Genomic DNA, 138396 nt, shown 5'->3' on the forward strand with positions numbered 1-138396 from the left:
CCAGGGTGCGCAACCTGCCGGTGCTTTGTGGCGGGAAGTGCCTGCAGCGCTCCAGCAGGATGTGATGTGACATTTATCTTAAGTGAGATGGATCACCGAGAGCCGGATCCGGTTGGCGTAACAAACAGGTTGTCAGCTCAGCAGGTGTGAGGAGGAGGTAGAGGAGGAGGAAGAGGAAGAGGAGAGGGTGGAGGAGGAAGAGGAAGAAGCCACAGATTCCCGCCACGCCGTGACACAGGTTTTGTTTTTGCACGTCTGCTCAAAATGTGGAGTCACGGGTTCAGATCCTTGCAACGAGGGAGGCGTGAGGTGGAGCAGCGCTGTTCAAAGAGCAAGCAAGGTCTGCCCCCTGGTGGACAAACCACAGCATCGCAGCCCGGCACTCGGAACATAAACAAACGGACCCACGTTCAGTTCTATCATGTACAGTATGTTTCATTCCCGCACGCTCCAAACAATCCCGCAACTTTCCAGAGAGCATCGCTTTTAGCCCTCTGTTGGCAGACGCCCGCTAAAACCGATGTCTCGCCCCTTTGTGACGTCACAAATGGCTCGTCTTACCAAACCGATTCTTCTAGTTTTGTAAAAAATAAAATAAAATAAAAAATAAACAACCAAAGAATAGCGTGAATAACGACCAGAAACAACCCCTATCAATTCTAAGGCGGTCGCAATCTAAAATACAGATGACAGAAGAAAACGAAAAGCGTTGACAACATAAACTTTATTTTATTTAATATAAAAAAAAAAAACTAAAAAAACACACAAAACCGTAAAAACAAAGACAGAACTCATACAGGTGCTTCATGTAAAATCTTCACAGGGACAAGAGCCGGTCTGCATCAACACCGTCCCATCACCTCATCATCATCGTCGCACTTTCAAGACTGCTGCTGCAGGGAGCGGCCAGCAGAGGCTGAGGTGAGTCAGGACGAACCGTGTCGCCTTTTAAACTCCTCCCAACTCATGATCCTGGTCATACTCCCGCCCCCCCACCTCACCTCCCCGAAAATCTCAAACTCCTCCTCAAATGCACACGCCATACACACTCACACACTTGTTCTTCTCCTTTGCTCCTTGGTCAAGTTTCTTTCCTCTCCCCCCCCCCCTCCAGTCTCCCTTCTGACCCCTCGTGTCCCTCAGCCCTCCTCCTCTGATTGGTTCCAGACGTGCCACTGAGCTCTTCTTGCCGACTCAACATTCCACAGCTGGAGACTGCGCACACACGCACACACGCACACACACTCTCTCTCTCTCTCTCTCTCTCTCTCTCTCTCTCTCTCTCTCTCTCTCTCTCTCTCTGTCTCTCACACACACACACACACACTCCCTCCTCCTGCTCCTCTTTCTTAGTCCAGCTCATGGAGCTGCAGCTCCTTCTTTTCTCTCTTTTCGCAGCAGCTCGGGGGGAGAAAAAAGATGCCAAAAGCCTCTGAGCAGAAAAGGCAGAAAAGCTCTCTGAGGCAAAAAAGCTGTGCTGCACAAAATATTCGAACATCATTGGGGGGGGAAAGGGCAGACAAAGGGACGCTTTTTCACAAGTAAATTCACTTTTAAACATTCTTTGGTGTTTACAGCACCGACACACACAGGGGAGGTTTTCCTTCGTGGTGGCAGCCGTCTTGCAAAAGCTAGAAAATTTTCAAAAAGGCCTCTAGAAAAGGGCTGACCCTGGTTCTTTTACAAACAAAGAGAAGATTGTTAGGACAAATGTTGAGTTTTAAAGTGTTCAAGTGGCCCAAACGAGAAGCCAGAAAGTGTCCAGAAAAGTTTTTTTTTTCTTTTTCTTTTTTCTGAAAGAGCTCAAGATGGCGTCCAGGCTCAGAATCCGAGAGCAGCAACCGCCGTTCAGGTATGAGGACTAGAAGCAGGCGGGTGACTAATACTTAATGAGCCCAAAGTATCGAGAGAAAACAAATCAAAAACAAAAAGTGAGGGAAAAAGTGCCGAAATGTACAGCGAAGCCACAGAGACTGAAGGTCTGATCATCTGATGACGAGCTTCAGTCCTGCAGTAGCAGACGGGGGACGGCCGCTCCGTCCAAAGACCAGCTACCCAAACTCGGAACGGAAGTTCTCCACAGAACTTCCAAATGTGCACAAATCGAGCGCTCTGACCTCGGACGCCTTGAGGTCACCGCTAATCACTGGTCCCTGTCATCATCCACACGTTTCACATTTGGACTTCGAGATCCTCCTCTTCCTCCTCCTCCTTCTCCTCCTCCTCTTCTTCTTCTGTTCTCCTCGTCCAGCAGCTGCTGCCGACGTGTCCGATCGGAGCGTCGGAGAAGTGAAGAGGGGGGCGGAGCCGGCGATAAGAACGCTCCTGCATCCTCCCGTGACAGTTCTTTACAGCTGCACAGTTAAAACGTCTCATCAACGAAATTAAAAAAAGGACATGAAGGACAAAAAAAAGCCTTAAAGAAAACAAACCCCAAAAAGATACAACTCTTTCAGCTAAATACCGTCACAGAAAAAAAATGCAATAAAGAACAAAAAATAAAAGAGAAGACAATGAATTATGTCCTGAGGAGGACAGAGAGGAATGATTTCAATACATACATTGTGTTCTTGATTGTGCTTTTCTGCAGTAAGTCTTCTAATAAGCAGTCTTCCAATTTTCAAAAAAAAAAAAAAAAGGAAAAAAAAAGGAAATTATACACCGAAGGAGAATTTGAGATGCTTTGGTACCAAGGAGGGCTCCTTTTAGAAAAAACATTCTGTTTTCCATTTAATCTTCCAGTCGATCCTTTTATGACCTTCATGACAGCTTTGTGGAAAAAAAGCATCTGTCTAGAAGACAATTGTAAAAAAAAAAAAAAAGAAAAGAAAAGAAAAAAGTTTGAAGTCTCATAAATCTGCTGCGCTCTACACAGCCCGTCCGCATTCTTAAAATCTTTTTTTGGTTTCAAAAGCGACAAAAAAAACTAACAAACTCCCCAGGACAGAAAAAACAATAAAAGCCGCCACATCATATCACTCTGCTGGGATTTTACGTCCTTTTTTTTGGGTCGCGGCTCTGCTACTCTGCCTGCTCGTTCAGCTCCATGTCCGACACCAGGATGTTCTTCTCCGTCTGCTCGCTGAGGCCGGAGTTGGTGCGGCTGTAGCGGGCACCTTCGTAGGAGCCCCGCGTGCCGACGCTCCGCCGGCGGTACAGGAAGATCAGGCCCGACACCAGCGCCACCAGGGCCAGGCCCGTCACCAGCACCACGATGAGGATGGGCAGGTGGTCACCGCCGGCTGCAAGGAGGCGGAGGAGAGCACGGAGGAGAGTCAGTGACCGTGGAACTGCCTGGCGAGAACAGGTACGGGCAAACTATGGCCCGGGGGCCACATGTGGCCCGTCAGGCTTTTTGAACCGGCCCACCAACTTGACGAAATTATATGAATAGTCAGTAAGTGATAAAATAGCTGTATTTCATCCATTTGTTCAGTGTTTCAAAGAGTCATTTCAATAAAGAGCTAAAAATCATTGGGGCTTCAAAGACATTTTGTTGTAAGTTTGCTTTTGTAATTTTCGATAGACTTTAAAGCAACATGTTTTCTACATATCAATGATACATGTTTTTCCTCCTATGAGGTGGGTCAACCCACTGTGGCCCACCAGTCAAACAGTTTGCCCACCCCTGGGCCAGAAAGTCATCAGAACCTCAGACAACAAAGTGAATGGGTGAAATGGTATTTGTAAGCGTACTGTCCCTTTAAATGTGGGTTTGTTTTTTTTTTGCACCTCCAGTTCAGGCTAGAGCACCGACCGCAGCTGCTAGAGGTGGGACTCTGTTTTGCCAGCTGAGGAAGAGAGTTTTTTTTTTTTTTTCAAAGTGTGCACGTTGCAGATAAATAAATCACCACATGCGCAGGCTGAGAACCCTGTGTGTGGCTTCATATCACTGTATTTCAAAGAGGCGTTAGCTCGTCCCTACAAAAAACAAAAAGAACACAATGAGAGCCATAATCAAACTTACATTCATCGACTAGACTTTGAATAGCTGCAAAGAGATCAAAGGACAGTTAGTATACACACACGTAACAGATTTGCTCTTATTTTGACGATGCTTTGTTCCACTGGCTGCACTCACTGCGAGCCTGCTTGCAGATGACGCCGTGCGTTCGGTTCCTGCAGGAGCCCGGCTTCCACAGGCCGCTGTTGCTCTGGATCCAGAAGCAGGAGTTGGGGGAGAGGACGGAGAAGGCCACGTCGTGCGTCTCCCAGTTGCTGTAGGTCATCTCGGCGTCCTCGCTCCACACCAGGCCTCGACCTGCAGCAGCCAGACACAGCCAGAGCCATCCAGTCAGGGTGGGGGAGGGGCGTGGGAGGAGCCACGGTGCTCGGCCGCCGACTCATCTCTTACCTCGGCTCACCGGAGCTAATTGAACTCATTAAAGTGCAGTTTGCATGAATTACACAAGAAAATTTCTGCTTCATTTACCACTCTATTGCAATTTAAAGTCAAGGTAATGAGAATGAACTTCCTGCAGTTAATGACTTTTCCTATTAATGATGATAAAAACAGGCAGAAGGAGCTCTGAGTAAAAGAAAAAAAAGAAGGTTTCATTTTCGTATTTTGCATTTTTTTTAAAGAGTCTGCTACAAAGAAAGAGAGAGAGAGAGAGAGAGAGAGAGAGAGAGAGAGAGAGAGAGAGACTGTGTGTCAATGTCTCCCGACCTTTAACGCTGATCCCCAGCCAAGCTCCGTGGGCCTGCTCTGCATAGCTCTTGATGTGCTCCCATATGAATCCGTTCTCCGTCTCATCCAAGATGGACAAAAGCTCGGCTCCGACTGACAGGGACAAGATGGAGAGAAAGGAAAAAAGACACCAGGCAGAAGTGGCGTTATAATGTGCGAGACGGATCAGGCAGGTCAGACGGATCAGGCAGGTCAGACGGATCAGGCAGGTCAGACAGATCAGGCGGTGTCAGCCGTGTCCACCTTTCTGGCAGGATGCCCGCGCTTCCTGCTGCAGCTTCACGCTCTGCAGGTTGAAGGCGTAGCAGTTGTTCCTGAAGGGCACCCAGGCCCAGTTGCCCAGCGGGCGAGGGCAGTGACCCGGGTAGGTCCAGCGGTGCACCGCAGGCCCGTCTGGAGAGGAGATTTACCGCATTTCAGTGAGAGTCCCAAAAACAAACCTCTGCTTCTCTGGCACACCCACCGCCCATTCTGCAGATGGCCGCGTCCAGTTTAGCATCGCAGGGGGTCATCGTCCACTGGCCGGAGGTGGCTATGTGGCCGCAGCCGGCCGTCTTTTTGGGCTCGTCGTCTTTCCAGTTGGAATACGTCACTTCATCTTCTCCCAGCCAAGTGAAGCTGCGGCCCTGAGGAAAGAAAAGAAATTCCAAAAGTAAGCCGCTAGTCCCGCTAGGCCCAACAAGATGCCTGGGATGCAGCAAAGATGGATGAACTCACTCCGTAGTTGTAGAGGGAGATCCAGGCGGGCCGGTGCAGGCTGTTGATCAGCAGCGTGAGGTGGGCCTGCTCGAAGGGGGTCCTCACCGAGGCCAGGCTGCCGTTCAGAGACTCGCACAGGTGCAGAGCGCCGGTCCAGTCCAGTCGCTTCTCCACTACCCGGTACGTCACTCCGCCCAGGTCCACTGGCTTGGACAGGGTGGCGGGAATCAGGGGCGGCGCCGGGGGGTATTCTGAGTCTGGATGAAGCCACGACAAGATGTTGGTTGATGTTATTGAATAAATTAAAAACAAATCATGCATCTGACACATAGAGAGGTGAAGCCCTTTAAAAAGGACTTCTGTACATCACAATAAACCTTGTGGTCTCTGACAGATGTAGCCATTGGTCTCCATCTCACAGGCCCTGGAGGCCCACATGCCCACGTTCTTCTGTGGATTCCCGTGAATCATCACCACACAGTTTCCCTGTTCATCAGACAAGTCAGTGGTGCCATCACGCAACAACAACAACAACAAATACAACAGCAGCAGTAAACTCTGAGTGACGGCTGATGCTGCCAGTACCCGGGTCTTGTTGTGGTGAGGTCCGCTGTTGTCCAGCGGCTCCCCGGGGGCCCAGTTGGTGTAGCTGAGCAGGCCGCTCGGCTTGGCCCACTGGAAATGAGCCCGCGAGTCGGAGGTCAGGCCCACCCACAGGTCCACGCTGGCGTTGTGGAGCAGGGTGGTGATGAAGGCTGCCGAAAACGGACAATGACCTGCGTCAGTGTGTCTGTGTGTGTGTGGCCACATTAACCCCCTTGTGACGTCACAAAGGGCATATTAGGAACTACACCCTCAGCCAGCTGTTGGCTTGCTGTGCTTTTGTTCCATTCTTATTGTGCAAGGTTCAGTAAAGCATCAGTTTTAGCAGGACGCTGTAAACAGAGGGCTAAACATGCAGTTGGAGAACATGAGTTGTGCAATGCTGCTTGTTTGTAGTCTGGGATGCAAAAAAAAGACAAAAACACAACCTTTAATCGATCCTATGAATTTGTCCCTAAAACTAAGAGACGCTTGTTTGCGCTAGCCGGCGCCCCCTCCACCCGGCCAGCGGTACTGGCCTGTAATTACCTTGCTCCAAGTGGTTGGACACCACCGCCAGGACGCCTCTCTGCGTCTCGCACTTGAGCTTGGCGGCGGACCAGGTGACTCGGTGGGTCTGATCAAACACTCGCAGGCACTGCAGGAAAACACCAGGCAGCGTTACACAACATGGTAGAAAAAAGATATAGCTGTGGGAAAATAGCTTGGCTTCAGCTGCACCTTGTGCTGGAAGGAGGACCACCCGTCAGGGCAGCCGGAGGGGGGGTGGGGAGTGGCCGGAGTCGGCGGGATGGTGCCCGTGACGTTGACCCTCTTGCAGATGTGCGGCAGGTCGGAGTGACACTTCTGGTCGGCCCAGTCGGCTGTGGGGAGGAAGACACCAGCTCAGTGACGACAGCTGCCCCGGACTGGCCTGGTCGGGTCTGGTCGGACCTGGTCAGGCCGGGTCAGGTCTGGTCGGGCCAGGTCGGGTCGGGTCTGGTCGGTTGTGGTCAGGCCTCGCTCAGCTCTCACCTTTGCCGGCAGACATGTAGACGCATTTGCGGTCGCGGCTGATTGGGTGCGGCCTCCCCAGGGCCCAGGACACGTAGTTGAGCACCGAGTGGTCGGACCAGCGGAAACGGCCGTCGTTCTCGAAGGTGTGGAGGCCCAGCCACCAGTTGTCACCCTCCACTTTGTTCATCTGCAGCGGTTGGAGGGGAAATCAGGCTCACACAGGCTCCTCAGAATAAAAGGATTTCATTAGAAAGTTCCCGATAAGGAATTGCGCCGCACCTTCCGCAGAGCGTCGGCCAGGAAAGCCTCTTCTTCAGCCGAGTGCACAGAGGCCAGCGAGGAGTGCAGCCAAGTGCAGATCCTCTGGGCCTGGTCCCAAGTGGTGCGGTGGTCGAAAAATTTATACTCCGCCTCCTGGAAGCCGATCCACTCTGCTGAAGTGGTGCCTGACGGAGAAAGGTGATTTATTTGAGAAAGACTTGAGGACAAAGCTCAGTAAAGAAGATGTTTCAGCTGCTTTATTTGAAGGAGAAGCTTAAGGCTGACAGAATAGAAACTGACCTTTAGAGATTTCTGGTTCCTTTTCAACGCTGCCTGAAACACACACACACACACACACACACACACACACACACACACACACACACACACACACACACACACACACACACACACACACACACACACACACACAGTCAGACTAGGCTTGAATAATAAGAACTCTGCAGGATGAAACATGATAAAGACCAAAGTGTTTTTGCACCTCTGGGGATCTTGCAGATCCAGTCCATCTCTGCGTCGCAGTGCATGGCCAGCCAGGTCATACTGCCCAGATCAGCCGCTGCACACTGCCGGATGTTGTAATAGTAGCGGGCAAAGTTCTGGTATGTCAGCTGAGGTTTAAGAAAAGCAAAAAAAGCAAGAAAAAAATACACTTTTAAAAATTAAGTTTTGTCCCTTTTTTGCGAGTACTTGGCTGCCCCCTGTGGCCACTCACGGCGAGCCCGTCGCTCCACTTCCAACTGCCATTGTCCATGGGGTTCCTCCGGTTCAGCCCAATCCAGAACCAGTGCTGCTCGTCCTCCGACTCCCTGCGGGGCCACAAGGCATTGTTAGCGTGTGCAGCAGGTTGTTGCTGCTGCTGCTGCTGCTGCTGCCGTCGACGCAGGACGCTCACCCGAATTCCTCGTGGAGGACCTGCATGACGAACTGCTCCTCCTCTGGCCCGCTGACACTCAGCAGGTTGGCACCGTGGCGCTGGCAGAAGAGGTGGGCCTGCAGCCAGCCGAGCTTCTCGTCTGAGCGGGACGAGTGGAACACCTGCACGCAGGTGGCGATGGATCAGCACAACAGAGAGAGAGAGAGAGAGAGAGAGAGAGAGAGAGAGAGAGGGAGAGAGCTGCTTGAAAACCTGCCAGCTGAAAATAAAAATAAAAAACTCAAGTGTCTCTCTGAGAGTGGCTGGAAAAATGGAGCTGGAGCCGAGTGAGGAGTCTCTTTGGGTTTGGCTCGAACAAACGAAGGCTGATCCATAAGCGTTTTTCCACTCATGATTATCCTATTACAGTTATATTTAATTTAATTTTTTTTAGTTGTTTTTTTACCTTGCCTGGCGGCTGAACCGCCCTGGATTTTTGACTGTGAAATCCAGCTCATCCGTCTTGCCAACCCCTGGCAGAGGGAGCTTATTGAATCAGCCATAAAATTTAAATGCATTCAATAAATAAGCGGTGCAATCGGCGGCTAGCCAGTTAGCGTTAGCAGTTGCCTGCTTGGCATCACTAGAGGCCTAAAGTGATAATAATCTGATTGGTCTGTTTGAATGATTTCCCGGTTTTGCTACCCTGCTTCCTGCTGGCTCTTCACCTCATGGACGCATCAAATACCAAGAACCTGCCCTCTGTGGGTCACATGACCCGTGTCTAAGGACCGCCATCTCACATCAACCAGCCCATCCCTGATCTGTGCAACTGCATAAATCCTCCTTCCGCCTCTCCAGAGATGTGATGTGGTTTGAAAATAGAGACACGGTGAAGGTGGAGGACCGCGGCCGGGACCTTGTAGCAGTAGCGCAGGTTGCTGTTGCTCTTCCAGCGGCTGGGACAGGAGCCGCTGAGGCTGGGGGTGGGCTGGGGCGCCGGCGGCTCGGGGCTCGGAGAGCCGTCGCTCTGCTTCTGCCGGCAGATGAACTTGGCCTTGGACGAGGCGCACTCCGTCACCTCCCACAGGCCGGTGGCGAAGCCCGTCGCCATGGAGACGCAGCCGCCGCCGCCGCCGCCAACTGTGGCTGAAACAGACGAGGGAGAGGAGGGGTGAGACGTAGGTGAGAGGACGGGGAGACAGAGAGGGGCGGCGCTGACGAAAACGGGTGGAAAGCGAAGGGACGACGCAGAGGAGGAGGGAGGGTTGTCACTTCTGCTTTCCCCCCAAAACTGTTCTTTACAATACATCCAAGTTCACTGAAAAAAAACAATGCACATTGAGGTCAAATGAGGTCGGTGGCTCCAGTCACGCCCACACTCGTCCAAAATTATAGGTATGATGAACTCAGAGGCTGTGATAGTCGAGCAGAAAAACTCTCCTCGGCTCGCTGTCTCAACCCTGCGGTGCTGCCATGATGAAACTGCGTTGAACAATTCACGCTGCAAACCAATTCCACGCATGAAATTTGAATCGGGGCAGACGAGCTGCTGCTGCCACTGATTCTCTGAAAGAAGACGAACTATCAGCCAAATAAATCAGGACATGAGAAAAGTTCTGAATCTGTGCGGCTGCCAGAGGGGAAAACACAACGGAGGTCAGTTCAGTTTCATCTTTGTGGGTTAAATCCCCAAAGAGAAACTTAAAGGGCCAGTGTGCAAAATGTAGTGACATCTAATGGTAAGAAAGCAGAGTGCAAGCAGTCTTCCTGCTTTCCCAAACAATTTAACAATACTGAAAAAAAATGCTATTTGTGGGTCATTCAGGTGTTCCACACCTACCCGGCTGGTCTCGGTTCCAGTTGGTGTACGAAACCTCGTCCCCGGTGAGCCAGCGGAAGGAGCCACCGCTGGCCTGGTCGTTGAGGCCGATCCAGAAGGAGTCGTCGGAACGGCCGAACACCAGGCTGTTGGCGAAGGCCTGCTCGAACCTTTTCGAGTTAAAACAAGTCCGATTGTTGTCCTTTGTTTGTTTTAAGGCTGCATCGCGTTTAAAAGAGAAAAATGTGTTGTGTCTAGTAACCTGTTGGTGATGGTGACCAGAGTGGCTCCCTGGTCCTCGCAGGACTTCTTGGCCTCGTCGTAGCCGAGCAGATCTTCTCCCACCCAGTAACACGACGGACTGTGCCACTTCCAGCCCTGAGGAGGAAGAGGAGGAGGAGGAAGAGGAGGTGCAGGGGGTCGATTGGTCATTCACCAACATACAAAAAGACGCTTAAGTCACTAAAACAACAAGGGTTTTGAGTAAAAGCCACTCTTTGGCTTTTTGGCTAATGCCCTTCAATTGACCTCAACCTTTGTTGCAAGTGTGTGATCGTATCTCCCAAGTGAGAGCAGACAGACGGCAGGCAGAGCCTCAGTAATGCTGCCTTCAACCTCTCCATCACCTTTGACAGGCGTCCAAATAAATGCAGATTTACATCCGTGCTGTATTACATGCTGTAATACTGCTGCTCTGCTTGTATTCGCATTTTAAATGCCTTCATTGAAATACCCCCACAGACGTGTGGACAAGCTGTCAAATGTTGTAGGCGTCTGGAAAAAAGATCTTAAGATTTTACGGAGTGCAAATGTCAAACAAGTAAATATGAATCCACTTATTTAAAAGTCTAATATCTGCGTATGGATGTGCAGGAAAAAAATATGTGCAAAATGGCAAAACGCAGGCGAAACGTCCAGTTTGTCCTTGAGGAACAGAGAGCAAAGGTGAAGTTGGTCACTGCAGGGAAGTCACTGCAGCGAAGTGAACCCCAAAACCCCAAGATGGAGCAACACGTCAAGGCATGCAGAAGTAACTCGTCCCTCCCTGGCCTCCATCCCTGCCTGCAGCTCGCGCTCCCTGGCTGGGGACGTGTACAGTCGGAGAGGGCAGCCAGGCAGGCAGCCAGCCAGCAGGCTGAGGGTCAAGAGAGGTGACGTCCTCCTCCAGAGCAATCTGATCTGATCTGACCTGATCGTATCTATTTATCTACCCATCCATCTATCTATGTATCTATCTATCTATCTACTGTATCTATCTATCTATCTATCTACTGTATCTATCTACTGTATCTATCTATCTATCTATCTATCTATCTATCTATCTACTGTATCTATCTATCCACTGTATCTATCTATCCATCTACTGTATCTATCTATCTATCTATCTATCTATCTACTGTATCTATCTACTGTATCTATCTATCTATCTATCTATCTACTGTATCTATCTATCTATCTATCTAATGTATCTATCTATCTATCTATCTACTGTATCTATCTATCTATCTAATGTATCTATCTATCTATCTATCTATCTACTGTATCTATCTACTGTATCTATCTATCTATCTATCTATCTACTGTATCTATCTACTGTATCTATCTACTGTATCTATCTATCTATCTACTGTATCTATCTATCCATCTATCTATCTATCTATCTATCTATCTACTGTATCTATCTACTGTATCTATCTATCTACTGTATCTATCTATCTATATATCTATCTATCTATCTATCTATCTATCTATCTATCATTTACCAAGAGCAGCTATGTTGCGACATCACTCAGTCACTGACAATGAAGTTGTTTACCAGTGGAAGAGGATCTGCATTTAAAAAATAGATAAAAACCAAGCAGCCCTGCAGTGATGACTAATTCCTCCCAGCAGTGGCTGATGTGGCTGAAGAAGTCGTCGATATTCCCGTCACTGTTGTTTCACATGTTGCGTGAAAGCGGCTCGTCTGCTCCGCACAGACGGCGGCACCGCGGGGACCCTGCCGTGCCAAACCACCACCCCCCCCGGTGCACCAGTCCCCCTCCCCCTCCCCCTACCCCTCCCACACCACATTACCACCCATGAAGCTGCTCCAAAGCCTCCGCCTGCTCCACAGCAGAAGACTCTCGACAGCGCAGAGGGATCATTGCTGAGTGTGCAACAGTTGAGATGAGTTGAATAAAATAAAGCCGCCACGGAACAGGAGGAGAGCAAAAGTGCAAACAAGCGCGATCCCCTCGCTGGGCGACACTAAAACTAACAGCAGTGGTCAGGTAGGGAGAAGTTGGGCGTCAAAGTCTCAAACGGGGTGAATTTATGATGCCACCGTGAAATCACAGACAGATGGAAAGAGAAGCGTCTAACTTGTGAGCACCAGTGGGGGGGGGCGGGTAGCAGTGATGTGAACGACCAATTGTGTCTTTTTTGTTGGGTGGGGGGATGTAGGATGCAGTGGGAAAGTGAAGCATAAAAAAAGTAAAAGCATCTTTTCCACCAGGGCAGCCACACACACACACACACACACACACACACACACACACACACACACACACAAAACCCTGTAACAACACATTTAACCCTCTGTTTACAGCCTCCTGCTGTAAAAAAAAAAAAAAAAAAAAAGGATGTTTGGAAGGGAATAAAAACAAGGAAGTCTGGGAGTGTGGCGCTAATGACTGGCAGGCTGTGTGGTCACTGACCTCGGAGAGGTATAAGAGCATTTTGTGACATCATAAAGGGCCGAATGACACCATGGCAGTGTGTTTAAGTCAGTAGCAGCAGTAGACAACGGATGAAAACACTGGTAATGTGAAGGCGTGTGTGTGTGTGTGTGGGGAGAGAGCTTTGATCGCCCCGGGATCACTGACAAACTTCTTAAGGAGTGATTTGTGTTAGAGTTGCGCGCTGAGGGCAGGCGGCTTCACCTGCCGAGAGGAGCTCTGGGGAAACGGGGTCAAGAGGTGAAGGAAAAGCGGAGATACTTAGAATAATAATTACACTCGGCTGCAGCGGTGCAGCGGTGCAGCGAGCGAAAAACTGCTGCAGGAGAATTCCGAGTTCGCTTTCTAAAATCCAGTTAACAAGGGATAACAGGAAAAGCACCAATTACGCAAAGCCTAAACAGAAAAATGTCAAGGAGAAATATTTAGCAACAACCGGCCGAGAGAAGAGGAGGGAAGAAAAAAGAAAAGAAAAGAAAAGAAAAGAAAAGAAAAGAAGAGGAGGAGGAGGAGGAGGGCAGTACTTGTTTGCAGTTCTGCTGCTGCGGCTTCCCATCAGTCTTTGTTCCCAGCTTCTTGCAGATGGAGGGCAGAGTCAGATTACAGGGGCTGTCGTCCCAGCGGCCCTCCTGCACACGCAGCCGACACACAGACACAAGAGGAGAGAGAGAGAAAACACAGCTGTTCAGCACACACACACACACACACACACACACACACACACACACACACTAAGGCTAAGGGTGTTTTGGGGTGGGGGGTCACTCACGTCCCCCCAGATGGAGACGCAGTCCTCCAGGGTGTTGCGGAAGTTGTTGGGCTCAAACGGGTGCCAGTAGGTGAAGATGACGGGCGTGTGGTCGGTCCACTGGAAGTCCATCTGCATCTCGGTGTCGTGCAGGCCGATCCAAAGCTGCTCCACGTCTGGCAGACAGATTGAAGAAAAAAACCCAATCATCCAGCAGGTTCAATAACTGAGCAGCAGAGCCACCAGCGTGACCCAAATACGAGAAGCCGACGTTCTCAGTTTCAGTTTCCGCTGGTTTTTCAGGCTGGCTCTGGAGACGTGGGCAGAAAAAAAAAAAAACGTCTGGAAGCTGCTGAATTATACCACCGGGTGAGTGGAGGGTTTTGTTGTTTTTTTTTAAGTTTTGCCAAAAGAAAAAAAAAAACGGCTCCGCTCAACTTGACGCGGGAGAAAAGAGTTGAAACAGCACTGAGGAAGATTTAAATGCATGAACTCTCGCTAAACCCGATGGTTGCCGAGGCAACGGCGCACCGCGGCCGAATGGCTTTGGAATCGTGCTCATCCATCTTGCAAATCTCCAACAGAGAGCGTTTTAAACTGGCTGTATTTCTTTATTTATTTACTTTAAAAAAAAATGGCAAAGGGACAGGGCGCTAAAAGCAAAATGGCATAAATAAAAAAAGGAAATCTGGAGGGGAAAAGGAAGAAAAGACGCTGTGAAACACAGAAGAGGGCAAACCGGGCGCTGGCATCAAAAAAGAGGCAGGAAAGTAAGTCGTAAAAATAATCTGTCCCAGTTGCTTGTGCATTAAGTTTACATCAATGGCACAACCAATCAGCTTCATTTACAGCCGCGCTGCAAGCTGTCCTGAACAAACCCCCGTCGACAACGAGGAAGAAACGCAGAGAAAACAACCCAACTGTGAGCCGGCCAGACGGCTGCTGGGGAGATTAGCAGTGAAGCTGCCGCAGCGCGGATTGTCCCTTTACAAAAGGATCCGAAAATGACATTGAAGGATTTTCATCCCCCCAATTGGACAACAGTGTTTGGCTTTTCTCCTCGACCGGCTTTGGCAAGAGTTCAGAGAAACACCAAGGAACCAATAGGAAGCCTGGAAAGCTGTCTGTGACATTCTGATTGGTTTCTCCTATTATCTTCCATGATTTGTCCTTTCGTAGCTCTGAATACAGGCTCTTAACCGGGTGGATACCTTTGTTTTGTTTTCTTACTATTTAAAAGTTAATTATATCAATTTAATCATATCCATACTCATTTATATATTATCATGTTTTGCAAAACTCTTGAGATAAATTAAAGGATTTGGAGGTTCATTTTTCTCTCTTACCTTTACAAATAAAGATAAATTATCTTTTTCTTCCACCAATTATGCACTTTGTTTGTCCTCCCCCCCCCTCCCCCCCCCCAGCACAACAGGGAGCTGGTCACCTTTCTTCAGGCTGCGCAGAATGAACTCCAGCTCGGGCAGCGTGTGGATGCTGACCAGGTTGGCCTCCATCTTCTGGCAGGTCTTCTGCGCCGTCTCCCAGTCGTACTTCTCTGAGGTCAGCTTGTAGCAGCCGGCCTGGAAGTGCTGCCAGCTCACGTCGCACTCGTACTTCTGATCATCGGCCCACGAGTCTGAGGGGGCGCAAGAGGACCAGGAAACTTGGTAAGTTATTGTAGTGCGCTTGTTATCACACACTGTACTGCACAATAATTACATCACAGGCTGTTGCCGCAGGTCAATCAATCTCGCTGGAGTTGATTTGGCTCCGTTTCCCACGTGAGTTTCCTCATGACTGATGTCCTCATTCTCACAAGGAGGAAAAATAGTCTCGCAAGTGCAGATTTTATATAAACGATGAGTGATGTTTTATTTTAACCCTGTGTGGGTGAAGAACTGTATTACAGCTTCTTCGACTTTGACTTGCAGCTCATGATTGAAGCTATTTTATTTTTAAATGCCTCCTTACATCCACCATCAACACTTGTCACTGATAAAAGAAGGAGGTTAAGCTCCAGTTAAACCCTAACAAGGTCAGACAGGGGACTGCGAGGAAGGAATTTGAATGGTCGGCAGAAATGTGTCTCTGTGTTTCTACAGCAAGAGGTGGCGCTATGGTCCCCTTTCAGTTTTTTGCAGCAGTGGACCGGTGTGCAGGCAACAGAAGAGGCTCGCTAACGGCTAACTTCCTGGTCCTTCTGCAACCTTTTCTTCCTCTGAGAACCAAGAGAGTTGAAGCCAGTAATTAATGAATGAGCATCCAGTTTGAGTCGCGCCGACACTGTGGACCAGTTGCGGGCCCACCTGTGGTGAAGGGGTCCAGGGTGGCGTTGGGTCTCTTCTTGCACACGTACGGCAGAGCGACAGAACAGTCGCGGTTCTGCCAGCGGCCGGACGACTCGGTCCTGATCACGGCGCAGTTCTCCTCCTCTGCATTCTTGGGTTGCTCTGACATTACGAGAGGTGGGGAAAAAACAAAAAAACACAGGAGAACAAGGTCAAAGGTGGAGACTCTGGCGGTCGGCTCTGAGCGGCCGTGGTTTCTACCCACTTGGACTCGGACCATCATGCTGCTAAAAATGAGCCTCTGGCGGTAAAACCGCTCGGCTCTAAAAATACAAACATGTCTGAGCTATTTTTGTGTGAGTGTGTGTGTGTTTTCACACACTCACCTGTCTCCCAGTTGAGGTACTTGAGCGGGGAGGAGTCGGCCCACTGCCAGCCTCCCTGGATGTCCAGGTCGTTGAGGCCGATCCACAGAGCAGCGCTGTAGCCCGTTAGCAAGCCTGTTGGAGCAGAGCGAGACCTTCCTGAAACACTGCAGAGTCACACTGGAAACTGACGCCACTGAGGTCTGGTTTGTTTTTTTGTTTCATTTAATTCTTTCCATTGGTTGTTATGCAAGGACAGCGTGAGTGTGTCCTGATACATAACAAAACAATAATCAACTCTGGCCACAAGTTTTGTTTGCCAAAGAAAACTTAAACTGTTTTTATTAATTTTCATTTGATTAATTTTATTTATCACTGTATTATATTGAGCTGATGAGGATGTGATAAAAATGTAATATTATAAACAACAGGGCAAATTATTGGGTGTTTCTTTAAACAATATTGTCCCCAGACTAATGCAGCGAACTGGGTAACCTAGCAAGAAAAAAATCTGATTGGTCCATCAGAAGAAGGCTTGTCCAATCAAATTCAGACGTTGACTCCCTCTTGTGGACACTTTGGAGGGGCTTTTTTTTTTTTTTTTTTTTTTTTTTTTTACCAACGATACGATATGTGAGATGAATCCAAAGGATTCAGCAAACTTTTTTTTCTCACTTTACGCAACTTCAACCAAAGTGTCACAAATATCAGGTGATGCTACAACGCCGGTGACGGCTGCTTCCTCTTGCTGTGGAGAGCTGAGACTTCACCGTTGATGTACGTCTGCTCGTGCAGCTTGGTGATGCTCAGCAGGTCGGCGCCCTGCTGCTGGCAGCTGATCCGGGCCTCACTCCACGACAGCGTCGCCTGGAAGTTAAACTGGTAGCAGCTGTCCGTCAGTGGGTCCGTGTCCCAGAAGGTCTCGCAGCCGCTGCCTGGCGATCAACGGAGAGAACGGACGTGATGCCACACGACCAGAGCGGGAGGAGCTGGCGAAATTGGTGTGGGCGGGGTCAACTCACTCTTGACGGGACAGAAGCCCCAGCGCTCGTCCGCTCCGTAGTCGAAGGTGGTGGCGCACCACAGGTGGCCGTCCTCGCGGCCGATGTTGGTGCACTTGTGGAACCACTGGCCGTCGTACAGGAAGGGGAGGTAGCAGGGCCGCCCGTGGGAGTTGCCCTGGATGGTGTAGATCTCTGGGGAGGAAGTGGAGGAGAGAGAAGCGTGACGCGAGGCTCACCGTGTGTGTGAGGCGGGAGGCATTTTCCTGCGAACCGTTCGAAAGCCCCGGTGCCTGGTGTGTGTGTGTGTGTGTGTGTGTGTGTGTGTGTGTGTGTGTGTGTGTGTGTGTGTGTGTGTGTGTGTGTGTGTGTGTGTGTGTTTCGCAGCGAGCCGCACAAGCAAACACACGGTCAAAACAGAGGATGATGTTACAGTCAAAGCTGCTGGACAGCAGCCGGGAGAGTCCACGTCCTGGATGAACACGTTTGTAACGACGATGCTCTGGTCTCAGTGTGGACTGAGGTTTTTATTTGGTCTGGTGTCAGACCGAGTCAGCACCGACCCAGAACACTGTTGCTGAGTTCTGAACAATAAGACTGGAAGTCTTGTTTCAGTTGCAACTACGAACGTGATTATTTTTCCCTTCCGATTATGTTTCCTATTCAAAGATGACCAGCTGCTGATTGGACGATACAAAGTCGAGTGGTTTAATAGTTCTGGAGCTCTAGAGTTCTGTAAACTTAGCTTATGTTTAATTAGAATCTGGCTCTAACAGCATTGAGAAATGTCTAAAAGTCTTAAAATCAACAACATCAACTTCCTGATTGATGTCAGCTGATTGAAAGACTTTCCTGTCAGCTGATCACCATAGAACTGGCCCGTATGGCTTCCCCTGACAGTGACCATTGGCCCTAAAAGTCCTGACGACAGTGGGGTCTCGGTCTCACTGTGTTTTTGCTGTTGCAACAGAAAAATCCCCAACCATCTAAAAATTCATCTGCCAAACGTTGAAAATATCCCACACATTTTATTTTCACCTGTCCAACAACTGTCTATTTCACACTGCCGCACTTTAAATAGCCCCCGGTAGGGTCACTGCTTTTTTTTCAGTCTCCGCCAGATTAAAACGCAGGACAGAAAAAGGGCAACAGACTGAATCTGCAGCGTTACCAGAACAAGGGGAGCCGGTGGAAAGTAGGGCAGACACGTTACACAGGAGAGGAAAGTTTGTTTTTTTTACAGCGCGACTTCCCTCTCTGCCCCAACGACCGGCTGTCTGGCTCAAGCCGTGGTTCTCCTCTGCTGACTAATGTCAGAGGTATTTTTTTCTTCTTCTACGCCAGCGAGTTTACCTCGCTGCAGAAGCCTTCACAAAGAAAGAGTTGGGGGAGTTGAAAAAATAGAAAAGCCAATGCACTCGACTCCCTCTCCACCAAAAAAAGGAACGGGATGAGATGAGAGAGGGGAAGGATGAAGAGGGTGAAAGGGAAATTTTCTGGTCTTGTGTTTATGGCTGAGCTGGTTTTAATTGTAGCCCTGCAGAGAGTCTTGCCGGCACCGCTGGCAAAGCCCCATATTATGGTTTGTTGATGCACAACTGCGGCGTCTGATGACGATAAGAATGTCACCGGCTGAGCTTTCAAACCAACGTAGTGACATTTTATCCCCGCACAAGTATACAAAGAATTATACGCTTGAAACATGTCGCCGATTGTCGGATTGTACAAGTGACGGCGATGTTCAGAAACCCCCTGGCGGGCAGTGAAGGTACTGCAGGTAGTGTCCGCTAGCAAGCTTAAGATACTCTTGGCGAAAGCTACAGTGCCAGTAAATTTGCAAATTTCAGTATTCACATGTTCTCCCAGACAGGCAAATGTCCCGGAATGCAGCGTTTTCACTCGGGTTCATTGGTGTGGAAGAGTAAGTAGAACTCGAGAAGAGGCGAGAGACCAGACAAAACAGGAAATGGCACAAACATTTGAGCCGAGGCACACATGAGGTTCAACTTGCTGAGCGCCATGAAATCTGCTCTTCTCTTACTGTCTAATTATGTTTACACTTTGAATGTGTTTATTTTCTGCAAACAAATGCGTTCATGGTGCCCAAACGTTGTCGTGCAAGCCAACAAATTTCCCTGCAGGGGGAAGAGAAAATCTTCTCTTCTTTACACCAATGAGCGTGATGGGTACGCTTCAAAAAGCCTGACAACAAGGTTTCAGTCAGACGATAATGTTGCTCTTATCAAATATCATCACAAAAAAGTCACTTTGAAATGAAGGCGCCACGCAACCAGGCTGTGTGAAGACAGACTCTTACCTTGGTAGGACTTGGAGCACAGGTCCTGCAGACCGCCGTGCAGAGACCAGCCCTGTTTGGATGAGGGCGGCGTGAAGGAGTAGGTGGAGTTCCACAGCAGCGGGTTGGGAAGATAGTTGTCCAGGTTGTCCAACACCTGGGCGCAGTTCCAGACCCAGCGCACCCTGGGCGGCTCCCGGTCGCAGGTGTACACGCCCAGGGGGGACTTCCCCGCCATGGAGGTGAGGTTCCCGGTGGTCACGCCCAGGCACAGCGAGGAGCCCAGGTTGAAGAGGCGGCCCCGGGTCACCGACTTCCAGCGCTGGTTGGCGTCTTTGCAGTTGCGCGCCAGGACGAGGGAGTGGTCCCGCACCCCCAGGCACCCGTGGGTGCCCTTGTGATAGAAGGCAAAGTCGTCGGAGTCCAGCGGCTCTGTGCAAAGCAGGCAGCAGGGGAAACAGACGGTCAATAACACCGATGATGTTAGCAGCTAATACAGCAGGTCAGGGCTCTGATCAATATCTCCATTAACTGCTGCAGCGGCTCGGCGGCCGGCGCTGGAGAGGCTCGTGGCCTCAGATGTCCCTGCTAACCTGCACATAATCAATCCTCAGTGGCGTGCAGATAGCAGAGTGTAGATGTCTCTGCAGGAAGTCAACTGGCTGCAGATGTGTTTGGCCTGAGTGAGGCTTCAACAGCTGGACTTCCTGCACCTGTTTCCTCTAATTTTAACCAGCAGTTGCCTGCTTGCTATACGTTTTATCATAACGATGGATTAAAAATCCATCCTGCAGATTCCTCCCTGTACTGATGCTTATGGGATGTTGCCTGCAGGGCTTTGCAGAGTAGTGATACGCATTCAAGCCTTGCAAAGACCTAGAAAAGTGCAGCTGCCAGACAGGGAGGTGCAAAACTTTGCACATTCATGCTAACGGCTGGCTAGTCGGCCAGTCTCAGTGACGGGGAATATCGGGAATAAAACCCATTGCTCTTTCCAAAAAGAAAAAAAAAAAGCACAGATTTATTTTTTCCTCCCCACTTTCCCTCTTCTTCTTTTTTTAAATAAAAAAAAAGATTTAGATTTTTTTCTCTTATGCAAACCAGAACGTCGGAATTGTTGGTGTTTGTGTGAATGTGGGAGAGGAGAGGAGTGTAGGAGTGACTCTATATTAAGGCCCTGTTTAAAATTAGTGAAGAGCAAATCTGGCCTAAACCCACACAGAGAGCCTTCTCTTCGGCGTGAGCGAGACCTGCAGCAGCATTCCTGCTCGGTGGGTCTCCAGCGAGGGGCCAGGAAGTGGGGTAGGTGGGTAGAGATCACCGGGGTATTTGGTGCAGACACTTCTGCTCCCTTCCATTCCAAGCCGCCCCGGAGCTGAAACCCTCCAAAAAACCTCCTGCGCCGCTTTTATAGACACAATGGAGTCTCGTCAAAGAGCTCCATAAAACCCCCTGTAATCTGGAGCCGCCACGCCGGCCGTCACGCCCCCTCTGCCTGAGCTGGGGACTGTGGTCAAGATTCTCAGAAGCAGAAGCTCGTCTGGTTCGGCAGTATCAAAAAAAAAAAAGAAAAGAAAGAAAGACGAAGAAAAAATAGGGCAGAGAGGCAGACGGCTCCGGTGCAGGTTTGGTGAAACTCTGTGCAATCAGACATAATCACCTCCCTGCTGCAGATCCAACAAGCTGTTAGACCTCCTCACTGCCAGCTCATTGTTTCAGGGCATATATAAATTCAACTGAGAGTGGACACAATTGCTATGAAAAATGAAAAAAAAAAAAACTTAGAAGAAAAAGTATGTTAAAATAAGAGCGAAACTGGAGGCGAACCCGCCTCCCAATGATAAAAACAGCATCTTCTGGGAGCAGATTGACTTTTCCATAACACAGCACAGCACTGGGTCGACTGCTGGTGTGGAAAGTTACTGGGGATGAAACGGGGGGGAAATATCACTACCATCCAACCTCATGTCTGATGATCAGCCGAGTTATTACTTGGACCATCAACACATTTTAACACAGAAAAAAGAAACCTTTAAAACTTTTCTCACTCCAGGTTGCCTCATTTGAAATTATTTTTTTTATGATGTCAACGAGTGTGGTGACACCTCATCATGCACAGCAAGACAGAAAAAAGCATAAGGAAGGTCCAGCGGGAAGCTTTTAAAACCAAGTGTTTTGGCTGTAAACAACTAAAAATGTACTTTTTCTCTTTGGCTCAAAATAGCTTATGTATGGATAATTAATCAAACAAGGCTTCTCTGCTTCAGTCTCGACTTGAAAACATGAAACAGTGAAACCCTGGCTGATATTTTAGGAGAAGCTTTGCGCAGCAAGTTGAACCACATAAACCACAATCAGCCCAGAAAGAATCTGCAGATGCAGGGTGTCGCCATCGCCGAGTTCACTTTCAAAACTCCCAAACCAACGACCAACAAACTGGGACCTTCTGAGCAGAAGCTTTTGAAGCCCCCTCGACAACCTGCAGTCGAATCTCCACGAAGCCGCTGAGCAAATTCAAAGTCGAGGCTTTGATTCCCGTCCGGAAGAGGACACAAGCTAATGTTTGATGTGAGGGGGTGGGGGGGGGTGGGGTGGGGGGGGGGGGGCGAGGCAGCGGGGCCGAGGGGTGGGGGGGTGGGGGGGGAGGAAAAAAAAGTGTTGGCCAATCAGGAGAGAGTGCAGAATTCCCAGATTAACTTTGAGCCTCTGAGCCCTGAGAGCGCTAAGCCACAACAGCTCTCCTGCTGTGATCTCATCCTCTTCTTTTGCCCCGTCACCCTTTCTCTTTTTTCTTTTCTTTTTTCCCCCTCCTCACGGATCAACACCAGTTTCCTCCAGGAGAAATTGGCCTGAAACACACGAAGGGGCCAAGAACAATCCTACGCCAAAAGAGGCGAACCTTCCCAGAACTTCCACCTCCTCTGCGAGGTCGTGTGCTGGATCAGCTTTGAGGACTAAAGTATAAAAAAGCAAAAAAAAACACACACACACACAGTTCCACCAAACTTCTTGAACTTTGCTAAAGTCTGACTCACCCTTTCTTCCCGAAATCTGAGAATTAGAAACATTTACTCGTTTCAATTTGATGGCCATTTCACACTGGGTCTGTTTCAAAGATCTGGATTTTTCGGAGCTTTTCTTTGTGCCAAAATCACTTTTCTCCCCCGCAAACCCTTTTCCTTTATTTTGACAGATGTTTGAGATTACGGAAACAGGTCCTGACTGGTCAGCACGCTAAAGCGGCAAACAACAAATAGAACAGGAAATTCCATCCTGCTGTGTTTGTTTCTCTGGTGTTTTATGGTAGTCGGCAGCATCCAGCCGTGAGGGAGGGAGGGAGAGAACTCTTCACCGGGCAGGAGAGGAGAGGGAGAGACAGACGGCAGCATCGCAGCTCAGGAGGTGATCGAGGAGTTAGCGAGCGAGAGGCAGCTTTGTGTAAGTCACCACACTCCCGTTTGGAAGGCCTCGTCCACTCCGGAGTGGAGGCGAGTGTGAAGGCTAGATTGTGTGACATCATCATCATCAAAAAAAAAAAGAAAAGAACAAGAACATAAAAGTTGCCACCAGAGAACACAGCCGCAGCCAAGGATAATTGTGGGAAAATAATTTGAAATCCTGCATCAGTTTAGTTTGAACAAAGGAAAATAAATGTATTTTCTGTTGCAATCCTGCAAATCTGCCGTGCCTTTCATCCGTCGCTGCTGACGAAAGGACATTAAAACCAGAGCAAAGCACAAGAGAGCCAAAGTGTTTGCAACGTTCCACCGTTTTTGCGGCTCCACAAAAGGACACGAAAGGACACTAAACTCACAGCAAAATCAGTGTCGCTCGTTCTCCGCCTTTGATCCTGCGGCGGCTCGTGTGTTTGCCCCAGAACACACAGATGAGTGACTCACAACTTTGGCAATGCGTGTATATGTGTGGGATATATGACACGTGTGCGAGTCAGTTCAAATCAGGACAGTTCAGGAGAAAACAGCTCCTCAACTTAACGTGTGGCATACAAATTAGAGACAGGAGGAAAGCAGCAACGGACCCGAAGATGCCAGAGAATGAAGCTGATGTAATCCTGCGTCACACACACACACACACAAAAGAAATCGACAATGTCGCCTCAAAAACAAGTTTGCAGCTTAAGGTTCTCTGTGGATTTAAAGCACCCAGATGCTGCACACCGTGCCAGTAAAAGTCTGCAGGTAAAAAAAAAGTTCATCTTTCACTTCTTCTGCCTGCACAGCCATTTTGGTAACGGACACCTCTCCTGGGGTTTGTGGCCACACTCTCAGTCAGGTGTTTGTTTATCTACCATTTAAAGCATCTTTTTTTTTTTCCTCTTAAAAACACCCAGGAGGTCCAGCAAAGAAACAGTTTTCAGCAGGAAGCTCAACAATGGCGTTGTAAACAGAGGGCTAAATTTGCTGCTTTCCCTCATCTACGGAGTGTTTTTTTTTTTGTTTTTTTTTTATGAATATCAGTCACGTGAGCAGTAGTTGATGTTGGGCAAAGTGGTCAGCATAGTTCAGGGGTCAGGGAGAGGGGAGGGTGGCTGTGAAGATGACTTTTTCACTTTTGAAATCACATCCTCATTTTATTTTATTTTTTGCCTTTGCTCAACCTGTGCGTGCGTAACAGTGGCGGCCAGATGGTAATCTCACTTCTAAACAAAAAACAAAACAGCAGAGCCAATCAACAGACTTGACTTTTAGAGCAGAGATCTCTGTGAAGGTTCAACCTTGGAAAGCAGTTTGTGTTGGATTTTCCCTTCTGGCAACGTGTGACGCTCTAATAGCTCCTGTGAACTGGACTGGAGTGTGTTAATTGCAGCCTGTAACAGGATGTTAAGGTCATATCTGGCCGGGGGGGGGGGGCACAACACAAGTGACGCGTCACGGATTCACACCGACAGCCTGGTCAACACGAGCCCAGTCGGGTTTTTTTTTTGTCTTTCCGTGCAAAAAAAAAAAAAAAAAAAGTGCAGAAAAATCCACAAAAAGTGCAGTTTTTAATCCCGAATTCATCTTTTTGCATGAATGGATTATCACAATGAGGGACGGCGAGCCAGCGGCGCCTTCACTCCACCCCCGGTTCTCTGCACATCTGGTTCCACTCACCGCTCTGTTCGGACTGTTGGTTCGTGGCATACCACCACTGCACCAGATTCGATCCGAATACGCGCAAAACAACAACAATGACAAATGCGCACCGGCTGCTGCTTACGTGCACATTTTCTGACAGCAAGTCAAAACAAGAGCGAGCACAACAGAACTGAGCGCATGCCAGGTTTTTTTTTTTTTTTTTTTTTTGGGGGGGGGGGGGGTCTTCTTCCCCCCCCCCCCCCTCCTCCTGACTTTTAACCTACATGGAAGAAAGAAGAAAGAAAGAAAAGAAAAAAGTTTTGGTCCTCACCCGCAGAGCAGCTCCTCAGTTCCTGACTAAAGGCGACGAATAAATATAAAGTGCAGTGATAAAGTAGCAGTTGTCCGCTGGTCCATGTTCTCCTCCACTCCTTCCTTCGCTCAGGCTGCATGCTCGCTGCAACAAACACGCTGGCCCGGAGAAAAACAAACTGAAAACAGGGAGCGACACGGGACCAAGGAAAAGGGGAGGAACAAATCAGAACCGTCGGGACGTGTGGACGTGGATCCCGGGCACGAGGCTCCGAGGTCGGACGGGCGGGCGGAGGGACGGTGCAGACCTGCAGAGTTGGACCGCCGGAAGCTCCGTCTGCCTCTCAGTCAGATGAGACTCAAATGAATGGAGCGGCGACGTCAACAATGCTCGTGTGTGCAACGGCGAGTGCGCGCGTTCCCCAACCTGAGGTTCGGGGACCTCTAGGGGACCCGGCGCGGCACTGCAAGACGGGAGAAACGTGCGACGAAGAAATGTGGAAATAAAGGTTTAAATAAATAAGTAAAAAAAAAAGTTCGAAACGAGGATTTTAAAGAATACTGAAAAAAAAAAAATCTATCTATCTATTTTAGAGACTTCTGTTGTTGTTACTTGTTATTTTGTTGTGTGTCCGGCTCACATCCTTTAGAAAATCCACACCTTGTACAACTGAGTCCTGAGTATTTTACCCTAACACACAACTACACAACTGCTACATGTGTAATTGGTCCATCGACCCCTTACGTATTGCCTCGGGAACTTTAATGTTTCTTTAACTCGTTTTAATTGGATTTTGTTCAAACTTTGCCACTGTGCCACCATGAGACACACACAAGCTTAAAAAGAAAAGAAAAGAAAAAGAAGCTCACTGCTATACTTTGACTGGTGTTGCGTAAGACAAATACAACAATATGAAGGCACGAGAGGGACTTTGTTTGACACACAGCACTCAAAAGAATGGCGTCTATTTAAAACTCATCCAAAATGTAAAATTCTCGCTAAAAACAACAGCCAATATGATTCCATCACACAGACACAATGAAAGCTGCGAAACAAAGGCCAAGAACAACAAAAACATTTTATCCAATAGTATTTAATGGTTTATGCAACTCTGCTAAGGCTCATGTCCCCCCCAAACAGTACTAGTAGGTCGACCAGTCCCTTGCATTTTAATGGCCAAAAAAAATTCAAACATACCTAAATAAATATGTGTCTTCATGGAGTGCGTGTGTGCTTGTGTGTATGCATGTATGCATGTATGTGTGGAGGTGGAGGGGCTTCTCTGTGTGGTGTGTGTGTGGGAAGGTCAATCAAAAACAGTTCTAATGAAAGGCAACTTGAAAAACAACAGTTTCTTTTTCATAAAACTGGTGAATCTGAAATGTAAAAAAAAAAAAAAAAAAATTGTAAAAGGAGTTTGGGTGGGCAGTGGGGGTGAGGGGTGGGGGGTAATTTCATATCAGCTCCACTCTGTATCAAGTAACATGATTCTAAACCCATTTGTATAAAAAAAAACAACAACGGAGGTTGGAAGTCCTAAGCTTTGGTCACAGGAGTTTGGGGGGGTGGGAGGGGTGAGTTGGGGTCGGGGGGCTTACGGAGGCGTTGCGTCCGTCCTCGACGCAAACTAACTGGGACGTGGAATCCGAGCAGGGCAGGAGGAGGCGGAGTTCAGGTGACACGGTGCCGGAGATACAGAGGGTGGAGCACAACGACAGGCCAGGGCTGCTTCTCTCGGCTCAGGTCCAGTGGCAGGGGGGGAGGAAGGGTTGGTGGTTGGTTGGCAGGGGAGCCGAGGCTACCTCGGAGCAGAGCGGCTCATGCACGGCGGGGGGGGGGGGGGTTGAACAGGATGTGTGGGCATGAACAGGGTGTGAGCCTCGTCCTCCCCGTCCGGCTGGGCTGAGGCCGTCCTAGACTGAAGAATATAATTATTTTGTTTTATTTCAAGCGGATGAAAAAAAAACAAAACAAAAACAAAACTCTGAACCCAACTCTCGGCCCGACGCGGTGGCAAAGCGTCGCTGCACCACCCTCTGTTGCCATCGTCCAGGGCTTTGACCCCCAGAACAAGGTCTCCCCCTGGGGAGAACGGAGGACAGCTGGGTGGCTGGACTGGACTCGGGTGAGGGGGTCCGGTCCACGACTTCTCATCCAACGCCCCCGCCCCGGGCCGTCATCGGGTTCTTGGCGGCGAGGCGGGACGCTGTCTGTCGGAGCGATGGCTCCTCCTCCACCGCCCCCCCCCACCCCCCGCCGCCGCAACCCCGCAAAACCCAGCCGAGCCAGCAGACGCTCCCGAAACGCTTGAGTCAGTCATAAAAGAGCGGAGGGCGTCGGCTCAATTCGAGGCGCTGCTGTTGGACGAGCTGGATGTGGAGGCCACGGCCATGCCCAGGGTGCCCGAGGAGGCCACCGACTTGCGGATGTGTGGCATGAGGAAGGGGTCACTGGCCAGCTGGTGCACGTCGATGCGGTCCTCCTTGCGGTAGACTAGACAGCGCCGGATGAATGCCTGCAGGGGGAAGCCGGGCAGATTTGAGATCTTCAGAAGCTGCGTTTCCACGGCACTTTTTCACAAAATAAAAGCAACAAAGTACAATTGCCATTTGAGGAGCTATTTGAAAAGCTATTTGAAGTGACCTGGTCACGTGACCCCATACGTCACCTCCAGTGACGTGTAAATGCCTAAAAAGTGTTTCCATGATACTTTTGCGATACACCTCTATGTGGATAGGTCTGGAAAAACCACCTCATGAGAGCGTCAAAACCTTTTAGCCACATTTGAGAGGTTTTTCCTAGTTTCCTGTTTCCATGACCAGATTTTGGAAACGCAGCTAGTGATGGTGCATCCGGCTTCAGTAAGAAGGTCCTGGGAGAGTCGTCGTACCTTTGCTTCAGGTGTGACTACTGGTTTAGGGGGGAACTGCACGTCTGTGGCCTTCAGGATGGTGTTCTCCTGCAGGATGTCCTGCTGGGACTGGTTGTGGCCAAACGGCTGGAGAGCAGAGCGCAAAAAGAGAACGTCAACTAGACAAAGGAGTTTGGATGCGTTTCTTTCTTTTTTTTTTTTTTTAAATGGTTTTAATGGCAGTTGCTTTGCTTCTCCTCCTGAGCGTCTCCTACCTTGCGGCCGTACAAACACTGATAGAAAATGACGCCCACGGACCAGACGTCCACCTTGTTGGAGATTTTGGGGGGTTCCTTCCCAACAACGAAGCACTCGGGGGGCAGGTACCTAACAGAGCAGAGAGGATCATTTTTTTTTCATTATTATTTGAAAATGAAACTGACTCGAGTTGTCTTTTTCTGTTTCTAGGAACATTTCACGGATTCAAGGCATTTCCAGATACAGGATGGGAAGGCATTTAAAGGCAGCACACAAACAGAACATGTGGAATCTAACCAGCTGACTCTTGCTGAAGGTCACATTATGACCACCTGTGCTGCTTGCTCTAACAGCCAGCGGTTCCAACCGGGTTAATAAGGTGCAACACGTCGGCACACTCTGACCTACTGTGTTGTGCTGCAGTATTTACTTTAACAACAAGTCATGGGGAGACAGAAACCGTCAGTGTTGCTCTTCTGTTAATGAGGACATATTGTCCAGTTTGGTAAATGTCCACTTTGCAGCTACCATCCTTTACAGGCCTGTCATAGTTTCCTATGCTGGTCTCAACTGGACACTGGCTGTAGCTCAAAGCCGCTCACCTCCCTCCCTCTGTGGGATGCAGAGCGCTCAGGTCGACTGAAAATGATGCAGACTGGATTGTGGCGCCTGAGCCGTGCTGCTGCCTTTTAAATGCACGTATCGTCCGTCTGAAGGTTTCACTTTAGCCTCTTTCCCACTGGCTAAAAAACCCGTTTGAACCCGCTAACAATCAGCATTTGGTATCAGTGGGAAAGCTCACCGACCCGGGCAAGTGACCCAGGTTTAAAATCAGCTTGCAGTGGGAAAGGCCGACTTGCATCAACACGTTTACGCGATGACACCGAGCGTTAGGTGATGCTACGTCATAATATCGCACCAGTTAGAGAGTAAATCACGTACCAAAATAAAGCTCCGTTTGCATTTGCGACAGGATTCATTCAGCCCGTTACAGCACTGGCTAAACAGAGCGTCTCGAGTCTGAAGCCCAACAAGAAAATCCACCGACCACCGCTGGACTCGCTTCCATGTTGCTCTCGTTTGTTTACTTCTCTGAATTCTGTCGCAGTTTATCAACGCGATCTCAGCGTGATGACGTCAGCAGTCATGCAGTGGTCAAAGTAGAGGCTCCGACGCTTGCCAGCGGAGGGTCGGACCCCGCTGGTTTTGGTCAGTGGGAAAGGAGCCAAACACAGACTGGCTCCTTTCGGGTCGACCCGCGTTTAAAAAAAAAACAACGTCGTCCCGCTGATGTCAGTGTGAAAGCGGCATTTTTAACGCGGCGAGTTGAAAACGATTCAGCACAGCTCAGCCGACGTGAATTTGGCCGTTGTGGGAGAAGGGCTGAGCAGACAGGATAAAAAGGAAGCACTTTATCACATGGCAGATGGCGGCGGGGGCCCCTGTGGCATCTCACCAGTATGTGCCCGCCCCCTGCGACGTCAGCTCCATCCCATCCACCGAGTTGTAGCTGTCGTCGTCCATGATCTTCGACAGGCCGAAGTCTGTGATCTTGATCTCGCCGCACGCCGTGCCGTTCACCAGCAGGATGTTGCCTGTGTACGGAGCGGCATCGACGGAACAAACCATTCTTTTCAAAATTCAAAGAGGGAAACACAGACATGCACAAAGGCTAATCGGCTGTCCAGTTTGAGTCCTGTTGCCGTGGAGACCCACCCGGTTTAAGGTCATAGTGGATGATGGGCGGTCTGATCTCATTGAGGTACTTGAGCGCGTTGACAATCTGCATGATGATGGAGCGGCCCTCCTTCTCCGACATGAGCTTGTGCTGTTTCAGGTAGAAGTCCAAGTCGTTGCCCTCGCAATACTCCAGCACCGTGCAGAACCTGCACAACCAACGTCAAAGCCACTTGTCATCAAAGCGCACCTGTGGCTACTCAAAGAGCACATCGTCTGCACAACAGCTGATCAATTCAACTCAGTTGGTCTGTGAAGGAAAGACTCACGAGTCAGTGTCGAGTGAAAAGTAGTCGTAGAGTTTAACTATTCGCGGGTGGTCCAGCTCCTTGTGGATTCTATATTCTCTGCATGCGTGTCTGCAGGGGGAAGAAAAAGGCATTTTTCCACATTTGAAAAACTCACCTGAAACGCAGTGACTGTGACGTGCACACGGAGGACTGCCAGACACTCACTTGTGATAATTTTCCTTCTTCTCGTCCCTCCAGTTTTTGTTTAACTGGTGGATTTTGACCGCGACATACCTTTGCTCCGTTAGATCAAAGGCCTGGAAAAATAAAGCAGGTAATCTTATCAGACACTACGTCTGGAATTACACGGTTCTGGCTGCACTGAGACTCTGGCGTCACACCAGGAGACCTGCGTTCATTCATCTCGTTTTTTTCAGTGACGACAGCGAATTCTTGGAACACTCTGGCACAGTGGTTTACTTGGAAATGTTGATGATGTCAGCTCAGTGTAATGTAATGACACAGTTCGGCATCGGGCGGGGGGGGGGGGGGGGGGACAAAGCTGCTGTCGTTCACTTTGTAAGGTTGGGCGAATGTCCTGAGGGAATTAATGATAATAACAACAACACACAAAAAAATCCTCCTCACCTTATAAACTTCACTGAAACCACCCCTTCCCAGTAAATGGAGAAGCAGGTATCGATCGTTTAGCGTGGGATGATCTTTGAATCTGCACAGGATGGGAAACAGTTTGAGCTGCACAGCAAGACACACACGACTATTGCATCAAGCAGCATACGGGAGGAGACGAGGAAAAAGGGAGGCGATCATACTGAGAGTTGTCCTCGTTGTGGATTCTCTTCAGCTCACGGATGTGCAGGTTCCGCACTCGCTCCAGCCTCTCCAGCTCCGCCTGGATCTCCGCCTCCTCCTGCATGACACACAAAATCCAACCCAAAACACTTGCGATTAAGACAGAAAATAATTAAGGACCTCAGCAGGCGCTATCCACGATTAAAGAATGCATTTTAGGAGAATCGGATCATTAACATTAAATCAGAAATTAACTGGAATGGTTTGGTATTAAAACTAGCAGATATTTTTTTTATGAATCTTTTCTATTTTCTCTATCGAACAAACATCCATGCAGAAGAAAACGTCACAACACTTAAATCAGATTATTAATTGTTTACCTTTTTGAGATGGCCTAGTCTTAGCTTAAAGATTTCCTCCTGCTCGTGGTACTCTGCTTGTGATAACCTGCAAGACACAAAACCAACCTCAGTGCAACTCCCCCCCAGGGCAAAAAAATAGTATTAAAAGCGTCATATGCCGCAAAATAAAAGCATCATACGCTTCGCTCTCTGTTCCATTGGCTTTGCTTTTGCGCTTGTTTTGCTCGAGGCTTGGGGGCGGAGTCTGGGCCATTGAGGGCGGCTTGCGTTTGGCCAGCAGCTTCCTCTGCCGCTCGATGTCCTCTCGCTGGGAATTAATCCTCTCCTGTTGCCTAAGAAGAACGGGTGAAATGTTGTAATGACTTATCAAGCAAATATGAAGGGTGTGAGAAATCTCAGAGAGTTTTTTTTCTCTGTCAGTATGAATGATGATGAGCTCACAGTAACATTCGCACAATGAGAAAGAGGCCCGGATTGATCCGACGCCTCGTCATTCGAATACATGAAGACGGAATCATGCAAGTGCTCACTTGATGAGGTTCTGGAAGGCGTATCCGTCCGTCCACTGCTCTGTGAAAGATGCTCCATGCCTCACCGTGGTGAAGTGTCCCAGCCGCAGCCGGTCCTGCATGCTTTTGTCACGGCACGCCATCTTCTCCTGTTTGGACTGGAGGGAAAAAGATAACAGAACATCAAATCTCCCATGGAAGTGAAAAGCTTGCAAAAAAATAAAAAATAAAAAAATAAAATAAACAGTAGCACCACTTTGAGAGGAACATACTTTTTCAATGAGCAGCTTCTTGGACATGGTCACGCACTTATTCAAGCGCTCCTTGTATCGTTCGAGCATCTTCTGCTGCTCGTCTATCTGCCTCCTCAGATCGCAGTTTGCCTGAAGCGCGGCATAAAGACGGGCGGAGGGAAGAGGGGGGTCACGTTAAAGCAATCACTAGCGTCAAAAATGTGTTTATACGTGCACAGATGGAGGGAGTGTGAGAGGTCTGACATGCCTCCAGTCAAGAATCACAGATCACTTGCTCAAAACAACTAGAGACATGTCAGCAGGGTGGCGGGGATGTGATACAATGAGATTAGTACCCGTAGCAAATCGTCTATTCGTCCCTCCTTCTTCTCCAGGTCGGAGTTCTTGTTGTTCTCCATTGCTATTAGTTTCTCTATTGTAAGGTCAGACTAAGGGACACAGTGAGCACAGAAACAGTGGTTCTGTTAATGGCACATCAGTCAGTATCAGTCGTGTCACAAATAACAAAACCATCAAAAATGCAGATTCAAAAACTACTGTTTACAAATGATTAGGGTAACATTAGAGATTTGATTTAGGTTTTAGAGAGACAACCCGGTGGCGTGTGACGCACCTGTGTGGCTTTGTGGAGCATGTGGAGAGGTGTGGGCTTCAGTGAGCATGCCAAGTGCTCCGTGTTGGCAGAGTTGATGGAAGAAGGGCTTCCTTGCTGGACCTGCAGGAGGAGGAAGGAGAGGAGGAGAAGAAGCAGAGGAGGAAGTGGAGGAGGAGAGGTTAATCCCACAGAACCTTCAACATGCACAGGTTTTAGTTAATGCACTTTCAGGAATTCAGCTGTTGGTGCAGTTGGTGATATTTTTGGTGGATTTTTCATGCACAATATTTAGTCTACAAATCCGCAAACAACTTCAACCTCAAAACATTTGAATCTCAGATTTCTACTTCACATCTATGATAAAAAAAAAAGAGCTTTCCAAAGCTCCCTGCAACTTTCTGCCAAAACACACAAGTCTAAAATGGGCCCAACTGCCACTGGTCATTACTTGACGATGCTGTGCAGTGCCGGCAGACCACACTGATGTTCATAGCAAGCACGTAAAGATCGTAAAGAGCAGGAGTGTGGAAGGCGGAAGAGAAGCTCCGGTGCAAGCGTGCTCACCGTGACAGGGGGGTTGGAGAGGGAGTGCTGCGGGGAAGAGCGGACCACTGGTGGGATTCCCCGAGCAGGGCTGGTACCAGGACCACTACCTCCCGCAAACTGACACACACGCACAGAGTTAGAAAACAAGGGTGAAAAAGTTTGCCCACAGTTAAAGCAGGAGATAAAAGCTAGAAAGGAAATGCACAGCGGTGCAAGGAATTTGTTTTGCTACTTACCTCGAAATAGTCGCTGATTTTATGTCCCCGGGCTCCTGTTTTGTCTAGAGAAGAGAGGCAGGGAGGTGAGAATGACATTTGACTATAGGATTATAGGACTATAGGACACAGCAGACTGTGAATGGAATAGCAGGATTGGATTTGGGAGAAGGAAGAACATTTCTTCTGGAGAGAACACCGATGCATGGGTCCAGTTTCACAATAAACTTGTTCGAATTACTCAAATAAAGTAAAATGAAAGTGATTTGTCACTACGCAATGGTAAGATGGTGGCAGAGAGGACAACTTACTTTGGCCGCTCTCGAAATGGTCAGCTTTCCGTTTCCTCACTCTCTGGTCGTTGGCTTTCTTCTCAGGAGTCTGTCGGGAAGGCAGCAACAATCAAGCAACCGCATGATGGAGTAACACGGAGGGATGCTGCCGACGTGCTGCTGACACCAACCTCCAGCTCCTTGTCGCTGAGCGAGCCCACGCTGCACAGACTCTGATTGGATGACTCATTTTGGTTCTGACCCGAGCCCTGATTCGGATGAGGCACACAAATGCGACAGATGACAGGGAGAAAAGTTAGAAAGAAATCATCAAATGCAGGGTGTTTATGAGACATTGTGTATTCAACATGTAGAATGGGAGGGCAGGGAGAAGGAAGAGCTTGAAGAGGGTTTTTTGGAATGAGAAACACCCTTCACTTTGCACTGAATCTAGACCTGCATCCGTCCTGCTGGCGGTTCCCTAGGTGACGCCTGTCAGTCACATGAATAACATCAGAATTCAGCAGGCACCATCCAATCAGGGAGGGGATACTTAGTCATTCTGGGCACACTGGAGCACTCTCCTGACTGAACCCCTCTAAAATGGCTGAGCAGTAGCGATGCCAGCGAAGTACTTCTGTCCGTCTGTCTGTCCCTGTTCACATAATGCCATCCGTTTTCTTCCCCATCCCTCATTGGTCCGTCACTTGTTGTGTTTGAGCTACGACTGATCATGGCAGCTCTGTCTACCTCTCCTGGCCCATCAAAGATGTCTTGTCTGTTTGATCGGACGTGCTGAAAAAAGGGGGACAGGAGTTTGAACCTCCAAACAATCAGCTCCACAACGACGGCGGTTCACAGTTTACCTCGACTCTTCTCTCGCACCTTGCTGTGAACTCACAGGGAAGCAGCGTTACCAGATTGTTCAAGGTCAAGACATGGAAAACATCAGGCAGCTCTGACCTTAAAAGGCTTTCAGACCATGGAGCCACATCACTCTACAGAAATTTGTTGACACATTCGCTTCCCTGTGCACACATTGCATCTCTTGTCATACGGGGCCGCCGGTGGCACGTTGCCTCACCGAGAGCCGCCATTTTCTCTGCGGCAGCAGCCATGCCATGCTCCGGGCTCAGATCTGCCTATGGCTGGCACCAGGCCCACTCCTGGCGCCAACTCACACTCCCTGTTCCAAGATCACCTTCCACACAGACGGCACCATCCTCAGAGCAAACGAGAGGGTGGATATCTAAACCACTGCCTCCACTCACACCTGGTCAAGAACTATTTGCGCATTCCTCTTCTGCCTTTCCTCCTCCTCCTCCTCCTCCTCCTCCTCCACCTCTTCCTCCTCCTCCTCCTCCTCCACCACCCCTGTCCTTTCTGTGGCCTTCTTGGCAGGCACTGCCACTTGCATATACAGCCACTACATCATGTGCCAGGGAAAGATGCCATATCACGGCAGCCAAAAAACACAGACATAGCTCAACCTTCTCCAGAGACAGACAAAGAAAAGGAGCAGGGCCAAGTTTCTGTGGGCCAAAGCGCAGAAGGATACTGACGCACAACGAAACGGAGACAAAGACGAGAAGATGTCAGTTGGGGAGGGGAGGGCAGTCGAGAAAATCAGTTATTACCAGCACACTGAAGGTAGACCCCCTTGCGCTACACCTGTCTGTTGTGCGGTCCCCTGTAACACAAACCTTGGCCACGCCGACCCCGGTGAAGCGAGCCTCCAGCAGTTCCTGCCGCCGGGGGTCCAGGCTGTGGAGTTCCTCCATCATGGCTGCAGACACAAGAGAGCTGATTAAGAAATATGTTGCTGGGGGTTTGGTCTATTCAAGTGGGAGTGATGGATCACTGGATTCATGGGGTTGTGATGAGTCATGGCTGTTTTTAGCTATATGGATGTGGAAAATTCCTGTACTGACTCATCAAAATGCCTGACAACAATTTTCATACCATCGTATGTGACGAGTAAGGTGTGGACACGTAAGAAAACGGTTGCCGTATGTGTTCCAAAGGGACATTACATATCAGCAAAGTATATAGAACCATTGTCTGGACCATTAACAGTATCATGTGATGAGACCTTGGCATTCATCATAGGCCTGAGCTGCATGGCGCTGGAGTCATAAAAGTTCACCAACACGAAAGGGAGGCAAGTAAACTCATAGCATTATTAAAGGCCACAGTTGACATGACAAGTGTCAAGCCTGCTGGGTAAATAAATCAAAGGTTAACGTTAATATAACACACTCATGCTTGACTTTCTTGGCTTGCAAACATTAAATCCAGACGCTTTACGTCAAGTAACAGCATCCGTTCCATCAACTCCATTTTAGGGAATACGTTGGCCACATAATGTGCGTTCCATGTTATAGATAGCTCGCTAAAATTGAAAGTACATGTTTGACATGGAGATAGTTAAGTGGTGGCCCATTAAGACCTGGCTAACACTGGGTAAACGAGCTAGCACACCTCCCAATGTTGCCCATCACTTAGCAATCCCCGTGGCTAACGGTTAACTTTAACATGAGCGACAAACGTGACACCCCCGGCGCGTCAAGTCACCGTTCCAGACGGCTCAGACGCTAAAGCCATGTCAGTCGAGTTGCGTTGGTGCAATAAAAACACCCGCTGCTCACCGCCGTAGCCTATTTTGCACGTCAACATGATAGCTGGCGGTGGCTAGCCACAGTGCTAACGTCTAAAGCCCGTCTGTCAAAGGGAAGAGAGAATCTTCTCGGCGCTGTGCTGTTGTCACGGCCAGGGCGCTCGTCGAGACAACATGCCCGTCCCAGATGTGCCCCCCTTTTCAGCGCGTACTTACTGCAAAAAGGTGCTCTCTCGGTCCTCGAAAGGGCCCGTGTTAGCCTCGGAACCGTCCCCGTTGTTCCCCCCGGTGCTAGGCAGACCCTCCCAGGCAAGGCCGCATCGACAGCCGCGTCGCTTGCGTGCCGACTGTGAACGAACGAGGCGGGCGATCGTACGGTGTCGAGTCAAGGTAGACGACGGCGGATCCCCCGCGGAGGCCGCGACCACTCCGGGTATCCCGAACCCGCCTTGCCGTAATCCTCAGGCGGGGATCCCCATCACATTCCTCTCCCCAAGGACCATCCCTCGTCCGCGGTTGAGCTTCTCTTCGCTCCACACAATGGCGACCTCCGAGGCTTCACCTCATATAAATGCAGTGCTTGAGTGTGGCGTTAAGTTGCCCCTTTATATTTTCTTCTCTCCCCCTCTCCTTGATGGTTGAGATGAATTTCAGGTCGTGGCTCTCAGCTCGATCACAACAAAGTTCGGCTCCGGTCGCCTCCTCGCCGCGGGGGGAAGGTACAAAAATACAAATGTTTCGGCGGTTTCGAGCGTTTTAGCTGAATCCGGATCGATTCGGTTCGGTACTCATGTTTTTGCAATGTAAACAATAATCAGCAAAATCTCATATTTTCTCGTGAGATTATTCAAGTATTTTTCACCTTCGCCCAGTCCACGCCTGCCCCAAATCTCTTGTCTGGACCAATGGCAAAGACCTCCGTGCACAATACAAATTAACAGCGCCCACCCACATAAACACAGAGGATCACTTATCAAAAAAGTGCCCATTACCATGATGATTACACCCACATGCATCACTTATGTAATATCAAAAACACTGCGTTATACAATTCACTTTAAAGTAGCAATTTACAGTAAACCATATAGGGGTTAAATGGCAGGGGAAGTTATTCCAAGTGACTCTTCTATTAAAAACAATGAATACAACTTTGAAACATGCATGAAAATAAGAGATTTTTTTATTTATTTTGCATGTAAAAAAAAAAAATCATACTTAAAAAACAAACAAACACATGCCATTCATTTGAAATACTGTGTCCTTAAAAATGCTTCTGGATGAGTGGAAACATTTTAACCGTCTTCCTGATCATTGAACACATCAGCAGCACTCTTTTGAAGCAAAGATCGTAACATCAGCATAGCTTTCCATAGCGCTCAAAAAAATGTCAGATGAGGTGAAAGACTTCTTGCAGAACGTAATGGATGCACACTGTCTTCATCGCTGTCCTGATGGAGCAGCCCATTTCCACCACCCAGCAGCAGCACAGCCTGAGTGTGAGCGGCTGGTTGTGGCTTCAGCTGTGGATGCAGGTCAGTCAGGTTCTCTGTCCACGTCTCCATCCTGAAAGTCAGTCTTGAGTCTCGGGCGGCTGTACTGCAGCTCTGCGGTACTTGCACTGGATCCACACCCTGTACATGGTCAGCTGTTTTCCCCGGTTCACCTGCAGCCGTCGGTCGACGAGGTTCTGCACTTTCTCAAGCCCTGCCTCCGTGAACATGTCGTGAAGCTCATCTGACATTAAGGAAAAGCAGAAAAAAAATCTTTGATCAGGAAAACCACCCCGAAAAATAGGAATATATATATACATATATATTTTAAAAAGTACCTTGGGTGAAGAAATAAACTCTTGTTCCATCACCTCGCACATAGAAGTTTTCTGAAAGACACCGTCCTAAAAGAAATAAAATAGATACACCTGCTGATTTAAAAGCTCGACTTTCTGCACATTTTTCAGATAATTAATCACAAGATTGATCATCCGAAAACGATCCAGAAAACTGCATAATTAGCCCTCTGTTTATAGCCTTCTCCTGAAAATGCTGTGTTTTTGCTGACAACAAAAGGGGGTCTGAGAGACTGGACCCAACAAATTGTAATTTTGCAGAACTGCAGGTCTGTCTGACTTTTAATATGCCAAATGACCACATGCTTGAGCCGGACGCTCTCTGGATGCAGGCTGACCAACCTTTCTTGAAGCGAAGCTGTGCCATATCGTAGCGTCCGTAGTCCCTGAGCAGCATCACTCCACCTGGCTTCAGTAAACGCGCTAATCTGCTGATCGATCCCTGCATTCTGAGACACAATATAAAGATTTAGTAAAAAAACTAAGAGTTAAAAGACAAAGGACAGCAGGATGGGGGCTTACGACGTTCTTACTTGTCAGGATGCAGAGCTGATAATACAAAGATTAGCACTATAACATCAAGGGTTCCGTCAGGGATGGGGTAATCAGCGTCCAAAGCACTCATGTCGTGAACAAAGGCAAAGCAGCGGCCAGGGTCGTAGTCTGCATTAGTCTGAGGACAAGAGAGTCAATGTTGATCCATCGGTTAGCCCACAACTCAAGTAGTAATACGTGTTATGAATACATCATGCTCCCATTATTCCCAGTTTCTCACCTTGACCAGCTCCACTGCCGTGTTGGAGAAGTCACAACAGTAAACAAAGAGTCCTGGGTCGCTGCAAGAAAGTCAGTCAATCAATCTGGGATTAAAAAAACAAAAAAAACATGGACCAGCACTGCTGGAATCTGACTTTAGACACAATTTGACTTACTTGTTGGTCTTCAGGATTGGAAAAACTGTGTTGCCAACACCGCAGCCCACCTGTTCAGAAATACATAGACTCAATGTAAGACATCATAAACACAGAAGGAAAGTTTGTTTCCCAAGAAAAGACCCTGAAAGATATTTTTAACAAAAAGGTGAAAATATACACATTTAAATGTAATATGCTTCTTTTTTGAATTTCAATATTATTTTATTATTTTAATATATTCATATTTGAAATGCAATATAAACCATTTTGTGGAGAGTCAACCCTGTTGAAGAAATTGTGCAAATATGTAACAAATAGTATTTCCTGTCATTCCTTCTTTGGTTTTACTATGCTAAAACATACTGTCATTGAAACACATTAACATCTGGGTATAGATCTAACCTGAATTAGATTCACAGTTTAAGACGATCACATGGTGACATCAAACTAAATACTGCCACTCTCACCTCCAGAATGCGGTAAGTGGCTGAGAACCCTGGGATTCCGTCATCACTACCACGTTCTGCCACAGAGTCCCGGCTTTGCTCTTGGTCCAGGCCATCTTGCAGACTGTTGTCAGTGACCGGGACCTCAGGGTGCTCCACATGGTTAAGATGACATTGCGGGGCCAACTCGGGGAACTCTGTGAAGAGCCAGTGACGGTCTTTGAAGAAACGATTCTCATGGATAGTGTAGAAATCGTTCCAGTATTCATTTGCCCGGCTGTCGTATTCCTCTGCAAGGAAAAAACAAAGTGTCAGTTGTGTTAATTCAGCGCTGCCAGGAAGCTGGACACATGATGGAAGCAGTTCCCGAGTGTTTATTTGTGGCAGTGAGACCTTGTTTCTCTGAAGGCAGCGGCTGGCTGTTCTCTAAAACCTTCTTCTTGGCACACTCCTCTTGCTCTGTCGTCCACTCCACGTTGTCCCTGTACAAAACAGAACCCAGGGAAGAGTGAGTATTTAGACAAACATAGTTTTAAAACACTTGTCGCATCAACAACTCAGGGCATTACAAGCATTAATAACAGAGTCATTTTGAAGGCTTCAATCAAAAGGTTTGCTCAACCTCAAAAGGAGGAAAGTGGAAATGGAGAAAAAAAAACAACATAACAAAAACAAGTAAACTTAACAATAGATTAGATAAAAGAACAATTAAATTTTAATATGTATAGGTATAATTACATTAAATGCAAGACAGAATACCATCATCAGAATACTATCGAACGAAAATTCAATCCAGGTATGTTAAATGTATGCCCTGTCCTAAACTTCGTTATAAACGGTGGGGTCTGAACTGGCCAGACATGCCTTCCCTCGGTCCCCTGTGCTGGTTGCGGAGAACTGACAGAGGTGCACCCCAAACATCTGGCTGCTCTTTCAGCTCTTCCGGTATAATTAACCCACCAGGCATTGTGCTGGAAGACCTGCCGCGGGTCTGTGAGGAAGCGGGTCCCGAACTGAGGTCTCTTCACGTCGCCAGTCCCGGAACCGGCCGAACTCAGGTGGGCTTCGCTCGGGTCTTCCTCGGCCCCGGCCGTGCCACGGGGCGCCGCCATGTTGGAACTGACGTGCCGGAAGGAGGCGGGGCGTCTCCCCGTGCTGCGTTCGCTTAAAATCGGCTCTCGGAATTTTATAATTTTTTGCACTTTAGAGCCTTTGTATGTTTTGTTATTGCATGCCTGAAATGACTCAATCTAATAAAATAAATTAAAAAAAAAAATCGCATTACCACCTAAATTTTCTAGCTTTTGTCTATGTGTTTGAAGTTCACAATGTTCATATATGTTGCTAAGTTGCTGTACTAGGATGGACGTAATCACCTCTCTTTTGGATAAATATGAGGCTTTTATTTCACACTTCATTTAATATTTACTCGTCTTCAGACAGATGAGTAGAATGATCGTAATGTGATTCATTCGATGACAGAGTTGTCTCCATGTGCTTGCTGTGTCCATGTGTCCATGCTTGCTGTTAATTCTTTACACGCTAGAGGGAGACATTTGCCAAGATTAGCCTCCGACGGGCCACATAAACACGATTTACGGTGATCGCTTGCCTGACTAAAGTTGAAAGGCTTAGAAATGAACATGTGATAAATTACCTCACAAATGAACCCATTTTCCAGACACACACACACACACACACACACACACACACACACACACACACACACACGTAGGTTATTTATTTATTTATTTTGCTCAAATGTGGAAAGATTGATTAAGTTCGATTTTATTTGATACATTTGCTACTTTTGAAAGCGACTCAGCCCCAGGGTCAGGGGTTAAAAAGTCAGGAGAAAGTCAATGTCTCAGTTATGAAATTAGATTCACAGCACTCCCACGCGGCTCCACAAACAGAAACTCATTAAAAATAATGGCACTAAGATGATGCATTTAAAATAAATAAAATAAATAAATAACCAGCAGTGACATGTAGCAAACGAGGAGAGATTTTAAATTACAGGCTTTGCAAAAGAGGATGTGAACAAACAGGATAAAAGCCCGCTGATGCGGCTTACGGTATCTGACCCGCGCTAGGCTGGTGTGAAATGGAGGAGAAGACACAAACAAAGGATGTGATATGAGGGTAACACTGGGAACAGCATCACAGGTTGGAGGAAGACGTCAAGAGAGTGCAGACATGAGATCAAAGCTTTGGCTTGTTCTCACAGGAAGCTCGGTACCACCGAAAATAACAATCTTAAAATGTGGTCAACAGTGACATTCTTTTTATACCCCATGTCGCCACTTTATAGTTTATTTCCCATATGTCCCTGGGTCGAGTCTTGTGATCGTACAATCTCTCTGCATTAATGTTTTGCAACAGTGGTCTGTAGAAAACAGCTAATTATGATATGTCATATCAGTATATTGTTCATTGCGAGAGCGGTCTAAAACGTCACTGTAAACCTTTGATCAAAGGAATAAATAATGTAATGGCAAAACTCTGTTGTTGTCTTCATGACCATTATAATGCCACTGATGGAAAAGTTACAGTTGGTTGGAAGACACGTGGGTGAGTTTTTATAGGATGCCTACAGACATCGTGGTCTTTGTGTCTTGAGGTCATGGCTTACTCATGAGACAGATCATGCCTTCTTCTATTGTGAAAGCAGGAAGAGCACTTTGAGCTTTAGAGTTCACTAGACTCTAGAGTTTTAGGCAGCCAGCATTTGAATTGTAGAAAATTACAATTTTGGTGGGGGGGTTCTAATAATTACGGTACTGCTTTTTACTGAAGGTGAAAGAATGGATTTTCAAACTTGGAATTATTCCGTTCTCTCCTCTTCTTCTGAAGAAAAAAAAAAGACACAAACAAGCATTTGTCAAGATGTATTTGCAGCAAATATATTTGTGTTGGTTTGATCACTTGTTTTTCAGGACAGTGCCGTCAGGAAGATGTATTTCAATTCACACATCTTGCTGTGTTGCCTCACAGCAAGAAGGTCATTGGGTCAATCCTGGGCCTGGGGCCTGGGGCCTTTCTTCTGTGGAGTTTGCATGTTCTCCCTGTATGTGTGAGGGTTCTCACCAGGTTCTCCATAAACATGCATATGAGGCGAATTGAGAACTCTAAATTGCCCGTAGGTGTGTGTGTGAGTGAGTGGGAATGGTTGTCTGTCTTTGTTTGTCTTTCAATGTGGCCCTGCGATGAACTGGCAGGGAAAGCTGCACCAAGATGGATGGATGGATGTGTTGGACTGAGTTACATTCAGCTGTGTTTGTACACACGCTAGCAGTTTCAGAGGACCCGCTGCTATCGATGATTCTCTTCTGGAAACCAAACGTCAAGCATTGCAGTAAATACAGTACAAAGATATGATAAGGAAAGTATTTCTTGACTGACATTTTTCTCCATCTCTATTGTGTGACAATTAGTCCCAAGGTCTCCCAATCTTTTACAGTGAGAGGAAAAATGTAAGGCACTTGGTTGTTTTGGTGCTCCGAACACAAACACACACGCACAGGCATACACACACACACACACACACATACACGCAAAGCATATCAGTGTGACAGTGTTCCTCAAGAATTCCCCAAAACTATTGATAATACAGCAAAAACTTTCATAGAATAAAAAACACAACAACACAGGATGACATGGGGAGAAAGTGGCACGTCAATCAGTTGATCGCACACCGGAACATGACGTGTCTGTAAACCAGCACAGCTCTGAGGCAGCAGTTGGACAAATGGTTGGTTTTTGTACCCTTTAGCCGAAACTGTTGTCCTATAAAAGCAAAAACACAACCAGGCCGACTGTCAAGTGTGGTTTTCGCTGTTTTGCTTGCCTCCTATTTACAGGCAGGGCAAGGGTGAAGAGAGGGGAAGCAAAAACAACAGCGACAACGACGACCACAAAAGTGGCATCAGCAGATCTCAGAGAAGCCCTCGGTGGAGCAGACTCTGTTCTTCATGGCAGCAAACAAAATGCATCTGCTGCACGAAGGAACTGGCACTTTGCACAATTTTACAAATCAAAAAAACTTTGGTTAGGTTTGCTGCCAATAAACTCCCTCCCAAGATGTGAATCAAAATTCAGCATTAAAAAAAAAAAAGAAGACCTGCGTCAACTTCCCATTCATTAATGTTCCCTTATGCTGTCGCAACAATACTTGGAAATGTGACCCTGGATGGATCCCGGTGGATGCAGTGAGTCACTGTGTTTGCATCGTGGAGGCAAATTCTAATGGTGGATTCCAGGCTGCAGCGTCAGTGTGTCCTGTTAATATTTAACAAGCGACAAGCAATATTTTTGTTTGTTTGTTTGTTTGTTTGTTTGTTTTTACAATATGTACACGATTCTGTTGTGGACAACAGTAGCTACTCTTCTGCTACGGTAGCTGGTCACATGACATCCACGTTCCCACTACTACATTCCGTCTCTGTCGTTGACCCCTGAGTTTTTCCCCGGCCAGCATGTGGCGCTGTTAGTTGCCTCTGTAAGCTACATTGGTGAAGGTGGAGGTGGCTCCTCTGTACAGCGGGTTGTTGCCCTGGGAAGCAGAAAAAAAACAACAACGAAAAAAACAACTTGTGACTTCTGTGAAATTCGGCCCAATGGCGAAAGACTTGTGGACGTCTGAGCTCCGTCCTCACCGTGTCCCACTTGGCTTTGGCCCGCTCCTCCTCGAACTTGGCAAACTCCCGCCGGTCGTGGATGGTGATCAGCAGCTTCCAGATGAGCAGCGCCGCCAGGCCCAGGAGCAGGATGGCACCGGTCACCGCCAGCAGCACCACCAGGATGTCCGGACCTTCAGGACACTCTGAAATAAATAAATAAACAAATAAATAAATGAATCAATTGTATATACATACATGTATATATATATATATATATATACTGAAAACATCAAATATATGAGTAAGATATATGTAATTATGAAGCAAAGAAATACATGTTAAATAACTAAATATGCTTTTTTTTTTGAAGAATTTAAAGAGAAAACGTGTTTGCGTTATTTTACACTTTCGTTGTTTCCTACATAATTCCATGTGTTTTCATACGTAGTTTTGATGCCTTCAGTGAGAAACTGCAATGTCAATAGTCATGAGAATGAGAATGAAAGAAAAGGCATTAAATTCATGGGGTGGGTCCAAGCTTTTGACTGGCAGTGTATACCAGAGCCCGTTCAGCTGTGCCCCCCCCCCGTCCACCTCCTCTTGAAGCGGCAAGGTGCACGTGGTTCCCACTGCCTACCTGGCTTTTCCACCACGGACAGAACAGAGTTGCCGTCGTCGTCCTCGGAATACTGGAAGTGCACGATGCAGTCGTTCTCGTCCTTGTACGAGCAGTTGACCGCGTTGGAGTCGCGGAAGACTGCGGGCCGAACAGACGGAATCATTCATTCATTCATCGTTCAGTAGCGCATCTGAATTGGCGTTCAGTGTTCGGCGGTTCTCACCCAGTTTCTCCACCGTTTTGATTGCGTCTTTGCAGATCCTGTTGCAGCTGCCGTCGTCGACGTACTGGCCCCTCTGGAAGTGCTGGCACTCCACGCAGTGCCTGAGAGCAGAGAGACACAGACCCGCATTGACTTTGTTGTGGGAGCTCACGGCCTCTGCTTCAGAGGTTTTAAGGGGGGTTTGACATTTGAAAACATCTCAAAGTTTGTGGAGTTTGCATGTTGAAGGGGCTTCCTCTCCTTCGGGAATGTGGGAAGATCGCAGCGGAAGACAAACTGCTCTGACTTTGACCTGAATCTGTGGAAAAACACTCTGTCATACATTTAAAGCAGCTGTTTACTCTGATTGAGTTAGCAAAAGTCCTTAAGTCCATAAGTCCTTCCTGAAGTGTTGTTCAGCTCTTATACAACTGACCACCCAGCAGCATTCAGTGTGTAAGAGCCAGCAACAACTTCCTGCTCTTGTCACCACTACATCCTGGCTGTAGTTCAAACCTCCGTCTCCGTGCAGCGGCATCGTGTTGTGTGTTATTCTTTTTGATATCAACTGCCTCTTTCACCCATCATTTAGGTTTATTTGTTTCTGCTCCTATGGTCTTAGCTGTGTCCCAGTCCATTATCTCTCCTGCGGGGACCATCAGGCAGGTAAGAAAGAAGAATAACAGCTGATAAAAGGAAACATCAGAGCTGTCAGGCAACACTTCTGAAGAAGACAGTTGAGAAATTTGAGGTAAAAAAACAAAACAAAAAAACAAAACCAACCCTTTACCTCTACTTCCTTTGTTTTGTCTGAATAACAGAACAACAACTCTTAGTCTGATCTGGGAGAATTCAGAAAGAAAAGATCTCAGCCGGACCAGGACCGGAGAATCCGCCCGACTCTTTGCGAGGTTGAGACTTGGGATGCATTCCGGGGCATTAAAATCATCCACCGTGTTGGACACCTACTTCTTTATGGTGCAGGAGTCGGGGCAGGTGGGGCACTTCTCGCACGTGGCTCCATAGGCGCCTGGCTGCGTGCAGTGGCACACACCGCACTCGCAGTTGCCGCGGCCGCTGCACAGCATGCCGATGCTGGACATGCAGGTGTCCGTGCGCGTGGAGCAGTTGCAGTTCTCGCCCTTCCAGCCGGCGTCACACTGACAGAAGCCACAGCTGCACTTGCCGTGATCTGGAAGGAAACGTGTGCCAGTGTCAGTTTCACAGAGTACTGAGATGTCCAGACGAATGCATGAAAACCTGCGTCGTGAACTGGGTCCCAGCCTTGGGCCCATAATGTGTCACTGAGCAAACACAGCTTGGCAGCAAGCAAAAAAAAAAATTACACAACTGCACTTAATTGCCTGGGTTTGTTTGACATGTTGACACGTGTCTTTGCTTGTGTACGTGTGGCTCTGTTTGCACATTTTGCAAGCACATAATTACCTGCATAAGCTGCTAATGTTGCTGCTCATGCTCAGCGTGTGTGTGTAGTAATTCCTCATGTGCAATAGCGCCGGGAGTCAAAACACAGCAACGGTTTCGCCAGAATGAAAACAAACCACAAAGCTCGGTACGGACTGTGTTGGTGAGATCTGCTGTAAAGCATCCCGCGTATTTTCAAATTCAGCTGTTAATACGCAGCACAATAGCTCTACAGATAATAATATAAATGAGACGCTGTACATTGTAGGGAAATGTTCAAAATGTCCAAATCTTACATTTTACATTTTTGTTTCTACAACTGTTGTCTAGTTTTTCCCTTTTACAAATACAAGTCCTGATAGATGTGAGGTCCAGGACAACAAATTCCTTCCAAATGAAACACAACAAAACAAAAGCAAAACAACGGTTTGAATGTACTTGAAACATGCTCTTGAATGCCAAGAGGAATCTCTCATCGGACTCTCGAACTAACAATTGTAGGAAATCTTCTACAGGAAAAAGGAAGACGGACTGTTTCCCAAATTCCCAAACACAGAGTGAGGGAGCTGAGCAGCCGGGGCTGCCGGTCAGCGGTGACTCAGCTGACGTCTGCTGGCAGAATCGGGATTTACAGACAGTAAGTCCTGCATCAGCACAGCTGACGTGCTGATCCGGAGACGGCCCCTCGGCGCTCCGAGTCGGGATCGGGCGCAGGATGACTAAAAGCAAAGGGCTGAGTCACACGGCCGGGCGGCTTGGAGGTGCTGGAGGGAGGGGGGGGGAGGTTTCTTCCTCCCTTTAGGGTTGGGAACCAATCAGAGGAGGGAATGACGGGCAGCTCCCTCCTCCCCACCTCGTCAGCAGGCCTTGAGCCAGCACACAGCGCCATCACTGGTTAATGGTCAACAGTTCCAGTGAATCTAATCTCTTAGGAATCTCCTCTCATGTCTGCCGTCAAGATAACGGACCTGCTGCAAACTGAACCAAACGAGGCCGAGAGCCGTGAAGAGGATTCATCGGCATGAAAGGAAGTTTGTCCGGTTTACGTCATCCCGCTCTCGGCACTCTGTGTGGATCCGCTGCAGTCCTGCTCATTAGTCACACGTCTGGGATTTAGAGTCACGACAAATGAGGGGGAAAAAAACGCTGATAATTAAAACAAACAAACAAACAAACAAACAAAAAAAAACGGCTACAGTAAAACAGGGCATTGCACAGTTGTAGCGGCCCAGAGGGGCGCGGCCAGATACGCTGGATGGGCGGTGGGGGAAAAAAAATGGATATCTGGCAAATTGCCAGCAGAGGAATGCAAACTTTCCTGTTGCCTCTGCAGTCGTATTTAAGGGCCCTGCGGCCGTGCCTGCTCAATCCTGCTCAGTGTCACTGCAGCATCAGAGGAGGAAACATGGCCGCAGGGGAGAGGCAGAGCTTTTGTTCAAGTCCTGGGCTGCAGAGAAGGCAAAAGTACTCAAACAGAGCCATTCTGGATGTTTATGGAAGTGTGAAAGACAAAAAAAAAGAAAAAAAAAAAGAAAAGTACCTTTTCGACTTTTTAGTGAAGGCAGAAAGAGAAAAATAAAATCATTGAGCAATTTTAGTTGTTAGGTCTGTTTCTGTGTCAAAGTAACCTCACAGGATGATGACGATAACAAAAATTGTTATTGATTAACTTTAACATTCAGAGACTAGAATAGAATAGAATAGAATAGAATAGAATAGAATAGAATGTATTCTATTCATCCTCTTTAACCAACAACATCAGACATTTCTTTGAAATAAGGCCACGGATGCTAGATGCTAGATAAACCCACACAATGGACTTCTATTTTTGCTCAAGGCCCCGCTTGCAAAATCAAGTACCTGTAAGACAAAAAGTCAAATCTTAAAAAGTGTAGGAAGTGGAAGTAAGAAGTACAACGTGGTGGAAAAGCACAGCAGTGAGGTACGAGTGATCTGATGTGAGCTCGAGACAGACGATTGTTCCCGCCGTGACTCTGCCGTGACAGAGCGCCTGCCACATTGCATATTAAAGCTCCATAAACCACCGTCTTGTACCAGTCACGGTGTTGAAACATGGGTGTGTGAGCATTCAGGGTCTTATCACCAGATACCATAGAGCTGCACCTTCAAACAAAACAAAACAAAGCCTCCCTTCAGACAGACGGAGGATCTGAAGGGTTCTTCAACGTCGTAAAGTGCGTGAGTGAACGTCATGCGCTTGCTTTTTTTTTTTCTTGCCTCAAGGCAGAACTTCCACAGTTGGTTGAGTGGAATCCAGTAGTCACTTGCTCACATTTGCTAGTAAAATGACGCAGCCACCACATTAGAAAAAGAATGATCGGTGTCTTTTCCACACAGCAGGCAGATGAGATTTGACATCATTTCCTTTGAAAACCACTGCGCTGAGGTTTCTCTGCGATCCTCGTCAGCTTTTTGGAGAGTTTAGCGAAATGTTGCGGTGCATCACGAAGCACATTGTCCCACAAAAAGCATCAGGGAGCCCATCACTGTCCCACAGCTTGAATGTGACAGACAGAAATTGCCTTTTGAGTTTCAGGAAGTGCCATCCACTTAAATACTTCCATTCGGCTCTCTTTTTTTTTAATTATCCAAGCTGCTCGAGTCACCTGAAATCAATTGCACAAGCTAGCTAATGCCAGCTAATGCTGTAGCACGGTGCCTCTTCCTTCTTAGCAACACCTCATATGTTTATCAGCTGCAGTTTCACAGTCTCTGCTCTGCACGAGCACGCCGGAGACCGTCATTTGAACTGCACACCGGTTTGCATGCGCATTCCAGATTTGTCGGGGCCAGTATCAGAGCGCTGTGTAAACTGAGTGAGGTGTGTTTACAGACAGAGGGAGAGGGGTGACGGGAAACAACTGGAGTGCGCTCACTGGAGTCACACACGGCCTCGGAGGAGAGAAAGGCCAGCCTCATCTTTTCTGCTTGTATGAGCAACAACATTTGTCACAGTCAAACCTGGTGGCCAGAGAAGACAACCAGCTTTAAATGAGCTGCAGAAATGTTTACGACAACGTCTCAGTCCCAGAATGTTAAAGGTCGTTTGATTTTACTTCAGATGTTGGAAGTCTCACAAAATGAAACATAAACTTCTGATGGGGTGTAATGGTGTTTGCGTGCTAGCTAACGTTAGTATCTGCTAGCAAACTATGGTGCTTCTAGCTATGCCGGTGCATTTTAATGTTTGGCTCATGAGCGGCCTAAAAATGTAGCGTGGAGCGGTTCAGCTCCTTCAGTCCGACACCCTACGTCCGACGTATCCATATAGAGGTATATCACAAAAGTGTCATGGAAACGCTTTTTTCGCATTTACACGCCAGCAGATGTGACGTACGGGGTCATGTGACCAGTTCACTTCAAGTGAAAATGGTGCATTATTTTTGGACGTGGCTTCACACCATTCAGTGGAAACACCTGCAAATCATAATTGTAGTTAGTACTTATTTTTAGAAATATCGCTTTTATTTTGTGAAAAACTGTAATAGAAAAAGCAGCTTCTGTCAGACTTAAGGTCACTGAGCTGCAGAGGAAAAATGACCATCGGTGGAAGTCAATACTTTGACCCTGTTCAGACGATACTGTGTACGTGCAGAAGTGTGGGGGGAAAAAAAAGCCCACACAGGGTTGAGTGAAATGTGCAGCGTGGGCGCGAGAGAGATACACTCACTGGAACACAGCGCCCCCTTGTAGCGCAGGCAGTTGAAGTCGTCGCATTCGCAGTATGTGCCCCACACCTGTCCGAACTCATTGGCGTGGCAGGAGCACTGGCCGCACAGACAGTCGCCCCTGCCGCTGCACAGCGGACCGCCAGCCTTCGGGATGCAGTTGGCGTCGTCGGACGGGCTGTAGTCCTCCACCGAGCACTCGCACCGCGGGCCCAGGCGACCCGGGTGACACTGGCACACGCCGCACTCATGGGTGCCGTTGCCGTTGGTGCAGACAGAGCTGTTGGCCTCGGCCGACGCCTCGCAGTCGCAGCTGCAGGCGAAGTCCACCGTCACCTCCAGTGCATCATTGAAGCCCAGGGGCTTGATGGTGAACGTGCGGTTCTTCTCTTTGGGGCAACTGCGCAGCTGAACCTCCACGCTGAACGACACCTACAGGGGGCAGTAAGGAGGTGCGTCTGTGACGGCCTGAACACCTTGCGTTGCATTGCATTGTGTTACCGGAGCTCGTCATTCATTCGTACCGTGTCTCCAATCTTGAGCCCTTGGCAGGACTTGAGCCCCTGCAGTACCTCCCCGTTCAGGCAGGTGGCGTTGTAGGAGAGATTGAGCTCTTCTGGCACTCCCAGCAGCTCCAGCTGGACTTTGGAGCGGATTTTCTGCCAACACATGAAGGTGTCCCATCAGTTAAGATGGGCCGCAAATTTTGCATTTAGCCCGCCATTCCAAAAAAAACCTCCTCACAGCGTAAGCCTCCTCAATCAGCTGGATGACATTCCCAGAGTCCTCAGACAGTGTTCCCACTGTGGTTCCCGGAATCAGCTGGCTGTACTCCTGGAAAAAGCAAACAGAAGGCAGTGTTATTCATTCACCTTTACAACATTAGCAATGTCCACAATCCACACAAGAACTGGATGTCTTCTTTTGTTTTACCTTGTAGAGCGGGTAGACGTAATTGGTCACAGCAAACACCAAGTTGATGTTGTTGTCAGACATTTTTTCTGACATGAGAGCCAAAGAGGGATAGTCCTGCACAGCAGAGGGAAGGGGGAAGCTCGAGTTTAACAGAGGCCTTCAGGAAGATGTTTGAGCAGGCTAACCTGGTTCTGCTCGGGGGCTAATATTAGCGAAGCTAGCGTCGAAGGAGGCGACAGTGGGTATTTTGGTTAGTTGGATGAGAAAGTGTGGCACCATCGTCCAACAACATGCTGATGTGTGAGATGCATGTATGTGTGATGTGTGGGTTGAACTCTCCCTCCTACTTAATCAGTGTATCTAATACGGAAAAACTACGGAAGCCCAAAGCATTCACACTTCCAATTACCTTCGTTTTCTTGAGCTATCAAGTGATTTATTTTGTTGTCTTGGGAAAATGCATGAAAAACATAAACGTAAACATATTAACTAGCTGGCTTTCACCGAAGAATAAAACACTTGTTGTCCCTTACCTGAATGGATGATTTGTTGTAAATGTTGTCGCTGTCCAGATGGCACTCTCCATCATTGGGCTGCACGATCCCAGAAATTCGTCCGTCCAGGGCGATGTGGGTTTTGGCGTCTGTGGTGAAGACCAGGAGGTGCGAGGCATCTGGACGCCAACCGATCTTGTCCTGACGGTGCCACGGAGACACAAAACAAGACAAGATGTTTGTCTGATTGGCAGGGAGGGGGTGCCTGGGATCCTCCGGTCACTCTCGTTACCTTGCAGACCATGGCCTGCATGATGGCGTCGAAGCCGCCCTCAGGAGCGTCTCTGTTTCTGGACACTTGCTGTTTCACCACTTCCTCGGAGAAACGAGACACCTGCTCCGTCAGCGACAGCACGTGCTTGAATCCGAACTGCGCTTGGCACCTATCGTGAATTCTGCGTTCAATCGATGGCCGATGCAAAACGGGGGAGAGAAAAAAAACAAAAAAAAACAAAGCAATTTAACTCCCTTAAGCCATTTGGAACAAGGTCAACGTGACAAACGCTCTTCTCCCTCCTCACGTACCCCATGCACGGGTTCTCCACCGCCTCCTCTGGGTAGCTGTACATGTAAGGAGACCTGGTTTTGTCCACAAAGGCCCCGAAGCCGATGCGCAGCTTGCTGGTAGTGCGGCCCATGGCTTCAGCCAGCTTGTTGCCCAGAGTTGTCAGACGCTGCAAGTCGTCTTTCATGGAGTAGGACAAATCCATCAGGTAGTAGAGGTCCACGGGGTAGTCCTCCACCTGCTTGACCTCCATGGTGAACTGCTTCGCATCACCTGAGGGACGGACGAGCGAGTCGGTGAATCGGCAAAACCCGAAAGTGTCCCTCAAGGGTTGCCATACTTTTTGTTTTTTGTTCTTTTTGGATCAGCTTCGTACCTGGCCGGAGTGTGATGTGAACCTTCTGAGGCCGGACTTGGGTGACGTCGCCGGTGCCCGAGGCCTTGTCGCTGAGCGCCTTTTCCGCCACGATCCTCAGGCTGCTGGAGGGGAACTCCACAGCTGAGCCTTCGCAGCCTCCATCCAGCAGGTTGTCCTTCAGGTCACAGCGGGAGGTGCTGGACCCCTTCCCAAACACCTGGAGGAGCCACATCCCAGAGGCAGTTAATCAGCCACTGTGGAGGTGGGGTTCATTTTCAATCCGAAGTAAAGTAAATCTTTGGACTGTGTGTGTATCGAAGCCGTTATTATAACCGTGACCGTTGATACAAGAAGTTAAAAATGGTGACTTTTTGCCAAAAACTTATTCTGATGAGGCAACACAAACGTTGCCTAAAACTCACTTGGGGGGGAGGTGGAGGACATAGAGTGCTGAGGGTAGTAGTAGGGAAGGGAGGTGGCCATTATTATGTATATGTATACTTGTACATGTATATTAGTAATTATCTATTATTTTATACCTGTGTGCCGCTATTGCAATCTGTGTGCTTCAATTTATTTTTCCATCTGTGTGTGCTGCTACTGCTGCTGGAAGTCTTAATTTCCCTGAGGGAGTCATCCCAAAGGGGTCAATAAAGTCTCTATCTATCTATCTATCTATCTATCTATCTATCTATCTATCTATCTAAAACTTGCAAAGCAAACAAACAAAGAAATACACCACATCCTCTTGTTGAACGGACATGAACCTGCGTCTAATTTTGCTGTGCAAGGCCCCTTTAAAATTGAACTCTTCCGCGTAGGTGCAGTTTTGTTTCCTTTTTTACGACATCAAGAAGAACACTGTTGGGAAACATATGGGGGACTCTGTTCCAACTTGTTGCAATGGGTAACTTGGAGCAGCAGGAGTGGTGTTTGTGCATGGGCTGGTAGCGTTTTTTTTTTTTTTGTTGTTGTTGTTGTTGTTTTTTGTTACCTCCTGCGAGCACCATGCACAGCTCGGGTGAACGGCCAGGCACTGTTGACATGTGGTGACACCTCTCGACGTGCAGATGTTGGAGCCTGTGGTTATCATACCACACAGAACAGAACAGAAGAGATTAGGCCTCTCTCGCTCTCTCTCTCTCTCACACACACACACACACACACACACACGCACACACACACACACACACTCTTTAGGTGGGTAACAGACATGCTAATTCTTTCAACGTATATACAGAAATAGGTGAAAAGGGGAAACGCGAAAAGGCAGAGTCACAAACACCAGCTCCAGCACCGTCTGGGTTTGAGCGTCGCTGTTGTGAAACTTCTAGAATTTATGTGAGGCAATCGCTATCTATGGGCAATAATAAGTGGCGTAGGTGTGGTTCCATAGAGGTGATTAAGTTCTCTTTTAAAAGGGTATTTGGTTTAAAAGCACAAACAGTAGTTATAATGTAAAACAACAGACCAAAATCTCAATCCAGCCCGAATTGAATACTTAATCTGGCTCTTTTAGGCTATTTACACAGTAAAGTGTAAAGTAGTACAGTGATTAGATTTGCCTATTGGCTGATTCCCTGGTGGCATAAGTGAGAACAAATGGCACAGAGCTTTTAAATTAAAGCGCACTAATGAGAGAAATTAGGCAGAAGCCCCCCCCCCTCCTCCTACCACCCAGGCCGACTCTCCTCATTCTTTCACATGCAGCCTTATTTTCACTCCCTTATAAGGGAAAAGATGACGAAGGTCCAAACTGGAGGAGGCCAGTCGAAATCAGAACATTTCCAGTTCATTTGTCAGCACTCATCAGCTCAGAAACCGGAGATTACATTAATATTGTTATTCAAAAAATAAATAAATAAATTAATTAATTAAATAAAAATAATTAACCCCCTGAACTGGAACGTAAACGCGCCCGTGGTCGCCGGCGCAGCGGCAGGTGAGACACCCGAGAAGTTGATCCAAACAAATCAAAAGTTAAACTCACCGCGGATGCTTGAAGGCAGCGAACAGCAGAGGCAGAGCAGCAGCAGCAGGAGCCGGAGGTGCGGGCGAGTCCCCATGGCTGCGCAGTGACGGGCTGGTGTGGGAGCTCCGAGCGCCGCGGCTGCTTCTCCTCCTCTCTGGGTTCCTCCTTTCCTCATTCTTCACTCGAGCCCGAGCGTTGCCTCACAGCAGCGGGAGCCCGCGTCCCGTGTGCGTGAGCGAGGCCACCAGGACAACTCACACAAATGGCATGTTGGCACTTGTCCCGTCACGGACTTATGACGAGTGGAGGCTCGTAATGCTGGTTACAGAATTGCAATAATTGGGTTTGGCCCGCTTTATTATCTATCTATCTATCTATCTATCTATCTATCTATCTATCTATCACTATAAATCCCACTCAATTCAATTATTAGCTGACTATTTCATCTTCAAATGCTAGATCACTGAAAAGTTGGCATTATTAATGTTTCGTTCAAGTTTATACGGACCAATTTGCCGACAATGACCCGAGGCCACTCTTCACTACCAATAAAGCGTAAGACAATCATTGTCTTGTGTTTAAAGAAAGAAAGAAAAGAAAAAAAAGGTGCGGAGTTGGTCTGAAGTGTTGGACTTGTACCTGCAACCTTGCTCCAACAGGGAGCCCTGCAGTTAGAAACGAGTCAAAGCCCAACGTGGATGAACTGCATTGAATCACCTGGAGTCTGCAAGGTGCAGTGCTGTGGGAGAAGGACCCCTAGTGGAGAGACGGTGGACTCACTTTCGGGCTCTCAACCCTGTCAAAGTCCTGTGTAGAGTCCTCCAACTTATCAACACGAGAAGAGTGGCGTGTAGTAGTGGCGTTAGTAGTGACGTAGTAATACAAGTATGGTCTGTACTGAGAGACGTAATTAAAGTCAAGTGTAATGCGAGTGTGAAATTTGATGCTGCAGGTAAACAAGTTCCTTTAGCACTGAATGGGCGTAATGGTTGTAATGTAATCTACATTAGGCCAACACTACGATACAAAGACACGCTCAATAATGAATGTAATCAATGCCTGAGGTGAGATTAGATGTTCAGGAGTTAAGGAGTTGACTTGTTTCTGTGACTAAAATTGAAGTTGTTGCGTGCAAAACCTTTGCAAAAACCACCAGACGTACAAAGATATAAACAAAATGACATGTAAAAACAAAGTCGTGGATTTTGTTAGAAAAGGGTTCAACATTTTTCGGATGGATTAGAGCAGCGCTGTTCAACCTTTATTGAAGCCATAGCACATTTTTTTAACATTGAAAAAATTCCATGGCACACAGCAGACCAAAAATTTTATTTTTCAAATTTTTTTTAGCCCAATAATGACAATAAAGTCTCTTCATTTATTTACACTCAGTCAGTGTAAAACCTGGGATGCACACAAAGCTGTTATCCTTGGGGGGGGGGGGGGGGGGGGGGGGGGACTGAGGGAGGAAAACTGGCTCCCATTCCTTTTAAAGTACAGCCACTCCACAATGCAATGCTATTTATTTTTATTTTATTTATTTTTCTTAGACCAATGAAGTGAAATTGGATAATTTTTCACGCCACACCTGACATTATCTCACCGTGTACTCGTCTGCCACACATAGTGATTGAAAAACACTGTGTTAGAACAAACTGAGCCTTAAAAACCGGGCAAACAAACCAAAGAGGAATTCAACTGTGGGAATGTTTGCACAATAAGGAACTGGTTAAAAAGACCAAAAGCTGCAATCAACCATCAGAAATGAACTTTTGTTGGCGTGCAGCAGGCACAGCAGCAGCAGGCACAGCAGCAGCAGCAGCAGCAGCAGCAGCAGCAGCAGTCAAAGCGTCTCATCCGGTGCCACTTTGCCATTTATTGGCTCTTTAATCCCGGTGCCGAGCTCTTATTCTTCTGCCGGTTGCTAAGTTACCGCCACCCGTGTCCAAGATTTGCTACAGCAATGGAGGAATAAGTAGAAAAGCTATAATTGTCGAGCGGCGTTAAGCAGCGCTTGGCGTGGGCGGGCGGGCGGCGGCGCAGGTAGCGGAGCAGCTTTTGGCGGCCGGACCCAAACAGCCCCCGTTGACTGATGCAGATCAATCGGCGCCTCGGTCTCCAGGGAGCAGCGCTGGTGTTTGAGGAGGAGCAGCGACAGTCGTCCTCATGGGGGCAAAAAAAGAGAAGAAGAAGAAATCAGAGAAGGGGTCAGGTGGCAGCCAATTAAAATGGAACAAGAAACGGCAGAAGGCGGAGGGGTCGTGACCTGTACTACAAATCTATCTGGAGCCCTTTAAGTTGTTTTCTTTCTTTCTTTCTTTCTTTCTTCCCCTCCGCAACCCCCCCCCCACCCCCACCCCCTGCCTGCGTCTGAGATGACGGCGACCAGAAAAAAAAGGATTTTCACCGGAAACAAAATCAGGGCTCGTCGCACCACAAACAGCCCGGCCATCTCAACAGCGGCGGCTTAGCCGAGATGTTGGAGCAGGAGATGGAGGGGGGTGGGCGGGTGGGTTGGGAGTTGGGGGCTCAAGTGAGGTGATACGTTTTCGACCCCAAGTGGGTTTGTGATTGTGTTGTTGAGAGGCTTTTGCCGTCTGATCCTCCTGCTCAAGTCTCCCCCTGCCACAAACATTGCGTCTGGACACAAAATTAGATGAATAAAAGGAGGTGGTGAAAGGGGGCGGGGCTGTGCTGCTGAGGGGGGAAATGTACCAGATAGAATGTTTGAATCAATGCCCAACAACAGAAACATGCACCGTGCTTCCAGTAATCCAGACCAAACATTTGAAATGAAATCACCGTCATTTGACTTCTTACTTCTTTCTGAAACTAACCAGTAACGCTTCAAGTGTCAAGGCTTCAACGCTACAACGGATTCATGCAGATTTTCCAGAGGGATGCGTTTGATTTTTGTCTCAGAATCGCTGTGATTCAGCCTCGCAAAGTCACTTCACACAAGAAAAACAGGAGAAAAGCAAAATAAAAGTTGGCAAAACACCAAGAAAGAGGCCGAGGCAAAGACGCACACATGGTGCCACCTGTGAGGTGAGCTGCTGGCGAGGGGTGTGTGTCTAAATGTAAATGAGGTTAACGGGCAGCAGTGGGCGGAGCTGCAGGGCGGAACGAGGGCGGAGCCACCTGCACCTGGAGCCACCAGGGGGCTGAAAAATCTGCTGCCACAAACACCAACACGGCGGCCACCAGGCAGACGGGGGGCGCTGCGGCTGGAGGTGCACACGTTGGAACACACACACACACACACACACACACACACACACACACACACACACACTTTCTCTCTGTCTCTCTTAGTGGGGCTGCTCGTCATTCTGTGTGTTAAAAGTCTGCTGCAGGCCCGGCGTGAGGTCGACAGCTGCTGCTGCTGCTGCTGCTGCTGCTGCCACTGCTGCGTCCCTGCAGTCCCTCCGTCAGCGTCTAATTAATGCGTTTATGACACGGTGGGCTGTGTGATTCCCACGGCGCCGACTGCCGGATCGAAACACAGCGATTTATCTCTCAGGGGAGCCCAAAGCCTCTTTTTGTTGTGGCTGTTTTTTCTATTTCATGAAAACAAAGACAGACAGACAGACAGACAGGCAGACAGACAGACAGGCAGAGGCAGAGGCAGAGGCAGAGTGGGGCTCAGGTGTGGCTGCTCTGCTTAATTGCACAGCCAACCCCCCCTTCACACACACACACACACACACACACACGCACACACACACACCCTCCCCCGTCGTCCCGCAGCTCAGCGCTTCCTCTCAGCTTTGATCAGCCGATAAACGGACATCCGAGGAGGAATCAGTTAATTGGCGGGAGGGAAGGAAGTGTGGGGCCCTCTGTGAGTGGGTGGGTGGGTGGGTGGGGTGAGGGTGGTGGGTGTGTGGGTGGGGTCCATGTACAGCAGCACGAGCGTGGAAGATGGGGGGAGAAGGGGTGAGGAGGGTGTGGTCTCCCTGTTGCTGAGGATGTCTCCACTTAGTTTGCGTTGCTAGGCTGCTGATGCTGCTGCTGACCCCCCCCGCGCCCCCCGCCCCCCACCACCACCACCACCACACCCCCAACTCCCCATCGCACCCCTCGGCCCAGCCGCCTCCCCCCTCCAACCCCCCCGTCTCCAAACCAAAATAACTTCACCAACCATCTGTCAGCGGCCTCGCAGGTCTCGCTGTTGCTTGGTAACAAGTCAGACTCTCGCTCTCGCACTCGCCACGTGCACATTCCCGCGTCGTCGCGCACGTCGACGCCAACAATCCACGCAAAAGTCGCGATGTCCACATCTGCAGGCCCCCCCCCTCCCCCCTTCGACACCCAACTTTTCTTTTCCTCGCTCGCTCGCTCGCTCCTCCGGCAACAGGTGAACCCGTCGTTTGGAATTAAAAAGAAGGAAACTTTTCCTGCGTTATGTTGAACCACCAAACACAGAAACTCACAGGCATTAGCAAATTGCCTCAACGCAGCAACGGTACTCATGTCCATTCATTAGTTCTTTGAAGTTTCTTGCTATTTAAAGCCTCAAAGAGGCGCCGCTAGGTGCCGCCGAGGATTTACATATTGACAGAGCTACGGGTGCCGAAGTACGACCTTCTTTCCATAATCGCGCCGCCTCGAACAATGGATCCGGGGGACAAATTGTGCGGCGTTGATTTGCAAGCCTCCAATTAATTTGCGGCGACCAAAATCCGAGGCTAATGAGATTATTTGATCTCGTTGTACGTGGAAAACACAAAACAAACAAAGCAGGAAAGCACACCTTGCTCTTCTGTTACCAGCCGGTGATAAATGATGTGAAGCTAAGCTACCTCCAGAGGGGCTAATCTCTGTTTGTACACATGCTCAGACAGCCTCTTGCATTACTCACTGCAGATTCAATTTCACAGTCTTTTGTTTGGCTACTCTTCTCTTTTCTTTTCTTTTTTTTTTTCTTTGCTTAAGCAAACGCTACACATTCATTTGACAGACTTTGCTGGATGAATCCTGGAGAGCTGCTCCGCACTTGTTTTCAATCACTATTAACCTTTTTGAGCTTCATCACCGCGGCTGCTCAAAATATCACGAGGGGAAGGAAGTGAAACCCACAGCAGCTACAAACCGCCGGCCATGATGCCAAGATGAAGATTACACCGCTAAGTCAACGTGGATTTGAACTTAATTTGACGATTGTTGTTGTTGTTTTGTGACTTTAAAGGTCCCTCATTATGCAAAATGCAAAAGTGTTTTTCAGCAGTAATCAGCAAATTCCTCAGCCATGAAATAACTCCATCTAAAACGTGTTCTGCTTCGCGCCACCTTAGAAGAGGCTTCTAAAAACATCACATGAAAGTAGCACTTTGTGATGTCACACAGGGCACTAACACATTGCCTTCCAAATGCTTTAAACAGAGGTGAAGCCGCTCCACTGGAGTCGCTTGGTTTTCGAACAATCCGCTTCATTCTAATGTTTTGAAATTCATTTCTGCAACTTTCAATCTCCAACACAATTCGTGCTTTGTTTCGTCTCCTCCAAACAACAACAGAGCATCATTTTTTTTAACAGGAAGCTGTAAACAGAGGGCTAAATATGCTGCTTCCTGCAGATATTTCCCAGGAGTTCAGGTGTGACTGAGAGACTTCTCGCCTTCTCACAACAAATCAGCCCCATTTCTGCACTTCACAGCGCAGGTTGTTTTCTGTCTGAATCTTTCACACATTCCGGCCGCTTTGAAGACCTCCAGACATTCTGCAACTTGATACTATGGGGGATGTACACTTCACTTTTAAATATTTAAAAGTAATATGATAATCAGATCAATAAGGATGACTGGCCGGATGGCATCAGGTCTGGGAATTAGCCGCTGATGAGAGAGAAAGTCTTGGTGATGCAATAATTAGCAATGACATCTTTCCTCTGATACCATGGGATTACTTTTTTATTTTATTTTTTTTAATGACACTGATATGTGTACATGTGAGCCTCCTATTTCTTCACAGATCAGGTTGTGCAGGGGGTCTCCCAGCCTAAAGAGTGTGTTGTGTTGTGTTGTGTTGTGTTGTGTTGTGGAGTGTTGTGTTGTGGTGATTGGGACGGCTGCAGCAATCTCAAACAGGATGAGGCCATATTTGAATAACACATCCCAATAAAAATCACCGTCTGGTGATCCAGGGTTTCATCTCGGCTCCAGCCCCGGGGCAGAAAACAGGAGGCGCAGTGGGAGCTGATATTGCTGATAAATGTTTGCCGCAGCTCAATCACGAGTTAATTGATTTCATGTCTTGGATTGCACACGGAGAGCCCGGCGCGGCTCATTGGCCTCTGTTCCATTCAAAGCGGCCGTTAGGCTCCGCGGAGAGAAGCCAGACCTCGACTCGTTCAGATTCTCATTGAAATTAAGATTTTTTTTTTCTCTACTTTCAAGGCTCTTAAATGATCTCTCTGAACTTAACCCATAACTCATAAGTGCAACTCATAAGAAGCCTTATGAGTTAGTTGCGCGTCTGAATCAATTGAAGCGCCATGCCGTTATTGACGTGCAAAGACGAGAAGCTCCGCCGGGTCCAGAGGAGCCCGAGTCAACAGATCCATGTTTATGACTTATTTATTCTGCCTTGGATGTCAAAAAGAAAAAAACAAACAAAGAAAAATCAGTCTTTGGATGAATGAGCAAACAATGAGTTCAAATTACAGGAGGTTGTTTGAACTGTTTGAGATTTATAAGCACCTATAGTGGCAAGAAGGGGTATTTCAGTGTGTCAGTGCAGTTTTCTTATGAAGGCTGTGACATCACAATAAAAATCAGCCCAATGTGGACCTACTAATGGCAATACAAAGGTTTGTAAAAAATAAAAAAAATAAAAAAATAAATAAAAAAAAGTATTTGTTTGTGATGAGTTTGTTGGTGTATTTTCATTCAATTTCATTCTAAAAGATCTCTTTAAATTTTACACTTGGGACCTTTAACTTTTTTTTTTTAAGACAAATTTTCACTTCCCGAGAGATAATTATGAAAACTAATGTTGCAGATTTTGCATGTCTACAAATGACTCATCATCATTTTTTTTGTAAGTGCAAATTATTTTCAAATCGTAAAATAAATTGCAGGTTAAAAGAAACGGTTAGATTGATGGTTTTGGCGGGTTCGTGGCTCTCTCACTTCTTATTTATTGTTGAACGCATCATCGGAGGAGCAGCGCATCATCTGAGACCATCTGACTCCCCCCCCACCCCCCCACACCCCCCAACCTCCCCCCGGTGCGCCGTGGTGTGGTGCGCGCGCTCCTCGGGGAACTCATCATCGCTTTAAAACGCACCACGGACTTGGCACAATAGACGCGCTCGCGCGGAGCGTCTCGTGTTGCACCGGTGGGGGGAAACACGCTTTTTGCACCTCTCGAGGAGACCCTCCTGCGCGCGGGAGAGAGGCGACCCGAGGACTTCCAGCCACCCGGGGAGGGAGGAACAAACTTGCGATGTGAGGCGGAGGCGCGCGCATTACGCACGGATTCTTTTGACGGCTCATCCGGAACTGGACTTTTACTCACTGAACAGTCTTTCCCGTGGGGGTGCGTGTGGGGTGTGTTCCATTCTTTTTAATCTTTAAGGTAAAGTCCCATGACGCAAAGTTTCGACCAGAGCCCTGCTTTTGTGCTGAGAGAGCGCGCGCCGGCCAGGTGATCCCTCCCCCGACTCCCGGAAGCATGAACGTCTCCTCGTGGCTCGACGTGACCCAGGGCGCGCTGCTGCTCAACGGCACGCACAGCCTCGGCAACAGCACCCACGGCGTGGTGACGGCGGACGGCGGCGGCGGCGGCGGCGACTCGCTGGTGCTCGCGCAGGACGAGCGCAAACTCTTCGTGACGCGCGTGGCGCAGATCGCCGTGCTGTGCGTGCTCTCGCTCACCGTCGTCTTCGGCATCTTCTTCCTGGGCTGCAACCTGATGATCAAGTCGGAGAGCATGATCAACTTCCTGGTGAAGGAGCGGCGGCCGTCCAAGGACGTGGAGACGGTGATGATCGGCCTCAGCTAGAAGACCGCGCGGGAAAGCGCCTGCATGGAGAGCAAAACATATGCAAGAAACTTCACTCTTCCGCCCGTGAGGCGGCTGCAGGATGTAGTCCTTCCCCTCCGCGGCTGAATGTTACTGGGGTTGTTGTTTCTATGTGTGTGTGTGTGTGTGTGTGTGTGTGTGTGTGTGTGTGTGTGTGTGTGTGTGTGTGTGCGCGTACAAAAGAAAATCAAAAATGCTCGATTGTTTACACGTGGACGTTCCGTCGAGTCTTCTGGGTGAATTTTCATGTTGCCAACTTGAACAAAGTGAAGAAAAAAAACAATGTTTACAAGCTGTTACCTCATGCTTTTGTTAGATATATATCTCTATTACACAATATATATATATATATATTTTGTAAAAGTCATTGATTGGTAGCTATAATGTTTTTAAAGCATGATTGTGGTTTTGTACAGTTCCACGTCTGCAGGTGAATAATTATGTGGGCGTGGTGGACCTGTAGATATTCTTCACACACACACACACACACACACACACACACACACACACACACACACACACACACACACACACACCGGAGTATTGTTTTTCTTGCTGATGTTTTGAGGGTTGGTGGTTTGAAGATCTTGCACGTCTTTTTAAAGCAACCCTGTCACAGCTTTCTGGAGTGATCTGGTCCTGTTTTGGCATGCTCGCTGACTGATCTGTAAAAGTGGAATTTTCGTTTTGGACCTGTTTTGCACTTTCAAACTCACCGATGCTGCATGAATTATTTTGTATCAAGAAAGAGAGAGAGAGAGAGAGAGAGAGAAAGAAAGGCATATTGAGAGAAACTTGAAATTGCAGCATGCAATTAAAAAAAAACAAACAACGTTGGTCAAGTGACCGCAGCCGTCCATGTGTCATGTGTCACTCACCGCTGAATTTCACGCCAACTCTTAAGGAAGTGAACGGTTCATTAACTCACATGTTCTTCAGTTGGTATTGCGCTTTACATAAGAAAAGATCTGCTGCGTCACAGGCAAACAATGCCACAGTCAAACTGTGAACTGTGTGCGACTAATCCTGAGTTTGGTCGACTTAAAGCCAGACAGACTGCTCAAGTCAGTCGCACTCTGGCTGGTTAAGCACTCTGTGAAGGCAGCGTGGCATTTAAAGGGCTTTTTAAGGAGGAGCTGGCACTGAGTTAGTCGCTCAGGCAGCAGCAGCAGCAGCAGCAGTTAATCTGATCTCTCTGGAGAGCGGGCGGCCGCAATTAAGAAACACTCACACTCCATCCGTCAGCGGCCTGATGCAGATGCAGACCGTAGCCAGTGCGGCGGCTAAGAGGAGGATTTCACCTCAGAAAGTGCTGCGAGCCGGCTGACGGCGCGTTTCGTGTCACTGTGACTTTTCTTTTTTTTTTTGAAAAAAAAAAAAAAAAAGAAAAGTCAACGAGCGATGACACACAGGGACGTTCCAAGTGTCAGTGCGGCTCCTGTGGCGCCCACATGGAGGGAAACGGCTCGGCTAACTGGCTCTGCGGCAGACAGGTGGGAGAGTCGCCGCTTGTTTCCCCCTGATGCCTCTGAAATGAGCTTCTCAGCTCAGCGTTTTAGTTCCATTTCAGCTCCGCTTCCATCTGCACTCACAACTTCCTCCTCCTCCCCCTCCTCCTCCTCCTCCTCTTCCTCCTCCTCTCCCTCCTCCTCTCCCTCCACCTCCTCCCCTTCCTTCTACACTTGCACATCCTCCTCCTCCTCCTCCTCCTCCTCCCCCTCCTCCTCTTCCTCCTCCTCCTCTTCCTCCTCCTACTCAGAAGCAACCCATGTCCTCATTATTATTTCAGCGCATTGTCAGGAGAGCCGAGGCCCAGATGAATCCTTACAAACACGCCCGTGCACAAACATGCGGCTCCTCAAATGAGCTCCTCTCATTTGGACACCGGCGTGCGACCAAGCGGCAAGTTGTGACCAACCGCCACCCGAAGAAAAAAGAAAAAAAAGTGTGGCAGGAAAACAGCATGAATAAATGAAGGGGCTATTAGGTAATTAGGCTTTAATGACCGGGAATGAGTCTGTGAGGACGGCAAGGAGTGGCTCTCAGAGGCCCCTGTCTGCGTTTTCCAGCTGCTTCTGTCCAGACAAACTCCCCAAGAACGGCAGAAGTTCGTCTGTCACTTCCTCTGCTTGCTTTTTAGAAAGTGCCTTCTAAAACAGCCCTTTGTGACATCACAAGGAGGGCTAAAATATCACTAACTGGGGTACCGTATCGTGTCAGAAGTGACTGAAAAACAAAAAATATTCTAGGGGAAAGAAAGGGCGAATGCAAAAAATAGAAAATGGAACCACGGCTGCTTCCCTCAAAGCACACAAGACAGAAAAATATGCAGAACAGGGTAAAATAAATTAAATGTGAAAAATTTAAACATTTTTGCAACCTTACGTTTTTCCAGGTGTGCAAAAAAAAAATCATAAACTATTATTTGTATTGGAATTAAAGTCTGAGACACGGCCTGTTTTTTTCTGCTACAAAACTAGTTTGAGAGCAAAGAAATCAGCTTCTAAAACCCTAGTGTGTGTGTGTGTGTGTGTGTGTGTGTGTGTGTGTGTGAGAGAGAGCCTTCCGCATATTGGTTGTTCCTGTTGTTTGGAGAGGAGATTAGATGGTTTGTTCAGTTTGGAAGCTGAAAAAGCTCCTGACAGGCTGCTGGAAGGTGCTTGGCTTTCTAGATGTGCGTGTTGTTTTTCCAGCCGAACACAGAGCAACAAGCGAGTCTATCACAGATTTGCGGGGAATGATATCATCCTGGAGGAATGAGAACATTCTGTTTCCGAGCAAAACTGTTTAGAAGAGAGATCGACGCGACCGTGAAGCCGCTCCCCAAACCAAATATAACTTCTTTAATTGGCCCTTTTTATCCTCCTCTCCGTTGATATAACATGATCACAAGTCGTTTACGAGGTAGATTTTTATCAGCTTTTTTTTTTTTTTTTTTCCCCCTTGCTGACATTTCAACGGGGCTGCAACCATAGAAACCTCGCAGCTCTCAGTGACCAGGAACACATTTCCGAGACAGAGCAGAGGATTCATGTGTACAGACGCAGTCAAATTAAAATAAGCAACATTAGCGTCGACAAGCTATCATTGAGCGTCTCAAAAGTCAGTGACTTGGTCGCACCCTCAGCCGGGTTTGGGCTCCTTCCTCCGCCTGAGAACACAGTTTTTGTCTCCTTTTAAAACTCGAGGAAAGTCCAAGGAAGCATCAGTTTTGACAGGAGGCTGTAAACAGAGGGCTAAAAGCTTTTTATGGAGACCTGCAGAGTTTTGTGAATAATTCATTGTGCACGGCTGCTCCACTGGACTCTGGTGATAACCTGGCAGTGGGGAGGAATGAGGGACCTTTCAATGAAATGAGATCATAATGCAGAAAATCACACTCGTGTTTCTTTTACTTTGGCTCCTTTCCGACTGAAACTCGTCTTCACGCTCTGAGGAAAGTGAGCTAAAAAATAAAATAATAATTACTCACCATCTCTGACTTTAGTTTTTTTTCCCCCTCTCTCTCTCTCTCTCTCTCTCTCTCTCTCTCTCTCTCTCTCTCTCTCTCTCTCTCTAAATATATATATATATATATATCAACCCGCCCACTACTGCTGAACATATGCTGAAGAGTTGAGAGTGCTGAGCAGCATCCATGTGTTGCTAATGAACTCATCTGAGACGAGTATTTTTCGGTGTCGCGCGCCAACTGCTTGCTTGCCCGAAGTCGTGGCGGCTGACAGGCCGCACCTGTAGCAGGGACGCCTCGCTGTTAATTACAAGTGGCGCGCGCCGGCGCTATCGATGAGCTAGCAATGCGGTGGGGTGGGCGGTTGGAAGGGGGGGGTGGGGGGAGGGGAGTGACACGCTGACACGCCGACCCGTTGTCACCCCAATTAACACGCGCAGGTTCACGCCACCGACGGCGGACATTTTCAGGAAGCGCCGCCGCTGACCTTTTGTGCGAGAGAGACCTCAGAGAAATAATGAACCCAACAGCGCCGCCGCCACTACCGCCGCCTCCTCGGGAAGTGTGACAGCAGAGAAGGCCGGTCGGCAAAGCTCGACATTACTGCACTCAAGACCTCGCTTCAAAAACACCAGCAGCTCTGCTGAGAGGATCGCTGAACAGAGGGGACCAAACTGATTTATAGTCGCAGCGTCCCAAACTGCTAGACAGGTAAAAATAATAATAATAATAATAATAAAACAAAAATAAACTTGTCCAGACTGCAGTTCTGGCACACTTCCCATGAGGATGAAGTTCTCGGCCAAGTTCTCTGGAAGTCAGAGGAGGAAGAACCAGCAACAGCTGCACCGAAGCTGAGGGGAGGAAACGGCCTCTCCCACAGCCAAGCAGGCTTGGAGTCACACACTCACACACACACACTCACACACACACACACACACTCACACACACTGTTGCAAGATTCGCCTTTTGATGCCGTGATGCCACTTTCGTTCTTGTCACTGATTCCCAGTTGGCGTCTACATTCCCCAAAGATCGCCTCCTGCAGGTCAGTTGAATCCGACCGAATCTCCACACAAACACGCAGGCGTCGATGAGCAAATATCTCTCACCCGAAAAAAAAGTGCAGCGGCGCTCGGAAGCTGACGGTGCGTCATCCAATTCAGCGGGGAGCCAAACGCCCTTCAATCGGATCTCATGAAATTTTAAATAAATCTATTATCCCTCTGCAAAAACAAACAATTCAGACGGCCTCATTCATACACAAACACGGCAAGCGTCTACAACTGCGTACACACAACAAATGCCGGGGACAAAAAAACAACAAAGAAATGAACAAATAAATTAACTCATTTTAGCATGTTTAAAATGCCGTGGCTCTGTGCTGCGTGAGAGGCTGCTGATTGATTTCAACTGCAACGATCTCCTGCCGGCTGAAAGCTCAGAGACTTTTCGTTCATTGATTTATTTCTCCAGACGTGTGATGGAGTCTCTGTCGGCAAATGAACTGGATCCTGCTCCCAGATGCTCCGCCCCCTTCAGCTGATGACCCTCATGTCGCTTGGTGGTTGGTTGGTTGGTTGGTTGGAGTCTGCAGAGTCTGCACGCTGCACCGTGTTACATTTTGTTTTTCCAGCTTTAGTCTTCATGAACGGAGAAGCAGCCACATAACCTAAGATCTTAGGAATTTAGCCCTCTGTTTACAGCCTCCTGCTAAAACTGACGCTTTGTTGGGACTTTGAAAGGAGAAAAATAAAACAAGGCGGTCTCAAAAGGGCGGAGCCAACACCTGACTGTGGGGGGCGGCGTGGTCGCTAAGTGGGTGGATTGTCGGCGGCCTGCTTTGCATCTCAATGTGCAATCAGCGCCTCCCTCGCAGCGCTGGTCGTCGCCAGGCGCTACTCGTTTACAAGCGATGCGGCAAGTTTTTACGCTCGGCGTTGGCAGCTTTTCAGCACCGAGGGCTTCCTCACATGCCGGGGGGAAAGCAGATGTCTGTAGTGAGACGCTGGTGTGATCTCTCTCTCTCTCTCTCTCTCTCTCTCTCTCTCTCTCTCTCTCTCTCTCTCTCTCTCAGACTCAACACGGTTCAACTCTGCGACCCTCCCAGAGCGCAGAGCGCCGCGTCCTCCGCTGCCTGTGCCTGAGCGGCTGGCCGGGAAATCAGGAACCATCAGCAACACGCAGGCTCGCTGTCTTACTGCTACGAGGTCGGATCCAATCCTCCCGAGGGAGATCAAGTCGCAAGTCGCAGCAGAGCCGCTCCTCCCTCTTTCCTGCCTGCATTGCAGTGTAATGAAGACTGCCCAGTCCCGGTCAGTCCTGCGCGGCCAGCGAGGAAACAAACATCCATCCGTCCATCCTCAATACCCACTTCTTCCAGAGCTCAGGGTCACGGGGGTCAGCTGGAGCCTCTCCCAGCTGTCTTGGGGTGAAGGCAGGGTGACACCCTGGACATGTGGCCAGTTCATCACAGGGCAACAGAGGGACAATTCACCACCAAGCTGGAGAACCCATAGAGAACCACGCAGACACAGGGAGAACATGCAAACTCCACACAGAAAGGTCCCAGGCCCGGAATCAAAGCCACAAGCTTCTTGCTGTGGGGCGGCAGTGCTAACCACTGCGCGACAGTGTCACCCAGGAAACACACAGAAAGTATATTAATAAATAAATGAGCCAAGTTGGTGGATTTGTCGGAACTCTTTCCTGCGTTTCCTCATGGGGAAAGGTGAGGGGTTCACTTCGGGGTCTCAGCCCATCGATTTCATTCAGAACTCGCTGGTATCGACCACACTGGCAGCGCAGCAGCCTAATTAGCGGTTACCGCGGCTCAGATGCTAATAAACTCAGGGTGTCGCGGGGCGAGGGAGGTGCTGATGGTGGGCACTTCATGAATAGTGGCAGCGGCGGCGCAATGGTGGAGCAGCTGTTGGTCAACTCCCCTCCTCAGGGGGCAGCAGAGAGGCTGGGAGAAGATGTTCTACAAAGCTTCATCTCACACAAACATGGAGACCCTTCCTCTCCACCCCAGACTTTGCCAACCTCCACAGATGGAGGGAGTTCGAGGCCGCGGCCTCTCATCAGCTAATCAGTGGCTTGCAAATCAGCCGCCGCGAGGATCAATCAGGGAGGATTACAAGTCGCAGCCCAGAAAACTTATTGCAAAATACAAACGGCATAAAATATTCAGTGTGTTCAGTCGCAGAACTTTAATAACGGGCTGCCGGCGAGCGGCTCGTCATCATGGACGCGAAGAATAGGGCAGCGTTGGACCCAATGGGGCGGGGCCGGGGATTATTGCACCGGTCGCTGACATTCGCTAAACAAACACAGGCGCTACGCTCACCGAGACACGCGGCCGATCGCCGCCACAGTGGGGCTGTGAGGGCGCTGTTGCCATGGGAACGGGGGAAGGTAATCGCCGTGTTCTTGAGACGCTGCCGCAGGGGTGAGGGGCAAAACCGTATGTGTGTGTGTGTGGGGGGGGGGGGGGGGGGGGGAGGGGGGGGGATTTGGTGAGTCATAGTCTTGGACTAATGACGAGAACTTTCATTTTCCACTCTGCTGCCGTCTCACTCTGAGGGTCGACCGGCTCAGTGTGCGTAAGATGGTTCTGAGTTCTGGAGCTAACGCTCCAGAACTCGGAACTCCAGTAGTCATCCTGCCACCCACCAGCAGAGGGCAACGTTGGTTGTTTATCAGATTAGCGATAGCAACATGAAGTTTTGTGTAAGAAATCATGTGGGAAGCCGACTGCTAAACTGTAGCCACGCCCACAACTTTATGGCCAATTTGACTTAAAATTAGACCAAATCAGACAAAAGGGACATCAGGGTCCATTTCAGGATTTTTTTTTCCTGTAGCGATTCAGACCATCAAAAAAAAAAGTTTGTAAAGGTATGAATGTAGGGCTCATTTCCGTCACTGTACGTCATTTTTTTTGTTTGTTTGTTTTTTTTGCAACCGAATAGTGCTCCCTGTTGGCCAAACACTAGAATGCAGTCACGTCTGAGTTGGCCTCTTTTTGAAACTGGAAGCTCCGCCCATAATGCAGTACATACAGTCAGCGGGTAAAAAATTCAACCGATAGTATTAACACTTTTTCCAAGTCTATTAGGTCGTCCATCGTGCTAATGTGGCTAACGCAGTTAGCCTCGAAACACAAGAAAACAGCTGCCGAGAGTGAGCACGCCCGGCCCCTCCCCCCACCAGCCCCGAGGTATGAATAAATGATCCCCAATCCTGGGAGCTCCAGCCGTCCGCTAACTGGCTGCAGTCCGTGTGTGTGTGTGTGCGTGTGCGTGTGTGTGATTAAATATTACTGAGAGGTGCAAATAATTTAATCACTCCTGTGGAGGCCACTGGGTCTATAGGGAGCCGCGGCCGAGTGTCAGCCGGCTCCGAGGGCCTCATTCATATTTGACGGCGACAATACAGTGAATATGCATATTTCTATACAGTTCTATTAATAACAGAGTGAGATTGCATCGCGACCTTAAGTCGCCACGCTGCAGTTGGAGCGGAGCGCCAGGTGACGTACATCATCAGGAATGACAGGGTCGGATTTACCGACTGTATCGCAACCGGGGGGGAAAAAATTCATTGAGTTTGTTCAGACTGGACGGACATCTGAGAGTAGCTTCACACGTAAAAACTGAAATACTGAAATATCATGAAAGTAGAGATACATTTGGATATAAAACTGGACAGAAGACCTGTTGCACGAGTCCAAATTTCCACGGAACTCCTTTTTACACATGAACATTTAACATTAGCAAATAAATGTAATATCTCATTAGATTTGCACAGCAATGAACTCCTCAAGATGTCTCCAAACTACTCCTGAAGTAATTAGTTTATTTCAAACCTCCAGGGTATAAATTGCATTTATACCAGTCCTCACACAATGGAAGACTGGACGTGGCGCGTGTGGGCTGTTCTGGACGACACGGTGAATTTTACCTCCCGCCTACGTCGCCAATTAGAAGATGTCTTTGATCACGATTTTTCTCTACTTTTTCAAGTTTCTTTGTGTCTTAAATAGCTGGTCCTGCTATTATCCTCTCTCTTCCCTCGCCTCAGACACGCCCCTCCACCATCATCATCATCATCCTGATCACCCTCCCTCCCTTTTGTGCGACTCGCCCCCCACTCGATGACAGAGGCGGCGGCGTTTAAAAATAGAGGCGACCCAGCCAGATTACAGTGTTTTAATTATGGAGCTGGAGAGGCTCCGAGCATGGGGAGGCCCCGCCCCCGCTGACAGGCAGGTCTGGATGCAATGTATGCGCTAATTAGCGTCGCCCACCGCAGCCAGGCTGCATCAATTCCCGGACTTCCGCCTGTAGCGGACGCCTTAGCTCAGGCGGACAATCCTGAAGTTGGGAATGTTTTCCAGCCAAACAGAGCAGTTGAAGACCAATGAACTCTTCGCCTTAACAAAGACCGTTGGAATAAAAGCAACACATTTATGATTTGTAACTCACAAAAGTGTTGCAGTCACTTTTGTTTTCCAATTTGCGAGATTTGCCTTCGAAAACTTCACCAAATCGCTTTTTTCCAAGTGGAAAAACAGCTCATGTGCATCTTTCCCGCTCTTTTTCCTACATCATTTCCATTAAAGTCACATTAACTTCATGGCTGCTGCGTTTCATCGTCATCTCTGGATGACACCAGCTGAAATGGCGGTGCAGTGACTGATTAGTTTGGTGGGGGCAGGGGGGGAATTGTTTCACTGGCAAATGTGTTGACTTGTTGCTAATTGCTGCTGTCGCCTGGCAACCACAGTGGATCCTGACGTAATCACACCGCCTTGAAAACCACTCCTGACTGCTGCTATGTTTGCTTTAAACTTGCTGTTAGCAGGACATTTGAAGAGGATCTTCTTCAACAGGCAGAAAACAAGAAAGCAGCTTTTTTTTGTTCTGTTTTTCCTTTTTTTTGTCTGACCTTTTGTGATGGATGCTATTTTCTCAGTGCTGTTAGACTTGCGGACACAAAGAGCAAAAAAAAAAAAAACACTCACCAGCCACTTTATTAAGTCTGCCTCGGTATTTCTGGCCTGGATCCCCTTTTTTGAATGAACGCAACAAGGCTGCTGCTGCTGCTGCTGCCAAATCAGCCGTCTTACTGTTCTGATGCCCAGTTTGAACTTCAGCAGGGCGTCTTCACCTGCAGATTGGCCATTAACGAGCTGGCCAACAGGTGCATTAAGAGGCCAGTGAGTGGACGAGCTCTTGTTCTCGTCAGTATCTCTCATATCTGCATTTGTGTTAAATTACAACACGAGCTTGAAAACGAGAGAAAAGTCTCTGCTGATATGTTCTGGGCTGATATACTGTATATGGTGTGTGTGTGTGTGTGTGTGAGAGAGATTTGGCACCTCGTTACTGCTTCTGCAATTTAGCCAACAGGTTTGGAGGATTGGATCTCTCTCTCTCTCGCTCTCTCACACTCACTCACTCACTCACACACACACACACACACACACACACACACACACAGGGACGATCTGCTTCTGCTTACATAGAATTGGCTCCGGCACGGCGTGGACAGAAGTTATTTACAGACACTCATGCAGCCATATGATCCAAACGCCTCTCAGCTGTTGGTGTGAAAGTGTGAATGATCATTATCTCCACTTATCACGCCGTCCCTCCGTGCGTGTGCCTGTGTGTGTAAAATAAGAAAGCTGTAAGCAAAGGCATGTTTCCAACAAATCTGTTCTGCGTCCGTAAGAAGCGATGCTTAAATAGTTTCTAATCCAACTTCTTCCCTTGTCTTTTACCTCGACGTGTGCTGGAGTTTCACTTCCTGTACAGGTTGCAGTTTATTCGGGGCCACTGGCCCCTCCAGGCACGGCGCCTCATTACTGCCCTGTCTCTCCTCCCTCAGGCTCCTTTGGCAGCTTGGCGGTGACTTCTTCTCCTTCTCTGCTGCCTCCCGGCTCGGCTGCCTGGTGGTCACGTCAGGGAGACACACTGTCACCGCATGCCAAAAAAAAAAAAGAAAAGTCCTAGATTTTTTTTTTTCTGGCCTGTCAAACTTGGAACTCGCTTGGAGCCACATATGCATTATTTATGCGTTTGGCGTACATTGAGATGATTACATGTTCGCCAGTTAAACTAATGTGGAAAAATGAAAAAAGGGCTAAAAATTATATTTGAAGGTGTGGATTATTTCCTGCTTGATACAAAATGTTGATTTATATTTGCTACAACAGCACAAGTTTAATCTTTAGGGTCACATGTCTGCATCGTTCACTGCTTGATTCTTTAAAGTTGGAAGTTGAAGCACAGAAATCATTTTCAAGAAAATTGTACTTGAGTACACAGCAGTTGAATATTGATGATTTTCATGCATGAGATTGATGAGGCCATCGACTGAGATGCTTGGAAAGAGGAGGTCTTCACTTTCATTATTCAAAAAAAAAAAAAAATATGAAATCCCAAAGTGAATCATATCACTTAAAGTTGCAGTGAGCTCAAGAAAAAGGAAACAGTTGGATGAGCAGCAAATGCAGGTATCCACAGTTATAGAATCAAAACTTTTTTTTTCTGAAATAACAGCAGAAGAATCCTGGCCAGAAACACACAGAGACACACACACACATGCGTGCACTTCTATATTTCGACGGAGTGAGCATTAATAATTCAGCCAGGTGACTCATCAGTGAACAAATGTTGACTGACAGCCAGGAGAGAAAACAGAGCCGAGGCGTCTCGCATCCAGCGCCTTGGTTTGACACAGTGTGGGTGAATCAGCGAGTCGCCCGCAGGCTCGGACGGTTGGCTGAAGGCGAAGAAACAATAATGATTAGACAGTTACACAGGACAATCAGAGAGGGGGGTGTGATTCAATACTGTCTGAGGAGCTGCTGGAGGTCCAGGATGACCTGATGCAGCAGGTCATCCTGGACCACCATGATACAACATCCAGTCCAGAGGTTGCAACAAGGCTCGATCTGAAAATAAATAAGGTATAATTAGGATGAATGCAACCAATTAACAATTCACTGACCTGAAAGGGGGAGAGTGACACCCCTGACGATGACACAGCGCCCCCAACTGTCCTGCTGCAGGACTGGATTGCTTTGGTCACTTGCCCTCTTTGTCTCTGTCGACCTTCTGTTCCCCTGTGGACCTAAACAGGCCAGTTGCCCCCAGGCAAGAGGTGTGGATGCAGGTGTAAGAAAGTCTTACCACACAAACCAGCAGGACCTGAGCTGGGCAGGCAACAAACATTATGTAGTAGCACAGTGGGCCAGCGGGAGGCGCTGTGACAAGTCATGAGTCAAAATCAAGTCAGCTATTTTGGTCATTTTAAGGGAGAAAAGATGCAAAGCGTAGCTTCAAGTTTCTTATTTGTTTTTTTTTTTAACTGAAGCCAGAAAATGTAATTTCACGTTCTTGTATATTTTAATGAAAATTACAGTTTCTTCCCCGCGTACGCCGTTTTCCAATAAACTGCAGTCCATTTGCATTTTTATCCACTTATCTGATGGTAAAAAAAAAACAAAAAAAACAAACAGCCTTCCACTCTCTGTTCATTATTCTTCTGAGCTCAAACACAAGAAGTCGCTCCATTTGTTTTATTTGTTTTCGTCCTTTTGCTGAACAATACAAGTTGTTTTTTTTAAAAGAAAACTTCCTCTGCTGCGGCCGCCTCCAAGCCAAGAGATCTCATTAGTAGGAAAACAAAGCTAACCTGGAGAAACAATAAACGGCCATTAGCAGGCTTCCCCCACCTCTGGCTGCATAGCGCCACCAACGCTTCAACCAGCGCCACTACACAGACACCATCAGGTGCCTGCCAGTGCCTGCCAGTCCAGCCCAGTTTATTCTGGTGATGCACGAAGTAGAAGCAAAAGCACACAGTGTCTCCAGTGGATTAACCCACTTGCAATATGCACATTTTCAATTAATTGTGCAAAGAAATATCAATTTAAAAAAGATAAAATTAAAAAAAAAAGTCTCGACGCTGTCGTCAAGTTTTATCAAATCCTCCACAGACAGATACACATTTCTTTAGGGCCAGTGCGTCGCCTTCAATATTTTTTCCCTTGTGCCATTTCTGGACATGACCACAGGTGAGACTCATCATCGCTGTCATCATCACCTGTGCTCTGGCCCCTCCGACGGGCAACTCAGAAATTCTCAAGGAAGAGTTTCAGACAATTGAACCTTTGATTTGTCGAATCAATATTTTAAACGCAACACACTTTTCTTCAGCCACACGTACTCACACTCAGAGTCACGCAGGAGACGTACGCACACTGCAAACATTTCTGCACCTTGTGTTTCCAGGTGTGCCACCTCTTGTCCCTGCTGGAGGAAGTGACATCACACCAGCAGGAGGGAAGAACCAGTGAGACTTCAGCACCGCGGCCAGCCTCCGACACTGTCCCATCCACGCCCCCCTCATCACCCAGCGCCTGGGAGGGAAAACAGTCTGGCCAAGCACCAATTAACACAAGAAGCTCCAACTGGAGATGCGACTAATCACCGCTGGTTCACTCCAGAAAGAAGCAGCAGTGTTGCTGACACGCTGCTTCTTCAACCTTTAAACAGAGTCTGGAAGTGGAATCTCCTCATGAAAGTATCCATCCAACCATTGCACTCATCCTGAACCCCAAGAAGAAGAAGAAGAAGAAGAAGAAGAAGAAGAAGAAGAAGAAGAAGAAGAAGAAGAAGAAGAAGAATCAGTGTCTCACAGTGTCAGTGAATTCCATCCTTTGCGTTGCGCCTTTGTCCACTCATCAAGCGTGCACTATAACACAGCACCAGAAAACAGCCCTTTGTGATGTCACACAAGGCGCTGGTACATCTCCCAGAACCTCAGCTCCGTGTTGGTTCCGCCCTCTGAAAACAAAAACAAAAAAATTAAAAACCCTCAAACGAAGCCTTGGTTTCAGCAGATAATGTTCGTCTAACCATCCAGCAGGGGGCAGCAGCCGCCGGCAGTATATCACAGACCGTACAAGCGCGACCTGGATGGATGACGGGCAGGTTAACCCAGTATCCATCACCGCGTGCTTTGGTGCTGATGGAAGGCCTTGCGTAAGGCGGCCTGGACACCATAGAGGAGGAGCGACACATGCAGCAGCGCATGAGTTATAAATCAGTGAGCCCATCTAAAAATAGACCCAGACGACTTGACAGGACAACAGGACAGCGGAGCACGGCTCAAAAGCAAAGTGTTGTAGTTTGTGTAGGGTGTGTGTGTGTGTGTGTGTGTGTGTGTGTGTGTGTGTGTGTGTGTGTGTGTGTGTACACACCAATCTTAAGTAATGAACCCATAGCCAGCCTGGGCCGAGTGTGGACAGCTGCTGCTGCTGCTGCTGCTGCTGCTGCTGCTGCTGCTGCATAGGAAAGAATTCAAATGTCACATCGCAGCATTTGTCCACAGCAAACACACACACACACTCAATTGGCACATTCCTCGACGTGCTGCTGGAAATAGCTTCCATCTCTCGTTTTTTTTTTCTTTCCATTGCGGCTCATTTGTGGTGTGTCTCTATTGTGCCGTGCCGGTGTGCAGACTGGGAGAGCAGCAGCAGGAGTGTGTTGCAGTGATTTCCTTTGTTTGTTTGGTGTGTTGTTGTTTTTTTAACAACCAGGGAGTGAAAGAGCTCAGCACACTGTAATCTGTGATAAAGAAGCAGGATCAAGAGCTCAAACTGGGAGGAACGTGCCAATACAGCCGACTCTGCACCGTCTCCAGAGTGTCGCTGGTGTTTACCCAGCTATTAATACCAGACAGAGGGGAGCGGAGGGAGAGCGTGTGGCGGGGGGGGGGGTTCAGCGGGGAATTAGGGAGCAGGCCAAGAACGCAGGTCCTCAGAAAAACGATTCAGGGGTCGGGGGTGGAGAAAGGAAATTAGCCGTCACGGAGGGAGTGGATGGTGGAGAGTGCAGAGGAGATGAGGAGGTGAAGCTGGGCACCCTGACACAGGAACCAGCAGCTCTGCACCCAGAATAAACCCAGACAGGGAGGCAGAGGCTGAAAGATAAATGAGGGATGCAAAGTGGCGAAGTGGGGACAGTTGTGAGGAAGAGGAGGAGGAGGAGGAAGAGGGGGAGGAGGAGGAAGCTGTCACAGTGTGCACTCAAAGTCATGCGTGACGGATACACACGTATTAATCTCAGCTTGTCTGCAGGATTTTCTCCATTATAATCACAGAGACAACAACCGTGTTATTATCATCGTCATCCTGACTGGTCAAATATTCATTGTGTTTGTACGTTTCCTGCAGCTTTAATATATTTTAATGTACTTTAGTCTTTTGGGATGTTGAGCTAAAAAAAAATCCAATTATTATCCTGTGTTGAATTATGTATAAAACTCAATTTAATCTCAGGGTTTTTTTTTCTGTTTTTCTGTTTATCTTTGAATCATGTGGCAAAAGAAGTGAATCCACAATCAGAAGAAAGTCAGCAGCTTAGCTTTTATTTATATAAAAATAGACAGAAAAGATATTTTAACATCATTGCACACGGTTCTCACACACACACACACACACACACACACACACACACACTCAGCTATCTGATATATTTATGAGCTGCTACTCAGTGCGGCAGATCACTTAATACCCAGTGGAGAACAGCACACTCGTTTCCACCAGTTGCCCTGACTAGATGGCATGCACACACACACACACACACACACACACACACACACACTCAGACATACACACTCTGTGCTACAGCTGCAGTGTGTGATGACTCTGCCAGTGCATTCTGTTCCCTCTCACAGATCAAACACCAACAATCCACCCATGCAGGTCTGGACTTCGCTCCTCGTTCACGTCATCTTTCCAACTCGGCCACGCCCACTTCCAATTCAGCCACGCCCACCTCCCCCTCTGCCACTTGCTGTATGACTTCCTGCTCCCAATGCAACCAACCTTGCTGGATATTTACAACCTTTAGCACTACAAAATTCAAAGCAAGACACGTCAGATAGCAGAGATTTCACAGGAAAGGAATCGCAAGGTGTGTTGAGGACTCTTTCTCACGCTCACACACACACATACACACACCTGCTGCCTCGGTGGGCAGAGAAATAAAGTTCTAGTGCTACAGATGTGGAGTATTTCAAGGCCGAGGGGTCGGAGGTCACTGCAGATCAATCTATTTACACCTCATCGTGTCCTCCAGCTCATCCCTTCACCTCCCTCCTCAGCCTCTCTGGGCCTCCTGAGACATGGAGCGGCCCAGGGCCCTGGGCACCTTGGAGAACTCCATGAGGGTGGCTTTGACGGGCGGCAGGTCCCTGGTGATCTCGTCCAGGCTCCTCCTCTGGACCACGGGGGGCTGCCACAGCTCCTGCTCCGTGTGAGGGGCCCCGCGGCCCAGACGGAGACCCAGCTCAGCCGGGGCGAAGATGGGCAGCGGGAGGGTCTTCCTCCCTGGTAGCAGCTGGTGCTCGGTCACGCCCCGCTCCACCGTGCCCACCCGGAAGACCCCCGAGGGGCAGGTCTGGGTCAGGGGGCGGCAGCGCCACTGGCGGGACAGAGTCTCCCGGCGGGAGGAGTCATTCTCGTTCAAGGTTTGTCTGTGGAGGGAAAAGTTAAAGGTCTCTGGTCAGCAAACTGAAACTGTGAGTGGGCGTTTCATCCTCTGCTTTTCTGCTTGATCAACTTTTCAAATGGGAAAAAAGGTGAACAAAAAACACACGTCTAGATTTAGTTTTAGATTTACTTCTAGTTTGTGTATAATAAAATTTAAATTGCAGCTCTTTGCCCTGTTAAAGGCCTGATTTTGTGTTAAATTTGTCTGACACATTGCTTCCCAACAGTAACTCCCCAGAAACCAGTTAACCTCTGGAAACCTTCACCCTAAGGTCTGGAAATGGACACAACACAACATGGGACCTTTAACATCAGAGGCTCATTAAGTATGGCACGTCTCAACTCATACAGACGAGATTAAAAAAAAACTGTCTGATCAGATTTTCACAGTTATGAGGAGAAATCGAGGCCATAGCGGCCAGTAGGGGGAGCACTGCTGCAGGCTCCCTGGTCTCACCTGTCCTCAGGCTGGGTCTTCAGGTTGACGGAGTGCCAGTCGGCGCTGTAGCTCTCCCTCTGGGCCTTGTTCTCCTCCCGCAGGCTGCAGGTCAGCTGGGCTCCCACCAACTCGCCGCCGCGTTTCTCCAGGACGGTGCAGAAGGGCTTCATCTTCTCGTCTCCGCAGCAACGCCGCTTTGATCGGGTCGAGGGGTCGGAGTGGACTCGCTGGTGTGTGTTGGTGCGCGTGATGCTCCGGCCGGATCTCCGTGCCAGTCTTTGTCCGGGGCTGGGATGCGTGCGAGGCTTTTATGGACCCTCTGTTGCTATTTTTGATCCATGTACTCAGCCCACAATCAGCGTGCGCCGACACCCGACACCCAGAGGCTCGGCAGCGTGTTCCCGGAGAGCTGGGCGCCGTTCCGCAGAAGGACTGAGGAGTAATTGGCCCGAAAATCCCCCGATTCTTAAGCCGGGTTGCCAGTCACCTCGGCTCAGCTCAACGCTTTACACATGAGCTGCCAGGTCGGAGGTCGCGGTAAACGGATCGTGTGGACACTTGTGTGTGTGCATGTGTAGAAGGGTTATGTAAACTTGTAGACACACACACACACACGCACACAAGAGGTTCTATCATCAGAGAGGAATCTTAACGAGGATTTGGACGTGCTGTTCCCGCTGGTGCGCTCATAATGTGGAAAGACAACACTGATGCAGCAGTTTTCCATCCCGTCTGGTGGTTTATTGAGTTTATTTAAACAGTTAGCCGAGGTTTGGGGTCACAATTGAGATCCGATGGCATTAACACAATCTTTGTCAGCCCATGAAGCTCTCTAAGAAAAACTGCAAACAAAATAACATAGAAAAAACACAGGGAAAAGTGGAAGGTTGCAGCTACAGTGCAGCGTCTCACAGGTGCAGCAACGGTTTGATAGCTTGTGATTCATCATCTCGATGACAGAGCGCCGCTTACACTGTAATCCACTCGGGTTACACGGCACGGAACACACACACACACACACACACACACACACTCAGCCAGCCGTTCCCCGTGTGTGACTCATCCGTCCACATCAGTTACAGATCTCATTCAGCATCACATATCACAGCCTGATCCTGCCGACAGGAAGTCTGATCCAACACATGTTGCTTTGATGCATTTTTCCAGGCAGGGTGCAGTAAAAGTCGTGACGCAGCGCCGTTCCCTCCTGCTGACCACTCGCTTCTGGTGCACATGCTTTTATTTCCCCCCTCCTGCCTGCTCAAACTCAAAGTTTTCTGCCCTTTCTGAGAGTGACGCTGACAAACACCAGCGACACCGAGGTCAGACTGGACTTGAGTCATCATCATCGTCATCGTCATCATCGTCATCGTCATCGTCATCATCATCATCATCACCACATTCTCAAACCACAACATGCTATTACAAACTTTCCACTGAGGCGCTTCTGCAGGTCAAAGCCCTGCAAGACAGCGCCCTGATTTCAAACATGAATCTTTTCCATCTTGTCCAGCTCACATCTGCAAGTCAGTCTCAGCGTTCCATTAGCAATCTGCTTCTTTTTAGTTAAGATAAAACCAGGAAGTGACTGACGCAAGCTGCCCTTAAAAGCCACAGAAAAAGAAGAGAAAACAGGAAGTGGCCGTGAGCCTCGCTGCTGCTGCTGCTGCTGCTGCTGCTGCTGCTAATTAGACCAGTGTGGACACTGCAGCACTGGCAGTTGGGGGGAATCTTAAAGAGAAATGATTTTGCAAAAATGATTTTCTTCTCAATTTGCAACAAATAAAAAAATAAAAATAAAATAAAATCACTTTTGAGCAGAAAGGAAACTTTCCATGGGACGCCATCAGTTCAGTGACCAACAAACAAGCAAGAGATGCTTTTAATTTGTGCAGTTCTGATTTCACATGACCTTTTACCTCTGTATTTTTGCTCGGGTGAGTCATCGCTGTGCTAATGACTCAGGATGTGTGTGCGTGTGTATGTGTAGGTGGACGGTGAGGAGGCGAGGCCTGTCACACTGATCACCTGGCCTGCACCGAGGCAGGAGCACCGAGGCAGGAGCAGCTCAGCGTTGCATAACAACACCACGCAGCCACAGCTGCTGGGAGGCGACATTTAAATGAGCTGTCAGCAGGAAGCAGACGGGGAGGGAGGACAGGGGAGGGGGGGCAGGATGGAGCTCCGGTCCCTCCTGTCAGTGTCAGTGTGTGGTAAACAAGGGACACAGGGAGAAAGTTGAAGAAAGTTACGACCGCGAAGAGGAAAGTGAGGAGTCGACCTGAGCATCTCCTGATTCTGGCCGTACACTCACACCAAAGGGTCAAATGTTGCCACACACTGTGTGTGTGTGTGTGTGTGTGTGTGTGTGTGTGTGTGTGTGTGTGTGTGTGTATCTTTGCCCTCCAACATGTGCCCTCAGCCGTGTGTTTCTCCTCTTACGTAACCACAACAGCAACAAGCAGCAGCAGCAGCAGCAGCAGCAGCAGCTCCTCACTATCAAAACAGCATCATTAACGTTTGTCCTGCAACCCGGCCTGAGTCGTGACCCCCCCCCCCCCCCCCCCCCAGGGGACCATCAGACACCAGATCTGTAGCCTGTCTGCACATCAGAGGGCCGACTGGGGAGGGAGGGGGGGGAGACGAACAACGTGAGCCGAGGCAGAAGATCCTGGCGTGGCTCCTGTGAACGTGGCTCCTGTGTTCCTCCGCAGTATCTGCAGAATGACCGCAGGCCGAGGAGCACGTGCAGGAGAAGCGGCATCAGAATTTGGCCACGACTTGAGTAAGTCACTTTGACAATTCAATCTCACTCTTAATGACTTGATGAGCCTTTTATGAGTCACAGTTTGCAAACTTGACCATATTTGGATTTCCTGTTAACGAAAAAAGAAAAAAAGAAAAAAAAAACAAAAGGGAAAATGCTTTTATGGCTCAGTGTGTAAGATTTCATGCCACCTAGTGGCATGATTGCATATTGCAGTGAGCCGCAGGTGGAAACACAGCACAGGTGAGCTCAGCGTCTGTCTGCAAACATTTTTCTCTCACTGCTCAATTCAGAGCTCACATGTTGTGACGTCACACCCAGCTGCGACGTCATCAAAGCTAGTGAAAACCATGAGACTGTGAGCAGATGATCCACCTGCTGGAGATACTGTGCATTAGCGGTGAGTCACACAATGTGGATTTAGTTCCATATCATTGCTGCTTACTGGTTAAACTTGCACAACAGAGGCTGTTTTTGACCTCAACAACAGCGTGAAACGCGTCAAAATTCATTTCTCATCACTTTGTATTCCTTCCACAAACTGCAACTCAGTACTCACTTGACTTTCATGCATCAGGCCGCTACGTCGGTGTGACTGGGGGGGGAGAAATTCCCATAATTCTCTCATAATTCATCATTGTGTTTGCTTTCAGTAAGAGAGACGCCCTACCGCCCCCCACCCCCCCACAACCCCCGACCCCGGGGGGAAAAACATCATCCAACATGTGACAGTGTTCACTAGACGGGCTTCAGGCTTTTTATTTCATCATGAACTGGACACCAAAACAAGCACGCGCACGCACGCGCACGCACACACTCATGCACAATAACTGCCACGTGAGTTTGGGAAAGCTCTCATATTTTGGGTGGGATTGCAGCGGGGACAGAAGTCGTCCTCACGCATCAACTGAGAGGCATGTCAGTCAAACATGCACACGCACACGCACACACACACACACGCACACACACACACACACAAACACACACAAACAAGCAGCTCCATCTGCTGTTGCCTAAAAGTGTTAAGAAGGACTCAAATATGAGATTTAAACAAACACCGAGTCTTATGAGATTCCACAGAAGAGAAGAGAAGGTCTGGTGTGCCACCACTCAGCCGTGTGTTTTGATTTTCCACCGGTCATGTGAGTGCTGATAATCACAGGACGGAATATTTAAAGGCTTGGGGCTCACAGGAATGTGGCTTCCCTGGAGGTTCACAATAGCTGAACAATAAACAGGGAGAGTCTTTTATGAAGTCCCACCCCAAAAAAACAACAAAATTAGACACTCGTGTGACGTTTACCTGCTTTTTCTTTCTAAACAGAGAACAGACGGACATTCAAGCTGCGCAGTGCCGTGAAAGAGGAAAGAAAAGGACTGAAAGCTTTCAAGGAAGAAGCGGCAAACACTGTGAAAAGGTTTGACAGCAAAAACAAAAATAAAGCGGGCTTCAGGTCTCCAGGGTTGGTGACTACTGCCCCCTGCCTTGTGTCTGCTGCGACTGCAGGCTGGAGGGACTCTCAAAATCTGTCACTCAAGTTTCCGTCGTCCTTTTCGCTGTCGATGTCGTCGTCCTCCTCCTCCGCGTTGCTTCTGCCGTTCACCGCCTCCATCCTGGCCAGCAGCAGCGGCAGGTTGATGCCCAGGCCCGACACGTCCTCGTCCGAGTCGTCGGTCGGCGGGTAGAAGCGCTTGGCCTTCCCCAGGAAGTCCTCGGCGATGTCCAGGTACAGCAGGCGGTCCTGGGAAGGAGAAGAGGAGAGAATGGGAGGCACAGAAGAGGAGAGGAGGTGTTTACTGCTGCTCCGACTGATGGAACTTATTTACTTTTATGTTTCTTAAGAAGGAAGATTGTCTGCAGAAACCTGAATACAGCTCGGTAGTATTAAATGACTAAATATAAGCTGCTTTAAGTCACTTTAATCAGGATGTCGGCAAAACCTGGTGAAGTATTAAAATATAATAAATGAATGAATTAATGATCAATAAAAAAAAAAGGACCAGATTGGATCATTTCTAGTGTGTGGGAGGGTTTCAAGGACATTTTGACACATGTATATACACATATATAATGTAACATGCTTGCAAAAATTGAGTGTAAAATTTAAGATCTAAAAAAAAAAAGAGAAGAAAAATGAATATATTTGAGAAGATATTCAAATACATTAATATTAAACTCAATCCTTAAAGTATGTGAGACAGAAGTGCCACTTAATCCATAATAATAAAAACAGTTTCAGCCCCATTTGCAGGGCTGCATTTCAAAATGTGAACTGGAAGTTATAAAACAAAGAGTCTTCAGATTATTCATGTTGACCAGACTGTTTCACACTGCCAATAAATTATCAACAATCCATAAATAGAAATATTTCTGCATGTATTCTTGGGCTTCTGGACAAGGAAGACAGGAAGAGGAAGTGGCCTGTGCAGGAAGCTCTCTCTCTCTCTCTCTCTCTCTCTCTCTCTCTCTCTCTCTCTCGCTCTCTCTCACAATGATGAAGAGGTATCTCGCCGGCGGCGGGTCCCTCTTGCCGAAGAGGGAAGTCTCCGTGTGCAGCCTCGTCAGCATGGCTCGCGCCGCCGGGGCGTTCCGCATGCGGTCATGTGAGGTTCCGGCCGACACGTTGAGCAGTGACTCCGCCTCGGCCATGAAGCCTGCATGGTGGCAAGGAGCACAGGGCTGTTTAGAGCCGGCTGGTTCTCACCCTGCTGCTGCTGCTGCTGCTGCTGGGCAGCAGGACCAGTGTGACCAGTGTGACCAGTGTGACCAGTGTTACCCAGGTTCTCCAGGATGGACTGCCACTTGTCCCGCACCTCGCGCCGGGTGTCTCTCATGGCCTCGATGTCCACGCTCAGACGGCGATAGCCCTGGAACAGACGATGAAAAACAATGCTTTTCTAAAAGCCAAATGATGCTCAATGATCTGCTGGACCTTCAGGAGGGGAACTGTTCTGATCTGCATCATGACATCACCAGGGGCTGGTTCCACGAGAGTGAACGCTTTTTCCATTTCCTTTCTACAATCGAGCGACGCCTCTAGATTCTCTGTCCTCATTAAAATTACAGCACGATTCAATGAATAATGTGAGATAATGAGAACTCGGTCTGATTTCTGCTGTTTCCACGTACCGTCGACCCCATGCGCGTCTGTTTCCTGGCCTCCAGGAGGCCGTAAAGCACCCGGTCGTCCTCCCTCTCCGAGTGGCTGGGGTCTCCCGGCGTGCTCCACAGGTTGGCCTCCTCGTCTCGCCGCTTCTGGACCTCGCGGTTGAAGTACTCCAGCGGGTCCTCGCTGTAGGAGCCCGCCGAGGTTTCAAACAAAACAGAGAAGAAGAAGAAAAAGAAGTAGAAAACCTCTCAGCAACTCAAAGATCCTCTGACTTGATGAAGATGCACCGGCGGGACAATCTTACGGCAACAGAGGCTGCTTCTCATCGTCGTCGTCGGTGTCGGCGGTGCTGCTGCAGCAACAGCAGCAGAACCTCAAGGCTGAGCCCATCAGAGTGGAACAGTCGGTCCAGGCGGGATGTCAGCGGAGCAGTGGAGTCCAGCAAGCAGACAGACAGACAGGCAGGCAGGCAGGCGGACCTCTTGTGTGGGAAGAATTCAGCTGCTTCTCTCCAAGCTGAGAACGCTGCAGTCCATCTAGATGATGATCTGACCTGAAGACCTTCTGGAGGAGGAGGAAATCCAGTCTCCCCTAAAATAATAACAATGATGATGATAAAATAAGAGAAAAACTTCTCTTTTTCTAAAGGAGCATCTGGCTGAGAAAACAATCACGCTGGTCCAGGAGCAGATTTTGCCATTTTCCAGACTCCAGCAGCTCCAGCAGAGGCGGGTGGAGACAGAGGCCCGGCCACAGGGACCTTCTCGGCAGCCTTACATGGAGGACAATGAGAGCAGTGAGACTTTGCTTCTCATCATTTGGGAAAACACACACACACACACACACACACACACACACACACACGCACACACACGCACACACGCCCATAGCCTCAGAAGACAGTCATAGCACAATCATGTGAGCCGCTGTGCCTCTTAGCCAAGACTTTGTGCTCTGCCCCGAGGTGCAGGCTTGTAATATTCACCATGGCCGTATTGATTCAAGGATTATTTCATCCTCCTCAGTGCGGTTCGCACACATTAACCCGGCAACATGTCAATTCTTAAGTGAATCTGCACAAACGGCACTGACCTGACCCCCCCGGCCCCTCCCCCTCCACACCACGACCCCCTCGCTTCGGTGTTATGTGACCGAGCGGAACCAGGAAACGGCGGCAGCAGCGAGTCGGGGTTGAAAACTTTGAGTTTCCAACTCGTCAGCGACCTCGGCACCAACGAGAACCGGAGGTGGAGGCCAGGAAGAGACGTCGCTGGAAATCAGCCCTTTGTGATGTCACAAAGGGTTGCTTCTAAACATACAGAAGCTACGACAACAAAGCCTTTTTTTCATGCTAATTGTCCGTACGATGAACTATATAATTGTCTGACCGCTCACAAAGCCGTGGCCGATTTCATTTGTCGCATCAAACTTCACGTTGTCGCACGACAACAGGCGCGTGAGGCGGTCACGATGGCCGTCACTTCTCCCACAGCAGCAACAACAAGATCATCAGCTGCAATCAGTGTGAAGACTGAAGTGAAGGAGAGGCCGCCGACTCCTCCCACATTCAGTCCAGGTTCAGCTGTTCTCTGACGAAGGTCATTTAAAAAATAACATTTCCCGTTTTTCCAGATTAGTTTTCCCAGAGGAAAATTTGCAAGAGGTTTATGGGCATTTTCGTGTCATTCAACAGTTACGCAACCTGGAGGCTTTCAGCATGATGCACTTACAGGAGGCTGTAAACAGAGGGCTAACGACGAGGTTTTGAAAGCAGCACAGAGGACACGGCGACCTTGAAATAAAATGACATCTTAGGCCAGTGATACCGTTGTAAGTTTGTACATTTTATTGGACGCAAGACGCCGACTTAAGACTTTTTCTCGGTCAGAATTTCCATGACGATGATCGACGGCGAGTCAACAACTGTTATTTAAAAAAGAACAAGCAGCAGTCAGGCAGGCAGGCAGGTGGGCAGGTGGGCAGGCAGGCGTCAATACAGCGTCAAATCAAAGAGAAACCGTGACGTGAGCAGGAGAGAGTAAAAGGCACCAAACGGACATTCGTCTTTGTAGAAATCCACGCTGGTTTCTGGTCAGAGTTTGTGTTGGAGGATAAAAAAGGTCCAGACTGGGATTGGAGCTGGAAATGAAACAAAGCGAACGCCCCGACGCCACCAGGCCACGACCACAGTCACTTCATCGGCAGTCGTCCTCCATCCCTTTCACACCTTCACTGTCCAGCGTCGCCCCCTGGCTGTTGAAGCGGACTCCAACTCCAGTCCGTCATTCCGCTTTTCATCCATCAGCCGAGCGTGGCAGCAGCTGCAGCGGCTCAGTATTTGCAAAACACCACGTTAAAAAAACAAAAGGAGGAAGAAGAAGAAAAAGAAGAAGATGGCGGAAGTTTGACAACGCTGTGAGGATGTGAGAAGAGACGACGGTGGAAGCCACGTCAGGGCTGCAGAGGGAAGCGGAATTACTGAACGTGTACAGTGAACATGACACGGGTCGAGCTGCTGTCACCACAAGGCCACTCGGGGTGGTTGGCACTGACAGGGAACAGCTCCAGGCGACGCCCCGCAGCGTCTATCCGTCTTCTCCGGTGAAGAAGTCCGTCCTGCTGATCCGACATCCTGGAAACTGAACCGGCGGAGGTCCCAAGCCGAGGACACGGGACCGTTCCAATCCCAGGAGCCGATTTCTGATCCGATCAGTGGTGTCGCCCTCTAGTGGCATAGACGGCGACGTAGACGGCGAGAGGCTGAGCTCCCGCCCTCCTGTCCATCACAGTGTGGCATAGGTGGGGGGAGGGGGAGGTGGCAGCACCTTTGGAACCCGACCGTTAGCTGTGTTCTGATATGGCTGTCGAGACCACGGCGGGATGGCAGAGCGACGAGCAGAAGAAAGACTAAAAGCGCTCACGACAGACGCGGCGAGCGGAAGGTGGTCGATGAGTGAAGTCAGAAGAAGCTCAGAGGGAAGCAGCTGCGCCGTGTCTTCAGTTTGTGTGTGGCAGCATGAGAATCCCTCCGTTAAAAAGAAAAAAGAAAAAAGAAAAAAAGAAACTCGCCACGAGGAGGGACGGGCGTCTCCTCCCCGTGGTTGAAATGTGACCACGGTCCGAGTCCGATAGAAAAACAGCAGCTGGTGGCGCTGGAAGCGCCAAGCCCACGGTGTCTTCAGGCGTGGCCGTGGGCGTAGAGGGAGGGCCGCAGGTCGGCCATCCGCTGCCGCAGGTGGCTCATGAACTCGAACATGGTGGCGGCCAGGCTGGACTGGATGAGGTAGCGCGGCAGGCGGCCCTGACACACAAACACAGCAAGGAAGGGTTTCATTCCAGCAGAACTCTGGCAGCTCTGTCAGGTTAAACAGACACGGGGAGAATACATCAGATGTGGCGGCAGCACTCTGCTCACCTTCAGGTCGGTGTTGAGGACCCAGATGAAGGTGCAGACGGACGGGTTGCTGCTGGACTTCAGGACCACGAATCCTCCCGGACCGTTTTCCCCCCTGAGAATTCATGGATAAACACGTCAGAGGAAGGAGGGAGGGGGGGTTGGTGGGGGTGCAGGTGAGAGGACGAAACAAAAAAACATCAGACGGAAGAGACGGTGGAGGCTGACCTGACGTAGCGGGCGCACGCTGGCTTGGCCTCGTGCTCCGTCGCCATGCCAGCAGACAGGTAGCAGTCGCGTTTGCGCTCCACCCGCCGAACGTTGACAAAGTCCCTGCGGGAGGAGAAAAGCCGTCGTCCAATCAGCACACTTGACATGAGACCAAGAAGAAGAAGAAGAAGAAAAAGAAAAAGAAAAAAAAGAAGAAGAAGAAAAAGAAAAAGAAAAAGAAGAAGAAGAAGAAGAAGAAGAAGAAGAAGAAGATTTTGATTTTTGAAAAATAACATTTATTTGCCGCTCTCATTTCCATTCAATCAATCAAAACACATAAATAAATAAATAAATAAATAAATAAATAAATAATTTTCTTGTTGTTTTTTTACACAAGCACGTTGCTAAAAAATAGTTCCCCCTCTGTCACTGCACACAATGCACTGTTAAAAGTCCACATGTCACAAAAAAAACCCAAGTCCCCTGCCCTCCTGTAAAACATAAAATCAATGCGCAGCCTGGACTGGATGAGTTTTTTGCAGATGACAGAGGGGTCGACCTCTGCCCCATCAACTATCTTTCTCTTACGGCTCAACCACACCCCCAACTTAGCCTGGCTTAAAACAAAGTTTAAAACCTGGCCTTTCCTCTTGTTCTGGCGACTGTAGTTAAAACCAAAGATAAAAGAGTGTTTGTTAAAAACCTCCTGGCATTGGATAAAAACTCTATCTAAAAAACCAAACACGGACGACAGACGCTCACACAGATAAAAACAATGAAAAACAGTCTCTCTCTCTGTGCAGAATGGACAGGTGTCCTCCACCGCTGGGTTCATCATGCTGATAAAAGCGTTCACGGCTACGACGCCGTGGAGGACGCGCCACTGAATGTCTCCATGTTTTTTGGCCACTGGGGCTTTGTAGAGAGTTATCCACGCGGGCTTATTTCCATAGTTCAAGTATTTCCTCCACGGCGTATCCCAACGTCCATCTAATTTGTGTTTGTGCAAAGTTTTCACCATTGTTTGATAGAGTTTTTTTCCCGTCGCGACCTCCAGGGGAACTGCTGGACAATCTTCCAGCAGAGGGCCACTGCAGTCGTCCAAGTCTGGGAGCAGGCCGACATGGGGGAAGCTGTCCTCTGGGTCGGGGGTCAGGGAACCTCTGTCATGCAAGCTGAGGAGGGAGTGCTCATGACCGGACAGCCTTCTACTCCAATGGTCCAGCAGCTGCTTGACAACCCTTTGGGATTTTAGTCCCAGCGTAGAGGCCAATGGGGCGGGGTCTTCCAATCCAGGACCGGTCAGCTCCACCACCTTGCCCAACGTCATGACCCCTGCAGCTCGGAGGGCCTTGGAGAGAGTCACTCCCCCCCAGCTAGGGTAGTCCAGCAGGGTTCCCTGAAGGACCGGTTCCTGCAAGAGCCAGTACAAAGAGTCGGCCTGCTCCGCCCTCTGCTTCTTCAGGAGGTTCCAAACGTTAAAAACACTCCGATAAAAACAAGGCAGAGAAACTGTGCTCATGCGAGTCGTGTCCATTAAAAACAAACTAAAATCCAGGCCCAAAAAATTAAAACGCTGCAGGATGCACCGGGCTAATGGTCTCCACAGAACATCCTTGGGGCCAGTCAGGAGCCTCTGAATAAACTGGAGTCTGAAGGCAGAGCCCCTGCTGGCCAGATGAACCAAACCCTGTCCTCCCTCTTCTTTGGGGAGGAAAAGGATGCTCTGTGGAACCCAGTGCTTCCTGCCCCCCCAAAAGAAATCAATTAAAAGCCGCTGTATCTCTGCCAGGAGAGAGGCTGGAGGATCTAAAACCATTAGTCTGTGCCACAAGGAGGACGAGACCAAGTTGTTGACGATGAGGGTTCTGCCTCTGTAGGACATTTTAGGCAGCAGCCACTTCCACCGTCCTAGCCTCCCCCTCACCGTCTCCAACACATTGTCCCAGTTCTTATTGTTGTGGGTCTCGTCCCCCAAGTAGATGCCCAGATATTTAAAACCGCCAGTCTTCCACTGCAGCCCACCGGGCAACTTGAGCCTACTCCTCAGCCCCTCTCCCACCATAAGAGCCTCACTCTTCCCCCAGTTAACACGTGAAGAAGAAATAAAACCAAACTCTGTTAAAAGATTTTCTAAAACACTGATGTCATTTTGCGAGTTGATTAAAACCACCAAATCATCAGCGTACACAGACAGTTTAAAAGACACGCAACACTGAGGGAGACACACACCACTTAAACTCTCCCTTAATTTGTGGAGTAGAGGCTCTATGGACAGAGAGTACAGCATCCCTGAGAGAGAGCAGCCCTGCCTCACCCCCCTCTGAACGTCGAAGGGGGCACTCAGACCACCGTTGACCTTGAGAACACTCTCAATGCCACAATAGAGCACCCGGATCATGGCTATAAAGTCAGGATTGAATCCAAAGGCACCCATGGTCTGCCACAGGTACTGGTGTTCAACCCTGTCAAAAGCCTTTTCCTGGTCTATGGAAATAAGACCAGTCTCAAGAGCCAATGAACTGGAGAGGTCCAAAAAATCCCGAATTAAAGTGACATTGTCACTTATGAGCCTGCCCGGCACGCAGTAGGTCTGGTCAGGGTGGATGATGGACGACATCAACTCTCGCAGCCTAAGGGCCAGAGCTTTGGACAGGATTTTGTAATCCGTGCACAGCAAGGACACCGGCCTCCAGTTCCTGATGTCCTGCAGGTCTCCCTTCTTTGGCAGTAAGGTGATGACGGCCCTCCTACAGCTCATTGGGAGTTTTCCCTGTTTGATGCTGTCGTTGATTGTCAGGAGAAGGTCTGGTCCGATGACCGGCCAGAAGGACTTATAAAAGTCCACAGGAAGGCCGTCAATGCCAGGAGCTTTTCCACACTGCAGGCTCCCCAGGGCGGCTTCCAGCTCCATGAGCGTCAGTGGAGCCGCCAACTGGGGGCTTTGCTCCTGGCTCACCTGAGGGAGACCGCTGAGGAAGTTGCTGTGCGCCTCCGGATTACTCGACCACTCGCTCTTATAGAGGTCTCTGTAGAAACCGGCAGCATATTTCCTAATCCCAGAAGAATCCGAAATTTCGGAACAGCTACCCGCGCGTAAAGAATGAATGATCTTCCTTTGTCCATTTTTCTTCTCCAGCCCAAAGAAAAACTGAGAGGGAGCATCCATCTGCGAGATGTTCATAAACCGCGACCTGACCAGCGCCCCCTGCGCAGAAACCCCGAGCAGGTTGGCTAACGCCGATTGTTTGGACTTGAGGGAATCTAAATGCCCTCGATTTCCTGTAGAAACAGCTAAGGACTGTAACTCCTCTACCTGTCTCTCCAGATCCCTTACGGTCCGGGTTAACTCACCTGTGGCAAAGCGAGTGAAGCTCTGGCAAAGTTGTTGGGTCTGAGTTTTCCCAAAATCCCACCATTGTTGGATGGTGGGGAAATTGGGTCTGCTCTCTCTGTGGGATAACCAAAAAAACTTAAAAGCAGTTTTAAAAGCCTGGTCATTTAAAAGAGCTGTGTTAAAATGCCAATAGGCACTATTTAAACGAATATTCTGAATAAAAATGGAACAGGACACAAGACAATGATCGCTAAAACCAACAGGCTGGATTAAACACCTTTTAAAAATATTTAAAAGGTGATTAAAACAGTAAAAACGATCAAGTCTGGCAAGGGATAAAAAATTTTCTTTGGTATGGCTCCAAGTGTACCGTCGTCTGTTTTGATTAAAAACTCTCCACAGGTCAGACAGCTCGTGATCTTTGATGAGCTGTCTGAGCCTGTGAGACGACCCAGGGTGTGGCTCAGGATGATTCCTGTCTAGTGCGGGATCTTCAGTGCAATTAAAATCGCCGCCTAAAAACATAAAATCATCATGGCAGGTTTTAAGAACATCATCAAGCTTTTTTAAAAATGTAAGTCTCTCCAACCCTCTGGTTGGAGCATAGACATTTAAAAACACTAATTTTACATTTTCATAAAAAGCTATAACCTTTAGTAAAAACCCTGGAATGATTTCCTCAACACTAAAAGAAGCCGGTAAAAAATTCTGAGCCAATAAAATCCCAACCCCACCACTGGCACTGGAATTATGGCTCAGAATCACCTCCCCTTTAAAATCCCTCTTCCAGTCACTGACAATATCGTCAGTGCTGTGTGTCTCCTGAAGAAACAATACATTTAATCTTTTTAACTCCATCAATTTAAAAAGAGCAGCTCTTTTAAAATCAGCCCGGGCTCCATTCATGTTTAAACTCCCCATGTTAAAATCACACATGAATGGATAAAAAAATAAAAACTCAGTAAAACAACACACCAGTGGCACAAAGATCAATAAAAATAAATTAAACATCAATTTCCCCCTTGTTTAACTCTTCTCTGGCCTTTCCTATGTGCTTTCTGAGTCTGTATACTTCCTGGTCAGTGAGCACTTCTCCAAACTTCCTCGTGAGGGGTTTGGCGGAGTTGATGAACCGCCTAAGGTCCGAGAAGTGCTCCCATACTGACGTTTGTCTCACCCCTTTCGTGTCTTCAAGGAATTTTTTCAGCAGTGCAACCGAGTAAGGTGCATCGGTGTCTTCTTGAGTTAAAACAAAGTCGCTCTCAACACTCGTGGCTGTCTTTCTATTTTTTGCTTTTTCTTTTACGAGTTCAGTTAATTTTCTCTTTTGTGACAGTTTCAACATTTCATCATCATCATCGGACATTGCTTCATCGTCATACTCAGACATGTCTAAGGTGTCTACAGTTGCTTTGTTCTTTTCTTTCTTCGTTTTCTTTTTTTCGATTCCATAAAGTGACAAGGGGGGGTCCCCCTTATCAGGGGGAGGCACAGATATTGGGGACGCCTCGGGGACCCCAGTCACCGCCGGCACCGGGTCGAACTGAGCCGACAACCCCGCCGGCACCGGGTCTTCCGGAGCCGACGGACCGGCCGCCACCGTATCCAACGGTGCCGCCGGACCCGCCGACTCTAGGGGCGGCGACGCCACCTCGGCCGCCGCCACCGCCGCCTCAGGAGGGGGGGTCCCGCCTGAGGCGGATGCCTTCCGCTCCGGGCAGGAGCGAACCAAGTGCCCCTCGGCACCGCACCCAAAACACTTCATATGTTCAGTAGTGACAAAAACCATGTACGGAAAGTTGTCGATTTTGAACGTACAGGATAGGTTTAAGTCACTTGTCGTGTCTTTAAGCACCATGTACACCTGTCTCCGGTGACACACAACATGCTTGAGCTGCGGTGACTTGCAGCCTAAAGACATCATTTTTATTGGTGAAACGAGTTGGCCAAATCGCGACAGCTCTTTGGCCAGTGCCTCGTTTTTAATGAACGGTGGAGCATTGGAGATCAGTACCTTCTTGGCGGGGCTCACGAGGGGGAGAACGGGAGTGAAAGTGTCACCGATCACAACACCGCTCTCGACCACCTTGCTTACCTTGTCGGTGTCGTCAAGGAAGATAACGATCGCTCCATTCATTCGGGATGCAGACTTAACGCTGCTGTATCCCACCACCTTTCCAACGGCCAGACCCGCCTGTTCCACCGAGCACTCAACTGCCGGCACCAGTTTGATGGCGTGCCGGCGAGTGAGACGCTCGAACTCGGTAGCCGGCGTTTCAGCTACCGGCATGCTGGCTGCTGGCTACCGGCTACGCCGGTCCTCCACCCAACCACCAACACACACACAAAAAAAAAAAAAGATCTACTTACAAAACTAACACGAATTGATAAATGAAAAACTAACGCACATATATATCAAAAAAAAGATGGAAAAAAAATGAACAAAAACAGCGAAAAAACGCTCAAAGTTTTGCACTTCTCCCTCTCTCGTCAACTCCGCCACTCCTCACAGAAGAAGAAGAAGAGGAAGAAGAAGAAGAAGAAGAAGAAGAAGAAGAAGAAGAAGAAGAAGAAGAAGAAGAAGAAGAAGAAGAAGAAGAAGAAGAAGAAGAAGAAGAAGAAGAAGAAGAAGAAGAAGAAGAAGAAGAAGAAGAAGAAGAAGAAGAAGAAGAAGAAGAAGAAGAAGAAGAAGAAGAAGAAGAAGAAGAAGAAGAAGAAGAAGAAGAAGAGGCTGCTTTGGTTGTACCTGGCTGACACGACGCCCCCTGCTGCTCCCGCCGAGACGTCGTACGACACCATGGTGTTGTCGTCGACCCGCTGGAGGATCTGAGGGGACGGCAGGGCAGAACTGTCAGCCGACCGCAGCACTGACACTTTGCATCAGGCAGCGTCAGCGGCCGTTACCTGGCAGACGGAAACAGTTTTGTTCCAGTGGACCATCTTCTCCGGCTGCAGAATCACCTCCTGGTACACCAGCTCAGCAGGGCACTGCAGTAAGGCCTGAGACACACAGCAACAACAAGAAGGGGTCAACAGCGAGTCATCCATTGTGTTTGCAGCAAGCGATGAGTAAAAGTCAAAGTCACGAATGGGAAGTGGGTAGAAATCCAGCAGACCTCTGCAATATTTTCAACCCTTGTGAGAAACGCAGTCTCATCTTGGGATTTCTGGCATGATCTTTTCCCTCATTTCTCTGCTGTTCACATGATCTCTTAAAAGCAGCGGCTAGTGTGAAGGAATTGAAAAAAAAAAAAATGCAGCTAATTTTAGCCAGAAGGCTCAGCGTTTTTGTTTTGAAAAAAGGCGTCTGTGAACAACTACTCTTGTGGGGAGAATCAGCAGAGTTTTGTCCAGTTTGAGACGGCCAGGACGAGTTCCCACTGTGACGAGTCAGTCACACTCGCTCTCTACACCATCTGAGCGCCAATGAAGCGTCAGTCAATCAGTCGGCGGCACTGCGACTGTAACGCACCACGAGGACGAGGCCTTGTGCTACATGAAACCTGGTTGAACACTGAGTTGTGGATCAACGAAACAAACGCAAACACTAACTACTTAAGCAGCCAGTTGTTGCTGCTGCGTCACAGCGGCGGCCCGACGCAGCGGCTTTGGCACGCATTTCGTCACGCCGACGATGTGACACGCATTCCTGCTGGCGAGCGAAACTGTTTTATTGGCCGCCAGGGCCGCTGATAAAGCACCGCCGGGCCGTCGCAGCAACACAGGCTGAACACTTCCGTGTTACTGTGTAACTGTAAAGCAGGAGATAGGTCATCTTTACTGGAGCAACACACACACACACACACACACACACACACACACACACACACACACACACACACACACACACACACACACACACACACACACACACACACACACACACACACGGGACAGTTTTTGCAACTATTCAAATGACTTTTGCTGCGGGAAATAACAGACTTCCTCTCTGGGAAATGACTCTCTGACAGAAGGAACTCCACACATGGAGCTTCACAGTCGGGCCGGTCAGCACTGCAGGAAAGGTTAAAGGTTAAAGTCTCACCAGCTGCGTTTCCACTGCAGTTTTTCGCAAAATAAAAGTGGCATTTATAAGAACTTTCGACAAAGTACAATTGCGATTTGCAGGTGTTTCCATTGAATGGTGCGAAGCGCGTAAGGCGTAACTCTCGTCAAATCTCGCCCAGCGAGACCGCACTGTGAGGAGGACGGAGGCACACCATTTATTGTATAAATCTGCATTTCGATGATGTTTGCGGTCAAGAATGATTGTTCTATTCTTCTCTATGATGACTTGTGAAAAATATTCCGTCTCCTCCTCCGTCCAATCATAACGCGCCATTTTCACTTGGAAGTGAACTGGTCACATGACCCTGTACGTCGCGTCCGCTGACATGTAAATGCGAAAAAAAGTGTTTCCATGACACTTTTGCGATATACCTCCATATGGATACGTCTACAAAACAAACTCATGAGAGCGTCAAAACCTTTTGTGATATCTTGAGAGTTTTTTCCAAGTTGAGCCGTTTCCATCACCAGTTTTATTACTGCCATATTTAGGTTTTGCGCAATCACACTCCAAGGGACTTTTTAGCCCTGAGCTGGCTCGCTCGGTCCAATTGACCCTGCCCACTTCAGTTGGTGCAACACAGGAAAGGAAGATTAGGACAGGAAGAAGTGGCAGCATCAAAACAACGACAGGAAGGAGTGTGTGTGTGTAGATGTGCACACGATGGCCATCAGTTTGCAAACAAATGGACGCTGATATGGTAAAATGAGGGCAGAGACAAATTTCACAGCAGGCTCAGTATAATATTAGCACAGAGGCTCTGATGGCACTGGCAGTCTGGGACTATTTGGAGCTGTGGTGCAGCTCATCACCTCCACTCCCTTGTTTTTTTGTTTTTAAATCAAAATATGAACAATGATGATTGTGTTACAGCTTGTTTAACAATATAAATTCCACATGAAACACAGTTTATATTGAAAGTCCCAGTTCTTCTGGCGAGTCGGTCTCAGCGCACAACGGGCAGCGCCGCACTGCGACACAACGGCAGAAGAGCGAAGAGGGCGTCGCAGATGTGATTTGTCTCACAGCGGCAAACAATGAAAAGAGGGGAAGCCGCGTACCTTGAGAATGAAAGTCTTCCCGTGGAACGGAATCTCCAGCGTGTAGACGGAGTCGCCCATGTCCTGCAAACGAAACAAAAAAGGCCGACTGGTTAAAAACAGGACAAACTGACATAGAAAGTGGAGTTTGTGTGTTGTGTGACGCAACAACTAAAAAAAAAAAAAAAAACCCAAACAAACACAAAGCTTCATTCACAGCAGATTGCCCTTGTTTTCCCCTGAAGCCACAGTGTTCCTGTTCCAGCCAACCTCCAAACTTTCACTTGAGGCTCTACCTGACCAAAGAATGTAGCCAGACTGCAGAATGCAGCTGCCAATATAACGCCTTTGATTTTTCTGGCGAGCCAAACAAGTGTGATGCCATTGCTTCACGCACACCAAGAGACACCATGCAGGTGGAAATAAGCTGCAGTCAATATGTGACTTCCTCCACCATACAGACTTTAAGAGCCTGACAACAACAACACTAACCTCTGTGTGACACTAATAGTCGAAGCCACTGACCCGACTTCAACACGCTGTTATCAGCATGTTTGTTCGTCCTGCTCCGACATGAAAAAAATAATCAATGTCCGGTGAAGACTTTTGCAAACTGACTGAACCTGCTGTCGTCCTCACATGTAGAAAGCACTCATGTTCAGACATGTTGTTGACTGACTGAGAGCATTAAAAAAATAATCAGATTAGATTCGGAGAATGGAAGATTTCTTTTCTTGTTGGGTTCATTTTAGGCTGGCGTGTTTTTCTCCAGTTATCCAAGAGAAGAACTTTTGCTCTCTGAATGCGTCCCATCCTCTTTCTAAGGGGGAGTGCCAAATTTAACCAGGGACCAGACCAGTTCTTTATCAGCACACCGAGCGGCCAAGGTCACGGACTGCATGATACAAGTTTATGATTGTGGAGCAAACCGACTCAAACATGAACACACTGAAGCCACACAGCGAGACAACACTACAAACCAGCACCAACACCGTGCTGCGGTTTCACTACGCATATGGATTTCTAGGAATTTCCCCCTATGAATCTCAAACGAGTCCATCGACTTAGTCATGCGGAAGAAATGTGTGTGAAGAAAAGTTTCACCTCTGAGTCTAAGTTTGAACTGATAGAGAAGGATTGCTGCTGCGACTTAGCGGTGATGCAATTTAACTTGAAGAACTCAATCATCAAACACTCACATTGTTCTTCTCAAACTTCCAGTTTTCCTCCTGGGTCAGGATCTGCTCCACAACGGACATGGCCTCTCGACCCTGGCGGACGTACTCCTTCTCCTGGACAGGAAATGAGAAGGAGAGACGGCGGTCAGAGGAAAATCAGAGCTGATGAGTTTCGAGAGTCAAGAGTCGTCAGGCTGACGCTGCTACCTGCGCAGTGACGGCTTTTCGTCCGAGACCCTCCTCGTCCAGGTCCTCCTCCGAACCTGGAGGTGGAAGTTCGCGTTCAAATATGTTTAGAAAAAAAACAGCGCAACAGAATGATAATGAGAGGAGATCAGTCAACGTCACCTGCTACAGATTCTGGAGGGGAGTAGAACTGTCCGTCAGACACGGCACGAGCGTAGATCATGGGAGCGCGTTCCCAGGCTGCGTTCACCGACGCCAGGTAGGCTGGAGGTGGACGGAGGGAAAACAGGTCACATGATGAAAATCACATCTCATCAAAGCGCCGGGGGGGGGGGGCAGTCGCTGCTCTCACCTCGCTCCTCATCGGCCTCCTGCGTGAGAACCTTGAAGTCGAGGAACCACGTCTCCAGCCAGGCCAGCACGAAGGAGGCGATGGGCAACACGTAGCCAAAGGCATTCTGGGTGAGGAGCTGTGCAAACAGAAGAAAACCACATTAGTGTGTAACCACAGAGAAATACAAGTGAGAAATGCCACTTTGTGCCACTTTAGTTTTCCATCTGCTGAATGTGAAAAGTCAGAGGATGTGCAAAAAAAGAGGCCGCGCAATAAGGAAGTGGATGAAAAAGGATTACAGAGCATTGTGTGTGTAAAATACAGAAGTGCGATGAGTGTGTGTGTGTGTGTGGGGGGGGGGCTGGGTCACTCACATTGGATTCAATCACCTTGACAACCAGGAAGACGCTGGTGACGAGTGTGGTCACCTGCAGAGTGGAGCGGAATCTCAGATCAGAGCATGTGGGATTTTACACAACGTGACGAGGGGAGCGGTGGAGTCGGGAGGCCACTACTTACCGCAATCACACACCAGTGCTTCAGACGAAAAGCAGCGTAGCCCACTTGCAAGCACAGGAAGCGAAAGACGGCGAGCAGCTGAGAGCGGAGGAAGAGAGATGACAGAGAGTGACCACAAGTGGAGTGGTCATGTTGACACCTGCTAGAACTGTTGCCTCTGTCTGGTGTGAGTGAATATGGACCGTGTCATGCCATCACCTCCATCACACACTCGAAGAAATTGACCCACTTACAAAGATGTCGAAGAAGGAAGTGCTGTACTTATACTGGAGGACTTCTTTTTCCAAGCTGTCCCTGATGGAGTTGGAGAGCTGCAGCAGGAGCAGAGAGTCACTCGTCAACAGCGGGAAACAGCAGACACACTTCTAACCCACCTGAAGGTCCAACATTCAACTCAGTTTTTAAATTACAGACAGCAAATCTTATATGAGGAATGGACTTCTCCCATTTCACTGAAGGGCCAGAGACACTGAACCAGGACACTCACATTCAGCTCGATTATCCACAGGAGGGAGATGAAGAGCAGGTCAAAGGTCACAAACAGGCAGAAGGTGCGGCGGACGTCAGAGATGACCTTGCGCTCGGCCGGCGGCACAAACAGGTACGGCGGCGGGAGGGACATGGACGTGGAGAAGGAGGCGTTGAGAGGGCTGAAGGCAGGCGTGGCGCCAGCCAACTCCCCGTAGTCTCCACCCGGCATCCCTGCGGCCAGACAGGAAAGAGCCGCTGCGTGCAGGAGAAGAAGAACGAGGCGGTCAGATTTAGCAGTGTCGTTCTCTTTTGGCGATTTGTTCACTCATTCGTTCATTTATCATAAAAAAAAAATAGTGACAGGAAACCTAAACAGTACACATATAGGAAAAATGTATCATTTCTGGGGCAGAACATTGACAGTTTGTGCTTACTGGGCTTCAAAACAGTTTCTACCCTGGAGAAACACAACCAGCAGCTGCAAGAGCAGACGATCAAGTCCAACAGGCCGCTGCGTTTAAGCAAACATTATAAACCCCGGGAACGACATCACGTCACAGAATTCTTTTTTTTTTATTATTATTTACTTTTTAATATTCTATTGAACCAAGGCAGTGGTCATTCTAGTCCGTATCACACGATGAATGATCAGTGGTGAATATTAGGTGCAGGGTGTGGAGACCACTGAAGAAATGCAAAACTAAACAAGACTGAGTGAGAAAGAGAGGAAGCAAGAATTCCCCAAATGAAAGAGACTTGTTCACACGTTTCATGTATTGCTGCTCAGAGCAAAAGCAACAAGAAAGTGAGTTCAGACAAGTTGAGGTCATGTTTGCATCGAAGGCCGCAGACCATTTCTAATCTAAGTTAGGGGGGGGGGGGGGACACAAGGGCAACGCAGACAGGAAAAACAAAAAAATATTTCTTTCGACCACAGCGCCATTGTTGTTACTCCGGTGATTCACGATCGGCTGCTTTAGTTATGTTCCAAACATCCACAGAACAATGAACCGGAGATTAACCGGTATCACAAGCATTTCATTCCTCTAACACAAAAACCTGGCTCTTGGTATCGTGTCGTAAATTGTCAACCAAACGTGTTTTTTTGTTACTAAGCTCTAAGTGAGAGGAGACCCCATGACTCACAGGCTCCCCACCCCTTCCCCCCAACTCTTGTTTCAAAAACAGTGTCTGGCGCTGCGTAGCGAGCTAGCGTCACGTTAGCTCTGCCCCACAGTTAACCCAAGAACATCAACACGGCGAGTATCAACACTTGCTCCCGGAAACTTTACAGTTTGGTTAAGTGTTGTGGACGAAGGCTGATATCAAATTGCAGCTGGTTAGCCAAAGTCCCCGAGGCGGCTACAAATATTAGCTTTTGCTAACTTACCTTAATGAGTAAGTCGCTGTTTAAACAACGCAGAACACTGTCGGACGCGCATCTCATATAAAGTGAAACGTGAACTGGAGTGCTCCGATTTCCCGGCCAGACATTTAAATACTACCTCCTCTTTGCCCCCCGAAAATGAAAGCATGAGAACAACTCACTTGATTTAGCGCACCATCATCGTCTGCCACAACTTCCGGTGTTGTCGCCAGAGAGTGCACAATGCGGCGAGATGGTTCCCCCCCGCCAAGCGAAAGCCACGTGATAAAACAGGAAATTCCATTTGCTCATCTTCCGCATTCGTTTAACGGCATCTGTTTCACTTCAGCGTTAACGAAACAAAAAACGGAATTCACAATGGATGACAAACAAGAACATTTTGTATACGGCCACCAAATTGACGTCACAGAGATGGTGATTCAACTGTTAAACGTGATGTTATTTATTTAATTCCTTAAATATTATGCCAGCGTTTGACCCACCGAGAACAATAGGCATCTTCGATTATTTATTTTTGCCCAAACGTGCGTAAGCATGTTTAGAAATTAATGTGTTTTTGTTGTTCTATCAATTAATATGTATGGAGATAGATTTTTTTTTTTCATAATTATATGTGTGCGCAGATCGGCAATCTGTGTTTAAATGTGTAATCTGTAAATCTATCCTCATCGATATTACTCGTACCTTTGAAAATTGTACAGGGAAAAAACGCATGTCACACGTCACGATCCACTTTTTCTTTCTTCTTTTTTGCAGAAATTGGGATTTCTGAGATTACTGTAGTCATGAACGTAGCATTACATGGAGACGTAATCGTAACAGACGTCCACAAAAGCGGAAAAATGTTTAAAGGACCACTCAAAGAGTCTCATCTTCCTTTAATTATTTCCCAATTGAGTTCGGAACTAACGTGTTTGTACAAAAGTACAAAATAAAATGTGTCCATTGCAAACATTAAGAGTAGGAGGAAAATATTGCATTTTTTCTTATTTTAACTTGCTGTAATTACACTACTACTCAATGAGGTTCTTTGGATAAGGCCAGCAACTATGCAGGTAGATATAACCCTCCCTAAAAGCGTATTTTCATTGTTTTCTTAACAAACAATGATGTAGAGACACGCACGCTCGAAAAAATGCAATTGACAAATTTATTATTGTAAGAATCATACATTTTTAATCATGATCATAGAAGAATTCAGTTTGAACACGCAAACACACGCTCACACGCCTCACACACAATCACACACACACAATATGTACAGGTGAAATTTGAAAGGGGGAAAAATAGTTAATTCTGATATCATATTGATGTTTACTTTAAAAGAACTACAACACATTTTAAACCAACAAGAAAATGGAAAGAAAAAAAAGTAAAAATTAGAACAGATTAAACAGAAGAATTGATACATGTCTGTGTGGTTGGTGGACAGAGCAGTGGAGATGGAAGCGGATGAGAACAGTGGCTGTAAAACCTTGACACACAACTTGCTCTTCATGTCATCACACACTTTGGGAAGGTCAGGTTTCATAAAAAGTTTCACAAAGTTTTTTTAAATATATATTTATATATTTTTATATACAATCTGCAGCTACAAACAGCAAAATGTATTCATTCCGTGGCACTACTGGACACCCTCACATAACCAGACACTTTTTTGTTTAAATTACAGAGAGAGAGAGAGAGAGAGAGAGAGAGAGAGAGAGAGAGAGAGAGAGAGAGTGACTAAATAAAATATTTGAATAAGTGTTTGTGGTGCCAAGACAGTCAAGCAGCCACACAGGGTCAGATGTCAGTCATGTAGCAGTTGCAGCGCTCGAGCTTCCAGGCTGTTTGTGGTGCCGCTCGCTTAAACACCCCTACTACACAGAGTGTAGGGGCCACGTTCAGTGTGTAGGGGCCTTTGTGTGCAGTCGAAGTGGACATGGGGCAAAACTGAACTTCTCTGGACATTCAATTAGAAAAATAGTCTTAAAATGACTTTATGATGGGCAAATTGTATACGAAATCAAAGGGTGGCAATAGAAAAGTATTAGCGTAGAAAAGGGAATCTGAGAAATCTATTATTATTATTATTATTATTATTATTATTATTATTATTATTATTATTATTATTATTATTATTATTATTATCTAGCATACTTTAGGTAGAGTGAGACCAGTTCTGATGTTTTACACAGACCAGAGGTAGGTTTGCACTTTAAGGAGTCCATTGTCCTTACTAAGAATATGCAGACATTTTGGCGCTTGTTTCAGAGGCAAACATGAAGGGAAACTCCAAGCCAAATGTAGCTTATCGTGATTCTTGATTAACTTTTTTGAAAAAGGACTAGTGATGGCACAGAAACGCTTTCAACCGAGAAAATGTGCTGCTCCATGGAGGAGTATAATTCTTACCATTGTTCAGGAACATAAGACAATTTAAGGTTTAATAATAATAAGGATCATCAATGAACCTGGATAAGATTTCATTTCAGATCGAGATCGAGATGGTCGTCCTCGGCCTGCTTTTAACCTGTCAATCGTGTTCCGGCCGCTAGATGGCAGTATATGAACAGTTGACGATCAATAAGCCGCTCACGAGAAATGTTTTTTGTTTTTTTTTTCTGCCTAAAAATAAAGTGTAACTCCTACCGCAGACACTGAAATATTTTCCTTTTTATTTGTTGCTAGCTGTGTTATTTGTGTGTTTGTGTGTGTTTCCTTGGTCTCACAGGGTCTCGCTGACCTCTGGGCCCCTCCACTAAAGCAAGGGGACATCGGGGTCAAAGCGGCATTTGTCGACACTGTGCACTGTGAGTCGATCCTTCCTCACCTGCTCATTAGGACTCACTCACAAACTCCTTCATCCTCCACGACCTTCAGCCGTGAAGCAGAAACCCGCCGCCCCTTGGAGCCGCGCTTCATTTTCAATATTGCTTTTCTTTTTCTTTTTTTCTCCACCAGCGTCGCTGCACATCGTGACCTCACTCCAATCTGCTCGGATTTCAACCCCCGAAACACCTCCAATCATTCCCCAAAATGTCCCCTTCCCTCCTCCCTCGGCTCTGCATCTCCTCTTCAGTTGCTCCCCCGGCTCTTCTCCTCTGTCGTCTCCTTGATTTTCTCCCCGTCCCCCTCCTCTTTCTCCGCCTCCTCCTCCTCTTCCGGCGCCGTCTGCACCTGCTTGGGCGTCTCGCTCACGCTGGGAAACTTGTCAGAGTGTTCGGCGGCCGCCGTCTCCTGGTGGTCTGAAGGAGGGAGAAATGGAGAGACTGAGAGGAGCGTCAGGAGGAGAAGGCGGAGGTGTAGCGGGTGCGGTGACACAACACCGGATTTTATCCGCGCTGAGCGACATGAGAGTGTGTCTCTTGTCATTGCGTCGTGCAGAAGGAAAGTGATTGTGTGACTGCTGAGGACAAAAGCTGCTGAATCTCAACGTGTTTTCAAACTCACAGCAGCTGTTTTTTTGTTTGTTTGTTTTTTTGTTTTTCCTCCCGAAGGTGAGAGAGGTGCACTTGTGCTTGAGATTTGTGTGTTTGCATTTTCATTGATTCCTTTTTTCTTTTTGTCTTTTTTTTGTCTTTTTATTAAAAAACTTTTGACAAATTTATTTCAAATTTATATGAGTAACTCTGACTAATTTATGAGCAGACATTAATCAAAGTGACTACAAAAACATCTTGAATGCCCCCTAGTGGTGAGAGGTCAGAAACCGCCTTCTCGCCACATTTGGAATATGGGCCAAAAAACTAAAACCCAGTAAAGTAAATCCCTGTAATTTGAGGCATTTAAATTGTGCACAACTTATTGCAATTATTTTTAGTTTATACTTATAAAACATATATTTTTACCATCAAAGTGTTTGAAAAGAAGATTGTCAGTGGTGATGCCTTCTACATGGACAAAGGATCGAATCAGAAGTTGCAAATGCTGTCAAATAAGTGCAAACATATATGCAAAAAATATGCAGGGGAAATTAAGGGGAGAGGAACCATCCACACAAAACTGGAGGGGGAAATAAAAGCACCGTCGGAAACTCTTACACTGCAACCTGTCCATTGATGACGACAGGATGAAACATAAAGTCTGGCTTCACTTTCAGGGCAGCAAATCTAAGATCAACGACATGGTTGCAAGTCTGACGTTTTGACGCCACTTCTTGTTTTTAATTGGATCAATTTGCTGCACAGAAGTGCCAAGAGTTTTCAGCAGTGTTTGAGTGTCGGACGGCGCCCTCTTCCAACAACAACAACAACAACAACAACAACAACAAGTGTTGTCCCTGTTTGCGGCTGCTCGCTGCCTCGGTCCCCGGCCGGCTGTCACTGAGTCTCTGTCTCACCGGCAGCTTTGGCGGGAGACGCCTCCCCTCCCTCCTCCTCCTCGTCCTCACAGGGGTCCTCCAGGGGGGGGTCGATGCCGAGGTGCTGCATGTGCGCCTCGGCCATCTTCTGCACAGCTACACACAGGTAAACACAACACGCACACACACACACACAGACACAGACACAGACAAATACACAGAGGGGCAGCACGGTGGCACAAACACATGGACGCAGACAACACAGGGACAGAGGGAATCATTGTTGTTCTCTAGTTTGGACCAAGTTTGAAGCCTCACAGGGACTTCGGTTGTTTTTACTATCTTTTTCTAAATGCATGCCAGACAGACAGGAAGCCAATTAGACACGTGCACCGACAGACAGGAAGTACAACTATGGTATAACGCACTGATTCTTCCTCTTTCTTTTTTTTGATAACACAAAGCCTCCTCTGTTCCTGTTTCTTTTCATCTGTTTCAGTTTCTCCTTCGTGCCTCCCTGCTGCGACTCCAACACTCTCCAGCCGTGACATGACAATCTCCTCCCTCTGCAGGTCGCCTCACTCTCATTTCCTGTCAGCCTCTCGTCCCCAAACACATCTGTCCGTCGTGTCGATGATGTCACACCCCGAGGTCCTCACTCACAAACCTTTAAAGGCCACATGTCGTGCCAGTAAATCTCAGAAAATCTCCATCCTGGACTTCTGTGTGTTGCTACACTCCTCAGAAAACCTGCATGCTTGCAAATCGTCCCCCTGTGATGTCACAAAGGGTACTCCTACCTCCCCTCTGGTTAGTGACCACAATCCCAGCCAGGTGTTGGCTCCGCCCTTGTGTTTTTTGTCAGCCCTACAATAATGTGGAAGGCCCGGCAAAGCGGAAACATAAAAACCTAGTATTTTTGGCTGGAGGCTCTAAACAGAGGGCTAAATTATCTGCACTCTGGAGAATTTTGTTTGGATCATACCAGGCTGTAAATACATGACAATATGAGACCTTTACATGTCAAAGAAACCAGCGGCGCTGGTGCAAAAATGTTTGTGTTGTGCAGTGTGCATGTTTGTCAAGGTCTTTTCGTGTGTGTGTGTGTGTGTGTGTGTGTGTTTGTGCGTGCGTGCGTGAGCACGCACCACAGCTGCATGCACCCCTAACTTTAATCCTGGATGATCCAGACTTTCTAGATTCACATCCACTGTCTCACAGCTGTCATGCAATAATCTCCACCTTCCACCACAAACGCATGCGGTCGACATAAAAGCCGAGAGCACACAAACACAACCCTGTGCATCTCACACGTGCGCATGCAAGCGAATAAAACACAAAAGAGTTGTTTTTCAGTGCAGGTCTAGCCATCTGTCGCATGCATGTATTATGTCGCTGCTCCACGCAGGAGCAGACTGCGGTGCAAACACGGCCACAAGGATCAGGACACAGGGATTAGTCACAGCACAGGAGCGGAGAGCTCGCACCCACCACACCTACCTTTGAGCGACGGAGGCTGATACACGTTTGGGTTGACACGCTTTGGCTTGAGCACTCCGTTCTCTCCTACGACCCACTGTGAACACCACAGACAGAGAGAGAGAGAGAGAGAGAGAGAGAGAGAGAGAGAGAGAGAGAGGAGCATGAACACGGATTTGCATTAAAAATGCTTTGAAAATGTGAAAGTTATTCCCAGTTGTGACGATCCCAGCTGTGGAACAGTTTATATGAGCCACCGGGGGCGCTGTTCCAGTCTCTCCATGAGATCTAAGACTCAAGTCATCATGGGCAAGTCCCCAGACTCCAAGATGGCTCCCATCCATTTCATTGGAGCTGCTCACCCAGCGCAGACGGTGAGAAAGTGGCCACTGGGATATACCGGCGTGCCACCATATTGCCGGTCCGGTATCCAGTTCTTAAAATACATCCATGTTCATGGGCCACAATGATGCAGGAGGGTTTTAGGGGTTGAAGGGAGTGAAACACTCACGTCATGGGTTTGTGACGATGCGGTGGTGGGAAAGGCGGTGGTGGACGGATGACACACCTAGTATCAAATAAAAAAGCTTTGACTTCACCTTTACCTGATGGGTGGACTGGTCATCGTCGGGAGATGATTGGTCGGCTACTCTGAACAGCGTGGCAGGCGTCGGCCTTCTGCGCCGGATCTGGAAAAGAAAATGTCACATTTAGCCCTCTGTTTACAGCCTGCTGCTAAAAGTCTTGCTCTTTTAGCAGCGAAGAGTTAAGGTGTGGGCGAAGACAACAACTGGCTAGGAGCGCTTCCATTAGCTTGGGAGAGGTACTGGCGCCCTCTATGATGTCACAAAGTGGAGTGAGCAGAAGCAAAGTGAACAATGAGAGTAAACAGACTATTTTTTTGTCTTCAATAATCAATGAGATGGCCCGTTGGCTGGCGGGTCAGGCAGCTTTCAGCCCTCCAGGCTGGTCAGGTTAGTAGAGCGAGCCCAGGCCCGTTACATAACAGTCATCACACACACACACACACACACACACACACACACACAGTCAGTGACTTATAACGCAGAGTTGATGCTTGTTGCTTCGCTTTAACAAGATCCAACATTTAGAAGAAAAACAAATTGTGTAGGCGCCTTTTTAATTGGAACTTCCCACAGCACGGTGAGTGTGCTCGGTTACCTGAGCGCAGCAGCGCACGCTCGGCGAACAGAGGCACCATGGAAAAGAGGATTCTGGAAGAAATTAGTGCACACAGCAATTTTTTTTTTTCTTTCCGAACTCCTGCAGGCCGGAGCCAGGTCGCTGAGAGCAGGAGGGGAGAAAAGTCAATCTGCTGCTATTCATCCTCGGCAGATTTTCACTTTCAACACTGAACTCTCTGTTCTCCCAGTGGCGTCCGTCCAGCGGCGCCACCCCTCCAGCGCACTGACATTATCCGCCTGCTCCGTGCGGTTGTGCAAATTTGGGCAAATTTGGGCGTTTTATGTCTTAACCACACTGTTGATTCCACTTTTACCTGATCTTTAAAGTGATTAAAAAAAATGACAGGAGGCCAAAGGTACAGTTCTAGTGTATCTTTAGTTAGTAGTAAAGGTATGAAATATTTGCGTCAGCTGGAAGCCTGTGTTTGGCTAAATTAGCTGAATTAAAACTAACAATAAACCAAACCGATGGACGGATGGTTTCGCCCAATCAATGGCCAAGTTGAAGCTCTACATGTCTTTTCTCACATGACTGGATCAGACAAATAGACAAGAAAACATCAGCTCCAGCTTCTCGGTAAAGGAGCAGAACCGTAATTAATTTGCCTCAAAATATTTAAACTCATTCTGAGAAAATGTACATGACTCATAAAGAAGGTTCTTTGTTTTCAAAACTAACTTATGGAGAAAAATGAGTGTGAGGATAATTAGACATTGAGAGGGTTCAGTGGACCAGTGAAATGTGTCCTCTGTACGGAACGCCGACCTTGACCGTGACATTAACTCTGCTTGTCGTCGCATCACCTCACAGCAGGTACGGGAGGGGGAGGAGCCAGCCTGCGTCATGCGTGGAGCCCGGCTGCACTGGGACCGTGTTGTGCTGGCGCTGTGCGTCAGGGCAGCGAGGTTCACCTGTTGCCAAAGCAGCGCTGCCGGTTCCACAATCGCTCATGACGTCAGGCGCACGTTTGAATCCGGTCGCACGACTTGCACATTTCCTGTTTCCCTCCCGCCCCTTCGCTCTAGCCGTCTTTGTTTGACTTCCGTCCTTCCTGCTTCCTTCGCCTGACAGCAGCCTCAGTGTTCCGCATCCCTGCAGTAACCGGGATAACATGGTGGCGTGACCAGGACTGGAAACACACTGGGAAACACGCTGGTGTGGAGCCCTTTGCCCTAAACACCAGCAAATAGGCACTGTGAGTGCAAGAAAAACACAATGAGGAAGAGCACAGCAACACACACAAACACACACCCGATGATGCAGTGGCAGAGCAGCTTCTAATTGCAAGAAACTGCAGAAATCAAACTGTGTGGAGTTCCATTATTCTATTGATCCCACAGAAAAGCTGAGATGCATGAAAGTCGAAAAGATCGCACAGAAAAATGATCTTTTCTCCAGTCTCACATCTGATTTTCTTCATGGAGTCTACAGCCAACCAGCTTACAGCTGCTTTAAGCTGCACCGAAGAAGCACAGAAGAAGAGCAGCAAGTAGCAGCTGCCACCCCGAGTTGTAAACAGAAGCTGCCTCAGATGAGACCAGCATGGATGGTGATGCTGCAGCAGCGGCGGTGGCGGCAGTTTCATCACAAAATAAATTCAGCAGATGGATGCACGAGATGAATCCAGAAGAACTGGGAAACTCTCCATCTGCTGCGTCAGACCCAATCTAATCACCGGTGATTGGTGGCGCAAGAGCAACGTGCACGAGAAGACAGTGGGAAGTTACAAAGTAGAACTGTTGTTGTGAAATCATGCAAATCAGCACAAAATGTAGCTTTTATAAAGTAAGCAAAAAATATGAAATAAATGAGATTTTCGGTTCCACCTGCTGGATTTATGTTGGTGCAATGCGTTCAGCAGTGAGGCAGCTGACATAAACACACCTAGTGACTCTAGTAATTTTCCAGCGCTGCCCCACTCTGTGGCCGGATTATATAATATGTATGTGACTTCCTCATCAGAGCCAACTCTGGGCCACAGCGTGTGAGATTACTCCCGCTACGCTTTATCCCTGGCTGGCCCCTCCCTCTCCTCCCATCATTCTCTAAACCCTCTGCTCCCAATCTCCCAAAACTTGTGTCCAGCCGCTGCTTTTTGCCTCGGTGACGGGTCGATGCCGTGCGCTGTGCGTCCACACGGTGGCGCTGGGCGGGCCGCTGCTGCTTGTGACCCTTTCAGCGACTTTGCAGGTGTTTGGCTGCAGGCGTCGCCCGGAGCTTTCAGCTCCCAGTGAAAACAGCGGCGGCAGCGGGGGCGAAGGGGTCGAAGCTGCAGAGAATGCCAACGATGTGCTGAGTCGGCACTTCGTCAAACCTTCAGAGTCACTGAAGTGTGGCCCCGCTGGGGCTGCTGCGCTCTGCTAAATCTGTTTTCATTTACGGTGTAGCAGTTTTCCTCCTGTATTTCCGCCGGTTGGGAACGCTGTGCAGCACGTTCTGAGGAGGAGGGACGAGAGTTGTGGGGTGTTTTCACAACTAGAGTGTGTTTACTCTGGTTCATGACAGTTGATTAGCAGAATACACAGCAAAGCCATGAGCGAGCTCTGAGCTCTCTGATTCACCACAAGTCATGTTGGTAGACAACGGGTTGTGTGTTTTGTCTTCACTGATACGCCACATCACTCAAGACGGACCAGCAGGATTAGCATCTCCTCCTAATGCATAGAACATACATCATCAATATTAATAGGCTGCTTTGCACCAACGACGTTGCACATTTGTGAACATTTGTGTGCACGCTTGGCTGGTGGAGGACCTCCTGGCGGCTCCTGAAGATGAGCTGATGTGGGTCTCCACCCCAGAGGCCGTCCTCTCTAAACTGGTGATCTCACGGCTGGGAAACTATAAAAAGGAGTAGGACAGCGTAAACTAGATCAGGAGGCTCTCCGGAGGGGTTTCCAGCATGAGACGGAGGAGCTCCGAGAGTCTGCCGTCGCACCGGTGCTGACAAAGGGGACCCTCAGTGGGAGTGAGCTGACCTGCGCTCACTCTGGCCTCTCCCCTACATCACATTCAGCCCATGAATGCTGTGCATGGGGCCGTTTCCTTCAAAACACAGGCGCCGAAAATCCGACTGGAGTTTGGCTTTATAGTTTTACCCACAAATCCTCACGCAGATGGAAAAAAAAAAACTGTTAAAAAAACACAAGAGACTAAAGCGCTGCGACGCGCAGCTGCTAAATCACTCTGAAGCATCCAGTGAGTAGACTGAAAGATGTTTCTTATCTCGTGCAAACATCCGCCTAACGCACATATTCCAGGAAGCTTTTTTGTTTTGCCTTTGGAGATTTGGCCACAGAAGGCGACACGCTGTTGCCGGGGATTAAAACCTAAATACCAGGCCGCCCTGCTCCTTTCCCCCCACTCAGTGTGTTAGCACAACAAACACCCGGCCGAATGCCGGCGATCGCGTCCAAACAGCTGTGACGTGATGAAGTCTGCGATCACCAGTTTGGAGCAGGAAGTGTTGCACCGGCACTGCGACTGTGTCCTGCAGGGTGCAGGACTCACCACTCTTCTTCAACGCCGGCATCGATGCTACTCATGCTGTCATATCTAACTGAAACCACCCCCAGGGTCTCAGGAGCTGATTGCATGCTGCACAGTCACACTTTAGCACCGACCTTTGACCCCTCGGGCACCGACTAACCCAATAAACAGATGGGCCCCAGACAGCATCTGGAGGGGCTCTCCGGTGACCCTGATGATGCAATCAGGCTGCACCCACCGGCAAAGTGATATCACCCTCGGACCAGTGCGACCCCGCCTCCTCTGGTTTTGTCAGGGTTTTGGTTTTTTTTTTGCTTTTGTGTTACGTATCATCCCTGAAACTACAGGAGATCCAGGATAATACGCCAGCGGCTGATTAAGAGACAGGAAGCCACCTGCCAGGATGTGCCGCGCACCCAGGGCAACACGCAACGGGGGAGGGGAGGAGCCAATCACGGCTCTTCCTGGGAGACGGCGGCACGTCAAACAGCCTGCCGGCACTTCCTGTCATCTGTGTGCTGGAGCTCAGAGCGGCGCCACGTTGAGCAGCACCGACAGAGAGAGAGAGGAGAGAGAGAGAGAGAGAGAGAGAGAGAGAGAGAGAGAGAGAGAGAGAGAGAGAGAGAGCGAGCAGCTCCAGAGGTCAACAGCAGGCAGGTAGAAACACAGGGACGGCGTCGCCATGGTGACTCATCAGCAACAAACCACATGCGACAAATGGAAGAGAGGCTTGCAAGTCATTGCGAGGTTGCAAAAAGGCATTAATGAAACAAACGCGTTTGCATTTCATCATCGCCGGGGACCAAAAAAACAAACAAAAAAACCCCACAACAAACAAATAAAACACACAATCCTGCAATCCTGATGTCTGTGATGTCACAAAGGACAATGACTCCAAGTTGGTGAGGCGACCCCAGCCAGTTGTTGGCTCCGCCCTCCGAGACCCCCTCCCACACATGGACGGTCTGAAGATTTAGCAGGAGGCCACAAACAGAGGGCCAAACAAGTCAGATTCCTGGACATCTGAGTTTTCGAGGAAGGTAACGGCCCAGGATGAAATTAACAAGTCAAAAAATGGGTGGAAATGTGGGCGGGGCCTTTAATCTCTCTTTTCATTTCACCGTGACCAGCGACGGAGGCCGTGTTGTCACGCTGCATGCTTTCCTTTGGGGTCAGTCGGCCTTCAGCAGACTGAAGATCAGCTGGCACGCCCCAGTGCAAGCTCATTCAGTTGCAAAGCCGATAAACATCACAAACACACACACACACACAAAACAATGTCTCAACCACTTGTGACGGAAATCAGAGATTACGACAGGCGCAGCGGCAGAAATTACGCAACAGCAGCAGGGAGAGTGATGGTCCAGTCCCACTTCCTGTCACCACCCCTCCTTCTGCACAGGTGCAGGTCAGCATCCGGTTGTAGCTCTGACATGCGATGACGTCTGGTGGCGATGCCGCCCTCATCCTTGCACCGGCTGCCCCGCCGTCTTCTTTAATCCTCCGCTCCTTGCTGCTGCTGCTGCTGCTGCTGCTGCTGCTGCTGCTGCTGCTGCTGCTGCTGCTGGCCAAGGTTAAAAGATGAAGAGCTTCAGATCCACCGTTGCTTGTTATTTTTATTTCAGTCTCTCCCTTCCTGCAAAGCTGTGAGATGAATGAGTGCCAGGGGGCCCATTTCTCTCCAAGGCTCGTATTTTCATTTATTTATGGGAATTATTGATTGTGTGGAGCAATAACAACAAGATCTGTAGGCCTCTGTGTCAAAAAAAAAAAAGAAGAAGAAAAAAAGGCGCAAATCGTGTGCACCTGCGTCCAACCTGCTTCACGCGCATCCAGCCGGCGAATGTCATCAGACAACAGGTCGCCCGGCTCAGGCTCAATATTTATGCTTCGGTCACTGTGTGCACACCAAACACACTCGTGCGTACAGTAGATTGTTTAGTTAATACTGGTGTACATACTGAACTGATTCTTTTTTTTTTTTTTGCACGATGCAAAAGATCCATTGAAACGTTTCATGAGCTGCAAAGCAAAAAAAAGGCTGAAAACCAGGCAACAGCGGTGACACACGGGCGCCCAGCAGAAGACAGAGAACCATTGACGGCGTCCAAATTGTGGCTAAAACCTCAGATTTCTGGTGACGCCGCTGAATATATGCACCCTTTATTTTTTATTTTTGCTAAATAACTTATTTCCTGATTTCTGTTTGCCACCACAAACATTAAGCAAAACTGCACTGGGCAACGTTTAAGTGGGCAGCCTAATAAAAATAATAATAATGATCTTTACAGAACTAATCACGTCACCGGACAAACTGAGTCACACTCTGCTGCCGTGACTCCAAAGACATTCCAAATAACTAAAGGCTGTAATGAAACAATATGATGAATGATGACTGGAATTGAGTGAGATGAAGAGGATAGTAGATGTGAAATAATTCTGTCTGAAAACTTGTGATTGGCCCAGTCTTAATACTTGAACCCTGGACCTAATTGTTTTGTTTTTTCCTCAGCACACACGCCTGGCACAGATCACTTCCCCTTCCTGCAGCAGTCCCAGCATGCAGCAGGGCCGTCCACAAGATGTTCTTTCTGCGTGTTGACAGTCCCCCCACGCGGCTGCTGTTTACCCACAAACACACGTCGCAGCAAAGGTCGCCGCTTGACGTTGAGCCCGGACGCCTTGGGGCAAAGGATGGGGGTGAGGTGTGTGTGCATGTGTGTGTGCGTGTGTGTATGTGTGTGTGGGAGGAGGGGCCTCGGAGGAAGTTAAGTTAAGCCACGCCCTCCATAACCACGCTTTCTTTTTCACAGATTAGAGTGGGAGAGTTTGCCTGGAGTTGTGCTGTTTCCCATCATTTGGGAAAGATGCTGTTACACATCCTGATGGTTTTAAAAATTAATAAGAATTTTCTTAGGGAGGGACACCGGAAGCACAGTATCCATAACTTAAACTGAACTACTGCATCCTGAAAATGCAAAAATCCTGCGTGGATGGCTGGATCGCCCCCATCTCAGGTCTCCAAATCTGGCAGATCCGTCTTTTAAAGCTCCCATTGAATCACATCCAGATGGTCAGGATGTGACGTAACCAATCAGCATCCTTTTTGAATCGAGGCCTCATCCAGTAGAGGAAAATCGCTGCCATTCTTTCTTGGAAGAAAACAGCAGCAGGAAGGACGCTTTAAATCACAGCTTTGCAAGCAAGTCGGTTCGTGCCAGGTCAGCGTGTGTGTTTTCACTTCCAAGAGTTTGTCCCTTCAGAGGGAGAAGGTGACTGCAGGACGTCGGCTCGCACAGTCCGGAGGGAGGCGAGGGAATCCGGCCTGCAGCAGCCGTCGCTGCACTATGACCCTAATCTCCGTCCATTCTGCACTTAGCCTACATCACTAGCAAGGCACGCAGGCCTGTTGTGCAACTGTCTGTGTGTGTGTGTGTGTGTGTGTGTGTGTGGAAGGAGTGTGTGGGACGGGGCGGGGCGGGGGGGGGGGTGTGGAGGGTTGGGTTGGTAAACACAGCCATGTGCGTTTCCAGCGCTGTTGTGAACGACGACAACTAGACAATCGTCGCCTTGTTGTGGGACCACAGCGCAGTGCAGAGTGTCGCTGCAGCGTTTGGGCTGATAAGAGATGACTGGAATGCTGCTGAAAACTCATAGAGTAAATATTATGATGACAGATGTGCTGGTAAAAAAAAAGTGGCACGGGCTGTCTGGGATTTAGGACTCAAGGTGAAGAGGGTGAGTGGAAGGAAAACAGGCAGGAGAGACGAGAGAGAAATGCTTCACTCAAGTTGGAAAAAGTTGGAAATTGAATGGAAAACAAATATATTTTGTCTTGGATTTTTTTTTTTTTTTTAGGTGGGTTTGGGGATTTATTGCAAACGTTTGAAATATTACAAACAAGAAGATTTCGCCTTCGCACTGAAGCAACAGACGTCTCAAAACTGGAGTGAACACGAACAATCTGCTCGGTTTCAAACTAACAGCCATTTATCACGGCACCGAGAAAAAAACAGAGGCAGACTGTTCAGAAAACATAAACACGGCGCAAAACGGGGGAGAAACACCCAGTGAGAACGTCGCACAAATGCAGCCGTCGCTGTTGGCCAGAGAAGTGTGCGATGTTTGTCTGAGTGGGCGGCGGCACGGCGGCGTCTCGCATTAACGGCCGACCCGCCGTGCCGCCAGCCACGCATCCACAAACAGGCCGTAAACAACCTCCGCGTCAGACAGACGGAGGCCTCCATTAAAAGTGACCTTTCAGACGCCCTCCAACCCGCTGAGGCTGCGTCTCCACGGCAACGGGACGCACAAAGTTCTGTCAACACGCCACTTGTGGGCCGCTGGAGAGGCGGCAGCCAGTTGGAGGGACGTTGTCAGTCAGTCGGCGGAACAGACAGACAGACAGACAGACAGACGTAAGGAGAGGGAGGGGGGCCGGTTGCCACTGTGGGAGGGTGCAGGAAGCGGCTCCGCCCACTCGTCCCCAGAGAGTCCGCTTCACATTGATGCCATCTGCCTCGTTGTAGCGCACACAAGCACAGACAGCTTTCCAGTTTCCCCACAATCCTCCTGGGCAGAGGGATGGCTGGTCATCACAGCCCTGGTCCCTGCCTTCACCCCCCCCTCCCCACCTCCCTTCTCTCCACCCAGTCAATCTGTGGGATGGATAAGGTGAATAAAATGGCACCACGGGCAGGACGGAAGCACCCCGCTCCAGGAAATAGAAAATAAAATAAAAAAGTCTGAGGCCAAGTTACAGCAAACATAGCAGCTCGCTGTTTGACCATAAGGAACCACAAGGTCTGGCTGGAGGAAGTGAGCGCCGACATATGGCAGATTGATATCCTGTAGGGCGTTTCGGAGGAGCCGATACGGATCAGAGTGCGAGAGAAAGAGGAAATGAGAGGGGGAGGGGGAGGAGGAGGAGGAGGAGGAGCGTGAAAGCTAATGAGCGTTGATTTGAATGTTTCCGTTTCTATAGAAATTGACTCTGGCTCCTCACGCGTGCCATGCAAAGTTGCAGATTGTGCGCAAAGTCAAAGACATCTGCTGATTAGGGCCTGGAGAAGCAGCGTAGAGGGGAAATTACACTTTATCTCTGCTACGACAAACTAAAGTACGTTCATAGTTTAACTTCACCTTCAGAACTTAACAAATGTGCATTAAACGTCCCTCTCAACTCCTCAGAAATGGGAAAAGTCAATTACGCCTTTCGCCTTTTCCACTTTTTTTTTCACTAAATGTGTGCTAGATCACTTTGTGACATCAGGTGTTGGCCCCGCCCCCTGAGAATACCTTGTTTTTTTTAAATCCCTTTTCCAGTAAAGCATCAGTTTTAGCTGGAGGCTGTAAACAGAGGGCTAGTGAAGACACTATCTTGATAGAAAGTTCTTTTTTTCTTTTTTTAAACCAGCTCCTCTTGAGTCTGGGATGAAAAAAAAAACTAGAGCCATGAAAATGAATACACAAGGGGCCTTTAAAGTGCACAATAATGAGTCTATTATGGGGCCTGATTCCAAATCTGTCATCTTCTTCTGGTGGAACAAGGACAAGCACTGAGGGAGGCGACTCCAGACAGGTTGACTGAGGGATTAGTGGTGCCTTTGTCTCTCAGTGCCGTCATTTATAAAGGTTCCTCCTCTCTCCTCCTCTCCTCTCCCCCGTCTGGTCGCTCTGGGAGCTCTCGGGAGGGATGAGCCACTGGCCTGGATGCACCGCTGCACCGGGCCGCTGCAGCCCACTTTCCTGCCGCTCTGTAATAAGTGGCTCCGCCGCTTTGAGCCAATTAGGGGGTGAAAAAAAAAGCTGAGTTGACGAGTCATGAGTAAACAGAAAGATAGCTCCGTGATGAAGAAACAGTGGGGGGGAAGATAGAGGAAGCTGTGTGAAGGAAGACGATGAAGCTTGATAGCGGTGAAGAAGATAAGAAGGAAGACGATGAAGCTTGATAGCGGTGAAGAAGATAAGACGGTTTGTGTCAGTTCGTGTCGACGAGCCGGGATGAGACAGTAGCCTGGTGATAATCTCATGAGGAAACACCATGAGGGAAATGTCATCACACTTTCTCAAGCGTGTCACACTCACACGCACACACACACTCAGCAGAGGCCTGCATGAGGAACAGGTCAAAAATTAAAGGCAGCAACAGGGTGTGGGGTGAGGGCATGAAGACGCTCCGGTCCAGTGGAGCTCTGAGTCGCTCTGAGAATGAATTTTATCTCTGAGAATGAACAAAAGTAAAAAACAATGTCTATCTCTAGACGCAAAGCAGGAAAACAATTTAACAACTTGAGAAAAACTAAAGAACTAAAACACACACGCGCGCGCGCACACACACACACACACACACACACACACACACACACACACACACACACACACACACACACACACACGGCTTGACACACACACACACACACACACAGGTCAAGCCGACCCGCCTCCCTGCAGCCTGCTCACCATCTCCACCTGCCGAGGGTCCAGGTTGGTGGGCGCTGCAGCCGGCACGGCAAACTGGATCTTCCTCCTCTCCTTGGGCTCCACCTCCACCTCGCTAGTGGGCAGAGAGGCGTCCATGTCCCCGCAGTCCCAGTGTGAAGCCACAGGTCACGGCCAAAAGATCCCCTCACTGCCGAGCCGTCCCACTCACACTCTCTCCCTCTCTCCCTCTCGCTCTCTCTCTCTCTCTGTCTTCAAAATTGTGCAGTTATCACACTTTTTTGTTGTGTCTATTTGTCACCTTCTGCCCTTCCTTCTTCTCCCCAGCTGTTGCTGCTATCTCGTTCCACTACTACTGCTGCTGCTGCTGCTGCTGACTCTCCTCCACTCTCGCTCTCTCTCTACTCTGTCTCTCTCTCGCCCGGTCTCGCAACCTGTGCAGCAGCTGGAGTGAATGAGGCCAGATCTGACTGTGAGGGGAGGGGACGTGAGTGGCTAGAGGCTGCCGGGTGGGAGGGGCCTGGGGATGACAGGAGGTGGGGTCATGGCCAGAGAAGGGGAGGAGATAGCAGGGGGAGGAGCCTCGACAGGGACGAGGCTGGTTTGTAATCAGAGAGAGATTGAGAAAAAAATAAAAAACATAATCATCTCATGGCATTGGTTGAGCCTCTTCTGGCCTCTATTTGTGAATGAGAGATTTAGGGGAGGGGAGGGAGAGAGAGAGAGATATGGAGGGACCAAGATTATTATCATTATTATTATTAGGCTGCCGGCACAGCGATTGATGTCGTGACTAATGATTTTCACCCAAAGCCTCGTCATCCTGCATCAACAAGCACGTTTGTTGTTTATTAACTGCCGACAAAAGGACGACAAAAACAACACGGTGATTATTGTTGCAATAATCAGTAAATGTAAATATTATATTATATATTATATAATAACATACATTGTGAAAATATTGCTTTCGTAGTTGTAATAGTAAAAGCATAAGTATCGTACTGGAGGTAGAGATGAGGGTGGAGGAGGTGATGGAGGTGAAGATGAAGGTGGTGCAGGAGGTGATGGAAGTGGAGATGAGAGTGGTGGTGGAGGTGGAGATGATGGAGGTGGAGATGAAGGTGGTGGAGGAGGCGATGGAAGTGGAGATGAAGGTGAAGGAGGTGGAGGTGAAGATGAAGGTGGTGCAGGAGGTGATGGAGGTGGAGATGAAGGTGGTGGTGGTGATGGAGGTGGAGATGAAGGTGGTGGTGGAGGTGATGGAGGTGGAGATGAAGGTGGTGATGGAGGTGATGGAGGTGGAGATGAAGGTGGTGGAGGTGGAGATGAAGGCGGTGGTGGAGGTGATGGAGGTGGAGATGAGGGTGGTGGTGGAGGTGATAGAGGTGGAGATGAGGGTGGTGGAGGTGGAGATGATGGAGGTGGAGATGAAGGTGGTAGAGGTGGAGATGAAGGTGATGGAGGTGGAGATGAAGGTGGTGGAGGTGGAGATGAAGGCGGTGGAGGTGATGGAGGTGGAGATGAAGGTGGTGGTGGAGGTGATGGAGGTGGAGATGAAGGTGGTGCAGGAGGTGATGGAGGTGGAGATGAAGGTGGTGGTGATGGCCATGACAGAGGAGGAGTGTAGAGGCCGCAGGGCTCAGTGGGCTCGACAGAGAAGAGGGCCAAGTTGTGCGCGGTGCCGTTTCTCTCTAACGAGCCCAGAAAAGTCATCAACAACCAAGCGAGTGTTTCTGCCTCTGGTCACAGCCAGCGTCTAATTTATTCTGTTGTGGCAGGCTGGATGAAGCAACGGGCTGTGTATAACCATGATTTTCCTGTGGTTTCGCTCCAGACAAAGTCCCTCCTGTCCAGAGAAAGACTTCTCCTGCAGGTGGATAACCTGTGAATCTGCTCTAATGGTAATATAACGATGCTGCGGAGGCCAGACAGAAGTCAGACTTTGTAAAGACCCAAAGAAAATTAAAGCCATTTGCCGTTTGATTTGGTCCTGAAGGAGGATTTGAGTGTTTCAGTGTTTAATGGGGAATGTTTAATAGGCTCCTTATTTTTTGGAGGGCGGCTCACTGCCAGATGCTGAAATCCATCACAAAATGAAAGCAGTGATTGAGTAATTGTCTAATAATGGACCATTAAACTGAGGGCTTTATGAGCAGGAAGTCAGGCGGCGCTCAGGCTTTATGTTGCTGTGGTTCAGCAGAATACTTTCATTAAAAACGGAATCAAATAAAAAAAAATAGACTGCTGACTGAAATGAAATATGAATCCGTTCATATGTTTAATACAGATTTGAGTGTTTGAGGAGCTGCAGCGCTGACGTCACGGTGTCATCGGTCTGATCTCAGGTCAGCGTTGCAGTCGCTGATTAAAACAAGACTAAAGGCTGAATATCAGAGGATAATCCCTCACTATTCTCCTGAGGACACCAGAATAAGTGGACTGGACGTTTAGCTTTGCAGCTATGACTGGTTTATCTTATGCTAAAGCTAATATCGGCTTATTGCTGGAGTGATTGTCTTTATTTATTTATTTTATTTCACAAACTGTTCCATTAATGGGACCTGTAATCTTACATATGATCCCTGTGCAATACAATTTGTTTCATTTAGAACATAAAAGATGTGACTTGTTCAGCAAAATCTGCCGTTACAGGCGAGGTTTAGTAGTGAACTTGACATCATCAACATTATCCCTTTATCCCGCCTTCTTCGACATGGGAATCTTCTGGGCTCGGCCGCAGCTGAAGGTGTGAAACATGTAAACAGTAGGGCAGAATATCAGCACATGGCCGGCGAGTGGATACGACCTTTTATTGTATTTAGACTGTAAATATGGACGTCGAGGGGCAGAGAGCACGCAAACACTGAGCGGAATCATGCAGAGTGGCTGCGTTAAAACACATACCAACACAAAACAAAACAAAACACAGTCAACTATTGTTTTTGTTTCCAAACTGACAGTTTGCAACATTTTTACAGTGAGGGGTTTCTCCTCCTCGTCCTCTCATCATCATCCACCAGGCAGAGGAGGGGACTGGAGGGGGAGGCAGGAGAGGAGGAGGGGGAGGATGGGAGGGGGAGGCAGGAGAGGAGGAGGGGGAGGATGTGAGGGGGAGGCAGGAGAGGAGGAGAGGGAGGATGTGAGGGGAAGGCCGGAGAGGAGGAGAGGGAGGATGTGAGGGGGAGGTCGGGAGGGGGAGGCAGGAGAGGAGGAGGGGGAGGATGTGAGGGGGAGGCAGGAGAGGAGGAGGGGGAGGATGGGAGGGGAAGGCAGGAGAGGAGGAGGGGGAGGATGGGAGGGAGAGGTCGGGAGGGGGAGGCAGGAGAGGAGGAGGGGGAGGATGTGAGGGGGAGGCAGGAGAGGAGGGGGGGAGGCAGGAGAGGAGGAGGGGGAGGATGGGAGGGGGAGGGGCTCGGATTAACACTTAAAGCTGTTTGGCCTGGTGTAATATGGAGGATAATCACTTGGACAAACATGGGCACGGCGGGGCCATAAACGCTGGTATAAAACGCTGCTGTGCTCCGATCCGTTGACACAGGGAGAGTCGTGGTCGCCGTGGCAGAGACACTGAACAGTAACTGTCGGCCCGACTCCAAAAAATATGCACGTTTGAAGTAAATAAGTAAAACAATAAATCGATAACAACATTTCAACCGTCTGTGATCACTGAATTTGAAAAGTTGCCCATTTTGTAATGAATCAATCAATGAATCAAATGGAAAGCAAGCGTTCTATTAATACAGACAAGCATTTAGTGAAAGCTCTGCCTCTAAACCTTTTTTCATCTCATTCATAATTAGAACGTGCACATACATTTCTTTAGTTGAGTCAAAACCTGTTAACTGTGCCAAACTGAAAAGCTCACTGTCATTCATTTCTATCAGAATCCTCTTGTCAACATATACTGCTAAATTTCATCACATGCTTCCACAAATCAACCCTCTGTGATGTCACGGAGGGTGTCTTCCCCAAGGCGCATGACAACAACCCCAGACAGCAACAGGCTCCGCCACCACTCAGACCACCTGGTTTTTTTCCTCCTTGTCGATTGCGTAGAAAGTCCGACAAACTCTGAGTGTTACCGGTCCGGCCGGCCGACCAATCAAGTCCCCTGTTTGCTGTGAACACACTGCTGCTGTGTTGTGAAAACACAACAAACGGCAGCAAACAAATGCCGCTGGATAGTAACGATAACACAGCCGACGAGAGTAGCGGAACACTTCCCGTTAACAATCCGTTCCGTCTTTGTTTCTGTCGTCCCGAGGACGACCAGTAGGGGGGCGGTTGGTTTTTGGCATGAGGTGAAGAATTAGAATTGTGACACCTAGTGGTGAAAGTTCATCAGCGGGGAGTCACTTTCACTATTTTCCATGGCTGCAGAACCCTTTCAGAGAGTTAACTGGCACGAATCTTCTGCATCTGGTTGCAGCTCATTCGCCCATATCAACAACCCCATGGCTCGCCCCTCCACCCACCACCACCACCACCACCCAACTCTAATTAGACCTGCGGCGACATCAGACACTTGTGGTACGGAGCCCATTTAGGCACAGAGTAATATGTCGTGTCACTGGCGTCCGCCTCCTATTTTTTATTACACCTCTCAGTGTTGTTTTGTTCGAGGCCCGACATTAAATCACAGCGACAGTGTGTGTGCGCGAGTGTGGCTGTGTGTGTGTGTGTGTGTGTGTGTGCGTGTGTGGTGGGGGGGTGGGTGGAAAAGAAAACAGCAGTCTGGAACAGAGCGCACAATCATAACTCCAACAGCGAGTGGGGACACAATGTACAAAAAGTGTGACTTGTACACTGCACAGACACGCGTATATACACACACACACACACACACACACACACACACACACACACACACACACACACACACGGCTCTCCAAAGCAACTCTGATGACAGATTAGGAAAACCATGTCATTCTATCTCTGCCAAGAGAGGGTGAAGGGGCATCTTGTACCATGTGACATTCAGCGAAGCCAGAGCCAACAAGAACTACACCAACAACAACAAGAATCTTCCCCACAAGGCAACAACGCCTCTCAACACGAGGAGCAGGAAGATTTAGGACGGAGGAGTTTCTCATTTTGCAAAGATCTTTCACTCGGGGGCCTAATTGTGCGGCGCCACCAGGTGCTCGCCGGCGGTAATAAGCCGATACCTTCACAGGGGATTTCAGGGACAAACACGCTTGTCAGAGATTAGATGTTCCATTAATCGGGATGACAGAGAGGCTTTGTAGCAGCAGGACAGGTGTCCGTCAACAGCCCGCTCGTCTCCCCACTCAAACCCCTCAGCCTCCATCCATCTGGTTACATAATGAACCTTTTACACAATGGCGGTCCCCTGCATATGGACATTCACATACAGACATTTACACACACAGACACACACGCACAGGGAAAGTTGCAGCCTGCTAAATTTCAGCTTTCAGAGGATGCAAGCGCCCCATCTGCTGTTCATTTGGTCTAATTACAGCTTACATGTCCCTTTTTTTATTGATTTAAAATTTAAGACAAGTGCTGATTCCGAAAAAAATGCGTCTTGGAATTATGTTACAGATCAGACTTTGCTACTCATCATTTTCTATTAAATGTCAAACTGTTTGTTTAATTTACCGTTGATGCGCTGCCTGCCTGAACAACATTATGCATCTTGTATTACATATGTCGATTATCTTCCTCCACCTTCTGTCCTGCACCTGTTTAACCCAACAAGTAAATCATAAAAAAAAAATCTTAATTATCATGCGCGTTTCCCAAAACAAACCTTTGGCGATGTGTTGCACGTACACACACTGGCCACTAGATGGCAGCATTCAGCAACATTTGGTTTGACCCTGGTTGACCGTGCAAGGCGCTCAGTTTCAAATCAGAACTGCGCCTCAGCGCGATAGAAACACTGTATCCAGTGACGGACATCAAGGGGATGTTCTCGATTTCGGTGGAAACTCACTTTTAGTAGGACAAGAAACCGTTAAACTGAGACAGGACGGTGACCCAAGTGATTTGATTTGGAGTCGAAGAATTCTTCAAAGCTTCACCTGCTTATATTTAAGAAGAGGGAGAGCAGGATTTAAAACACCAAGCATGACATGAAAGCAGACAGAGACCGTTAACGATGTTTGTGTCACGTGTATGTGTGTGGGTGTGTGTCTTAATGTATGTGTGTGTGTGTGTGTGTGTGTGTGTGTGTGTGTGTGTGTGTGGGCGGGCGGCTGGGTGCGAGGGGCAAAGTGGGGATGTAGCAGGTGGGAGCCATGGTGCAAGCAGGCAGGCAGGCAGGCAGGCGGGCAGGCAGGCAGGCAGCCGAGGCAGAGGAGGACGTGGCAGTAGGGCAGTGATTTAATTAGCACCCTCTACCCCTCCAGCCCTTCACTCATAGCATCAATAATGCATGGCCCCCTTGTTTCCACTGCCATAATTAATCCTCTCTTACTATAATTAAAAGCCAAAAAATCCCACAAGATGGTTCGGCTTGGCCGGGCACTGGGCTGCATTGGCGCCGCAACTGATGAAAATTTAGGGGAAAAAAATCCAGAGTTTCACACGTTGTCTTCCATCCTCCCTCCAACGAAGACAGACAGGTCGACAGACAGACAGAGGGACAGACCACCGGGCAGCACGGCACCAGTGGAAGGAGACAAACGTGTGACGGACACACGTGCGAGCAAATCAAATGAAGCGTTTATGAAAGCGTTTTTCTTTCGATGTGCGGCGTCTGTGCAAGAGCGCAGGACACTGAAGGGAGAGTGAGCCAATCACACACACACACACACACACACACACACACACACACACACACACACACACACAGACGCTCACAACTTACACAGGATCTCCTGGTCCCAGATGAGGTTCCGCCTCTGCCGCAGCCAAGACAGATGAGAGGGAGGGGGCGGAGCTTTCTGATGCTGCAATTAGAAGCACAGTGTCTGGGCGAGCAAACAAGGAGGACTATTTCAGTCCGGAGATCTCCGAGGGTACCTACAGGGGCCTGGCACACCTACAGACGCACACACGAGGCAGACACACACACGCACACACACACACACACACAAAAACTGACTGCCACAGTTATTTACCTCCCATTATCACACCAGCGAGCGCTATATGCGGCTATTGTGCAAAGGATTCACAGGCGGCCGTATAAATATGCATCAGGAGGAAGAGCTGGTGGAGGTGGTGGTGGTGGTGGTAGTGGTGGTGGAGGTGGAAGAGGTGGTGGTGGTGGTGGTAGTGGTGGTGGAGGTGGAGGTGGTGGAAGAGGTGGTGGTGGTGGTGGAGGTGGTGGAAGAGGTGGTGTAGGTGGTGGTGGTTCTTTCCCCTTTGTGGAAATATGCAGCGATGAGTCTGGCCTCCCGCCAGGAGACGAGCCAGTCAGCAAAAAAAGCTGAGGTCACGTCTCAGCCTGGATTTCTCCTCCCTCCTTCTATCCCTCCCTCCGCCGTCCTCGGGGGGGTTCACAGTCTGCTCACCTGGCGCCGTCACCTCCGCTGCTCCGGGGAGCCAGAGGCCCTCCGAAAATTGAGAGCCGGGTCGGGTTTGATTGTGGATGCTGGGCGCGGACCCTCCTCCCTGCCCCGCCGTCCTCGGCCCCTCGGTCTCTCCGCTTGATTTATCGCTCTAAAATACCACTGCACTAATTAGTCAAGTAATTAATTAATAGGCATTTGCATTTGTGCATATGCAATTAAGGGGGCTGGAGAGAGGAGAGTGCAGATGGGGTCCGGGGGAAGTCTGGTGGTGGGGGAGGGGGGACGAAGGGAGGGTGCGTGTCTTTATGTGTGTCTCTGTGTGTCAGTGTGTGTCTGTGTGTGTGATGTGTGATGCATTTGTGCCAGCAGAAGTTTGCACTTCTTGCAGAAAGGCGAGTGAAGTGCAGGTCGTCACCTTGCGTGTCTGACAAGGAGGGAGAGAGAGAGAGAGAGAGAGAGCGAAGGAGGGGAGGAGGTGTGGGAGGGGGAGGGAGGGAGGGAGGGGGGAGGACAAAGGCTCGGTGACTTTGAGACGAAGCCGGGTGTCATTTAAAGGTCCCACCACGTCGCCCACAATCAGATGGTGATTCCTGAGTGAAGCAGCTTTGGCACCATTTACTATCCAATATTTAGCCCTGTGTTCGCAGCCTCCTGCAGAAACAATGCGGCTGTCTGTTTGGTTTGTTTCTGGCAAGAATTTAAGCTCTGCTGTAACTTCTACATAATGAATGTACGGGGAACAAAGACACGAGGGAAGAATTGCGCAAAACCTAAATGTGGCAATTGGAAAAACCTCTCAAATATGGCTGAAAGGTTTTAACGCTCTCATGAGGTGGTTTTTCAGACGTATCCATATGGAGGTATATCGCAAAAGTGTCATGGAAAGACTTATTTTCGCAGACAATATCGAAATGCAGATTTATCGCTAAATGTTTTGTACCTCCATCCTCCTCAATGTAGGGTCACGCAGAACGAGGTCTTACAAGAATTACGGCTTATGCGCTTCACACCATTCGATGAAAACACCTGCAAATTGTAATTGCACTTCGCCTAAGTTTTAGAAATATCACTTTTATTTTGTGGAAAACGCAGCTACTGAGAGGCCAGAGGAACGTACCGCCGCAGAGCTCTGCGGGATGTGGGACCTTCAAACGTGGAAGAGGAGGGAAGGACGCAGAATTCCACGTCCGGTTCGACAGAGGGGCTCCGGCTCTCTGCCACGGCGCGGCAGGTGGCTCTTGCTTAGCGGCTAATCCTCATACAAACAGGATGCAAAGTCGTCCTAAAATATCATAATTCCAAACAAGCTCCGTTCTGGCGGATCGGAGCGCCTCCCCTTGATTGGCATCGCCCGCAGCCTGGAGCCCGACGCCGGCTGGGTGGGAGAAGCCAAACGCTGTTGACATTTAGCATTTATTTTGGCAAGGCGACCTGAAGATCGACGAGAAAAGGTCCCCCCCCCCCAACCCCCCCAACCCTCCCGCTCCTCGGCGGATAGGTTAGCAGTCTGGCTCAAGGTGCGCCAGATGGAGCGCTTCCTAAAGCCTTTAGATTTCATCTCGCACATCCAGCCGGTAAAGAGCCCGTCGACGGCGTCTGGGAACGGGGGTGGGTGAGGGGGCGCAGACTTGGAAGGGGATTGGGCACAAGGCTCTGTCTGTCACACTCGGACCGGACCAGTTCAGCCATACTGGTGCAGGGCCAGCATTAGCCACATGGCACCACCCTGTGGCTCGCCGCTGAGCTCTGGTGGCCAAAGCCAGACTGGAGTAATGCAGTCAGAAGACAAAGAGAGACTGAAGAGAGAAATGCCATCCAGCTCAGCTGCTTCTACTTCCCGCTCCTCCAACTTTGTGCTTCAATCACGACCGAGCCTCACTTGTGTGCCTCCCACCTCCACAGGCATTAAGGAATCATGGGAAATCAAGTTGAATTGCATTGGTTTGTTTGTGTTTGTTGGCTGTCAAGAATGGTTGTTCGAGTTTTCTCTTTGATTACCTTTAAAAAAAACAAACATTGCGTCTCCTCCCGAGTCCAAACATAACGCTCACTTGAAGTGAACTGGTCACGTGACCCCGTACGTCACGTCCACTGACGTGTGAATGCCATAAAAGTGTTTCCATGACACTTTTGCGATATACCTCCATATGGATACGTCTGAAAAACCACCTCATGAGAGCGGAAAAACCTTTTAGCCGTATTTGAGAGGTTTTTCCAAGTTTCGGTGTTTCCATCACCAGTTTTTTTAGAGCGATATTTAGGTTTTGTGCAATTCTAGGTGTAATGGAAATGCAGCTACACTAGCGAAACGTGCAGTGTCATATTTGCCCGGTGAACCCTGGGACGGCCGGCCTTTGCTGCCGAAGAAGAAGAAGAAGAAGAAGAAGAAGAAGAAGAAGAAGAAAGACAGAAAAAACGCCCCAAAACCGACTCTTTTGGGCTTTGGCAGGAGAGGAGGAGACGCCACAGTGATCCAGGCCCAAGGACATGATGAGCCTCCATCAGCTCCATCTTCTCCGGGTCGCCGCTCGCCGGCGCCGCTCGGGTTGCCAACTTGGACGTGGTGGCAGCAGAGCTCATTTCTCAAACATTAACTCCACTAATGTCGGCTAAATTGAGAGATCTCTCCAATCAGGAAGGGGGTGGACACAATGCGGACATGCAAAACACGCGCACGCACACACACACGCACACACACACACTCACTCACACACACACTCGAGGAAGCCGACGGTGCTGGTGGCCTGGAATCCTTCCATCGGTGCAACTGATGTGCAAATACAACGCTTCCTAAATATTGTCTGCTGCTGCCAGCTTCAACGACACGCTACACCCCCCACTCTCCCACCCCCACCTTCCCAACTCATTTTTCATACATCCCTAGTGGGCCCCCACACCTGGGTCTCGCTCCCTCTTCATCTCATCCTTCCCTCTCTGCCTCTTTTTTTCCCTATCCCCCCTTTTTTCTTTTTCATACGTTCGCCCCTGCAGGCAACGCTTTTCACTCGAGCACCAAACAAACACCAGCAGCAGCAGCAGCAGCAGCAGCAGCAGCAGCAGCAGCTCTGGCAAAGCTCACACATTCGGACACAGCAACCAGTAGGCATTTCAACCTCCTGTGCACGCACACACACGAGCCACAATGTCACAATCAAGCCATTTTTCAACATTTTTTTTTTGACTCATTCAGACGCTGCGGCTCTGGCAAATGGGTCATGGTCGCCCGGGTCGCGCCCCCTCCCGAGTCACAACAAATCACGATTGGTTTCGGCCGCCCAAACACGGCGGAGCATAATTTCATCCAATTAGGTAAATAAATAAACAATATGCCTTCTGTTCAGCAGCCCTTAATGCACTTGCGATGCGTCCCACCCCCCTCCACCACCACCACCACCACCGCCACCACCGCCACCACCGCACCACCACCACCACCACCACCACCACCGCACCCCCACCTCCCTCCCGAGACGTGATGGAGGCTGAAGACAACAAGTCAACGTTTGCACACAACATAGGCCTTTGAATTGAATACATGTATGCCTTGAAATACATATACACATGCATAGATATATAGATACATTTCTTTTTACTATTGGTCTATTTACAGGTGCAGAGCAGCATCTCTGGCCACTCTGAGGAATAATTACCCAGTTACTCCGAGACAGGAAGTCACCTTGTTTTCATAAGGAAGAAGCTTCTGTAATCTCTCTCTGTCTCGTGTGTGTGCGTGTGTGTGTGTGTGTGTGTGTGTGTGTGTGTGTGTGTGTGTGTGATTGCTGGCATATATCTGTGCAGCCACCACAGCCAGCCTGCCTGCCTGCAGGTGACCGGGATTATTACTGCTGAGGGTTTGATTTAAAAATAAACAAAGAGATGGCAGCTTCCCCCTAGAAGAGGTCAACGCAGATGAGTTTTGTTGCTCCACCATTTTATTTTTTTTCCGCCTCCCTCCTCCTCTGTTTCTCCTACTTTTTTTTCTCTCCTCTCTGCTCGGCTGTGTGAGCTGCAGCTCGGTGACAGATGGCGGAGGCCCCCTCCCACCTCCCCCTCTACCTCCCCTACATCCCCCACCACCTCCTCCTCCCCTCACTCTCTCTCTCTCTCTCCTTGTCTCCCCTTCTCTCTCTCTCTCTCTCTCTCTCTCTCTCTCTCTCTCTCTCTCTCTCCCGGCGGGCAAATCTCTCCGAATGCGGGCGCATGTCAATCACCGGCCTCTCATGTGATGGCTCTTGCCGGTGACGTGCCAGCCATATGGGCGCTGGCATCACAGCCTTAGCTGGTATGTAACCCCTGCCACACGCGCACTCACTCACACACATACACACTCTCCCTCTCACACACAGAGAGAGAAACGCGCGTACATACATAAATACATACACGCGCTCACTTTCCCCTCCGCGCAGAACCACGCGGACGCTTCCTCAGAGAGTGCGTGCACACGCGCGTTTCGGAGAGGAGCGCCCCTCTCCCCTCGTCAACCCCCCCACCCACCCTCCTCGCGCGCACTGAGAGTCCAGCCGCGCGCCCTGCTTTCCTTCCTGCCTGCCTGCCTGTCACCCGGACCAGCCAACCTCGGTTCTCCTTCCCGATGGTCTGAGAAGTCGAGCACGCGCGCGCGTGTGGAGCCGAGGTAAGTTGGACCACAAACAACAACAATAGAGCAGAGTGTGTGTGTGTGTGTGGGGGGGGGGGGGGGGGGGGGGGGGGGCACTGCAGGTTCCAGCGGGAAAAATGAGAAACAGACGCGTAAATTTACGCACGGTGCTTAGCGCTGCTGCTGCTGCTGCTGCAGCGGCCAGTTTGGCAGAGTGGATGTTTCCTCTTTGGGCGGTTTGCGAGGTGCCGTGCAGCGGGTCTGGTGTCTGCTGGCGCAATGGATCCATTCGGAAATCTAAAATATTGATTTCCTCGAGGAATTGGAGACTCGCCGTTTGATTCTTAAGGGAGCTCTAGTTCCCCTTCTGATAGTAAAATGCACGTGAAAGGATGGAGATGCAAGGAGTGCCTCCTGTGTGTCTTCCTTGTGAACGAGCACGCGCACATGGACACACCTCTTTTTAAAGCCCGGCGTGCGCGCGTGTCCTTCACCTTGTGACATTCACCTGGATGATAATAAAAGCTCAGATCAATCAGAAGAGGCGGGTGTCCGAGGAGCAGTCCTGAGGTGCAACCCCCCCCCCCCTCCTTCCCTTCGTGAGACGCACGCGCGCACACGCACGCGCACACACCTCAAGTCCCCACGCAGCAGCAGCAGCAGCAGCAGCAGCGAATAGACGCTGCCTGTCGGACACTGATTTGATTTGGAGATTGTCGCGTCTGGACGTGGAAGCAGACAAAGACTGCGGCCACCGCAGGAAAGACACTTTACTCTTTTTTGTGTGTGTGTGTGTGCGAGAGTGTGGGCACGCGCACACGAGCGCGTGTGGAGGATTTTGATGCACCTCTGCGAAGGACGTCCTCGAGATATTGTGATTATGATATGATACATTTTTCTTTGGTCGACGTTTAATTCCACGGCTGAATTGGGAGCGCATGCAAGGGTGGGACATTGTCTTCTTTTCTTCTTTTTTTTAATCTCTGAATTTATCAGCGCTGACTACACAGTCGTTTTACCATATTGCTTCTGCATATTTTTTGTGTTGTTTTTTTTTTTTTTTTTCGCCACTTTGCGCGGGGAAATTTTTATATTTAACGAGGTCTAAAAGGACGCAAACGGTTTCCATCTGTAAAAAGGTTCATCGCTGAAGGGGTGGGCGGGTTTAAAACCAAAAAGAAGTGCTTTGAAATCACGCGCTCGTGCATACCGAATTACGTGTGAAATGTATTTCGTGTAGGCTTGCATGCTCTGTTAATTAAACGTTGTTATGTTGTTGTGTTTTCCCCTCCCCTCCTCCTTCTATCGGGGCGAACCTCCTGAGCCTGAGATTTAAAAACTAGATTTTGCCCCTGGCACACCCCCCGAGATAATTAGCCAACCATCACTGCCTACCTTACTGTAGGGGGGGGCGGGTGGTGAGGGCTTCAAGTAGATCCGTCGGTGCACTATAATAGTAGAGGGCAAGTGAAAACATGGGAGTGTGGGCCGATTGAAAGGAGAGACTGCTGCGCTGCTTCATTTCTTTGAATTCCTGGGATGGGATTGTTTTTCACAATCAAGTGGTAGGACAAAGATTTATTGTTATTTATTGTATCTTTTTAAATTATATGAACTTAATTCTTGATGTCTTATCATATTCTGAAAATTCTGAAAATATGAATTAAATCTTAAAATACGTATTATTATTATTACTATTATTATTATTATTATTATTATTATTATTATTATTACATGTTTTTCCAGTTTTACCTTATTTCTGCGTATACGCTGTATGGCTTCAAGCAACCTAATTGACGGCGTGACTTTGACATCCAGCCCCCTTTATGCGTTAAATAAAAATCCGTTTTGTGCCCCTGTGAGAGGAGGTGCGCGCTGTGGATGAATAGTGTTGGAATGCAGCCAGCAGCAGTGAAAGTGGGGCCCTCTCCTGGGACCTGTAATGTGGCCCCTGCCGCTGCGACCCGCTGCGACAGGACGCGGCATGGTTCACGGATGACAGCGGGGAATTAAACGGGGAGCCGCCTGGCTGAGACCCAGACACATGATTTTTATTCAGCTCAATATTTTATTTCTCTATACTTCGGATTCCGACTTTTTTTTTTTTCGGTCTTTCGCTGAGCATAAACGTGCAGGAGTATATTTTTAAATGCCGTAATTTTTTTTTATTTATTTATTTATTTTTGCACCACGTAACAGATTGTGGGGATGAACAGAACGAGTTTTTTTTAAAGGGGGGGATTTGTATGTTTGCGTTTTGTTAACGAGGCACTAATTTTCTTCTCTTTTTGTAATTTGCCTTCTCCTCCATCAGAGCCACAATGTTGACGAGGCTTTTCAGTGACCCATCGCTGCTCCCTGACGTGCAGAAATACTCCAGCTGGGCCGAGGACAGTGACGATGACGACGACTCCAAGATGAAGGAAGACGACCAGGACACGCAGGACGACATGGATGACTCGGATCTGAGAGGCGACAGCCGGACGCAGTCCGAGCACGGCGGCGAGGACGACGAGGACGATGCGCAGGAGGAGGAGGACGACGGGGACGACATGGAGGGCGAGAGGCCCAAGAAGAGGGGCCCGAAGAAGCGCAAGATGACCCAGGCCCGCATCGAGCGCTCCAAGGTGCGGCGGATGAAGGCCAACGCGAGGGAGAGGACCCGGATGCACGACCTGAACTCCGCGCTGGACAGCCTGCGCAAAGTGGTGCCGTGCTACTCCAAGACCCAGAAACTGTCCAAGATCGAGACGCTGCGCCTGGCTAAGAACTACATCTGGGCCCTGTCGGAGATACTGCGCTCCGGCAAGAGGCCGGACCTGGTGTGTTACGTGCAGACACTGTGCAAAGGACTGTCGCAGCCCACCACCAACCTGGTGGCGGGCTGCCTGCAGCTCAACTCCCGCAACTTCCTCACCGAGCAGCAGTGCCCGGAGGGCGGGCGCTACGGCTCCGGCTCCTTCTCCATGCACTCCTACCCCTACCAGTGCGCGCGTCTGTCCAGCCCCCACTGCCAGCCGGGCTCGAACTCGCATCCGATGAGGACGCACGGCTACTGCTCGACCTACGACCCCCTGTACGGCGGCAGCGGCTCCCCCGAGTACAACAGTCCAGAGTACGAGGGCCCCATGAGCCCGCCGCTCTGCATCAACGGCAACTTCTCCCTGAAGCACCAAGGCCCCGCCTCCCCCGACCACGACAAGGGGTACCAGCACTACTCTATGCATTACTCCGGCGTGCCGAGCTCCAGGTCCGGCGGGGCCAACGGCCTGGTGTTCGGCTCCTCGGGGGGCCGGAGCGGCATTCACTCTGAAAACGTCCTGCCTTACCACGACATGCACTTACACGAACGGGCCCCCGCGTACGATGAACTGAACGCCTTTTTTCACAATTGAACAAACAAGAAGGAGCAACCATATCGTGCGTAATGTTGCAATCAACGACATCCACGGCACTTCTGAGACAAGCGAGCCTGCCAGGATCCATCAGTCCCTCCCGAGACCTGTTTCAGTCGGTGTCATTCGTGTTTATCCACTGACGTGATGTCTAGATTTATTTATGTTTTAGGTCAATCTGATGTTACTTGTATTTCGAGGCTTTGAAGAAATCCACAAACAATACGAACAAACGATTCGATAATCATGCAGGTCGAAATTTGAAAAAAAGAAAACACGAATTTTCGATTTAGCACTATCACCACTGCCACACGCTGACATTTTCCCGGGATGCTGTAAGGAAGAATTTATTTTATTTTGGTTGAAGAACTGCGGATTGAAATGATGAGCTCATAATAAAAATGTTTTAGTTGGGCTGGTTTGGAACAAACTGCTCTATTCCATCAGTCGTTTCACGTCTATGCAAAACCCAATGACACAACGTCACACACGCACGCACACACAAGCACACACACACACACACACACGCGAATCTGGCTGGGCAAAAAGGATGGGTTTACTTTCAAATCAGTATAAATACAATAAAGTCAGACACTTTTCCCATACACTTTATTTTTCGTTTCGTTTTATTTATTCATGTTCCCTCTACTGTTGTAATTGAACCACTGCACTGTATTTTGTAATTTAAGCAACGTTTAGTTGAATTTTATCATTTGGAAAGCCATGTTTAAAAGTTTTATTATTATTATTATTATTATTATTATTATTATTATTATTATTATTATTGTTGTTGTTATTATTATTATTGCACATATGTATTGTTTTATTTTGTTTTTCGCTGTTAATGTTAATACTCTATGGAAATGAAGGGACCCCATGTGTTGATGGTGCATTTTTTTTCTTAAAAATTCAAGTCTTTCAACTTTGTATTCGACCAACTGTGTGGTTAAAAAATGAAATAAAATGATATTAAACAAGAGCTTATTAGTCCATTTCCTTTGTCAAACCTCCAAGTCATCAATCCTGATGCAAAGATGCAGCATCAAGAATTCACCTTCCTCACTCAGTAACACTGAGTAGTGCAATTAGAAATAATTTTACTCATTATATATAATGAGTAAAATTACAATAATAATGACTATATAATATATATAGTCATTATTCTCTGAGGATGGTACAATAAGTTAATGTTGAACAGTGATCTTTCATCTTTTTAAATTAAGGGTTTTATTCACGTATGAAATTCTTGGTTTCGATTGGCACAATGGTTCCTGCATGTGGAACCTGCAGGAGTTCTCGCGAGCAGACCTCGAGGCCTCTATCTTCTAAAGTGGGGCACGAGGCAGAGGGCAGTGTTCCCAATGTTTTCCCCAGTCCACCAAACTGGTGCCAATGCGTCCGTTTTGCTTGGCAGACCGCTGACGACACTTACGAAGCAGCCTTTCACAAAAGAAATCAACGCATTGCTTTATTTCTTCTTCTTTTTTTTAATGTGATACTTTAGTTTAGATTCTGGTTGATTTGAGCTCCCGGCTGTTGAACGCAAACTGCAAGTTCGTCTGATGCTGCGTTCAAGGACCTTGGTGTGATCCAACAAATCTGCTGCTTCATGTAGCGGAGATGTGTGGAAGGAAGTGGTTTCAGCACCGCGGAGAGCTCCTGCAGCTGACGCCGTTCGAGTTTTAAAACTATAGATATAAAATATAACGAATCAATTTCTCAAGTTATGATGAAGGGCTCAACAATTCCTGCGTATGTCGAAGATAACGATATTTTATTTCTATTATTATTATCATTGCAGTTAGCCCGAAATTAAATACAGGACACTAGAAAGTGAAATTAATACGAAATGTAAATATAACTGTAACATAAAAACATAATTTTTGTATAAAAAAACATTTTTATTTTATTTTTTCAATTTTCGAGCTCGCAGTGTTTGGCACTTGTTGGAGGCAGTTCTTATTTTCAAAATCTTATTCAGCGTCATCAGCCAATATGAAGATACTACTGTGACCACGTTCAAATGTATCTTCATTTAAAAGATGTTTATTTTTTTATTTGCCTGCATTGACGATGCATTAAACATCAGGTCGGTCTATGAATTATAGAGTCGCCCTCCCCACCTCACTGTAACTTTAAACACACATTTCTTATTCATATATGAGAAACACGGATCCACGTGGCGTCAGAAATGTGTGTCATCATTCCTCATAATGTGCAAATCTGTGTCAATGTTCGTATTCACTGATGACATGTCAACATCCCTCTCTTTTCTCTCTCTCTCTCTCTCTCTCTCTCTCTCTCTGTCTCTCTCTCTTTCTCTCCAGCAAAGGCACATGTGGGGAAAGTTTAATTAATGACTTTTGATATGATATATAATCTAGAGAGGTGGCCCACACACACACACACACACACACACACACACACACACACACACAGTGCAAGGGGCAGCCGTTGCCACCCGGGCTGGATTTGGAGCTCTGCCCCGGGACCCATATGTTCTCCAAACTGTCCCGGGTGTTTTCTGCTGTCAGGACGCACGCAGGCTTTAAGTGGGGAGCCGCGTTACTGACCAATATGTTGTCACTAAACCTTTTGAAAACCCGGGATTAAGTCATTCTGCTCTTAATCATTACAACAACGTGGGCAGAATTTTTATGTATTTTTTTGTGTTAGGAATTTTATTATGAAAAACTGAAATAATCGGAGATACACTTTGAAACGGAAAGAAAATAAAATAGAAAAAGGTAACTAAAGGATGAGTTGTTCAGGAACAGAAAAACTTCCTTTTTCCACCATTGTGATGCCTAGATTATTTTTTTTCAGGGGAGGCCTTCGTTTTATGGAGCCAAAGGTGCGCGTTAGAAAAGTGTTTTTTATTGTTAGTTACTTATTATTATTTTGTTTTATCTTTTATTGTTTTTAGGGGCTAAATAAATACACCAGCGATTTTCAATGCATTTTAAATGCCCGCACAAAATATTGTTATACAGAATTGTAAAACATTGATAACAACTCTCTGCATTGACACCCCTTTATTCTTTTTAACCTTTAAAAACAAAACAAAAAAAAAAACAAAGGGTAAATGCAAGTTACACATTTTACACGAAAAATAAAATGATTTAATGAAAAAATTCTGACGCATTTTAACACGGTGCAAAAATATACGAAATGTTTAATATTTCATGTCGCGAGATGTGTTGACTTATATCCAGGGAACAACTGATTTATATGTTTTATTATTTTTTCAGTGATATGATATCCAATAATACTCCATGTTGTGCATATCATTTACATTTTCCCACCTGTAAACTCAGGCCTACCGGAGGGCTGGGTATCGAAACCACAACTCCGCTTTCCACTCCTTTTTTTTTTTTTCATTTAAAACGTGCGCAAGGCCTCATTGCCATTTTTTTTTTTTTTTCGGCTTCGTCTGCAAAACGCAAAGAGGAAAAATAAAGTTGTTTGCAGGTAGCAGCGGCGGGAGAGGGCATCCATCAACATCATCCTCCGGAGAGGAGAGGAGTATAGTAGAAGAGAGAGTAGAGAGGAGTGGAGAGGAGAGGTGGAGGGGAGGAGAGGAGGAGAGGAGGAGAGGAGAGCCTCCTCTTACTGCACCGTCCAGAGAGGAGAGGAAGAGAGAAGGAGAGGAGGAGAGGAGGAGAGGAGAGCCTCCTCTTACTGCACCGTCCAGAGAGGAGAGGAAGAGAGGAGGAGAAGAGGAGAGGAGGAGAGGAGGAGAGGAGAGCCTCCTCTTACTGCACCGTCCAGAGAGGAGAGGAAGAGAGGAGGAGAAGAGGAGAGGAGGAGAGGAGGTCTGGCAGGCTGGCTGCTAGGAGGAGGCGGAGGCCGTGCCAAGTCCCTTAATGTTCCTCAGCAGCAGCAGCGGCGGCGGCTTCGGCACCGGGAGCTCCGGAGAGGACGGGCCGTGGCGCCTGGCCGCGCCAGTGTGCCAGTTCAGCGGGCCAAAGTGGCACTGCAGGGAGGAGCCACGTTTCTTTCCTAATTTTTGCAGCATCTGTTCATTATCCAGGACGTTTAAAAACGAGAGCGCTCATCCCGCCGAGTAGCTCAACCCCACCTCCACCCCTCCAGCCCTCCATCCTGCCTCACCCCTCCTCACATCGCTGCAAACACAAGGATTAAATAAAGAAATAAAAACAAAAGGTACTGGGGCTCAGCATATGCATATTTCCCCTTTAGGTAATGTAGAGATTGTTGAGAGGAAACTGGGCTCGTTTCTTACAGGCGGTAACCTTGCAATAAATTATTTTACACACACACACACACACACACACACACACACACACACACACACACACACACACACAGAGAGAGATGAAGAGAAAGAGGACGACGTGTGGGTATGAAATATAGATAATGAAGTTAGATGAAATGTTGTTAGAGCGTGTGTGTGTGTGTGTGTGCAGCCTATGTGTGAATTCACAGTCACAGTCGTTGATTTAATTCACCGCTTAATTTGTTTTTCGCATTTTCAGCAAACTCACTTCATATTTTGTCAATGGACCTTTTATTTTCTGTTTAGCGGCACTTTAGTTTTTATTAAGTTTTTTTTTTCTTTTTCGTTTTTCCAGAAAATGTGTTTACATTTTTCAGTCGTAGACGGAGAAAGCAAAGGGGGCTAAAAAAAAAAAAAAAAAAAAAACTTCAAGTGACACTCTGTACTCCAGTCGAGGATGAAAAGTGAGTGAATGGATCTCGCTGTTTAAATTATCATGTTGGTGCCCACTCTTTTTCTCACTCAACTTGGTAGGAGGAGGAGGAGGAGGAGGAGGAGGAGGAGGAGGAGGAAGGGAAAAAAAAAATCAAGAGTGTTTGTCCGACACAACAGTCAATAGTGCGATTATCAAAATGTCACAAGTACTATGGTGTGAATTCCAATTAACGTCTATCTGAAATAATAAGCGAGAGTTGGTGCCGCGCAGGAAACAACAATGCAGAGACCAGATCAGATTACACAGAGGCTCAATGGAGAAAATATGGATTTAATTCCGATACCTAGAAATTACACATATATATAAATATATTATATATATATATATAAATATATATATATAAAGAAATCCCACTCCACCGATCACATCACATCACATCATTTACTTTGCACCAAATGTTGCGGATTTGTCTGGCACCTGCGCAAAAATACCACGCACACCACCAAAACGACTTAAACGCCGCATATTTGTACAGATGAGAGGGGAAGGGTGGGGGGCAATCGCGCGGGCACGCTCGTTGCCAGTTTGTATGCCAGTTGCCCGCGCGCATTTATTTGCCAGACAAGGGGAAGCGCGAGGCCCCCGTTCAGAACGAAACACACACACACACACACGCACAAAAAAATCCGCAACAGCTGTTTGTTATCACACAATGGGGGCGCGAGCGCAGTGCACTGGGGCAGAAGACGAGAGAGAGAGAGAGA

The 138396-nt window shown here is 48.4% G+C and overlaps 10 protein-coding genes and 1 long non-coding RNA gene across 16 annotated transcripts; 2 read left to right on the forward strand and 9 right to left on the reverse strand.

Annotated features, from left to right (window-relative positions):
• Positions 1-1106: 1106 nt before the first annotated feature.
• mrc2 (mannose receptor, C-type 2) lies at positions 1107-25128 on the reverse strand. The gene is made up of 29 exons (XM_076038840.1): positions 24779-25128; positions 19391-19801; positions 17095-17268; positions 16843-17007; positions 16094-16207; positions 15726-15869; positions 14864-15055; positions 13438-13592; positions 13193-13297; positions 10211-10326; positions 9970-10118; positions 9046-9275; positions 8166-8308; positions 7986-8079; positions 7752-7881; positions 7550-7582; positions 7268-7434; positions 7007-7175; positions 6713-6855; positions 6521-6629; positions 5975-6144; positions 5767-5875; positions 5408-5646; positions 5154-5316; positions 4934-5083; positions 4670-4783; positions 4082-4261; positions 3968-3991; positions 1107-3242 (listed from the first exon to the last, which is right to left on the reverse strand). Exons 1-29 carry the CDS (start codon positions 24897-24899, stop codon positions 3022-3024), a joined length of 4434 nt encoding a protein of 1477 aa, XP_075894955.1. The 5' UTR covers positions 24900-25128; the 3' UTR covers positions 1107-3021.
• A 705-nt stretch (positions 25129-25833) lies between these two features.
• Positions 25834-36870, reverse strand: tlk2 (tousled-like kinase 2). 2 transcript variants are annotated; one of them, XM_076038842.1, is made up of 21 exons: positions 36236-36870; positions 35106-35188; positions 33594-33671; positions 33442-33511; positions 33152-33195; positions 32934-33032; positions 32388-32489; positions 32110-32202; positions 31793-31903; positions 31542-31678; positions 31191-31343; positions 31030-31096; positions 30670-30767; positions 30485-30566; positions 30062-30153; positions 29876-29965; positions 29586-29755; positions 29326-29464; positions 27887-27998; positions 27651-27758; positions 25834-27275 (listed from the first exon to the last, which is right to left on the reverse strand). In XM_076038842.1, exons 2-21 carry the CDS (start codon positions 35184-35186, stop codon positions 27102-27104), a joined length of 2100 nt encoding a protein of 699 aa, XP_075894957.1. In that variant the 5' UTR covers positions 35187-35188; positions 36236-36870; the 3' UTR covers positions 25834-27101. The 2 variants fall into 2 exon arrangements, with proteins under 2 accessions (XP_075894957.1, XP_075894956.1); XM_076038841.1 differs by lacking the exons at positions 32934-33032; positions 36236-36870.
• Positions 36871-37181: 311 nt separating this feature from the next.
• On the reverse strand, positions 37182-40375 carry mettl2a (methyltransferase 2A, methylcytidine). Its single transcript, XM_076038843.1, has 9 exons — positions 40186-40375; positions 39619-39707; positions 39247-39515; positions 38798-38847; positions 38641-38701; positions 38399-38538; positions 38208-38314; positions 37848-37913; positions 37182-37753 (listed from the first exon to the last, which is right to left on the reverse strand). Exons 1-9 carry the CDS (start codon positions 40335-40337, stop codon positions 37590-37592), a joined length of 1098 nt encoding a protein of 365 aa, XP_075894958.1. The 5' UTR covers positions 40338-40375; the 3' UTR covers positions 37182-37589.
• Positions 40376-42103: 1728 nt separating this feature from the next.
• On the reverse strand, positions 42104-54301 carry LOC142896713 (integrin beta-3-like). Its single transcript, XM_076038583.1, has 15 exons — positions 54105-54301; positions 53109-53194; positions 52133-52331; positions 51777-52029; positions 51484-51646; positions 51231-51392; positions 50716-50811; positions 50527-50616; positions 50307-50441; positions 49785-50214; positions 45638-45860; positions 44690-44790; positions 44485-44604; positions 43884-44050; positions 42104-43780 (listed from the first exon to the last, which is right to left on the reverse strand). Exons 1-15 carry the CDS (start codon positions 54259-54261, stop codon positions 43715-43717), a joined length of 2448 nt encoding a protein of 815 aa, XP_075894698.1. The 5' UTR covers positions 54262-54301; the 3' UTR covers positions 42104-43714.
• Positions 54302-61354: 7053 nt separating this feature from the next.
• rprml (reprimo-like) lies at positions 61355-62248 on the forward strand. Its single transcript, XM_076038618.1, has one exon. The coding sequence runs from the start codon at positions 61764-61766 to the stop codon at positions 62091-62093; it is 330 nt and encodes a 109-aa protein (XP_075894733.1). The 5' UTR covers positions 61355-61763; the 3' UTR covers positions 62094-62248.
• A 10376-nt stretch (positions 62249-72624) lies between these two features.
• On the reverse strand, positions 72625-74320 carry LOC142896766 (uncharacterized). Its single transcript, XR_012928389.1, has 3 exons — positions 74275-74320; positions 73588-73792; positions 72625-73531 (listed from the first exon to the last, which is right to left on the reverse strand). It is a non-coding gene; the product is annotated as an uncharacterized LOC142896766 (long non-coding RNA).
• Positions 74321-77022: 2702 nt separating this feature from the next.
• On the reverse strand, positions 77023-79023 carry tcap (titin-cap (telethonin)). The gene is made up of 2 exons (XM_076038715.1): positions 78600-79023; positions 77023-78126 (listed from the first exon to the last, which is right to left on the reverse strand). Exons 1-2 carry the CDS (start codon positions 78749-78751, stop codon positions 77751-77753), a joined length of 528 nt encoding a protein of 175 aa, XP_075894830.1. The 5' UTR covers positions 78752-79023; the 3' UTR covers positions 77023-77750.
• A 3460-nt stretch (positions 79024-82483) lies between these two features.
• LOC142896811 (melanoregulin) lies at positions 82484-85252 on the reverse strand. Its single transcript, XM_076038730.1, has 5 exons — positions 84763-85252; positions 84479-84641; positions 84126-84216; positions 83840-84003; positions 82484-83090 (listed from the first exon to the last, which is right to left on the reverse strand). The coding sequence occupies exons 1-5, from the start codon at positions 84846-84848 to the stop codon at positions 82869-82871; spliced, it is 726 nt and encodes a 241-aa protein (XP_075894845.1). The 5' UTR covers positions 84849-85252; the 3' UTR covers positions 82484-82868.
• Positions 85253-86281: 1029 nt separating this feature from the next.
• stard3 (StAR related lipid transfer domain containing 3) lies at positions 86282-100901 on the reverse strand. Of its 2 annotated transcripts, none has more exons than XM_076038540.1 (15): positions 100745-100901; positions 99213-99451; positions 98959-99036; positions 98726-98803; positions 98581-98634; positions 98225-98342; positions 98035-98136; positions 97894-97949; positions 97708-97800; positions 96530-96592; positions 94304-94399; positions 94146-94225; positions 88081-88185; positions 87874-87967; positions 86282-87759 (listed from the first exon to the last, which is right to left on the reverse strand). In XM_076038540.1, the coding sequence occupies exons 2-15, from the start codon at positions 99423-99425 to the stop codon at positions 87637-87639; spliced, it is 1353 nt and encodes a 450-aa protein (XP_075894655.1). In that variant the 5' UTR covers positions 99426-99451; positions 100745-100901; the 3' UTR covers positions 86282-87636. The 2 variants fall into 2 exon arrangements, with proteins under 2 accessions (XP_075894655.1, XP_075894654.1); XM_076038539.1 differs by lacking the exon at positions 100745-100901 and adding an exon at positions 100587-100738.
• Positions 100902-101719: 818 nt separating this feature from the next.
• On the reverse strand, positions 101720-117963 carry ppp1r1b (protein phosphatase 1, regulatory (inhibitor) subunit 1B). Of its 2 annotated transcripts, none has more exons than XM_076038548.1 (5): positions 117505-117963; positions 106947-107036; positions 106369-106444; positions 104908-105024; positions 101720-103813 (listed from the first exon to the last, which is right to left on the reverse strand). In XM_076038548.1, exons 1-5 carry the CDS (start codon positions 117619-117621, stop codon positions 103644-103646), a joined length of 570 nt encoding a protein of 189 aa, XP_075894663.1. In that variant the 5' UTR covers positions 117622-117963; the 3' UTR covers positions 101720-103643. The 2 variants fall into 2 exon arrangements, with proteins under 2 accessions (XP_075894663.1, XP_075894664.1); XM_076038549.1 differs by having other exon boundaries at positions 106953-107036; positions 117505-117960.
• Positions 117964-129470: 11507 nt separating this feature from the next.
• neurod2 (neuronal differentiation 2) lies at positions 129471-133181 on the forward strand. Of its 3 annotated transcripts, none has more exons than XM_076038750.1 (2): positions 129471-129597; positions 131876-133181. In XM_076038750.1, exon 2 carries the CDS (start codon positions 131883-131885, stop codon positions 132954-132956), a length of 1074 nt encoding a protein of 357 aa, XP_075894865.1. In that variant the 5' UTR covers positions 129471-129597; positions 131876-131882; the 3' UTR covers positions 132957-133181. The 3 variants fall into 3 exon arrangements, with proteins under 3 accessions (XP_075894865.1, XP_075894864.1, XP_075894866.1); XM_076038749.1 differs by lacking the exon at positions 129471-129597 and adding an exon at positions 130371-130507; XM_076038751.1 differs by lacking the exon at positions 129471-129597 and adding an exon at positions 131031-131126.
• The last annotated feature ends 5215 nt before the right edge of the window (positions 133182-138396 follow it).

The sequence above is a fragment of the Nelusetta ayraudi genome, unplaced genomic scaffold (assembly GCF_046127955.1).
Source record: "Nelusetta ayraudi isolate G7.1 ecotype Tasmania unplaced genomic scaffold, CSIRO-AGI_Nayr_v1 ptg000057l, whole genome shotgun sequence".
In the NCBI taxonomy this organism is placed as follows: Eukaryota; Metazoa; Chordata; class Actinopteri; order Tetraodontiformes; family Monacanthidae; genus Nelusetta; species Nelusetta ayraudi.

What these genes read in the sequence shown, in the direction of transcription:
- tlk2 (XM_076038842.1), bottom strand. Translation starts at nt 35,186, where the DNA reads ATGATGGAGGAACTCCACAGCCTGGACCCCCGGCGGCAGGAACTGCTG. An exon ending in CACAACGAGGACAACTCTCA is followed by an intron (nt 30,567 to 30,669) that starts GTATGATCGCCT and finishes CATCCTGTGCAG; the next exon opens with ATTCAAAGATCATCCCACGC. An exon ending in TAGTCACACCTGAAGCAAAG is followed by an intron (nt 27,276 to 27,650) that starts GTACGACGACTC and finishes TTCCCCCTGCAG; the next exon opens with GCATTCATCCGGCGCTGTCT.
- tcap (XM_076038715.1), bottom strand. Translation starts at nt 78,751, where the DNA reads ATGAAGCCCTTCTGCACCGTCCTGGAGAAACGCGGCGGCGAGTTGGTG. An exon ending in AAGACCCAGCCTGAGGACAG is followed by an intron (nt 78,127 to 78,599) that starts GTGAGACCAGGG and finishes TTCCCTCCACAG; the next exon opens with ACAAACCTTGAACGAGAATG.
- LOC142896811 (XM_076038730.1), bottom strand. Translation starts at nt 84,848, where the DNA reads ATGGGCTCAGCCTTGAGGTTCTGCTGCTGTTGCTGCAGCAGCACCGCC. An exon ending in AGACGCGCATGGGGTCGACG is followed by an intron (nt 84,217 to 84,478) that starts GTACGTGGAAAC and finishes CGTCTGTTCCAG; the next exon opens with GGCTATCGCCGTCTGAGCGT. An exon ending in GTCCATCCTGGAGAACCTGG is followed by an intron (nt 84,004 to 84,125) that starts GTAACACTGGTC and finishes GCCACCATGCAG; the next exon opens with GCTTCATGGCCGAGGCGGAG.
- rprml (XM_076038618.1), top strand. Translation starts at nt 61,764, where the DNA reads ATGAACGTCTCCTCGTGGCTCGACGTGACCCAGGGCGCGCTGCTGCTC.
- mrc2 (XM_076038840.1), bottom strand. Translation starts at nt 24,899, where the DNA reads ATGCAGCCTGAGCGAAGGAAGGAGTGGAGGAGAACATGGACCAGCGGA. An exon ending in TCTGCGCAGCCTGAAGAAAG is followed by an intron (nt 13,593 to 14,863) that starts GTGACCAGCTCC and finishes TCTGTCTGCCAG; the next exon opens with ACGTGGAGCAGCTTTGGATC. An exon ending in GGTCCTCCTTCCAGCACAAG is followed by an intron (nt 6,630 to 6,712) that starts GTGCAGCTGAAG and finishes GTTTTCCTGCAG; the next exon opens with TGCCTGCGAGTGTTTGATCA.
- ppp1r1b (XM_076038548.1), bottom strand. Translation starts at nt 117,621, where the DNA reads ATGGACGCCTCTCTGCCCACTAGCGAGGTGGAGGTGGAGCCCAAGGAG. An exon ending in AGTCCACCCATCAGGTAAAG is followed by an intron (nt 106,445 to 106,946) that starts GTGAAGTCAAAG and finishes TGGTGTTCACAG; the next exon opens with TGGGTCGTAGGAGAGAACGG. An exon ending in TCAGCCTCCGTCGCTCAAAG is followed by an intron (nt 105,025 to 106,368) that starts GTAGGTGTGGTG and finishes ACCTGTGTGTAG; the next exon opens with CTGTGCAGAAGATGGCCGAG.
- stard3 (XM_076038540.1), bottom strand. Translation starts at nt 99,425, where the DNA reads ATGCCGGGTGGAGACTACGGGGAGTTGGCTGGCGCCACGCCTGCCTTC. An exon ending in AAACTGTTTCCGTCTGCCAG is followed by an intron (nt 94,226 to 94,303) that starts GTAACGGCCGCT and finishes CCGTCCCCTCAG; the next exon opens with ATCCTCCAGCGGGTCGACGA. An exon ending in TCCTCAACACCGACCTGAAG is followed by an intron (nt 87,760 to 87,873) that starts GTGAGCAGAGTG and finishes TTTGTGTGTCAG; the next exon opens with GGCCGCCTGCCGCGCTACCT.
- mettl2a (XM_076038843.1), bottom strand. Translation starts at nt 40,337, where the DNA reads ATGGCGGCGCCCCGTGGCACGGCCGGGGCCGAGGAAGACCCGAGCGAA. An exon ending in GTCTTCCAGCACAATGCCTG is followed by an intron (nt 39,708 to 40,185) that starts GTGGGTTAATTA and finishes TGTTTTGTACAG; the next exon opens with GGACAACGTGGAGTGGACGA. An exon ending in CCACTTACCGCATTCTGGAG is followed by an intron (nt 38,848 to 39,246) that starts GTGAGAGTGGCA and finishes ATTTCTGAACAG; the next exon opens with GTGGGCTGCGGTGTTGGCAA.
- LOC142896713 (XM_076038583.1), bottom strand. Translation starts at nt 54,261, where the DNA reads ATGAGGAAAGGAGGAACCCAGAGAGGAGGAGAAGCAGCCGCGGCGCTC. An exon ending in ACGTCTACCCGCTCTACAAG is followed by an intron (nt 50,617 to 50,715) that starts GTAAAACAAAAG and finishes TGCTTTTTCCAG; the next exon opens with GAGTACAGCCAGCTGATTCC. An exon ending in CCAAAGCCAAGTGGGACACG is followed by an intron (nt 43,781 to 43,883) that starts GTGAGGACGGAG and finishes TCTGCTTCCCAG; the next exon opens with GGCAACAACCCGCTGTACAG.